Source organism: Oncorhynchus mykiss, chromosome 10 (genome assembly GCF_013265735.2).
Source record: "Oncorhynchus mykiss isolate Arlee chromosome 10, USDA_OmykA_1.1, whole genome shotgun sequence".
NCBI lineage: Eukaryota > Metazoa > Chordata > Actinopteri > Salmoniformes > Salmonidae > Oncorhynchus > Oncorhynchus mykiss.
In genome coordinates this window covers 21595449-21739627 of record NC_048574.1, presented here as the reverse complement: position 1 = coordinate 21739627, position 144179 = coordinate 21595449, and the positions used below count along the sequence as shown (strand labels likewise).

Sequence of the window (144179 nt, the reverse complement as noted above, 5' to 3'; positions counted from 1 at the left end):
ATGTTTTTTTTCAACATTAGGGCTGTTTTCCTAAAGAAGTTAAATCTACTTTGTGTCTTGTTTCCTTGCCACGATACTAATGAGTATCGCGATACTCTAACCCTATTAATGACGTTTCAGACAAATGGATAGTTCAGTAGTCACTGTTTGCCTGCCCAACAGCTAGCAGTGAGGGAGATTGTGGATGCCTGGCATGTCACAACTTGTAGATCTCCTGTATGTCTTAACTTTCATTATTGTTGATGTTCCACTGTTCGAACCCTCCAAAGGCATGTTACATTATTCCAACTTGAAAAATGTTTGAGGTGCAGTATAGTGTCCATTTGTCAGATTGTTTTTGCTAGTTAGCTACAGTAGCTTTAAATTCACTAAATATGAAATTGTCTCAATGAAAGGAATGAAGCTACTTCAAGCTAAGCAAAGCAGCGATGCCTATACTGATAACGATTTAAATGGCTGGAAAGAAAGGCGCCTTTCCTGAGGTTTTCAAGCGGTTTTAGCAAATGTTGAGATTAAGCATAAAAACCACCAGAATCATTGAGAAAAAAACATTTATTTGGGGGGGGGGGGGTTCATAACAGCTTTCTTAAATAGATTATCACAGGGTAAACACTGCCTACACGTCATTGACTACAGCACGGTAATTGTGTAAACTCAACGCATTTAAGTATACAGCTGCCAATATTTCAATTACGTTTCACTCTTAGAAAAAAGGGAAAGAATAGAAAGGGTTCTACCTTGAACCAAAAAGGGTTCTTCAACGAGTTCTCCTATGGGTACAGCTGAAGAACACTTTTAGGTTCTAGATAGCACCTTTTTTTCTGAGTGTAGCAATCACCATGTAAAATAAAAATACATATATTCATGTGTGCAATGAAATCCAATCAAACAGCAAGATACACTGTATTCACTCAGAACCCTACAAATGTACCTGTATATTGTTTCATTAGTGTATGTACGGCTTCTTACCACCATGGCTTATATGCTACTCCATGTAGCCACCTTAAGGGTTTCCAGTGTAGACTCTTGTCCCTTATTTCCCTATGAGAGCCATCTTTGTAATAACCAATTGCTTCTACATCCCAACAAACAATTCAAACCATGGCCAAGCAATCTACCACGACCTCTGCCTACATTTCATTGCACATCCCCATATTGAGTGTTTCAAAAACACAGTGTGGGTGATGGGGAAGGTTTTGTAAAATGATTAACAGAAGAATGAAGGAAATATGCACAGGTCCTGCCCTTAATTTGAACATAGATACTTTTCCATTTATAGAAAAGGGGGGAATGAAAGGGAGGGGTATTGTTTTGTCTCTATGCTTTGGTATGTGTCACTTCTTCTGCTCCTCTGTCGCGTGAAGACAACAGCTGTTCATTTGGTGCTGCCTGCACCTTTGTTGACCCCATTTCTGTCTGTGCGGTTACCGAGACAGAGGAGAAATTAGTTGTATTACTGGTTCCCTGCTGCGGTTGGGCTGGCTGTGATTCCGCCCAGATTCTGTCCATTACTGCGGCCCCTCTGTCTTATTAGCCTCAACACACCCGCTAACATGCCAAATCACTGCTTCGTTTGGCCACCAAGAGCTCCACTCGGGGAAAACAGGCGAGGGAACACAGCGTTCTACTTAACGCCAGACAGGTGGCGACGTGGATATGTATTTGTTTGGAAATAGTCAAATAGAGCTAACTTGTGATATGCGCAAATAACATGTTTCCAGCCTAAAATACACAAATACTTTGCCTTTATAAAATGTGTATATGTGAGAAGAAAAAAAGCACTCAAGTGCAAGTCAATATCCCCCATAAACCATATTGAGCCCCACACATATCCCAAAATGTCTGAAAATGTATTGTTTAGCTCAATTAATCATTTAAAGTGTGACAGCAGCCAGGTACACAAAAGCAAAGCTTGGATTGTTGTCTGTCTTTCTCCATAGGGCAACAAATATGTACGTATTTTGTCATTCGGGTACATCATATCTTTAACAGCAGCATTGCCAGGCCCCGGCACATTGGAGGCCTTTGGAACGTCTAATGTATACCATCACAAATTATTCCATTATTTTGCTTAGGCAGGTCTTAAAGACCAGTGGAGGATCCTCAAAGGAGGATGAAGAGGACCATCCTCCTCCGTGAATTTCATAAAAATAAAAATAGTGAAACATTTAAAAAAGTTATCCTAAATATATTAATGTCACCAAATAATTTACTAAAACACACTGTTTTGCAATGAAGGTTTACAGTAGCCTCAACAGCACCCTGTAGGGTAGCACCATGGTGTAGCCAGAGGACAGGTAGTTTCTGTCCTCCTCTGGGTACATTGACTTAAATACAAAACCTAAGAGGCTCATGGTTCTCACCCCCGTACCATACACTTAAACAGTAATTACGACAACTTCCGGAGGACATCCTCGAACCTATCAGAGCTCTTGTAGCATGAACTGACATGTTGTCCACCCAATCAAAGGATCAGAGAATGGATCTAGTACTGAAAGCTACAGCTAGCTAGCACTGCAGTTCATAAAATGTGGTGAGGAGAAAGACAATAGTTGAACAAATTAATTGATTAAAAATTAAGGAGAAGCAAAAGTGAGAGAGAGCTAGCTTTTCAATTTCACTTTCACCTACTTAGCTAGCAAATGCAGCTAGCTAGTTTATCCTACTCAGACACCCTGCACAAACAGAGAGGGATGCCTTGTTAGCTAGCTGGCTGTGGCTATCCAACTCTTTAACTCTTCCAAATCAAGGTATGCTTTTGGTTTTATTAATTTATTGCCACCGGAGCCCGCCGTTGTAACTGCTAAACTGCTTGCTGACTTTTCACTGTACTGAATAATTGTAGCGGGTTTACTAACGTGTTAGTTCTAGGAGTTACGTTGACTATGACATTAGCTAATATGATGTCAACGATGTAGGCAATGTGTAGCAGTTAACGATTATGATATGAGGGTTTGGCTTGTAAAACATTTTTTGCCTGGTCACAGACAGCTGATGTATTGTGCGCTGAAGTCCACAAGCGAAGGGAAAAGGTGAGAGGAGATGAATATGTTGATGCGAGAAGGATTTTACGAGTAAAGTGATCATGCTGTTTGTCTGTGGCTGCTCTGAAAGTGAACTGTGTTTGTGTGTGATCAGGGATGTATTCATTCCACCGATTCTGTTGAAAAATGTTTTTTTAAAGCATTAAAGCAAGCAGAACTAAACAGGGATAAACATACCTGCATTTGTCCAATAGAAACACTCTGGACTAATGATTACAGCCTAGATCAGCTAGATACAGTATTTTAAACATTTGGTGTGATGATGATCTAACTTATCTGGTGTGGAACTTAAACATTAAGTAAGCTTCTGTGTAATGACAAGACATTTGTGAACTACTTCAGCCTTTTGTGCTTACCCCTTTCATTTACATCTCTAATAACATATTTATAATCTTGTAATAAACTAGATTTTTGTAATTCTGTTGTCGCGTGATCCGTTTCCTTACCATGTACCCAGTTCATATCTCTATTGACTCTGCCCTATCTGTGAATAATGTTTGTTACACACACACACACCATGTTAACAAGCCCCTATCCATCCATTTATTTATTGACCATGTTCTTATTTAAAATCAAATATTTCAACCAGCATTTTTTTTCTTTAATATTCTATCAAACACAATGGTTGCCTAAGTTATTGTCACGTTCTGACCTCTATTTCCTTTGTTTTGTATGTAGTTAGTATGGTCAGGGCGTGAGTTGGGTGGGCAGTCTATGTTTGTTTTTCTATGATTTGGGTATTTCTATGTTTCGGCCTAGTATGGTTCTCAATCAGAGGCAGGTGTCATTAGTTGTCTCTGATTGAGAATCATACTTAGGTAGCCTGGGTTTCACTGTGTGTTTGTGGGTGATTGTTCCTGTCACTGTGTTTGTTGTCACAGGATAGGACTGTTTTGCGTTTGCACATTTCTTGTTTTTGTTAGTTTGTTCATGTGTAGGGATTTATTAAAACATGAATAACCACCACGCTGCGCTTTGGTCCGCTTCTCTTCCTCCTACAGGCGAACGCCCTTACAGAATCACCCACCACCAACGGACCAAGCAGCGTGTTAACAGACAGGAGCCACAGGAGAGGCAACAGAGGCAGCAGCAGCAGGAGCAGCAGCAGCTGCAGTGGGAGAGGCTGCACCACCTGGAGAAATGGACATGGGAGGAAGAACTGGACGGTAAAGGACCCTGGGCTCAGCCCGGAGAATATCGCCGCCCCAAGGAAGAACTGGAGGCGGCGAAAGCTGAGAGGCGCAGATATGAGGAGGCAGCACGGCGTAGCGGATGGAAGCCCGGGAGTCAGCCCCAAAAATTTCTTGGGGGGGGGCTAACAGGGAGTATGGCTACGCCAGGTAGGGGACCTGAGCCAACTTCCTGTGGTTACAGGGGGGCTAGAGAGACCGGGCAGGCACCGTGTTATGCTGTGGAGCGCACGGTGTCCCCAGTGCGGGTGCACAGCCCGGTGCGGTACATTCCAGCTCCGCGTATCGGCCGGGCTAGAGTGGGCATCGAGCCAAGTGCCATGAAGCCGGCTCTACGCATCTGGTCTCCAGTGCGTCTCCTTGGGCCGGCTTACATGGCACCAGCCTTGCGCACGGTGTCCCCGGTTCGCCTGCATAGCCCAGTGCGGGCTATTCCACCTCGCCGCACTGGCAGGGCGACCGGGACCATTCAACCGGGTAAGGTTGGGCAGGCTCGGTGCTCAAGAGCTCCAGTGCGCCTGCACGGCCCGGTCTATCCGTCACCACCTCCACACCCCAGCCCTCCGGTGGCAGCTCCCCGTACCAGGCTGTCTCTCCGGCCCATCCGTCCAGAGCCTTCCTCCTCTCCAGCGCTGCCGGAGTCTCCCGCCTCTCCGGCGCTACCAGAGCCTTCCTCCTCTCCAGCGCTGCCGGAGCCTCCCGCCTGTCCGGCGCCTCTGCCGGAGCCTCCCGCCTGTCCGGCGCCTCTGCCGGAGCCTCCCGCCTGTCCGGCGCCTCTGCCGGAGCCTCCCGCCTGTCCGGCGCCTCTGCCGGAGCCTCCCGCCTGTCCGGCGCCGCTGCCGGAGCCTCCCGCCTGTCCGGCGCCGCTGCCGGAGTCTCCCGCCTCTCCGGCGCTACCAGGGCCTTCCTTTTCTCCAGCGTTGCCGGAGCTTCCCGTCTGCCCAGCGCCAGCTGAGCTTCCCGTCTGCCCAGCGCCGCCAACGCCGCCCGTCTGCCCAGCGCCGCCAACGCCGCCCGTCTGCCCAGCGCCGCCAACGCCGCCCGTCTGCCCAGCGCCGCCAACGCCGCCCGTCTGCCCAGCGCCGCCAACGCCGCCCGTCTGCCCAGCGCCGCCAGCGCCGCCCGTCTGCCCAGCGCCGCCAGCGCCGCCCGTCTGCCCAGCGCCGCCAGCGCCGCCCGTCTGCCAGGAGCCGCCAGCGCCGCCCGTCTGCCAGGAGCCGCCAGTGCCGCCCGTCAGCCAGGGGCCGCCAGTGCCGCCCGTCAGCCAGGGGCCGCCAGTGCCGCCAGTCAGCCAGGGGCCGCCAGTGCCGCCAGTCAGCCAGGGGCCGCCAGTGCCGCCAGTCAGCCAGGGGCCGCCAGTGCCGCCAGTCAGCCAGGGGCCGCCAGTGCCGCCAGTCAGCCAGGGGCCGCCAGTGCCGCCAGTCAGCCAGGGGCCGCCAGTGCCGCCAGTAAGCCAGGGGTCGCCAGTCAGCCAGGGGCCGCCAGTAAGCCAGGGGCCGCCAGTGCCGCCAGTAAGCCAGGGGCCGCCAGTGCCGTCAGTCAGCCAGGGGCCGCCCGAGCAGCTGCCCCTCTGTCCAGAGCAGCTGTCGCCCCTCTGTCCCAAGCTGCTGCCGCCCCTCTGTCCCGAGCAGCTGTCCCTCTGTCCCGAGCAGCTGTCCCTCTGTCCCGAGCAGCTGTCCCTCTGTCCCGAGCAGCTGCCGCCCCTCTGTCCCGAGCAGCTGCCGCCCCTCTGTCCCGAGCTGCTATCGCCCCTCTGTCCCGAGCTGCTATCGCCCCTCTGTCCCGAGCAGCTATCGCCCCTCTGTCCCGAGCAGCTATCGCCCCTCTGTCCCGAGCAGCTATCGCCCCTCTGTCCCGAGCTGCTGCCGCCCCTCTGTCCCGAGCAGCTGCTCCTCTGTCCCGAGCAGTTGTCCCTCTGTCCCGAGCAGCTGTTTCACCTCTGTCCCGAGCTGCCCCTCTGTCCCAAGCAGCCCCTCTGTCCAGTGGGGTCATTGAGAGGGGTGGCCATGGTGAGAAGGCCACGGAGGCGGACAATAAGGCGGACTAAGACAATGGTGAAGTGGGGTCCGCGTCCCGCGCCAGAGCCGCCACCGCGGACAGACGCCCACCCAGACCCTCCCCTATAGGTCAAGGTTTTGCGGCCGGAGTCCGCACCTTTGGGGGGGGGGGTACTGTCACGTTCTGACCTCTATTTCCTTTGTTTTGTATGTAGTTAGTATGGTCAGGGCGTGAGTTGGGTGGGCAGTCTATGTTTGTTTTTCTATGATTTGGGTATTTCTATGTTTCGGCCTAGTATGGTTCTCAATCAGAGGCAGGTGTCATTAGTTGTCTCTGATTGAGAATCATACTTAGGTAGCCTGGGTTTCACTGTGTGTTTGTGGGTGATTGTTCCTGTCACTGTGTTTGTCACAGGATAGGACTGTTTTGCGTTTGCACATTTCTTGTTTTTGTTAGTTTGTTCATGTGTAGGGATTTATTAAAACATGAATAACCACCACGCTGCGCTTTGGTCCGCTTCTCTTCCTCCTACAGGCGAACGCCCTTACAGTTATATTGATTGTGTGCTGATTTAAAAGTACTTGAAGCAGGGTGTCTCTAATCCAACAGGTCATTTAGGAGTCACCTGGTCAGACAAATGAGGCCTTTTAAAGAACTGTGTTCTTAAATTATTTTATTGATGGGAAAAGGGTTGGCCTCCACAGGTACCCATACAAACTGACTTAACACGCTGTGAAAGGGTCAATTTGGGCTCCATTTTCCATTTCTTCATTATCTGCATTTAGATTCACGCTGAGTGTCTTGATGTGGTTTCGAGAAACTTTACCCTGCCTGCATTTAGCATTTCGTCTAGCTGCTTCACAGTGGACTAGTAAGTTGTTTTTAATTGCTTTTGACGTGATCGTGTGTTTTTAGAGAAGAGAGGTACATTCAGGTTGCTACTGCGCCCGAGGGCACTTATTGTTTAATACCTATATTTCGAACCAATTGAAGCTTTCAATGACTTGCGGTGTTTACTGAGTGGTTGCTTAAATTTTTTCAACTTTACATGAATACTATATACACCTATTACCGTTCATAAATGACTATACCTTGAAGGTGGAAATATTGACGAAGAGGGGAAACTGAGCATAATGTGAATATTGTGGTTGTGGTTTCAACCAATAATATTTTGTACAAAAAAACATTCATACTTATAATATACGGGGTCCTAATTAATGTAGAAATGGGACCAGATTCTGTGCTTATGATAATTATGCAAACTCATTCCCCTTTGTTTCACTGCTAAACATATATTTCAAAAGGAAAAGCAACAAAAGCAATTAGCTTTTTTTGTGCTCACAACAAGCCACACACGTTATGTGAATCTGAAAACAAAATAGGTGAGTTGGAATGATCATTGGCATGCTGTCTAACAAAGCCTGCCAATGAATCTAAACTATTGACTAGCCACGCTGCTTACTATTCCCTTGCCATGATATTTATGAAAAAACAAAACCACTCAAAGAAAAAGCCCCACACAGTATCCAAAAAACAACACCAGCCTGATTGGCATTTATCTTTCATATCCAGAAATCCCCACCTCAGAAAAAATGTGCCTAATGATTGAAAGACAAGTGTGTAACATGTTAAAAAAACAACCATCAACTATGCTTGGGCGAAAAGGTAGACTCGCTAATTGCATTGATGCTTCAGTGACCCCTAAAGCCTACTTGAAATGACTGGCTAAATTGTATTGGCGGTAACATTTTAAAGGTCCTATGTGGGCACTCTGCTTTGACATATCCACCTGACATTTGTAAATGACTCCTCTTTTAGACTCCATTAGGAAGTTGATTGACGTGCAGAACATTTCGTCATAGGATTCAGAGTCAATGGGCATGTAATCAGGAAGTCCAGTGTATGCCATCGCCACTGAAGGGAATAATTAAAAAGATTGCCTTATGAACTGGCTAATTACTGCACTGACTGTTGGCCCCTTATTCTCCCCAAAGTGCTACATTTGTTCTTTAGCCACCATCATTTCGTGATTGACGGTGGAGCAAGGAGAGGGGGCCGGGAAAGAAAAAAATTTAAATGAACACTCAATTATGCACTAACTGCGGGTTCCATTTACTAACGCGAAACAAGTTGGTAATTAATGTGGGTGATGATTAAGCTATTTTACAAGGTAAAGTCAGAGTGCAGTGGCACTAAAGAACCTCTCATATCGAGGACTGCCAAAACAATATGGAAGTCTCTCCGAATTAGTCAGCATTTCGGTTCCTGCCAAATAGTGAGCCTTTAAAAGCTACTACTGTAGCCGCTTCATAAAACATCGATAATAGCTTTGCAATTCAATTTTCAAGGAATAAATGTTCAACTCAATTTCCTTGAGAAACGTTTATTTATTATGCATCTGTATCATATGTGTTAACCATATGGTAGCTACATGGTAACTGACTGTCATGTTTTATTACACAAAATGAGTAATTATTAGCGATTATTGTGTACAATACTTTCAGACATAAGGTAACTTTTAACATTTTCTGTCGTTATTATTATTTTTTAAACTGAGCTGTATGCTACATTTCAAAGGCAATACAGAGGTGCCGTGCGCTGGGACCCAAATGGAGCATCTTCAGAAAACAGGTTGAAGGTCACTTGGTGGCAAAACACTTGTTTCACTTTACCCCCCATTTGTCCAGTCTGTTTGCTGACTGGATAGAGTGAGGGGGCTTAGGCTAAGCTGAAGGTGCTGGCGGGAGGCAGGAAGGAGTGGTGTAGTCAGGCTTCCCCCCCCCCCCCCCCCCCCCCCAGGCACTCTCAACAATTTGGGAGTAATCCTCCCAATGTGAGCCCTTGTGCCTCCCTGAGTCCTGGTCATCCTGGTTGTTCTTGTTGTGAATACGGAAAGGGTTGGGAGGGGGGGGCATGTTTGCGTGGTTTCTTATACACTTGTACATCCCGGGGGAGATCAACCAACTTCCATCCCCTCAGTAGGGGCGGAGTCACACACAAAACAGCCCCCCGTCAATGGATATGTCTCTGACCCGTGACGACCTCACCATTCTACGGCAACAAAGGTGGGAGTGAAAGAGGCATGAGATCACACACATTTAAATCAACTGGGTGGGGGCTCTCATTCACTCGAACCCCACTGGGGTGAACACTGACAATATGCTGGTTGTGTGCCTGCCACCACTATAAAGTGATGGGGAGGATATCATGACGACTATATAACAAGTGATTAGGATAATTGTTGCTATTCGTATCACTATATTAGGAGAGCTGGTATGTCATCAATTTCTGAGGTTGTTTGCATTGGTGGCAATCATAATACTTAGGCAATCAATACCATATCCAATTTGGATTGCTAATTTGATTGAGTGAATAAGACACCAGCCTAATGAATGATGGTCACAGGACTTCTCAAACCACAAGTGTTTTTGTTTCACTTATACAACAAATCTACAGAATTTGTGAGCAGAAAGAGTTGATCCGTGGCTGTCTGGCGCCCTCGGGTGAAACGGGGCTGCCGGTGAGCTGCCCTTAGCCCTCTCTCTTCTCTCTCCTCAGTCCCTGTCCCTGTGGAATAAGTGGCACTCTCTCCCTTGCAGGACCTGGGAAACACCTTACTGCCCCATATGAGGTGACAGCCTCCAGAGAGAACTCAATTAGCAACATGTCTCCCCCCGGCCAGGGGTCGATGCAGAGGCTTGTTCCAGGAGGCCTCGGAGATCAGCCTGGTCATGCAGAGCAACAGGGAGAGAGAGTGGCATCTGCCCCAACACAGATTTGCTTAATTGAGTTTGACTCCCACAATTGCAGGCTAATAATGCCTTTTGAATAGTGCCAGTAAAAGACTTGCAGCACGTGCAGTTGCACTGTACTCCCATGTGTTGTCAGCTGGCCCAGTCGCTAGCCAGTGACAAACACAGAGGGCGAGGGTAATTGCCAGTGGACTTTGGTTAAGCAGAAGTTATTGAATCCTTAATAGGACCCCAGGAGACCGCGGAATCAATAATGGCAGAATTAATGGGCAAGGCGCGATGAGAATGTCAGGGCCACGGGGGGCGTATGTGGCCTTTGAGCCTGACTCCACCACTGATACGATGGCGCTCTCCCTGAGCACTTTGATGAGGCTTGACCTGTTTGTTTGTGTTTACTTGTTTGTTTTGAATGCGTAAGTCACTGTATTGTGTTGACAATTGCTGTGTTTGGGTCATTAGTCGCTTACCCTGGCATATCGAGGTCATCTTTTGAATTATACAAATATTGTTACATAGTATTTGATCAAATGTAGTTAAATATGAGTGATCTCATTGATTTCCATGCTATAATAAGAACACCATATAAAACATATTAACGTCTATTATCTGACGAAGTGATCTTCTAAATTGTACATAGGTAGATTACACAGCCTTCGGTCTAAACTGATCTAAACTAAAGTACTGAAAGTGGTTGCATTAACACACTCCCAGTCTTTGAAAGTGAAAAAATAAGACAATAACTACTCCAGGTTCATGAGAATATGCATGTAACATATGCCTTGTTCCTTGCTGGTTTAATTCTAGACCCCATAGTACAATATTTATTTATTATTTATCTTTATTCAGTCTGTCCAAGGAACACACCTACAGTGTATCAAGATGCTTACTACTATTTAGTTTGCTCACTGTGGTCATGTGAGGTATAAAAAAAAAAGGGTACCATGTACAGTCACCTCAAATTATTGACATCCTTGATAAAGATGAGTGAAAAGAAGGTATAGAATAAACACAAATGCTGAGCAATATATACTGTGTGTGTGTGTGTGTGTGTGTGTGTGTGTGTGTGTGTGTGTGTGTGTGTGTGTGTGTGTGTGTGTGTGTGTGTTTGTGTGTGTGTGTGTGTGTGTGTGTGTGTGTGTGTGTGTGTGTGTGTGTGTGTACATACAGTGGGGAGAACAAGTATTTGATACACTGCCGATTTTGCAGGTTTTCCTACTTACAAAGCATGTAGAGGTCTGTAATTTTTTATCATAGGTACACTTCAACTGTAAGAGACAGAATATGAAACAAAAATCCAGAAAATCACATTGTATGTAATTTTTTAAGTAATTCATTTGCATTTTATTGCATGACATAAGTATTTGATCACCTACCAACCAGTAAGAATTCCAGCTCTCACAGACCTGTTAGTTTTTCTTTAAGAAGCCCTCCTGTTCTCCACTCATTACCTGTATTAACTGCATCTGTTTGAACTCGTTACCTGTACAAAAGACACCTGTCCACTCAATCAAACAGACTCCAACCTCTCCACAATGGCCAAGACCAGAGAGCTGTGTAAGGACATCAGGGAAAAAATTGTAGACCTGCACAAGGCTGGGATGGGCTACAGGACAATACGCAAGCAGCTTGGTGAGAAGGCAACAACTGTTGGCGCAATTATTAGAAAATGGAAGAAGTTCAAGATGACAGTCAATCACCCTCGGTCTGGGGCTCCATGCAAGATCTCACCTCGTGGGGCATCAATGATCATGAGGAAGGTGAGGGATCAGCCCAGAAATACACGGCAGGACCTGGTCAATGACCTGAAGAGAGCTGGGACCACAGTCTCAAAGAAAACCATTAGTAACACACTACGCCGTCATGGATTAAAATCCTGCAGCGCACGCCAGGGCATGTCCAGGCCCGTCTGAAGTTTGCCAATGACCATCTGGATGATCCAGAGGAGGAATGGGAGAAGGTCATGTGGTCTGATGAGACAAAAGTAGAGCTTTTTGGTCTAAAATCCACTCGCCATGTTTGGAGGAAGAAGGATGGGTACAGCCCCAAGAGCACCATCCCAACCGTGAAGCATGGAGGTGGAAACATCATTCGTTGGGGATGCTTTTCTGCAAAGGGGACAGGACGACTGTACCGTATTAAGGGGAGGATGGATGGGGCCATGTATCGTGAGATCTTGGCCAACAACCTCCTTCCCTCAGTAAGAGCATTGAAGATGGGTCGTGGCTGGGTCTTCCAGCATGACAACGACCCGAAACACACAGCCAGGGCAACTAAGGAGTGGCTCCATAAGAAGCATCTCAAGGTCCTGGAGTGGCCTAGCCAGTCTCCAGACCTGAACCCAATAGAACATCTTTGGAGGGAGCTGAACCCAGGGGCGGCAGGGTAGCCTAGTGGTTAGAGCGTTGGACTAGTAACCGGAAGGTTGTGAGTTCAAACCCCTGAGCTGACAAGGTACAAATCTGTCGTTCTGCCCCTGAACAGGCAGTTAACCCACTGTTCCCAGGCCGTCATTGAAAATAAGAATTTGTTCTTAACTGACTTGCCTGGTTAAATAAAGGTAAAATAAAAAAATTTTTTTAAAAAAAACCCAGCGACAGCCCCAAAACCTAAAGGATCTGGAGAAGGTCTGTATGGAGGAGTGGGCCAAAATCCCTGCTGCAGTGTGTGCAAACCTGATCAAGAACTACAGGAAACGTATGATCTCTGTAATGCAAACAAAGGTTTCTGTACCAAATATTAAGCTCTGCTTTTCTGATGTATCAAACACTTATGTCATGCAATAAAATGCTAATTAATTACTTAAAAATCATACAATGTGATTTTCTGGATTTTTGTTTTAGATTCCGTCTCTCACAGTTGAAGTGTACCTATGATAAACAATTACAGAACTCTACATGCTATGTAAGTAGGAAAACCTGCAAAATCGGCAGCGTATCAAATACCTGTTCTCCCCACTGTATATACAGTTGAAGTTTACATACACTTAGGTTTGAGTCATTAAAACTCATTTTTCAACCAACCCACAAATTTCTTGTTAACAAACTATAGTTTTGGCAAGTCGGTTAGGACATCTACTTTGTGCATGGCACAAGTAATTTTTCCAACAATTATTTACAGACAGATTATTTCACTGATAATTCACTGTATCACAATTCCAGTGGGTCAGAAGTTTACATACACTGAGTTGACTGTGCCTTTAAACAGCTTGGAAAATTCCAGAAAATTATGTCATGGCTTTAGAAGCTTCTGATAGGCTAATTGACATAATTTGAGCCAATTGGAGGTGTACCTGTGGATGTATTTCAAGGCCTACCTTCAAACTCAGTGCCTCTGTCAGGATGGTGTATTGGAGGCAAAGTCAAGTGCAGGAGAGCAGATATTAATGAACAAGCGCACTTTTATTATAGTTCCAAAAAACGAGAGCACTACATGAAACAAACGCGCTCAAAAAACGGAACATAAAAATAGAGCGCGTAAACACCACCTAACATGAAAACATGAAAACAACAAACAACAGGGGGTTAAATACAAGTAGCTTAATTGGGGAAATGAAAAACAGGTGTGTATGGAAACAAGACAAGACAAATGGATATACAAAAAATGGAGCGGCGATGGCTAGAAAGCTGTTGACGTTGACTGCTGAATGCCGCCCGAACAAGGAGAGGGGCTGACTTCGGGAGAAGTCGTGACAGTACCCCCCACTTGACGCGTGGCTCCAGCGGCCAGCGGCGCACCGATACTGGCCTGGAGGATGACCCGGAGGACGAGGCGCAGGGCGATCCGGCCAGCGATGGTGAAACTCACGCAGCAGTTCAGGATCCAAAACATCTGCAACCGGAACCCAGCACCTCTCCTCCAGCCCGTACCCCTCCCACTCCACGAGGTACTGAAGGCCCCCCACGAACGATGTATGCCGGTGCCCCTCGATGTCCAAAGGGGGCGGAGGGACCTCCTGCAGCTCAGATTCCTGGAGCGGACTAGCCACCACCGGCCTGTGGAGAGACACATGGAACGAGGGGTTAAAACGATAATCAGAGGGAAGCTGTAAACTATAACATACCTCGTTCACCCTCCTCAGGACTTTAAATGGCCCCACAAACCGCAGACCCAGCTTCCCGGCAGGGCAGGAGGAGGGGCAGGTCACGGGTCGAGAGCCAGCCAGACCTGGCGACGCTGGAGATGGACACGGGTGGCCTCCCATGTCACCTCTGCGCGCCTAAACCAGTCGTCCACTGCAGGAGTCTCGGTCTGATCCTGATGCCATGGTGCCAGAACTGGCTGGTAGCCCAATACGCACTGAAAGGGGTAGAGGTTAGTGGAGGAGTGGTGAAGCGAGTTCTGTGCCATCTCGGCCCAGGGCACAAACGCTGCCTACTCCCCTGGCTGGTCCTGGCAATAGGACCGCAGAAACCTGCCCACATCCTGGTTGACTCTCTCTACCCGCCTGTTACTCTCGGGGTGAAAACCTGAGGTAAGGCTAATCGAGACCCCCAGACATTCCATGAACACCTTCCAAACTCTCGATGTGAACTGGGGACCCCGATCAGACACTATATCCTCAGGCACCCCATAGTGCCGGAAGACGTGTGTAAACAGGGCCTCCGCAGTCTGTAGGGCCGTAGGGAGACCAGGCAGAGGGAGGAGACGACAGGACTTAGAAAAATGCTCCACAACGACCAGGATTGTGGTATTTCCCTGTGAGGGGGGAAGATCCGTTAGGAAATCCACTGACTGATGTGACCAAGGTCGTTGTGGAACAGGTAAGGGATGTAACTTATCTCTGGCCAGGTGTCTTGGGGCCTAACACTGGGCACACACCGAGCAGGAGGAGACATAAAACCTCACGTCCTTAGCCAAAGTGGGCCACCAGTACTTCCCAGTCAGACAGCGGACCGTCCGACCGATCCCCGGATGACCAGAGGAGGATGATGTGTGGGCTCAAGAGATCAACTGGTCACGGACAGCAGACGGAACGTACACACACCCAACAGGACACTGGAGGGGAGCGGGATCTGCTCAATGTCCGCATCCAGATCCCACACGACCAGCGTCACCAGGCAGGAGGCCGGGAGTATGGGAGTTTGATCCATGGGCCGCTCCTCTGTGTCATACAGCCGGGACAGTGCGTCTGCCTTCTTATTCTGGGAACCTGGTCTGTAGGACAGGGTAAACACAAAACGGGTAAAGAACATGGCCCACCTTGCCTGACGAGGATTCAGTCTCCTCGCTGCCCGGATGTGCTCCAGGTTGTGGTGGTCAGTCCAGATGAGAAAAGGATGTTTAGCCCCCTCAAGCCAATGTCTCCATGCTTTCAATACTTTAACCACAGCAAAAAACTCCCGGTCCCCCACATCATACATACGCTCCGCTGGGCTGAGCTTTTTTGAGAAGAAAGCACAGGGGCGGAGTTTCGGTGGCGTGCCCGAGCGCTGTGAGAGCACGGCTCCTATCCCAGCCTCGGACTCGTCCACCACCACTATGAATTCCAAAGAGGGATCCGGATGGGCCAGCATGGGAGTCGAAGTAAGCAGAGCTCTTAGTTCCCCAAAAGCCCTGTCCGCCTCAACCAACCACCAACACTTACAGGACCCCCCTTCAGCAGTGAGGTAATGGGCGCAGCAACCTGGCCAAAACCCCGGATAAATCGGCAAACCCTAAAAATTGCTGCATCTCCTTTACCGTGGTGGGTCGGCCAATTACACACAGCTGCAATGCGGTCACTCTCCATCTCCCCCCCTGATTTGGAAATGCGATACCCTAGGAAGGAGATGACCTGCTGAAAGAACAGGCATTTCTCAGCTTTGACGTACAGGTCATGCTCCAGCAGTCGTCCAACTACCTTGCGCACCAAGGACACATGCTCGGCATGTGTAGCGGAGTAAATCAGAATGTCATCGATATACACCACTACACCCTGCTCATGCAGGTCCCTGAAAATCTCATCGACAAAGGATTGGAAAACTGATGGAGAATTCATCAACCCATACGGCATGACTAGGTACTCATAATGCTCTCTGGTGGTACTGAACGCTGTCTACCACTCGTCTCCCTCCCGGATACGCAACAGGTATCACGCACTCCTGAGATCCAGTTTCGTGAAGAAGTGCGCCCCATGCATTGGCTCAATCGCACGGGCGTAAACCTCCATCCTTCTTCACAAAAAATAAACTTGAGGAGGCGGGTGAAGTAGAGGGCCGAATGTACCCCTGACGCAGGGATTCAGAGACATATGTATTCATAGCCACTGTCTACACTTGCAAATGGGGATACACATGACTCCTCGGAAGCACAGCGTCTGCCAGGAGATTTATCACACAATCCCCCCCGTCAATGAGGTGGTAATTTAGTCGCCTTCTTTTTACAGGAGGCGAGAGCCAAATCGGCATATTCTGGGGGGGATGTGCACGGTAGAGACCTGGTCTGGACTTTCCACCGTGGTAGCACCAACAGAAGCCCCTACACCGCTCCATGAGCACTCTCGCGACCACCCCGTGAGAGAACTCTGTTGCCAGGAAATAGTGGGGTTATGTGGAGCCAACCAAGGAAGGCCTGGTACCACAGGAAACGCAGGAGAGTCAATGAGAAAGAGACTAATTCTCTCCTTATGACTCCCCTGCCTAACCATTGGGCAAGGAGATGGTGGCCTCCTTGATTAGCGTATCCCACTGGAACTCTCTCCGGATGGAACGAATGGAGATAACCCCAGTTGTACTGGTCGAGGCACTGGAGAGACTTCCTGTCTCTCCCAGCGGTCCATGGTCTGGACAACGCGATCCATTATGGCACCAAGATGTTGTAACATGGCCGAATGTTCCTGGACGCGCTCCTCGACTCCTCTAACCAGGGTACCAGGGAGGATGGCCTTATTTGGTAAAAGACCAAGTCCATATTATGGCAAAAACAGCTCAAATAAACAAAGAGAAACGACAGTCCATCATTACTTTAAGACATTAAGGTCAGTCAATACAGATTTTTTTGTTGTTGATGAAACTAGCTCTCAAAGGGCATCCCGGGTGGCGCAGTGGCTAAGGGAGCTATACTGCAGTGCCAGCTGGTGCCACCAGAGACTCTGGGTTTGCGCCCAGGCTCTGTCGTAACCGGCCGCAACCGGGAGGTCCGTGGGGCGACGCACATTTGGCTTAGCGTTGTCCGGGATAGGGAGGGCTTGGCCGGTAGGGAAATCCTTGTCTCATCGCGCACCAGCGACTCCTGTGGCGGGCCGGGCGCAGTGCGCGCTAACCAAGGTTGCCAGGTGCACGGTGTTTCCTCCGACACATTTGTGCGGCTGGCTTCCAGGTTGGATGGCGCTGTGTTAAGAAGCAGTGCGGCATGGCTTGGTTGGGTTGTGTATCGGAGGACGCATGACTTTCAACCTTCGTCTCTCCCGAGCCCGTACGGGAGTTGTAGCGAAGAGACAAGGTAGTAGCTACTAAAACAATTGGATACCACGAAATTGGGGAGAAAAAGGGGTAAAAAAAAAAATTAAAATATATATATATATATATATATAAAAAAACAGAGTTCATTAGAGTTACCAGCCTCAGAAATTGCAGCCCAAATAAATGCTTCACAGAGTTCAAGACACATCTCAACATCAACTGTTCAGAGGAGAATGTGTGAATCAGGCCTTCATGGTCGAACTACTGCAAAGAAACCCCTACTAAAGGACACCAATAAGAAGAAGAGACTTGCTTAGGCCAAGAAACACGAGCAATGGATATTAGACCGGTGGAAATTTGTCCTTTGCTCTGGAGCCCAAATTGGAGATTTTTGGTTCCAACCACCGTGTCTTTGTGAGACGCAGTGTGGGTGAACGGATGATCTCTGCATGTGTATTTCCCACCGTAAAGCATGATGGAAGATGGTGTGGGGGTGCGTTGCTGGTGACACTGTCTGTGATTCATTTAGAATTCAAGGAACACTTAACCAGCATGGCTACCACAGCATTCTGCAGCGATGCGCCTTCCCATCTGGTTTGCGCTTAGTGGGACTTTCATTTGTTTTTCAACAGGACAATGTCCCATCACACCTCCAGGCTGTGTAAGGGCTATTTTACCAAGAAGAAGAATGATGGAGTGCTGCATCAGATGACCTAGCCCTCACAATCCCCCGACCTCAACCAAATTGAGATGGTTTGGGATGAGTCGGACCACAGAGTGAAGGAAAAACAGCCAACAAGTACTCAGCATTTGTGGGAAATCCTTTATGACTGTTGGAAAAGCATTCCAGATGAAGCTGGCTGAGGGAATGCCAAGAGAGTGCAAAGTTTTACTTTCTTTGCTACTATTCTACAATGTAGAAAATAGTACAAATAAAGAAAACCCCTTGAATGTGTATTTCAGGTATGAAGGTAAGACCCAAATGCAGACCACGTAGTTTAATATTCCAACAGGGACAGGAAATAGACAGCTCAAGGCAGGCAGGGGTCAGTAAACCAGAGGTGGGGCAATGGTACCGGGTGTCAGGCAGTCTTAGGGTCAGGGTAAGGCAGAGGTCGGTAATCCAGAGGGGGACAAAGGTACAAGTCGGTAGGCAGGCTTAGAGTCAAGGGCAGGCAGAGTGGTCAGGCAGGTGGGCTCAGAGTCAAGATTGGCAAGGGTCAAAACCAGGAGGGTGAGAAAAGAGAGACTGGAAAAAGCAGAAGCTGAGACACAAAACACTGCTTGACTTGAAGAAACAAGACGAACTGGCAACAGACAAACAGAGAACACATGTATAAATACACAGGGGATAATGGGGAAGATGAGCCACACCTGGAGGGGGGTGGAGACAATCACAAAGACAGGTGAAAAAGATCAGGGTGTGACAGAGTAGGTATTCGAAAACTTTTGACCGGTAATGTATTTATATATAAACTATAATATATATAAACAAAAAAAGAAAAGTCCTCTGAGCTGCGTTTATTTTCAGCAAACTTAACATGTGTAAATATTTGTATGAACATAACAAGATTCAACAACTGAGACATTAACAAGTTAGACAGACATGTGACTAACAGTAATGGAATAATGTGTCCCTGAACAAAGGGGGAGTCAAAATCAAAAGTAACAGTCAGTATCTGGTGTGGCCAGCTGCATTAGGTACTGCTGTGTATCTCCTCCTCGTGGACTGCACCAGATTTGACCAGTTCTTGCTGTGAGATGTTACCCCACTCTTCCACCAAGGCACCTGCAAGTTCCCGGACATTTCTGGGGGGAATGGCTCTAGCCTTCACCCTTCGATCCAACAGGTCCCAGACGTGCTCAACGGGATTGAGATCCGGGCTCTTCGTTGACCATGGCAGGACACAGACATTCCTGTCTTGCACGAAATTACGAACAGAACGAGCAGTATTGCTGGTGGCATTGTCATGCTGGAGGGTCATGTCAGGATGAGCCTGCAGGACGGGTATCACAATAGGGAGGAGGATGTCTTCCCTGTAATGCACAGTGTTAAGATTGCCTGCAATGACAACAAGCTCAGTCCGAGGAGGCTGTGACACACCGCCTCAGACCATGACGGACCTTCCACCTCCAAATCGATCCCGCTCCAGAGTACAGGCCTAGGTATAACGCTCATTCCTTCGACGATAAACGCGAATCTGACCATCACCCCTGGTGAGAAAAAACCACGACTCATCAGTGAAGAGCACTTTTTGCCAGTCCTGTCTTGTCCAGCGACGGTGGGTTTGTGCCCATAGGTGACGTTGTTGCCGGTGATGTCTGGTGAGGACCTGCCTTACAACAGGCCTACAAGCCCTCAGTCCTGCCTCTCTTAGCCTATTGCGGACAGTCTGAGTACTAATGGAGGGATTGTGCGTTCCTGGTGTAACTCGGGTAGTTGTTGTTGCCATCCTGTACCTGTCCCGCAGGTATGATGTTTGGATGTACCGATCCTGTGCAGGTGTTGTTACACGTGGTCTGCCACTGCGAGGATGATCAGCTGTCTGTCCTGTCTTCCTGTAGAGCTGCCTTAGGCGTCTCACAGTACGGACATTGCAATTTATTGCCCTGGCCACATCTGCAGTCCTCATGCCTCCTTGCAGCATGCCTAGGGCACGTTCACGCAGATGAGCATGGACCCTGGGCATTTTTCTTTTGTGGTTTTTCAGAGTCAGTAGAAAGGCCTCTTTAGTGTTCTAACTTTTCAGAACTGTGACCTTAATTGCCTACCATCTGTAAGCTGTTAGTGTATTAACAATCGTTCCACAGGTGCGTGTTCATTAATTGTTTATGGTTCATTGAACAAGCATGGGGAACAGTGTTAAAACCCTTTACAAGGAAGATCGGTGAAGATATTTGGACTGTTACGAATTATCTTTGAAAGACAGGGTACTGAAAAGGGGACGTTTCTTTTTTTGCTGACTTTATATATGTTAATACACATATACACATTTCCACAGGTGTGCTTTCGGAAGGTAAATCAGACCCCTAGACTTTTTCCACATTTTGATACGTTACAGCCTCATTATAAAATTGATTAAATAAATTAAAAATCTCATCAATCTACACATAATACCCCATAATGACAAAGTGAAAATAAGTTTTTGGACATTTTTGCGAATGTGTTAAAAATATAAGCAGAAATACCTTATTTACATAAGTATTCAGACCTTTTACTATGAGACTAGAACTTGATTTCTACAACTTGATTGGAGTCCACCTGTGGTCAATTTTATTGATCGGACAGCAGTTGGAAAGGAACACACCTGTCTATATAAGGTCCCACAGTTGACAGTGCATGTCAGAGCAAAAACCAAGCCATGAGGTCGAAGGAATTGTCCGTAAAGCTCCAAGACAGGATTGTGTCGAGGTACAGATCTGGGGAAGGGTACGAAAAAATGTCTGCAATATTGAAGGTCCCCAAGCACACAGTGGCCTCCATCATTCTTAAATTAAATAAGTTTGGAACCACTAAGACTCTTCCTAGAGCTGGCCGCTTGATTAAACTGAGCTATCGGGGGAGAAGGGCCTTGTCAGGGAGGTGAACAAGAACCCGTTTGGTCACTCTGACAGAGCTCCAGAGTTCCTCTGTGTAGATGGGAGAACCTTTCAGAAGGACAACCATCTCTGCAGCACTCCACCAATCAGGCCTTTATGGTAGAGTGCCCAGATGGAAGCCACTCCTCAGTATAAGGCACATGACAGCCTGCTTGGAGTTTGCCAAAGGGCACCTAAAGGCTCTCAGACAATGAGAAACAAGTACCAGTCAAAGGTTTGGACACTATTTTCTACATTGTAGAATAGTAGTGAAGAAATCAAAACTATGAAATAACACATATGGAATCATGTAGTAAGCAAAAAAGTGTTCAACAAATTACATTTTTCAAAGTAGCCACCCTTTGCCTTGATGACAGCTTTGCACACGCTTGGTATTCTCTCTATTTTGAATGTTTTGATGTCTTCACTATTATTCTTTTGACTGGTACTGTATGCATATATGTATATGTGAGTGCTGCGGAGATGGTTGTCCTTCTGGAAGGTTCTGGAAGGTTCTTCCCATCTCCACAGAGGAAGCCTGGAGCTCTGTCAGAGTCACCATCTGTGCTTTGTCACCTCCCTGACCAAGGCCCTTCTCTTCTGATTGCTCAGTTTGGCTGGGCGGCCAGATCTTGGAAGAGTCTTGGTGGTTCCAAACTTCTTCCATTTAAGATTGATGCAGGCCACTGTGTTCTTGGGGACCTTCAATGCTGCATAAATGTTTTGGTGCTCTTCCAATGATCTGTGTTTTGTCTACGGACAATTCCTTCGACCTCATTGCTTGGTTTTTGCTCTGACAATAATTTTAAATGTTGTAACCTTTATTTAACTAGGCAAGTCAGTTAAGAACAATTTCTTATTTACCATGACGGCCTACCCCGACAAAACCCTAACAACGCTGGGCCAATTGGATGATCAATGGAAACAGGATACACCTGAGCTCAATTTCGAGTCTCATAGCAAAGGGTCTGAATACTTATGTAAATAAGATATTTCTGTTTTTATTTTTAATAAATTTGCCTATGTTTCTTAAAATGTGTTTTTGCTTTGTCATTATGGGGTGTTGTATATTGCTGAGTTAAAAGTTATTTAATCAATTTTAGAATAAAGCTGTAACGTAACAAAATGTGGAAAGAGTGAAGGGGTCTGAATACTTTCCGAATGCACTACATACTGCACTCTAACTACAGTTACAGTGTACTGCAGTTATACTGCACTTTAATTGCAATATTTTTTCATAGGGCATTATGTATTGAAAGGTCAAAGGGAGTGGAAACATGACGTGTCAACCACCCATTTCTGAAAAAGAACATCATATGATGTGTGAAGATGATAAAAATATTTGTTCAAAACAGAGTACATTCTTCTGGTAATATTGTTCTGAAATGGTAGTAAAGCTATCAATGAAAGGGGAGTGCTTCATGCACAGCCATCTTAGCACAGGAGCTGAACATAAAATAACTGTAGAATAAAGTAATGTCCACTCACTGTTTGCTGCTCTCTGAATGGATCTTATAATAGAGATTTTAGTGAGATAAAAATGCAAAGACTATGTCAGTGAAAATATGTTTTTGTTACACTAAAAGCTTTAAGTTAAGATGACTTGTGGGAGAAGCAAAAGGTAAACTAAAATTACTGTGTTCTACAATAATAAAACCAAGCCATCGCTTCAACTCATTTTATATTTTTTTGCTTACTCCCATATTCAAGGCTCCTTATTCACAGCCCATATGTTTACACACATTTAAAGGGATAGTTCAGCCAAATTACAAAATGTAATTTGATCCTTACCTTGAAAGCAGTTTACCGACAAGGAGATACAGCAATCAACACTTTGGTTTTACTTCTTTCACGGTAAGGAAACAAATGTACTGAACACAAACATGAATGCAGCATGCAACAATTTCAACCATTTTTACTGAATTACAGTCCATATAAGGAAATCAGTCAATTTAAATGAATTAAGCCCTAATCCCTGGATTTCACATAACTGGGCAGGGGCGCAGCCATGGGAGGGCCTGGGAGAGCAACTTGGGAGCCAGCACCACCCACTGGGGAGCCAGGCCCAGCCAATCAGAATGAGTTTTTCCCCCACAAAGGGGCTTTATTACAGACAGAAATACTCCGTTTATATTCAGTTTCATCAGCTGTTGGCTGGTTTCAGACGATCCCGCAGGTGAAGAAGCCGGATGTGGAGGTCCTGGGCTGGCGTGGTTACACGTGATCTAAGGTGAGGCCGGTTGGACACACTGCCAAATTCTCTAAAATTACTTATGGTAGAGGCTTATGATAGAGAATGAACATTCAATTAGCTGGCAACCATTCTGGTGAACATTCCTGCAGTCAGCATGCCAATTGCACGCTCCCTCAAAACTTGAGACATCTGTGGCATTGAGTTGTGTGACAAAACTGCACATTTTAGAGTGGCCTTTAATTGTCCCCAGTACAAGGTGCACCTGTGTAATGATCATGCTGTTTAATCAGCTTCTTGATATGCCACACCTGTCAGGTGGATGGATTATGTTGACAAATGAGAAATGCTCACTAACAGGAATGTATAACTAATTTGTACACAAAATTTGAGAGAAATAAACTTTTTGTGTATATGGAACATTTATTTTATTTCAGCTCAAGAAACATGGAACCAACACTTTACATGTTGTGTTTATATTTGTGTTCAGTATACATAAAAATTGAGCTGAACGATCCCTTGCACCATCCTCATTGGGTTAATAAAAAGGTGAAATGTTGACATTGGAGCAATCACTAGAGACTGCTTAACAATTAACCAGCATAATGCAACATGGTGACATAAAATACAATGTCAGTCTTTGCAACAGTCTTTTGTCAGCCAGACTAAAAAGGAAAATAATAACTTTCCACTGTTGGCCAACTTCGATGGACTTTTAAAGCACCCACCCATCAATCATTATTAGGCCTAATGATGTCCCCATTTTGACACTCCAGAATCAGTGTTGGAAAATAGCCCTGGAAAGAGGAGCAACATGGAGCAAGATAGCTTTTCTCTCATATAATTTGCGACCGCAAATTGCAAATCAGAGGCCGTAATAATGTACAAAGTCAAGTTTGGTGAGGGAGAAAATGGAAAAAATATATGGCTGTGTCCCACCCTAATGGATATCCTTGTAGTCGGGAGAAAATGGGACCCAATAATGTCTTCTTAATGTCCGCCAGCGGTGTTTCAGGGAACGTATTTCTGCAAGCAATCACTTAATGGGACCAGCAAATGTTGACAAAATGGACAAGCACTGAGCTATTTCTGGGTTTGACAGACAGAATGAATCTTTGGCTCTTGCAAGGAGAAAAGGAAACAAGCAACAGGGGAAAAAAAGGAAAAACAAAAACCTTTCACGATCCATTCGCCTCCGGTGTGTGTAATGTTTGTGTGCCGCTAAAGTGCAGACAGTGACAGGAATTACAATTATTTCATTATGGGGGAAATGAAAAGACTTAAGTGTTGTGATTTCTGCAGTCTTTCATAGATCAATCTAATGTGCGCTCACATTGGAAATAAACCAAAATGGAAGAGGGAGAGTGAAGCAGCGTCTCCTTAAATCACGCAATTAAAATGCCAAATTAGTTTCTTGATATATTCATTTAAGTGGTTAAGTGGAAGGGTTTCTCTCCCCATCCGTGATGTTGTCTAGCAGACGTGGGGGGAGCATCGTCTGCATGCTCTTTTGATTAAAGCCACCGCTTAAATGCTAAGAAAGACGCTGAAAGCACTTGCTGTCCAAATTAGCCATCCGAAGGCTTCAAAATCCAATTCTAAAGAGTTGATTTAAGCATTTAGGCAGAATGCGGCTGGCAACTTAAAGGATTCAGGAACATTTTGCCAGCTGCATTCAACAGCTTTTAGAGGTCATGGCTGGCATAAGGGTTTTACGGTTTGACATCTTGCGAGTGCAATGCAAAGTGAGGACAGTGAATACAGTGAGGTTAAGTCATTTAATATGTATCCCCACCTCGTATAATAAGGTCAAAATAATATCATCATAGCCACAATTTGATAACAATAGAATATTAGGTTTTATTCCTTAACTGGGAATTGCATAGGCCAACACTGAATACATTTTCAGTTTACAACAATGTAGCATCCAATGTTTTAATCAACAGTGCCTGTGTATCACTTCCTACATTTTCTCATCAATGAGCAATGCTCATGAAAAATGCTGCAACATGTTTATCAGTAGTTGTCATGATCTGGAAGATAAAAAAAATCTAATCTGATATATGCAAAGTAGGTTCACTGTACAAAATGATTTGTAGTCTCAACTAACTCATTTAAGTTTTGTGCTGCTTCATATTTTATTTGTAAGTTTTGTGAAATATTAAGTTATCCTAACTTACACTAAATCTATATTCACTCATTAAACAAAAAAGGGTATCGAGGATGGGAGTGATGTTGACCAGTCCTCTGTGAACACAGGGGCTAGGAGGCTCAATGTCAAGTGCCAGTATAATGGCCACTGGTCAAAGATTGACAGACAGAATGGTCAGACCGGGGAAGCACAGTGCCTTCAGAAAGTGTTCACACTCCTTGACTTGTCCACATTTTGATGTGTTACAGTCTGAATGTAAAATGTATTACATTTAGATTTTGTGACACTGGCCTACACACAATACCCCATAATGACAAATTGGAATTGTTTTTTTATGTTTAAACATTTATTACAAATGAAAAGCTGGAGTTAATAAGTATTCAACCCCTTTGTTAAACCAAGCCTCGATAAGTTCAGGAGTAAAATTGTGCTTAACAAATCACATAATAAGTTGCATGGACTCTGTGTGCAATAATAGTGTTTGACATGATTTTTGAATGACTACCTCATCTCTGTAGCCCACACATACAATTATCTGTGAGGTCCCTTAGTCGAGCAGTGAATTTCAAACACAGATTCAACCACAAAGACTAGGGAGATTTTCCAATGCCTCACCAAGAAGGGCACCTATTGGTAGATAGGTAAAAAAAAAAAACAGACGTCGAATATCCCTTTGAGCACGGTGAAGTTATTGATTACACTTTGGATGGTATATCAACACAGTTGCTGGAGAGGAAGGAAACTGCTCAGGGACATTACCATGAGGCCAATGGTGATGTTAATACAGTTATAGAGTTTAATGGCTATGATAGGAGAAAACTGATGATGGATCAACAACATTGTAGTTATTACAAAATACTAACCTAATTGACAGGGTGAAAAGAAGGAAGCCTGTATAGAATAATATTTTGAACCTATAAAGGCTTCCTTTGCCCTCTGTCAAAACATGCATCCTTTTTACAACATGGGCCTAAAGTAATAATGCAAAAAATGTGGCAAAGTAATTTACTTTTTGTCCTGAATACAAAGTGTTCTGTTTGGGGAAAGTCCAATACAACACATTACTGAGTACCACTCTCCATATTTTCAAGCATAGTGGTGGCTGCAGTATTTCAGGATAAAAATTTGACCTGGTTCAGTAAGCTTTCGCCAGAGACTGAGAAATGAATTCACCTTTCAGCAGGACAATAACCTAAAACAGAAGACCAAATCTACACTGGAGTTGTTTACCAAGAAGACAGTGAACGTTCCCGAGTGGCCAAGTTACAGTTTTCACTTAAATCTACTTGAAAATCAATGGCAAGACCTGAAAATGGTCAACAACCAGTTTGACAGAGCTTGAAGAATTTAAAAAATAATAATGGGCAAATGTTGCACAATCCTTCGACACTTACCCAGAAAGACTCACGGTTGCAACCGCTGCCAAAGGTGCTTCTACAAAGTATTGACTTAGCGGTGTTAATACTTATGTAAATTTATATTTCTGCATTTAATTTTCAATAAATGTGCAATTTTTTCTAAAAACATATTTTCACTGTCATTGTAGGGTATTGTGTGTAGATGGGTGAGAAAAATTCAGGCTGTAACAACAAAATGTGGAATAAGTCAAGGGGTATGAATTCTTTCTGAAGGCACTATATACTGTATGGCTGGGGGTGTTAGGCAGAGCGAGGCAAGCCAACAGACTGCACAACAAGAGGACATACAAGCCAATGGCATTGTAATGGACATGTGAATGTGAATCTCAGTCAAATAATATTTTTTTAATTGCTCATGGAACCATTAATGTTATGAACCTCTTAACATTTTGTGTGCTCTTTCCCCAGCTTGCCAATTTGTACTGCCCCTGAACTCCACATACATACATGTGTGCTTTCCATAACAAAATGAATCCGACATAAGCCAGATGGATTTGATGAAGATGGGTTTTTTCTTCCAGCAAAGAGGCATATTGTCCACGTTGATGGTGCAAGATGATATAAAATACCCTCCTGGCTGCTGAGTTGAAATGGAAGAAAATAGGCAGGGGTCTATAAAAATGAAGTTGGAAGTAAGTACGCCACTCACATCTATGGGGGAAAAACATATTTTCCAGGGACATGTTGTAGACATCGATTGGTCTGAGCAACTTGCTGTAATGGAGGTAATGGAGCTACTCTTCTCCTTTCATCTTCAGGGCGAGTGTGTGGCGAGGCGAGGGAAGGCCCAACAGGAGAGGCATATCAGTCGTAATGGACATGCATGAATATATGGGGGGAAAACAAACCCTTATTCTAATAAGCTAATAGTCTAGCTGGTTTGTGTGTGTGTAAGCTGTCCTGATGGTGAATGATACAGAGGAAATGTGCTTTGATGATAGGGGCAGTTTGTATATTTTCCATGCAGAGAGTTATAGGAAGATTTACTGATTCTCACGTGGGGATAGCTTTAGTGGTTGAGGAGAGCAATGTCACATTCTGATGCTTTTTCTCTTCTTTTTAAGAGTACAATTTAAAAGAGAACTGCATTAAATAAAGTAAGTCAAGTTAAAACCTGGAAAAAGTTTTGAATCGTGTTTTTTATTATACAGTCACAGATATTCATAACGTTTGACATTTCTTCAAATGTGCATTTTGTTTCTACAGGTAACATTATTTCTTTGAAATACCCTTTTATGTTTAATCTGCTGTAGACATTCTATACAAGATAAACCGATGTTGGGTGCCAAATTATTGGTGAATTTCCAGAAAAGGGGGCATAGTTCTCTGACATATTGGTCCACTTTGGACATATTCTGCATCATTTCAGTTCAACATATCTTGACATTTTAGTGCTATATCTGGTTGTCAAAAGTATCAACCTGTCCTCAGGGCAATTCGTAGGATTCGGCACTTACATTTGTTCCCCTCCATTTAGTATGATATACGTTAGCTTACGTTATGAATGGAATAGCAGTCGGACAATATATGACTTACCCAATCTTACAATGTCAAATGAGTTGGATGACATAACTTTATCATAAGTCTTGGAGGACATATGCTACCGTTCAAAAGTTTGGGGTCACTTAGAAATGTCCTTGTTTTTGAAAGAAAAGCTATTTTTTTTGTCCATTAAAATAACATAAATTGATCAGAAATACAGCTGGCAGCTTCATTAAATGTTACCCGCAAAACACCAGTCTCAACATCAACAGTGAAGAGGCGACTCCGGGATGCTGGACTTCTAGGCAGAGTTGCAAAGAAAAAGCCATTTCTCAAACTGGCCAATAAAAAGAAAAGATTAAGATGGGCAAAAGTACACAGACACTGGACAGAGGAACTCTGCCTTGAAGGCCAGCATCCCAGGGGTCACCTCGTCACTGTTGACGTTTATAAACGTTTTTTTTGTGGGTACTATTTAATGAAGCTGCCAGTTGAGGACTTGTGAGGCATCTGTTTCTCAAACTAGAGACTCTAATGTACTTGTCCTCTTGCTCAGTTGTGCACCGGGGCCTCCAACTCCTCTGTCTATTCTGGTTAGAGACAGTTTGTGCTGTTCTGTGAAGGGAGTAGTACACAGAGATGTATGAGAGTTTCAGTTTCTTGGCAATTTCTCGCATGGAATAGCCTTCATTTCTCAGAACAAGAATAGACTGATGAGTTTCAGAAGAAAGCTCTTTGTTTCTGGCCATTTTGAGCCTGTAATCGAACCCACAAAGGCTGATGCTCCAGATACTTAACTAGTCTAAAGAAGGACAGTTTTATTGCTTCTTTAATCAGAACAACAGTTTTCAGCTGTGCTAACATCATTGCAAAAGGTTTTTCTAATGATCAATTAGCCTTTTGAAATGATAAACTTGGATTAGCTAACACAACGTGCCATCGGATCACAGGAGTGATGGTTGCTGATAATGGGCCTCTGTACGCCTATGTAGATATTCCATTAAAAATCAGCCGTTTCCAGCTACAATAGTCTTTACAACATTAACAATGTCTACACTGTATTTCTGATCAATTTGATGTTATTTTAATGGACAAAAAAAATTGCTTTTCTTTCAAAAACAAGGACATTTCTAAGTGACCCCAAACTTTTGAACGGTAGTGCATATTATACATATTTTTCTGAGACCAGGCTGCTTGTTGCGTTGTTACAACAAAGGAGAATTAGAAGAAGAATTGACATTGCTGGTTAGGAGAACTAACTTACTAGGGTGGCAGGTAACCTAGCACTTAGATTGTTGGACCAGTAACCGAAAGGTCACTGGCTCGAATAGCCAAGCCGACAAGGTGAAAAATCTGTCTGTGCCACTTGAGAATGGCACTTAACCCTAATTTGCTCCAAGCGTGCCATACTACGAGGGCTGACCCTGTAAAACAACACATTTCACTGCACCTATAATCTATATATTTTTTTTATTAACACCAAATTCTATGACAATTTAGGTTTTATTAATTTTTTATTTTATTTCACCTTTATTTAACCATGTAGGCCAGTTGAGAACAAGTTCTAATTTACAACTGCGACCTGGCCAAGATAAAGCAAAGCAGTGCAACAAAAACAACAACCCAGAGTTACACATGAACAAACGTAGAGTCAATAACACATAAGAAAATAAAAAAATACAAATCTATGTACAGTGTGTGCAGATGTAGAAGTGTAGGGAGGTATGGCAATAAATAGGCCATAGAGGCAAAAATAATGACAATTTAGCATTAATACTGGAGTGATAGATGTGCAGATGATGATGTGCAAGTAGAGATACTGGGGTGCAAAAGAGCAAGAGGGTAAGTAATAATATGGGGATGAGGTAGTTGGGTGTGCTATTTACAGATTGGCTGTGTACAGGTACAGTGATCGGTAAGCTGCTCTGACAGCCGATGCTAGAGAGGGAGATATAAGACTCCAGCTTCAGTAATTTTTGCAATTCGTTCCAGGCATTGGCAGCAGAGAACTGGAAGGAAAGGCGGCCAAAGGAAGTGCTGGCTTTGGGGATGACCAGTGCAATATTCCTGCTGGAACGGATGCTACGGGTGGGTGTTGCTATGGTAACCAGTGAGCTGAGAGAAGGCGGGGCTTTACCTATCAAAGACTTATAGATGACCTGGAGCCAGTGGGTTTGGCGACGGATATGTAGTGAGGGCCAGCCAACGAGAGAATACAGGTCACAGTGGTGGGTAGTATATGGGGCTTTGGTGATAAAATGGATGTCACTGTGATAGACTGCATCCAATTTGCTGAGTAGAGTGTTGGGGGCTATTTTGTAAATGACATTGCCGAAGTCAAGGATTGGTAGGATAGTCAGTTTTACGAGGTTATGTTTAACGGCATGAGTGAAGGAGGCTTTGTTGTGAAATAGGAAGCCGATTCTAGATTTAATTTAGGATTTGAGATGCTTAATGTGAATCTGGAAGGAGAGTTTACAGTCTAACCAGACACCTAGGTATTTATAGTTGTCCACATATTCTAGGTCAGAACCGTCCAGAGTAGTAATGCTAGTCGGGAGGGAGGGTGTGGGCAGCAATCGGTTGAAGAGCATGCACTTAGTTTTACTAGCATTTGGAGGAGCAGTTGGAGGCCAAGGAAGGAGTGTTGTATGGCGTTCAAGCTCGTTTGGAGGTTTGTTAGCACAAAGTCCAAAGAAGTGCCAGATGTATTCAGAATGGTGTCGTCTGCATAGAGGTGGATCAGAGAATCACCAGTAGCAAGAGCGACATCATTGATATATACAGAGAAAAGAGTCGGCCTGAGAATTGAACCCTGTGGCACCCCCATAGAGACTGCCAGAGGTCTGGACAACAGGCCCTCCGATTTGACACACTGAACTCTATCTGAGAAGTAGTTGGTGAACCAGGTGAGGCAGTCATTTGAGAAGCCAAGGCTATTGAGTCTGCCGATAAGAATGCAGTGATTGACAGAGTCGAAAGCCTTGGCTAGTGGCATGGGGGATATTCGATGCTAATGCAGAACGCCACAGGATGTTTTTGTGCTGGTCAAGGGCAGTCAAGTCTGGGGTGAACCAAGGGCTATATCTGTTCTTAGTTCTACATTTTTTGAATGGGGCATGCTTATTTAAGATGGTGAGGAAAGCACTTTTGAAGAGCAACCAGGCATCCTCTACTGATGGGATGAGGTCAATATACTTCCAGGATACCCGGGCCAGGTCAATTAGAAAGGCCTGCTCGCTGAAGTGTTTTAGGGAGCGGTAAAAGGTTAAAAGAACTAACAACAAAGGTTAGGAGAATTTACGTAGCAAGTTAGGTGATTTAGGTTAAGGTTAGCAAAAGTGTTAGGGGAAGGATTAATAACAGTTTTACAGTTGTCCCCGATGCGTCTCGAACCCGCAACCTTTGGATTTCTAGACGGTCACGGTATACCCCTATCCATCCTCATCCAGCATTTGTAACATAAAATAACATATCGTATTTAATGGATGTGCAAACATTTCGGTCCAGTCTTATGGTATTAGGGGCAATTTTGTGTACTATGTAGGACCATCATGGGAATCTCTCATATAGAGTATGCCTGGAAATTGTGGGTATGCCCCACAAAAGGATTCTCGTAGTTCTTGCAGCTTACATTTACAGAATAAACAAATACTATTGAATCGAAAGTGGGTCAAGGAATCACTCAGAAAATAATAATTAGGAGAATATTTGCTAAATTTACTTTTGATTAAAATAATCAGTGCTGTTTGAGGCAGAGCCTCTGATTTAACTCCTGACCTGCTCTCCACTATAGCTGCTTCAGCCCTTCACTTTCAATCAAAAACATCCAGTCATCAGTATTACTTCAACCTGACAGCTTTAGACAATTCTGTTTTTTCAGCAGATTCCCAAATGACAAAACTAGTAGTGCTGATTGGCTAGCTCTCTGCTTGTCCCTTTGTCTGCCCTCTCCGTTTGTTCTATCCCCCATTTCCCTATTCACCGATTCAAACGATAGCGCTATTAGCCTGCTGGAAATCTGCCTGTCTTGGCATTATAGGGGCCTAGTTGTATTTTGTCAGGAAACCCAACTTTAATACAGAGTCACTTAGTCTTCATAAAAGGGGTCTATTAAGGTAAGCTTGTCAGCGTGTGGTTGGATTTATGCAATAGTGTCATCCATCTTGAAAATAATGAATTATGATTTAGTGTGTTTGTGTGTGACAGTCAATCTCTGATTCTTTCCAGTATATGAAAAAAAAGAGTCAGTCATTCAGGGTAAAAATGAGGGTCAGTAAATGCTGATGTTAAATATTGGTATAGTGCTCCAAACATTTCATTTTTAAATGTAGATTTATATCCTAAATGTTTAACTGAATGACTATACTGCATATGGTCAAGTATATGAGTATATATATGTTTACAGGTTGATATCACCAACTTTCATGGATAAAATAGGCACATGCTATCTGCTGTATTAAGAAATAAACAATAAATCATTTGTGTTTGGGAATAATCTGGTTATTGAACCACTGTGAAAAACTGACCAAATGTGTAGCCTATAGAATCAGTTTTCAATAAATTATTGTAAAATCTCCACCAAATTATAACCAACAATTTTGTTGGTGTAAATAGAGTATGGATGGAAATGTAGGGTATGGTGACATATAGGTGACACTGAAAACAATTAGGTTGCCCTCTTCTGGCCAGTGTAAAATTGATAGATAATTGATGGGAGTGTCTATGGCTAATTAGTTTCTGCTCTCACAGTAAGAAGAAAAGTAGAGTTGTTTTTGAAAGGGATGACATTTTTAATGTGATTTCATTTTAAAAAATCTGATATATTGGCACTCAATGCTGGCAATTAAATATTAGCATTAGTACATCTTTCAGTATTTGGGACAGTTTTACAGTAGTTATTTCTAGAATAGCAACAGATGTGATCACAAATTAACATACTCTTGAGAAGAGTATTGAGAAGCTGCTATAAGAACAGTAATACATACATTAAAAGTGGATCTACGATATTTGCAATGGTTATTAAAATTATGTTCTGGATTTTACCAGACATAATCTGCCATTTAAATAAATGTGAAATTGAAATGAGAACGACCAGGGTTTGATCAGAAGATATTGTTTTCAGGTAGTACAAGTGACAAATACATCAAATATCAAAGTTATCCTGGGCAAATGCCCTGAGTGAAGCTCTATAATATAAGAGGTGAGGGCCCATCCTTTCCCACTGATCTCCCAGAGAACAAAGTGGACCTCAGAATAGACACATACCTGCAACCCTTTGGCTCAATCCAGTGGAAACTATGTGATAATTACAATGCAATTACCAACACTTAGAGCCTCTCTTGCTGAAGTGTGTGTGTGTGTTGACAGGGGGCCGCGGCTGACCCCTGTATTCTAAGTGACCTCAAGCTCATCATTGTGTGTGCGTGTTTGTGTGTCAGGTTGCAGGTGCAGGATGTACAGCTTCATGGGCGGAGGGCTGTTCTGTGCAGGCGTGGGGAACATCCTCCTGATTGTTTCTACGGCAACCGATTATTGGATGCAGTACCGACACTCCAACAACTACATGCATCAGGGCCTGTGGCGGTACTGCATGCCGGGGAAATGCTTTACACACAATGACAGCATTGGTGAGGACTACAGCCAGTGCACACAATGCTATCATAACACTGTCATAACACCCAAAACATATCATAGCGAGCCATAAATGGTATATGAGTGGTGCTATTTCCATGTTATGTGCCATGTCAGTGGTACAGCTTATGAATCACAAAATTATGTGATGGGAGCTATACCAATCACACCACAGCTTGTTGATTTTGGCATGAAAGAGTCATTATCCTAGTCACAGCATGAGCATCAAGGCTTGCTTTCCATAACAAGATTCATATTTGCCAAGCACAGTTCAAACGTCATCAATATGGTTAGTTTCAGGTCAAAACAGTCCAGGGTCAGTCTCTCTTGTACCCTGACAATTCCTGTTAACCTTTGACTCCCTGCAGCCCACTTGGATGCCACCCGAGCACTTATGATCCTCTCTCTTCTGGCCTGTTTCATTGGCATCATTATCGGCATCATGGCCTTCATCCACTCCTCGTTCTTCAACAGGTTTGACAAAACCTTTGCTGCAGGCATATTGTTCTTCATCTCATGTAAGTTGGGTTCACTTACTTCTTTTCACTTATTTTACACATTTTACAGAGGACATTTTCACTTATGAAATGATGTACCCTGGTTCGGTTTCCTGGAGCGTTTGTGGGAATTCTACAGAATACGAGTTGCTTTCACAATACCTGAAATAACAGTTTCAGGGTGCAATTAGCAAGACTCACATTCTACATGACGTTAGCGAGCTAGCTTGTTTACAATGCGCAAAAAGTTCCATGTGACCCGCTCCACAATACCTGGTGCTCTGGTCCTGGATCTTGGACCCACTAATCACGCAGGTCCAGGTTTGTGTCAGCCAGTGTTCGTGTGAGTTTCACACAGCTTTATAGCGCGGATCAGGGTACCGAAAGCTCCGGGATCCTGATCATAAGCGGATACGTGAAAGCACCCATACTGTTTGGTTTTCTTTCCATGTCAAATGTTGTAACTGTATGATAAGTGATATAAGGTTATCTTTATTTGTTGGATGCTGAATACAACTTTTAGTTCAAATTCAAAGATTCTGTCGGTCGAATGGTGTCTAATGGTTTTTATGAACCACATGGAGAAGAATAAAACTTAAATACACCAGACAAAATTTGGCATGGAATAGCATAATGATATAATTGCAGTGGCAAACAGAGTTTAGGAACACAACATCAGGAGTCTGTGTATTAGTTTGACTTTCTGAGTTGTGCATCGTCCTGGTGGTTGGCGACAGAACATATGTATAATCTCTAGGAACTATATTTACCAGACGTAAAAATAAATGTGTCCCTCACTATCAAATAAAAGTCAAAATTAAATTTTTGTCCGAACCGCACCATAATACATCGGCGTTAGACAGCGGGTTGCCATTAGACCACGCACTTCACGCGAGACGTCCTACCACATAATCTATTTTACACAGCAGGAAAAAAGTATGGTGCGGTTTGGACAAAAGTAGGATTCTGACATTTAATTGATAGCAAGGGACACCTTTCATTTTACGTCTGGTAAGTAGAGTTCCTAGAGATTACACATATGCTTTTGTTGACAGGAAACGTTTTAGTGAAGCCGGCTATATTGTGGTATGGTTATTTTCCGTCGCCAATCACCAGAACGATGTACAACTCAGGGTGTCCAACCAATACACAGACTCCCGATGTTGTGTCACAAAGCTATGGCGAGTCGTGACTATGGGCCCTACACCTTCAGAGGGAACAAAAATCTTCCAATACATTGTATCAAACTCAAAAATCAAGAAAACATAGCATCACTTAATGCGCCCAACATTATATGTACTCTTGTCGGAAAATTGTAGTTCTAGTGAAGGAGGCGCAATGCTTTTTTATGGAATTTATGAATGAATCAAACAGGCCTGGCCTTGCTTCGGGGTGCCGCACACAGAGAGTCAGAATCGGCATGGACACATGTGGCACAGACCAGCGAAACAAACACAATCTTTACATAACCTATGATAACCTAACACCAATATCACCAATACCGACAACAACAGTGTCATATAAAAGGTGACAGGTTCATTGTGCTAAAAGGACAACCATTTCATTCCAAAATGAAATTAACAAACCAGCTATTACTTCCCATTGCAAATATATTTTAGCACATTCATCACACTAACCGGTGATCTAACATTCAAATGCAACAATGTTTCACAGTCATTATTTTCAATGAGATAGCCAACTGCAAAAAATAAAACAGTGTCATTCACCAGATGATCACTTGAAAACAAAGTTTGAAAGTTGTTCTTGAAAAGGGTGCTACTAACAGTTTAGCAACAACATCCAAATTGAGGCCTTCTGTCCACCTTCTGAAGGCCTAGCCAATGGCTGACTGAGTTAGCTAGATTTTTCTACCCAGAGACCACCAAGGAAAAATCCTGATTGGATATTTTTTCTCGTCAGTATTAACCCTTCTCTATCCAACACAAACTCAGGAGGTGAAAGCAGAAGACAACTACAATTATTGTAAAGATGAAAAAGAAATTAAAACAACATTTTAAATCATTCCTTAGACCTTCTCTGAAGGCCCTCACAGTTCCCCACTGTATAATTGTCTGGATGAAATCTGGTTCTGGTTGAAGCCAGGTCAGATACTCAAATTATAACTATAACTACCTAGGTTTCCATCCAATTGTTGAACGATTTTTATGCAAATTTCTAATATACGTATATAGACCATATGCTAATTTTCCCACCAGATATGTGTTTCCATCAAATTGGCTTGTTGCAGATAAAAGGCTGTGCATGATGACATTGTAAACATAAAAAAAAAATGTGCGTAAATTCCCATGTACCAAATAAAAAATACAAGTTAAATTGTTTTCCATCACATTTTCTACTGCTGGTTTTGGCAACATCTTACAGATACAGTGCGGGTATAGCCTATACATGATAAGATTATTATGGACAAAAGAGCAAGATCATTTTTATTTGTCAAATGGCAGCCAAGCATTATCATCATGTCACCAGCATAAGACCCTCAATATTTATTGGAAAGGGGCATCAAGCTCATCACCATGAAGTTTCACCACCCTGTGAAGTTCATCATAGCTTATTTCATATGTAGCCTAATAAACTGCATCCTTTCCCGTCATAGAGGGAGAACCACACAACATATCATCGCATGACTCCAAGTTTACTTCGATATGATGGTTATTAGGCCTATATCAATATTTGTGCATAAATCCATTTCCACCACCATTTCTCACATAATTAATTTGACCAACAAAAAGATCCCACCCTGTGTAGCATATTTTGTTTGTAAACATTTTGGAAAGTTTACAGACAAATGTGCTTTTTCCATCAGGCCTATCATAACATTTTTTATCCGGCATGTAACCTACTTTACTCGCATAAAAAGTTTGGAAGGAAACCTGTTTACTGACTATAAAAAGCACTATTTTGGTTGTTATCTGGGTAGTTTGGTCCACCATGCAGAATATCATGATTGATGTATATTAAAAAAACTACCTTTTTCTGTGTTTCATTGTATTTGCAGGGACTTTAAATATTGTAATATTGTTTACATTTTTGCATGTGTCTGCCCTTGTGTTTGGCACTTTCAACATTAACCTGAAACAATACTAGAAAATAAGATCTTAGTTCCATCTTATTATTGACTAAATCTAGCCTATTGTTTACTAATTAGACATACAAAAGGAAATCAGATACTTCCAACAGCAAACTGTTCACTAAATAAGTGTGCATAATTGTGTATCAGTGTTGAAATTGATCAGTATCCACTGACGTCACAATTTGACAGATTTCTGTGTTAAAACCTAAAGCATAAAACTCTTAAGACTTTTAAGAATCCAAGAAATGCAAAAACATGGATGCCATCATTAAATGATGTGATGTTGCAGTAAGTAGTTTGCTCTCTTTTTCTCTCCAGGCTTTTTCGTGTTGCTAGCAATGGCAGTGTACACTGGCGTGACGATTAATTACTATGGTAAACGCTATGGCAACTGGAGGTTCTCCTGGTCCTTCATCATCGGCTGGGTGTCAGTGGTGCTAAACTTCTTTTCAGGTAAAACCAAAACAACACAGGTCACACTCCCCACATAACATTTAATTGTGAACTAATGTTTTATTTAAGCAAATATATTATATATATTATTAATACTCCAAATGGTTAATCCAAGGCCGGTGTGTGTGTGTGTGTGTGTGTGTGTGTGTGTGTGTGTGTGTGTGTGTGTGTGTGTGTGTGTGTGTGTGTGTGTGTGTGTGTGTGTGTGTGTGTGTGTGTGTGTGTGTGTGTGTGTGTGTGTGTGTGTGTGTGTGTGTATGTGTGTATGTGTGTCTGTGCGTGCACGCGCGCATGCATGTGTACGAGTACATGATGTCTTTGTCTTTCTTTTAAAGGTATATTCTATATGTGTGCCTATCGGATGCACGAATGCCCCAGAAACTCAAACTCTCACTAGAAGACTTCCGAAATTATAATCAATGTCTTATATTGAGAGCTTGTGGCTGTTCCCCCGAATTTGAGAGTCAAGATGGATCGATCCACTATTTACTTTTGGAACATGGATTCTAGTATTTTAAGTGATCTGAATAAAGGACGCTGGGGATAAACATGTCTCCTTTTTAATTATTAAATGCTTGTTCTTTTATATTTGCACAGCCCATTTTTACACGTCAGAAATATAGACAATTTTGAGTACAGGTCTGATATGGTAAAGTATATACATTATCTGCAAAGCAGACAAACTAACACAGATCTGGTCAAGTAAAATTATCCAAGTACTTCAAATAAAATGTGACAGATGCATAAATATACTGTCTCCTGTATGTAGGTATAGCTACTAACAATAGAATTACGCCTTAGCAGAGTTGGGCAGGCTTCAAGAAATTATAGAACACAACTGCCCAGGGTCAGGCTATAGAAGAATAGCAGTCGTTTTCAAGTGTGTATCTTTTGGAAAATGTTAGTAATAGTTTTATAGCATGTATGGGGATGCACAATAAGCTGCTATGTTGAACACATATGCCATTATTACATAGGCTATCATAAAAAAACATGTATATGTTTGGATCATACAAAAATGATTTGGTCCTGTGGCAGGCATTCTTGTACAACATGATGAATGATATGATGTCCAGACTAACTGGATTGGTTAAGTGGAAGACCGCGATAAACCTATTGCATGCAAGATGATACACTGGTGCAGGGTAAACATATTTGCCAAACACATTGTGTGTGGAATTTGTGTCATGATTTCACTTCGATTGGTTAAACATTGACTGAGGTTAATTGATGGTAGTCAGAAATGTTTAGGCAACCATTTCCCAAACTCTGGGGACCCCAAGGGGCAGACTTTTTGTTTTTTTGCCCTAGCACTACACAGCTATTTCAAATAATCAAATCTAGATAAGTTGAATATTTGAACTAGCTGTGCAGTGCTAGGAAAAAAAACGAAATGTGCACCCCTTGGGGTCCCCAGGACAGAATTTGGGAAACTCTGGTTTAGGCCAATAGGACAATGTTTTGCGATAAAGGTGTTGGGAAAATGTATGCATATTTAAATTAATATGACATTGCCTTCCTGTATTTCACAATCAATCATCATGTTACATATCAACTGATGCCAAAAGTTCAGTGAAGACTAAGGATCTAATAATACATGTTCTTCACAAAACCGCGCCACTGGTACATGATGGGAAGTCCCGACGCAAAAAAAGACGAATGTCAAAACAATATATAGCTTATTTCCACTTAATTTGATTAATCTTGTTACCAGATCAATATAGTAACACTGCAAAAAAATGACCAGACGACGTCTCTGAAGCTAAACGATGTATTACCAAATAGAATGCTGCAAGCCTCTTATGGTCAATCCACTATCTGCATTGGCCGTGCTGCATTTACGGTGATACGGCCTCTGCAGAAGTCAGGTCATTCATACTTCTTGGGCTTTGTGGAGCAGCGCATAGATGTTGTGAAGGAAGTTGTCAAGGAAGTGAGTTTGTGTTTATACAGAACCTCCCGCCCCCACCTACCATCAACCAATCACATTGAGCCCTCGGCATTGTTACAGGATTTGGGAGGCGCACAGCAATGTGGTAGGGAGCTCAATTTGGCCTCTGCGTGGCTCCGGAGGCTCCGCAATTCCGTCACATATCCATACAGCGCCTCCATACAGCGCATCCGACAACATTTTCAGGTCAAGCATAAATTGGCTTTTAGAATTGATGCTCTGGTGCCCAGGCACTACATTTTACTTGATGAAATGGCTGTTAAAAGCCGATTGACTATCCGTGCAAAGACGATTTCATCATCATTGTTTATTTACACTACTTTAAAATGTACCTCTTAAACCAACAGTTACCCTGATGTTCTTTTAAGAAGGGCTGAGGAGGCGCACTTGCATCTCAGAGGTTTTCTCAACTTAGTTCATGATTTAGCTGGAAAGACTCAAAATACTACTATGCTTTGCAAGTGTTTTTTTTTTCTTTCAGCAAGTTAATTTGTTGTATAGGCCTATTATATTCAACAAATGTTTATACAGGTAGCCTTCTACAGATATGTCAAAAAGGGCCTCAAGACGATTACCAAAGTGAACTAAGACCTGCAAGTCATGTCATATCACTTCATTCGATCAACTGTCGAATTGTGCAGTTGCCATAAAAGTCTATGATTTCTGGACTCTGCTCAGATAGAGAAACAAACGAAAACAGTGCCTCAAGCTGTCACATTTCCAAGCTCATTAAACTGGTGCTACATTACATTTGGAGTCATTTGCAAGGTGCACATTCATTTTCCTTATACAAGCTCATGCATATGGAGGACATGTTTAAGATGTGGCTCAGTAATGCAATGTCGTGAGTAATTGAATCCAGTAATTAATTTGTTCTGCCTACCTGATCAAATGGAAATACTGTCCTCGCGCCCAAGGATTACTACTTCCGCTCTAACATCTCCCCTAATTGCCTAATAGCATTGCAGCGAAAATTCTGCCTGCATTAAGACACTTTCACATTAGCCAGTGTGATTGGAAATGTGATGACAACACGATATCAACAAATTAAGGCTTCAGTCGCCTAAATGTCGCAGGAGCACCACTTGTACTCTCACAGATTGTAATACCAACAATTACAGCCAATTTAGGGCGGAATTAGCAGATAGCCCTGTTATATCCCCCGCCTCAGCGATCCGCTCAAAATGACTAACTAAGAAAATATAGTATAGCCTAGGGATTACAAGAACAGGCTACTGTTGCACAAAAAAAGTAATGCCATTTAGAGTAGTAAATGTTAGTTGTCTGTCGTCTATTTGGGAATGCCAACAGCAGTCCCACGGATGTTAGGAGTAACACTGCAAAAAGTCTAAGATAGGCTACATGTAGAAAGTGAAACGTTATCATTTGTTAATCATTGGTGTTGCCTAGTAATGGCTTATACCTTGTTATAAACAGTTGATGTTTATCAATAGTCTATACATTGCACCACAGGTTATGTGACATATATAATACTCTAATGGCTTAAAATTGTAGGATATATGTTCATACTCAAATTTGACTGGAAAATGGGCGAATGGAAGCAAGTTTGACTGAGACGCGGGAACAACTGCAGGACTTCCGTGGGAAGGCTTTTTCAGCACCATGGCGAGCGACCCTCCCTCTTCGTCATCACCATGATTAATCCATACAAAACGAATTCCATGCTCCGCCCCACTGGCGTGCTATTGGCTGATTACAAATCAATTTCACAATTTACCACAGTCGCTCCCCTTGGATAAATAGTAGGCTAATTTACCTCCCACTGGCACTGAATAAATAGTAGGCTAATCTGACTGGCACCACTCACTGGCTGCCACACAGACGACAATTCTAACGTTTGAGACTGACGAGAAGGGCAAGAAGTTTAGTGCTACCCTCCCCTGGTTTGTTAGGGTGCGCATAGCATCGACTCCACACGGACTCAATTTTGAAAGTGTTTTCAGAGATTTAAGATGAATCTGAACTATACATCCCCCATGCCTCAGATGCCAGCCCAGAGGTCAACGTCGTTCTTCATCGAAGATATTTTATTACACAAACCCAAGCCTCTGAGAGAGGTCTTCCACTCGCCGTTCTCAAGCTCTCTGGCGTCCCGAATGCCTCTCCTAGAATATGGATACCCACTGATGCCCACTCCGATACTAGCGCATCACCCGCACCATCCTCTACAAAAACTGGACCATCACCAGTATTTCTTTACGTCTGGTAAGTCAACGAAGGCACTGGACTGGTAATTCACGATGCTAAGGCAGTCAGAGAGTGCAATGACAGTTAAGACATTGACATTCCGTTAGGCCTATAAAGATTTAATTCCAAATGGGTCTTTTATAATGTTAGCGCATGCATAATTTCAATTTTAGTAGCCCATTAAACCTAATAGCCTGACAAATCGATGGAATTGTCTCCGGCGTTTTACAACAGGTGCATCGGCCTTTTCGCGCGTAAACATTGGTGCAAAAAAAAACGTTTTCGAATAAATCCAACAATCAGAACAAAATCTATTTATACTTCATTATATAATGATTGGGTAAATATAACGAGGCCTAAGGTAATGGTGTGAAGAAATTGCACGGAGTAAAACGCTTTAAAGCCTGATTTTTCCCACATGCCTAGAGTTTGACATCTCATTTAACTTATCAACTTAACTTAACAAATGTATATCTTAATATCATTTTATTAAATATTGTGTTGAATTAAATTTTGGATGCAATATTTATTTCACAGGGATGCAAATGCCGGCTTTATTTCAGCATCATCCAGAGTTACCCGGCAAGCATTGCAGACGCAGGAAGGCGAGAACGGTTTTCTCGGATTCTCAACTATCTGGTCTTGAAAAGAGATTTGAGATACAACGGTACCTATCCACGCCAGAACGAGTGGAGTTGGCAACAGCGTTAAGTCTCTCGGAAACCCAGGTAAGAAAACTAAATTCATACAATCAACATAGCCTTCGGGATGGTCGCATTGTGCTGCAAAGCAAGTTTATTAAATATTCCACCTTTGTCACACAGGTGAAAACATGGTTTCAAAACAGAAGGATGAAGCATAAAAAGCAACTGAGGAAAACACAAGATGACCAGAAAAATCCGAATGATTTAGATAGATCCATGGATAACGCAAGTGAGAGTGAACTCAACGAAAAAAATACAGATGATGTTAACAGTGGAATCGAGCCGAACTCGTACATTTTGGAAAATGAGGACGATGTTGATATCGAGGATGACATTTGCTCGCCAGAACCTTCACTATAGAGCAAGTGGCAAGTTGTTTTAAAAACAAATAACCATGACCCATTGTAAATGTAAATATTGAATTGTGTCTTTTCCATATGAAATTATATATAGCTTTTTTAAACAAATCAATGATAATAATGCAAAGTAGTATTTATTCAAGGGTATGCGTAATATGTCACTACACATTCATTTTAGGCTCTGTCTATATTTATGTTTTCCGTGACTGTAAAATGCATCATATCAAACAACTGTACATACAAAATATAATCTGAAGCAATGTTCATTATTAGGAAGGTATTAATAATATTATTATTAGTATGACTATTATCTTTGAATCAAAAGTCAAACAAAAACCAGACATCTTAATTTTAAGATTTGTTTTTATTGTTTAAAGCCACAAGTTTAATATTTTGCGAGAAAATCTTTGAGAACCATTTATATATAACTACTTTGATAAACAAAATCGACATCTCAATTGCAGCATGTCACATTTTTAACCTATCTTTTTGCACTTTCGTTCAGGTAGCCTAATGAAAGATGTTGCAGCATATGCCCATTGAAGTGTTATTGCTTTACTATTAAAACGTGCATGATAACAAGAGCTAATTGTTTATTTAGCCTGTACCATTTCCCGTTTACGTTAGTTGGTTTTATTATTAGGCAAAGGGATTAAAGTTTCACTTTCCTCTAAACTTGGATGACTTGACCAATGTTTCAATTTAATGCCAGTTAATACTTTATTAGTTCGTTATTAATCAATAATCATATCTTTATAGGACACTGGAGATTTAACTAGAACATATATTTGTATTTAATTTAAATAGTTTTATAGGAATACTCGTACTTTTGAAAAGCAATATGATTGTTAGACCGGTTCTACGACCTCTTTTTTACTTCAATAATAATAGCATCTTCATTTGAATTAATTATGGTTATAATAATATTTTTAAGTAGGCTATTATTTTGCATAGGCCTATCCGCATTAATATCTTAGAAAATGCACCTTCCGTATCTAGAGAAGAGATCAGTTGTAATAGCTTTTTACTAACATAACCCACCTATTAAAGAACCAGGAGCCATTTAGCTGTGGAGGTAATGTGAATCTGAGGCTGCCTGTTTAAGTTGCTCGTGGGGTTGTAAACCTTGGTAGGTGGGACCACGCTGAGTGAGGAATACAAGAAAGACTTCCACACACTAGAACAAATAGTTGTTACATGTAACATGGAGGAAGCTATTCATAAACATTCTCATGACTTTTATTCAACTTCAGTTATTCTGCCACTGGATCACCAAATGTCTTAGCAGAAAGAGAAGACTGACTCAAGCAGTCGACTCAAAACAACATGGACCCCTCACAAATTGCGTTCAATGCTAAGCTAAATGGGGATATTTGGACAGATATTTAAGTCTAATGTGTGCATAATGTTGTTGACATTAAAAGTAAACCAGCCCATCGTTTGGTCTTTGCCTCTCCGTGGTAGAATATTACTCGAAAGTTGTTGCCAAAAGGAATTAATCGTTTGCGTAGTAAAATAGGCTACCAGCTCCAACCAAACTAAATTTGACACTCAATAATTAAAAAATGTAACGAATGTTGTAAAACAGAAAAAATGTTTTGTAAGTATGGAAAGAATGCAGGATAAAATAAAGTAATTCAGTATAGCCTAGAAATGTAGTCACCTCTTGAAACACAACTGCCACACATGAAAACAATATGCATTGAAGATTATGATTATTTAAATATTCTCCACCTGTGTCAATCAACCATCACTTAATTGATTGGCCAATCAGCAGAGACACTTAACAGAAAACGATTTGGACAAATAACAGCAAAGGGAATTGAGAGCCCTTCATTGTATAATGAAACATACATCGATATGTTAGTAATAATAGCATGCTTTAATTTAAACACAACAGTAAATGTTGGGGGTTTAAATTACAACATTGAAAACAGTGTCCATGACTTGGTGAAAGTAACTCCATAACACACCCATTTTTAATTTTCTCTGAATATGATCAAAATCAGTTAGTAAACATTGTTAAAATATACTCACATTAGATAATACTCATCAGTAGCATGCAGACACACAACTTTGACATTTGAGAAACATGGATGAATGTCTAATTCTGATGTGAGACAGAGCTGGAAGCAGCACTACCCTTTAGGCCTACAGGTGAGCAAGTACGCTAATTTCTTCTGCAATGACAATGAGTGCAAAAACAAGGGCAGATTTTTATTTAAGTATTATCTCTAGTAGAAAAATACTTTCTTATTAATTTTCCTTTCAGATAATGAGTTTACACTATTTGCTTTTAACTCAACACCCCGAGAAACAAACACCCACACACCAAAGGGTTGGAAACACACACACACACCAAGGAGTTGGAAGCCAGGGTCTGCCATGGTGCGCCCCTGGAGCAGATTACGTGTTAAGTGCCTTACTCAAGGGTACAATGGCAGGAGCTGGCACGCCACTTACCACCAGATTTTCTTATCAGAATTGGGATTCGATCCGGCAACCCTCCTGTTCCTGGCCCACCTCTCTAACCTCTAGGCGACCTGGCACTTTCCATGTGGGCCACTTCATCTGGAATGCCCTTTAAAAGCATGCACGTGTGCACTCACACACACATGCACACACCGTACGCATGCACGCACACACGCACAGGCCAAAATCATCAATACCAGCTATTGTTGAACTTATTGAGTCATTTAAATGTGCACCACAAGGCAGCTCTCCATTCATTTGGAAGGTTTAAATTAACAGGCACATCCAAACAGGATATGCAGCACTCTCCCACCCTTTGAAAAGCAATTCATGTCATTTTCAAAAGATAATGCGGATTGACTGAGAAAATAAAAAGCGTTGAAGAGAATAGGCCGTGCGGAAGGTGATCAATTAAAAGATTAAGCGTTTTGCAACACATGGATGCATCTGCATTTGGACCTAATAGTGGGGCCATCAGCTCATTTTCAGGGGCCTGCCGCCTACTCACATCAAAGCATGCACGTCTGCCCCGGTTATTCCAATCGGCAGAAAGGGATGCTAATTTAGTCCCCTTCATGTGTGGTGGTGAGACTCCTTCAATTAACTAGATTTCTATGGAAAAGGAGGGGTGGGGGGAAAGATGCAAAGAGAGTTGGTCTGGATAGGCAGTGTTTCTCATTAGGTCCGGTATTTATTATTACCCCCACACATCTGAGGCTTTAACACTAAAAACACAGTGCATCAAAGATGCCATGATGGGTTAAATGGAGACTATAATCTAATTAAAATATTACATAGGAGTAAATAGCTCTTTGATAATGATCTGACGGTTCTATTAAATAAATGGGGGGCGCTTGAGATTTTGTTTTATTGGGGGGGAATTATCACTTTAAACTACAGAGAACTAGTTTACAGACCCTAATCAGGTGGCCTTCAAAGGGTCATCTTTGTTTGACCCATTTGTATCTGTGAAGTAGAGACTGGGGGATACAGATAGAAACTAATCAGGCATGGGACAAAAAGAGCAGATTATTTCAGATTAACAGCAGAAACCAGGTGCGTGAGAGGGTGAAAGGGGACAAATTGGAAATGTGGATAAAATGCCAAAGAGTGAATTACCAACTCGTACCCCCCAAAAATGAGACAATATAGCAGAGTACCGGAAGCTTTTTGATTTAATGACGTATTGTTGAATTTACAGAGGATGTTTCAATGTCAAGTGCAATCAAAACAACAGAGAAAACCAGGTGGAGTACACTGTACTGTTTCCCAAAAAATGTACCAATGGTCTACCCACAGTATTTTTACTCAGTTGCCTACTCCTTGTCATCAAACAACCTACACAAAGCTTTAGGTGTACATGTTCTCTCAGATTGTAATATTTTACTATTATGTGTGGTATTGTACTAATATGTGTAATATTGTACTACAACAACAAACCATATGTGTTATGTCTGAATTGACTTGAGCAGCTGTACTGTATTAGACATTTTCAGGTCATGTTCACTCAGGTCATGACTCATGAGCAATTGTAAGGTTAAGAATATTAGCAGAGAGATATTCAAGTACTTGAGGATTCATCAATAGCCAGAGCATGATTTATCTGAAATGTGTACAAACTATTTGCATATTATTATTATTATTCAAACATCAATATATTATCTTATTATCAACTGCAAGCTAAAAAAATCCACTTGGTTTGGGATTACAGTACTATGTTTGCCTATAGTGTAACTTACGGTATGGTACTGAATAAGTGCCATGTTTACCTATGGTTTAAGTGCATCAAATCATATGAAGAAACACGTAAGCTATGTTTAACAGCATCACTAGTTGTAAAAAAACTTTCATACAGTAAATGCTTATGTCATCAACCACAAACAGACAGGCTACACTGTAACACCTCAAACTGCAGTTATAGACACAAGCATTAATGAATGATTGCTGCACTAATCCCCTGCTTATTCCTCCATATTGTCTATATAGTCCATATGCTGAGTTTCTTCAAAAGTCGAACGGCCATGTCAGCTTTAAGGGTGACTCCAGTTGGGTGACTCCAGTGTGCTGTAAAGTGAATGTGCCGGTGCTGTGTCAGATGGCATGCACCACATTGGCCACAGTCTGTTTCTCCTGCTCGTGCCGTTTCCTCAGGGCCTCCACTGTGGCCAGCTGGGATAGGTCGAGGCCCTCCCGGAGGCGAGTGTTGCCCCTAAGGGCCCCCTGGGCTCTCTCTGGCTCTCTGGTCTTGGGCTGCTGGGCCTGGGGCAATACCTTGGGCCTCAGGATGCTCCTGGCGTACTCCAGGGCCTTAAATCCAATGGAAATAAAAGGTAAAAATGTAACACTGACAGGTATAATGAGATTAATATAATACCGTTATAATGCATTGTAAGACTTTCTATGAACATGTATGATGCTCTTATAATTTCCCATATCACCCCTCCTAACTAAATCACTGCCACCTTGAGTCAATAAAACACTTGATAAAACACATATAAGATGACAAAGACTCATGCTTACAAGTAATAAACAAGTAATAAAGCATTAGGCTTTAAGTAAAGTTTTACAGAAATATAGTTTGGAGATAGAGGGGCAGGTACAACTGCAAGAACTGGGGGAAAAAAACGATGCTTTCAAATGGCAGATTGAACTTGGGGTTCAAACTTTGTGACAGAATGTTGATGTGTCTTTAATTGATCTCAGACTCGCAATCAAGTGACATTTCAGTGCATGGAGATTCATTTGTTATCTGTCAATAACAAAATGGCGACTGGAAGTGCAATACAGACAATTTTCCTAAATGAGCCTATTGTTTCCCAGAGGATGCAGTAAGCTCATACATTGTTTCAAATTGTCTCCTATTATCTGAGAGACAAAGATACCACATTGTGTGATGGAGCAGACAGATAATGATGATGGACAAATTGACTGAGGAAACCGGGGGGAGATGGATGCACTTGAAGCGATGTACTCTCTCTCTCTCTTTTTTCTCTCTCTTTCCTTCTTTCTCTCTCTGTCGCCGTCTTTCCACCTCTGAATCTCCCTCCCCCTCTCTCTCCCTCTGATTTTCTCTCTGATTCTCTTTCTGTTTCTGATTCTCTCTCAGTCTCTTTCTCTGTTACCTTCTTCCTAGGAACCATGTTGTCCTTGTTGTTGCTGCCCACTGCGTTCCTGGCGGCTGGCAGAAAGGGAATCCTACTTATCTTCTTGTTCTGCTCGCGGATCACATTTGAATACAGCTTCTGTCGTCTCATTTTCTCGGCCTGAGCCACGTTGTGAATGAACAGAGAAAGAAAGAGAGGGAGATTACAAAAGAGTGGGTTTAATTAACTGAGCCATTTCTCCCTTAAGGCCCTATTCTCTTTGTGTATACCTCGGCGGAGCCTCTCCACACCGCCCGACAAAATCAAATACAACAAACCATTCAGAAGGCCTATCAACATTTACACATATCATTCACTAATAGGGCCGACCCTAGAGACAGAGACGGCCTCAATCTAGTGCAAATTGGCCATACATGCTCACTTTTTACTCTCAGGGATTAACAAAAGATACATCAGACCCCAAATACCATTCAACCTTCCAGGGCTACTCTCATTTGCTTTGTGATTCCAATTGAATCTGTTCAGAACGAGACAAGTCTTTAATGAGAAACAGGGACAGAGGGGCGGGATATAATGGAAGCACAAAGAGGCCATTGAAGATCATCAGCTGAATAAAATGAAGCGGGTAAATGGATTTATGAAGCATCTAATCATTACCGTTGTCTGTTTGAGACCTACATTCCTTTTTTTTTTTTTAACAAACAAAGAAAAAGTTCAGATTTAAGATTGCTGAATAAAAAAGGCTCCCAAGTGGCGCAGCAGTCTAAGACACTGCATTTCAGTACAAGAGGTGTCATTACAGTCCCTGGTTCGAATCCAGGCTGTAACACATCCAGCCGTGATTGGGAGTCCCATAGGGCGGTGCACAATTGGCCCAGCTTCATCCATGTTGGGTCATTGTAAATAATGTTATTAACTGACTTGCCTAGTTAAATAAAGTAAAGAATAGGGACAGAATTGCTGGAAGCCATAGGAACATATTATTATTTGGTATGACAATTGGTTTTAAGGTAGGCAGAGGCACTTACTGTAATTTCTGTGGTGGTGTAATCAGGCCCAAGGCCTCCAAGATAAACGTTCTGCTTCAGCTGCTTATAGTCCTTCAGGGTGTAGGCCTAGGACAATACAGACACACAAACAAGCTACACATGATTAGATAATACTTATTATTAAGGCATGGAATGACATACACACACATTAAACTTTATATGGAAATGATGCCTACCTAAGTACAGAAATATCTATATTTTGCCTTAAAAACAGGTTGTTGATAAGTGCCTGTATGTTTGGGTCTTTTGGTATTAAGGGGTGTTTGTATTGCACCCTGGGGAGTGGAGTCCCAGGGACAGGTTGACAGAGAAATTCTCTCTTCTAGGCAGAGAGACGAGGAAGCACCTTAATCCGCAATGTATTTCTGAGGTGCACTCGAGCAGCAATCCACAAACTGCCCCGGACAATAGGGGACTAATCATTCCAGATCGGACTGGCTCCTTTTAGGGGCTTAGGCCACTTTGGAATTAGCCATTGGTCATGGAGATGGCTTCCTGTTGAGTTTTTTTCTTTCTTTTCGACCCCCTCCCATCTGCTTTCACATTTTTTGATACCCTCCACATTGGGGTGTTTACAAATCTACCCTGTAATCTTGTCAGACATGATGGCGAACATGGCAAAGTGGGGATATGGGAAGAGGAAAGGGGCAGGGGAAAGGCTAGTGGGGATACAGGGAAAGGAAAGGGGCAGGGGAGAGGCTAGTGGGGATACAGGGAAAGGAAAGAGGCAGTGGAGATGCTAGTGGAGATACAGAGCAACATACAGATACAGAGCAACAAAACCAGAACTTGGTCACCCACATCGAAAGTGCAGTTTTGAGCATTCCGATTGTACCACATTTTTATTTTTGTTTGTACCCTCTCCAGATTCTCACTGGCAAACTCACAGACGAGATACAATCTGTATCAAAAAGCGCTAACGTGCTCCAACAGATTTGTTTTTGTTTTTAACGTGTCGCCCTGCAACAACCTCTCTCTCAGCAAACTCAAAGGACCTCTGACATGATATCCAAACAGCACAAGAGAGACCCCTTCATCCCAGTCTTCCTCAAACTCAAAAAAAGTAAGCTCTCAACATAGACTTAAAGGTCTGATGAAATCTCTCAAGAGCACCTTGAGACTATGGGTGGTAGGTACTAGAGAGGCAATGGGTTACACCCAACTGTTGTAGCATTTGCTGGAATTCCTTTGACATGAAATTCGAACCTTGGTCCGACTGCACTGCGGAAGTCCAAACGCTGAACATTTTTCACCAGGTCCTTAACAATACTGGGAACTGTGATTTTCCTCAATGGAATGGCCTCAAGGAAATTAGTGTCAGCACACATTATGGTTAAGAGAAACTGGTTACCACTCTTGGCTTTGGGCAAAGGACCAACACAAAGTACCAGAATCCTGTTGAAAGGTTTGTCAAAAGCAGGAAGAGGCAGCAAAGGTGCAACCGGTACAGCATGGTTCGGTTTACCCATCCCCTGGCAAACACGACAGGATTTACAGTAAGCCAGATGGCCTGCCATACTACCATCGTGAGCCAGCCTCAGTATCTCTTGTTGAAGCGTAACTGGAACGACAATTTGAGATGCACTAGGCCAATCGTTTTGCCCGAAGTGGCGCAAGAACTCAATTTTCTCATTAAAACACCATCTCTGTCAAAGCAACCCACACAAACTTAATCAAACTTCTCCATTGGATGTATCTCAGCAAAAAGAGGGGAGAGGTCTGTTCTGCAATCTGCTGCTTCCTAGACAACCCTCTCTTCCTTCAGTGATTCTACAAACTCACTTACCTTTGGGGTTTTCAAAGGAGAGGTCAACTCAGGAGGTTTAGCTAAATCAGGATCACCCATAAACATCTCGGACAAATCAACCATGGTAGGATCGCTGACATCCTCCTCCACACTAGACTTGCTCCCGGTGACTTTCTTAGACATAGCACGTGTAACAGCAGGGATCAAGTCCATGGCTTTTTTTATTAGCCTGTGTGTTTATGCATCTTTCAAAAATGATTCCACCAATCGTATAACCCCTCTAGGTGGATGTCAGTGACAGAAACGCTACCACAAAAGTGTATTTTGAACACTCAAATATTTGGGCACAGCAGAGCTTCAGAGAGGTGACTAGAGCGACTACCATACTCATGGGAAACAAAATCCCATTACGTTCCACTTCAAAAATGTCTCTCGAACAGGTGGAACTAACAGAGTCACTGACCAACAAACAAATCGACGGGTTCTGAAAGACACTCATGGAGGTGTCCACTGAAAGTTCACTAGCAACAACTGGAACTTAAAAGACACCCACCATGGGGCCCACTAAATTTACCCAAAAATAGGCAAACAAAAGAAAAACCTACACCAAACATAAAGACAGGAAGCAAACCAAAAAGATGGCATAAAACGAAATCAGGGAAATCAGATAAAGAATTGTTTGTCTATAAATTAAAATTGGGAAATCCATTTAATGATGTTAACCCTCCGCATCTATCAAGAAAACTGGAGCACTGGGCCAGCCACTCTTAAATAGCACCAGGGCCAGCACAGGTGCAACACCTTCCCACCTTTCCACTAAAGTCCAACTTCAAAACATAAATGGAAAAGCCAAAGCCTGTAACAGTAATCACGTGATAAAAGTAATTTTCTCAGATTAATTGGTACCTTAAAAATAATCAGTAGAATATCTATTTAAGTTACCTACTAAATAAAAATAGTAGGCTACGTTATAACATTAACTGAGTGTTTTGTCTTAGAAAGCGAATGTCTACTACTGTATGTGGATGTCTCTAGTCTGTGCTACACTACCTTATGGGAGCAGGGCTGACTTTCTCTGTTCCTCAATGGGACACACCTGCAGGGCTCAAGATGGCCAAAGAAAGAGGCCGTCATTGCATGTAAATGGTTGTCTTTAGCCACCCCTTGCCTCCCTCTCTCTTTTATTCACCGTATTCTCTTACACGTCTCAAAATGGTTGTTTTACCTCGTCATCTCACACACACATAGTGTGCTAAAGTTAACACACACAGGTGCACACACACAGGTGCACATACACACCTTGTAAATTACTCTCTCTTTCAGTTGTTTCTCTCTCCTCATCTGTGCCAGGTAGGCCTCAGAGCTGCTTCTCTGCATGTAGGTGAATCTCTGTGCAGCTCTGTCACAGCCTAGCTCAGTGTCTCCCGTCGTTCTTTTACCTATAGGGGGCAGCACTGTGTAGGAGCCGGAGGAGTATTTTGTCTCGGCGGTGTAAGTAGACCTGTGACTATCCTCATCATCATACTGCAGGACAATGTGGTTTTCACGCTGCAATGGGGCGTTCTCCTGGTGCCAGAGATGCGGTGATTCTCTGCTGCCCCGGCAGAGAGGGGGCATCCCTGGGAAGCCCTGACTGCTGCGAGAGCCCCGACCTGGGCTCAGTGGAGACACATCAGCCTGTGGAACCAAAGCCAGCTGTAATGAACCGTGGTCTTGGGGACAGGGGTGAGGGCCTGGGTGGGAGTAAGGGTTTACCAGGATGGTGTTCCTAAGCGGTACATTGGCGTTAGGGCTGTATCCGTCTATAGACTGTGGCTTCCTTTGGGGGCTGGGGCCTCTACAGGGCTTGGGTATGGTGAGAACGGCGTCCTGGTGATTGCAGTGCATAAAAGCGAGGAACTTGGACAAGGTGTTGATGTTGAGGTGGACGGTGGGGGACTGTGTTAAGGGGATGCGTTGGGGCTGGTGTGGCTGGGTGTCCAGTATGCTAGACTGGGAATCTGTGTCACTGAGTGCCTGGAGGTGGGGTGAGTGCTGGGGTTGGTGGTGGGGGTGGGAGTGAGCCTGGGTCCTGGCTGCAGGTCTGGTGATGTCGGTGGGGGGGCTCAGGTAGCAGTCTCTTGGCCTGGCTTTGACCCCCTGAGCCAGGAGTCTCTTCTCACTGGGGGGTTTGGGATTCACTCTCTGCTGAGCTTGCTTTTCTTTGGAGATCTGAGTTACCTGCGAGTAGGGGTTGGAAATAACAGAACTCACATTAAGAATAACAGCAACCAACAGGCTAACAGCAATATGATCAACTCAACACTGACAATAAGGAAAACAAAAGATACAAGTTCAATATCATGATGTAGGTAAGGAGGTCAAACAAGTTGTGAAAATCAGGACTTCCTGCATTGGTTAAAATATACTAACACTTGATTGATGAGTCACATGTAATACATCTAACAAGGACCCTATTTAAGAAAGGAAAATAGGGTAATAACCAAATATTTAAGAGCAGGAGGATGCCAATGTACTGGAAATATTCTTTCATTGACAAGATATCATATGAAATACACTTTGGAAAAAGACATCAGAACGTACTTCCCATGATTGAGAAACACCCAAAAAATACACTTAAAATGTTTATTATAAAACATACAATTCTAAATTTGTGAACAACCTAAGTGTGATGTGTTCCTTAACTCAACGTATCAGTGGGACGAAGGCTGGAAGATTTTACCCACAATGTGGAAGAAATACCCCTCTTTCCTTATGTAACTGATGCTTTGTGGCTATTGTCATGGCCAGAGAGGGCCTTTCATGTTATGTTGGAGATTCTCGTAGCATGGCCCTCCCAAATTATTTTGCCGGGCTCCGAGGCAATGTGCCTCAGAATCTATTGCCTCTGATTTAGCAAACACCAACTTCCCCTCATTCTAATGGGAAAATATTTACACTCCTCTCCTCTACCAAGGCAACATTAGGGTGACCGCTCAAGTGCTCCAAATAACGATGTTTCTCCATTGCTCAGACATAGATTGGGTCCATTGTGGGGGTAAAATTAAAATCCCAGGTGACAGTAGTGAACCCACTGTGCAGGCATTTTCATCTTGAGCAGAAAGACCCTCGCTAGCAGTTATGCGTTATAGGGCAATTGGGCAAAAACACACAGGAGAAAGTGAATGAGATCATAACATGAAAAGGAGTGGAGAGGGTCCCACCTTGAGTTGCTGGGTTTTCTGGAGCCACCTCAGCTCCGGGTCTGAATTGTCCCCTTGGCTTTCCTCCTCCTGGTTCCCACCAATGGTAATCTCCTCTGTAGTATCGCAAACCTTTGGATAGAAAAAGAGAAAACAAAAAGGAGAGTGGAGCAAAAAGTGTCATTCAAAATGAATGAGCTGCTCATGGAACAGATTGAAAGACTTCGGGAAAATGTTGCTAAAAGCTGAGTCTGCTGTCTAACACTTGTATGAAAGCCTACATCGTTTGCATAAGAGGAAAGCAAATTGGAGGTAAATATTTCACAGCACAATTAACTGAGTTAAACAATGACAGTCCAGTCAGGTGCACAATACTCAAAACTGCCCAATATATATAGTGCCTTCAAAAAGTATTCAAACCCCTCGAGTTTTTCCACATTTTGTTATTCTAAAATTGATTAAATTGTTTTTTCCCCACTCATCAATCTACACACAAAACCCCATAATGACAAAGCAAAAACAGTTGTTTTTTTTGTGCTAATTTATTTAAAATAAAAAACTTAAATATTACATTTACATAAGATTTCAGACCCTTTACTCAGTACTTTGTTGAAGCACTTTTGGCAGTGATTACAGCATTGAGTCTTCTTGCGTATGACGCTACAAGCTTTGGGGAGTTTCTTCCATTCTTCTCAGCAGATCCTCTCAAACTGTCAGGTTGGATGGGGAGCATTGCTGCACAGCAATTTTCAGGTTTCTCCAGAGATGTTCGATCAGGTTTAAGTACGGGCTCTGACTGGGCCACTCAAGGACATTCAAAGACTTGTCCCGAAGCCACTCCTGCGTTGTCTTGGCTGTGTGCTTAGGGTCGTTCTCCTGTTGGAAGGTGAACCTTTGCCCCAGTCTGAGGTCCTGAGCAATCTGGAGCAGGTTGTCATCAAGGATCTCTATGTACTTTGCTCCGTTCATCTTTGCCATGATCCTGACTTTATATAGAGAGGTGTGTGCCTTTCCAAATCATGTCCAATTAATTGAATTTATCACAGGTGGACTCCAATCAAGTTGTAGAAACATCTTAAGGATGATCAATGGAAACAGGATGCACCTGAGCTCAATTTCGAGTCTCATAACAAAGGGTCTGAAAACGTATGTAACTAAGATATTTATGCTTTTCTTTGTAATAAATTTGCAAACATTTCAAAAACCTGTTTTCACTTTGTCATTATAGGGTATTGTGTGTAGATTGCTGAGGATTTTTTATTTTTTTTAAATCCATTTTAGAATGGATGAATGGCTGTAATGTAACAAAATGTGGAAAAAGTCAAGGAGTCTGAATACTTTCCGAAGGCACTGTATCTTATTTTCCCAAAATAATGACAACAGTCAAAATAAAAATATTATTTTGAGAGGAGGCCTTTTGAGGACACTAAACTGCAGGCTTAAAAAAAAAGATAGTACTGATGTTTCCCCTAACCACCAAAACTACTCTGCTCTGTCAAATCTGTAGCATAGGTGTAACCTATATTTTTTTCAAGTAGCCTGCCTAACAATCAATTCCCTCACGTTTTGGCCTAAGCTCCACAAACCCTCACATCCATTCTCTTTCATTTTGTACTGTAATGCACTGTTTTTTAGAGAGAAATGTATTCAGCTAATGTCGTGATGAAAATCATTTAGTTAACTTGGGTCTCTCACTCTGCGTCCTGAGGACAATCTGAGAGGATCAATGGTATTGACAGGCTGAGGAGTTCCTCGTTAAATGCCACTAATTCTGGGAGAGTGAATAGGCGAAGGTCAGAGAGAGTGAGTGGATGGAGTTGTAATATATCCATCAATAAGTGTGGCGTCAAACTGTTCTGTCTATCTGCTGAAAGGCCAGGTATACAGGGATCTGGGCTGATAACCCAATGCAGTGTCCTCCCTATCTGGGCAAGAAGGCACACAGATGATAGCTAAGCGGTGGCAAAAGCAGAGCCGGTGTTGTAGTACAAAGCTAATGAAAGAAGTAACTGAATTATATACTATTTTGGTAAGAAGACTGACATTTTAGAATTACTATCATGGTGGGATTTGGTTCATGTGATGTTATGGCCTATTCAGCAAAAGAAATGGCTGCCAAAAAATTGAAATAGGTTTTATGAGCAGTAGCATAACTTCTCAATGTGAAACTAGAGAAAACTAGGCTTATATCGTATCATTACCATTTCAATGTCAAATGTCAGAAAAACTGTTCCGCTTAAATACTGACATTTGAGGGGTGGTTTTGTAACTAAGTTAGGTGTTGATTATTTGGCACATATAACTTAAGGTGATCCTGACAGTGTCCAGATCATTTACAGTGGGACAAAAAAGTATTTAGTCAGCCACCAATTGTGCAAGTTCTCCCACTTAAAAAGATGAGAGAGGCCTGTAATTTTCATCATAGGTACACTTCAACTATGACAGACAAAATGAGAAAAAATCCAGAAAATCACATTGTAGGATTTTTAATGCATTTATTTGCAAATTATGGTGGAAAATAAGTATTTGGTCAATAACAAAAGTTTATCTCAATACTTTGTTATATACCATTTGTTGGCAATGACAGAGGTCAAAGGTTTTCTGTAAGTCTTCACAAGGTTTTCACACACTGTTGCTGGTATTTTGGCCCATTCCTCCATGCAGATCTCCTCTAGAGCAGTGATGTTTTGGGGTTGTTGCTGGGCAACACGGACTTTCAACTCCCTCCAAAGATTATAGCTGTGATAAGTTATTTCAAGAATGTATCTGCACTGTATGTTTGTTAGCTAGCCATCTAGCCAGCCAGTTTTAGAGGAATGATTCCATCGATTTTTCTAATTAACTGCCAATATGCCAACATTCCTTTCAAATAATGCTGTCACTCCACAGCGGTACATTGTCTGAAATCAGTTGATGATAGGACTTAGACAAGTTGTAAATGCAACAAGTACTGATATTATATCATATAAGAGCACTTACATATTTCCAAGAAAACAAAAATATAGACATGTATGGCCTGTTTACACGTATTTTAGAGGCTATTTATACAAAAAATTGGTGAAAAACCTGTACAAACTATTTATAATTATATGGCAATATTTTAGGTTGACAATAAATCTTTTACACAATTTCTGATATATCACATGCCTTACTTTTATTTTCCTGCATAAGTAAAATCAAGACGATGCCTCTACTGCCATTAATTCCAATTAGACTGGTTTGGATTTCTCCCTGACCAATATGGCTACCATTTTCATACCATCCTGGAACTTTAAGGATTTATTACATAGACCCTCTAGTAATTTAATAGGCTGTCTAATGGTCCAGGTGTTGTCCTGTCTGTCCCCAAGCCTGACACTGGTGGAGCAGCAGCTGTTTTGTGTGTAGATCAGTAACAGATGTCAATGACTCCACCAATGACAGTATCCACCTACCCACCTCTCAATGCCCATGGCAAGACAGGACCACAACCTCTGCCCGTGCCCCTTGACACTGCCTTTTGTCACCCATTATAAAAATCCCAATCAATTGGAGCCAAATGATCTAAGCCAAATTGATTGCATTTTGAGCATTGTAAGCTGTGTAATATCTATTCTGCTAAATTGGGGCCCGTAATTGCCCTCCTCTTGGAGAGACGAGCCACAACAAATTCCAGGCAATTGGGCATGCCATTTTACCTTGAGCTGCCCAGGAAACATCAGTTTTTGCAATGAAGACTTCAAAGGGCCGCGGATCTTGGATTGCTATTTGGTTGCTATTGTGGCCAGGCCCAGGCAATCTTGATTAGGTGTTTACACTGAGGTAGGCTATACAGTGGCCGAGAGCCCCCGGGAAGCTTTGGTCTAAAACTATTAAGAGATTGTACATTATGTCCCATGGCTTTGAAGTGAGGGCCTGAGAGACAGGCGAGGGACTCAGCGGGCTGAGTGCAATAGCTGAAGATTGCTGCTGCTACTTCTGTCTTTATCAAAGGGGACCACTGCAGGAGCCCATCGTTGCTCCTGACACTCGCCGGCTACAAGGTTGCCGCATTACAAGATTGTGTACATTTTAATAACACTGCTAATTATGCAAGTTGGTTTCAGACAGTCTTGTCTGTCAAAAATCAAATGGGGCCTTTTAAAGAGATCATAAAGAGCATGGTTAGCTGGGCTTGGATAATGATGGTGGTGAAACTGATGCGATTTGTCTAGGGAATTGGCTTCTTTTGAAGGACATTGTGGAGAAAGAGAAGGAAACGCACAATATGCAGCAGAAAAATCATATCAGAAAAGAATGAGTAGGCCTGGTAATCATTATATAATGACTTGTACTTGTTCTGCTGTTTGAAAATTGAGCCTCCATCTGCGCCAATAGGTTATCCTTATACAACAACTAAACCTTATACAAATGTTCTAAGAATGTTGGACTGCTTAATTTCATGGTGCTGGATTGCATCAAGGAGGCGGTAACACAAACTAGCCAGATAATTCTCAAACGAATGCATTAAAATTCAATTTAGCATACAATGCATGCAAATTGGTGACTGGAATCTTTATCCACAATGTCACCCGTCGAGTAAAATATGTTGTGTGGTTAGTAGTAGTAGCAATGAGAAAAAACACGCTAAGTCAAAGGAGACTGGCAAAACAGACAGTTTAGGGGAGGGAGAATGCCTGGCTCTGTTTACATGCCACAATGCTAACGGCTCTTGACTATGCTAATCTGGATGATACAAGACATTGGGACAGGCCTAGGGGCTCAGATGAGTAAATGGTAGACGGGGGAAAAGGGTTTAGTGATATAGCTACACGGGTAAGCATACAGTGTACCCCAGCACAGAGGGAGCAGGCTACCGTCCTCAGCCAATTATGCGCCTGTGCCAGGTGCAGGGGGATATCTAAAAGGCTATTGGTAACCATGCCTCTCTGATGTTCTTAATAGCTACTGCTGTACAGATCAACTCATAATAGGCACTAGATAGGCAGACATGGCTCCCTTTTCCTTCTCCGAGTGGATAGCAAATGAAAACGGCATTGCTCCTGCCAAATTAATTTCCCAGACTAGGTCAGAGATCGCTGCATATTCTGTAGTTTCCATGTGAGTCGACAAAGAAATGAGATATTCATATCTTGGATGATAAAAATGGACAGGCATCAGTCTGGTTCGATAGAAAAATGTAGCCTATTACTTTATTTTATTTAAAAAGATATAAGGAGGAACTAGGAAGATATGTTAAAATATTATGATTAAGGAAAGGAAGCCTATAATCTGACTCATATTTGCCATTGAGAGGATTCAAAAGATAACATACATTTGAAGCAGACCATTTAGACTGGCAACATGTTTAATATATAGGAACACAATTGATACATTTAGAGAAGGCTTTTGCCACCCCCCCCCCACCCCCACCCCCCCAAAAAAATCAGAAGAGTGTGAATACTAAGGCATCTGTGTTGGATCATGTAATGTTAAGACACTGTCTAGCCTTTATTTCAACAGCCAATTGCTGTTGTCGCCTCAACTAAAGTCTGTTTTCTCATATACAGAGCCGTGCAAAAGTTTTCATACCCCTTGGATTTCTTCACATTTTGCGTTACAAAGTAGGATTAAATGGATTTCATTGTATTTTTTGGGTCAACAATCTACTCAATATACTGTAATGTCAAAGGGTCAGAAAAATACTAACATTTTTTAAAAGATTCGTTGAATCTGTTCTTGAAATTCAATACTTGATTGAGGGACCTTACAGATATTGTATGTATGGGAGGCAGAAGAATCATGCCAACCTCTATTATTTCACACAGAGTAAGTTCATGTAACTTATTATGTGATTTGTTAGGCCAAATTTTACTCCTGAACTAATGTAGGCTTGCCTGAACAAAGGGGCTGAATACTTATGCAAAGACTATATTTTAGTTATCTAATATGCATTAATCTTAAAAATGATCTTATTTTTCTTCCCCTTTGACATTACGGTATTTTGAAATTAAATCAGTTTTAATCCCACTTTGTAACACAATAAAATGTGAAGTATGAATACTTTGCAAAGCACTGTAAATGTTTTATGCATTTGAAAACCAGCTACAAAAATTATTTCACATATCCTTATTTATTTCAATGAGGTGCTATACAAGTACTCTCTAATACTTCTAATGGAATATCAGTGGTCAATGCAAAGCCTTCGTCTGCATCGTAAATGCCAATCTCACCTTAATATTACGATTTTTAAAAAGGAAGTGTATGGACGTTAACAAGACTGAATATTGACCCAGCACATGTAAATCACCTCTCTCCAGAGACACTGGGCAGAATTTAAAGTCAGTATTATGGCATTACAAAACACATCACAGGCAGCATCATATGTATTAAATACCAGCAACTCAATAAATAAAACACCAAGACAGCCACATACAGTACACCTAACCCCAAGAATAAAAAACAACTAAAAAATGTCCAGCCCATATGTACAATTCCACAGTAAAAAGGCCTTATACTCACTGCATGAGTAGTGTAGATGGGTTAGCTGACAACATCACAAAAACGATGTGCACGCTTCAATGGGGCACAAGTCAGCATGTTGTGATTCTGGATGGCGAGATTGCTAACAAGAATGACAAGAAACTACCATGTGGGGAATCGTAAGTGGCTCGTTTCATCATGTTATTGACACCATGTCTTCTTTTGAGGTGTTTTTACTGATTTCATGTCATATAGTGTAATGAAACAGCAGGGAGCAGGCCTCGAACTCTGGACCTTCTAGCCCGAAGTCCAGTGCGCTATTGACTGTGCCATAAAAGCAGGCTAAAGCGGCAGAGTCGATATCTGCGCTTATAAACCCAGGGTCGTTACACTACTCCCTCCTTTCAAAGAGAGCGTCCTCGCGCTAGTTTGCGACTCAACGTCTTATAGGACCGCGCTCATCGGTCAAGCCCATGCACTGTCGTGGATGCAAGGTCCGATCACTTCTGACACCAATGTAATGAAACAGCAGGGAGCAGGTCTCGAACCCTCGACCTTCTAAGCCCGAAGTCCACTGCGCTATCAACAAAAGCATGCTCCAGCGGCAGAGTCTATATCCGCGCTTATAAACCCAGGGTCGTTACAATAGCTAAAAATCACTAGCTAGCTAACCAACAACTATAACTATGTATTTGAGAGACAATAAGGGCTCATTGTGAAAATGTATTTATGTTGTCAATAAACATTGGAGACAAAATATAGTTTACATGTTGTCAATAAATCTAAGTCTGTCTTGCCCCATAGTTGTGCAAGCCTCGGTTTTGTTGCTAAACAACCAACCCGTCTGTAGGACATAGCCTTGGCTAACTCATTGTGAGTGTGAATTAGCCTAACCTTTTAAAATTATAATTATCTATACTGAAAAAAAGTGTAAATGCAACATGCAACAATTTCAATGATTTTACTAAATTACAGTTCATAGTTTCATCAACTGTCTGGGTGGCTGGTCTCAGACGATCCTGCAGGTGAAAAAGCCGGAGGTGGAGGTCCTGGGCTCTGCATGGTTACACGTGGTCTGCGATTGTGAGGCCGCTAAAACATACTGCCAAATTCTCCAAAACGATGTTGATGGTAGAAAAATTTACATTAAATTCTCTGGCAACAGCTCTGGTCGACATTCCTGCAATTGCACGCTCCCTCAAAACTTGAGACATCTGTTTCATTGTGTTGTGTGACAAAACTGCACATTTTAGTGGCCTTTTATTGTCCCCAGCACAAGGTGCACCTGTGTAAGGATCATGCTTCTTGATATGCCACACCTGTCAGAAGGATGGATTATCTTGGCAAAGGAGAAATGCTCACTAGCAGAGATGTAAACAATTTTGTGCACAACATTTTAGAGAAATATGTTTTTGTGCATATTTTTTTTCTTCTTCTGGGATCTTTTATTTCAGCTCATGAAACATGGGACCAACACTTTATATGTTGCGTTTATATTTATGTTTGGTATAATAGCAAATAGGTGCAGAATGGTAGTTTACAGTGGGGTGTTCAAGCAAACAATCTCTTTATGTACAGTGTCTTCTGAAAGTATTCATACCCCTTGGCTTATTCCACATTTTGTTGTGTTACAGCGCTGTCAAATTGGTTGTTGATCATTGCTGGACAACCATTTTCAGGTTTTGCCATAGATTTTCAAGTAGATTTAAGTCAAAACTATAACTCGGCCACTCGGAAGATTCACCGTCTTCTTGATAAGCAACTCCAGTGTAGATTTGGCCTTGTGTTGTATGTCATTGTCCTGCTGAAAGGTGAAATAATCTCTCAGTGTCTGGTGGACAGCAGACTGAACCAAGTTTTCCTCTAGGATTTTGTCCGTGCTTAGCTCCATTCCTTTTTTTTTTAAATCTTTTTTTTACTCCCCAGTCTTTAATGATTACAAGCATACCCATAACATGGTGCAGCCACCACTATGCTTGAAAATATGGAGAGTGGTACTCTGTAATGTGTTGTATTGGATTTGCCCCTAACATAACAAATGTTTTGCAGTATTACTTTAGTGCCTTGTTACAAAGAGGATGCAAGTTTTGGAAAATGTTTATTCTGTACAAGCATCCTTCTTTTCTCTTGGTCAATTAGGTTATTATTGTGGAGTAACTACAATGTTGTTGATCCATCCTCAGTTTTCTCCTATCACAACCATTAAACTGTAACTACTTTAAAGTCACCATTGGCCTCATGGTGAAATCCCTGGGTGGTTTCCTTCCTCTACGGCAACTGAGTTAGGAAGGACGCCTGCATTTTTGTAGTAACTAGGTGTATTGATACAGCATCCAAAATCCAAAGTGTAATTAATAACTTCACCATGCTCAAAGGGATATTCAGTTTCTCATTTTTTTTCTTTACCCATCTACCACTATGTGCTCTTCTTTGCAAGACATTGGAATATACAATATCCGCTTTGTTTCATAGCTAGTAAATTAATCGCACAAGGTCAAAGAACTACAAATCCTACATAGCCTATTCCACCTCGCACTGCAACACTGCCTGGCTGGGGGCTGTGCGCATGTGAAGAGCTCAGTAAAAGGTTAATTTTTAGAAGTGCTGTGCACAGGCATAAAAGTTGGTCTAATTTACTTGAAACGAAAGTCTACTGAAGTGAGACTTTGTCCTTGTGTTTTCTATGTTTGAATTTTAACTGCTAGGGAAGAAAAGACACTTCTACTAGTTAGACTCAACCTCGCAGGTTACCTTACCATGGTAACCTCACTCCCTTAAAGGGGCAGGTGGAAATGTTTGTCTCATCTGTGATATTTTGGTTAAAAGACTCAGGTCACAAAAAATGTCATTCAACAATATACCACATTACTTCTTACTAGTAATAATTGTATTGTTTTGTTACATTACAAAATATGTGTTTTGTTGGTGTCTCTGACTGGCTGGTAGATTTTAAAATCTACCTGCAACAGTGGATGCATGATTTGCAAATCCACAAACTGTGGACAACTTCATTGTTTTATTGAAAGGATACGGCCGAATTAGCTATTTTTGTCAAAAGTTCTATTGATTTTGTGTCAGGAAATGTGTACTTTTCCACCTTAAATATTTGTGATTATTTTATATCGCTGACTGTCTCCACAACTGCGCATGTGACCCCTCAAAAAAACAACCAAGAACATGTCTGATGAAGAAAGAGTCACGAGTGAGGAGGAAGAGTAGCCTAATTGAACTCCTTGACAAGAGTCAGTAGAGACTCAAAGCCACAAGAGGGTAGAACACATTTCAAACTTTGCTTTAGATGTGTTATTTATTTGAGCCAGAGTAGTCTATTCTGATGAAGAATTGAGGCAAATTGAATTGAATTGGCAGCCTCTGTTCTAGAAACCGAGGCTGCAACAGCAGCTGGGCCGGGGGCCCAATCCATCCCTGCAGAGAATTAGAATTCATGACTACAATTTACAGACATGGAGGAGCTTATTGTTGATTTGGAGCAGTTAGTTTGCTTTCGCAACCACATGTATTTTTTGCTGCCCACAAAAACTCTGGTGTCTTGTAAAAAAATCTGTATTCCAAAAAGGAATTGAAGAACTTATTCCAGCTGGGCCAAATGGACAATTATCCAACGAGTAAGTAGCTAAATGTTACTTTATTGAATGATCTCTTATTATAAACCTCTATGTGGAGGTTAGTGGGTTTATGTTTTCACATTTGTCCAATGTTTTTGAGATATTCTATTCTGCAATGTAAGATGACACAGTCTATTGTCTCCTCAACCCCCCCCCCCCCCCCCCCCCCTTGTCATAAATACATGCTAACCTGTAGAGCACCTAGGCCTATATGTCCACATCAGTGGAGGCTTCTCAGAGGCAGAGGGGGAGGCCATCCTCCTTAGTTAATGTCATTTATACCATTAAAAATTATATACTTTTTTTAGATAAAACTATAAATATATTAACGTCACCAAATAATTGATTAAAACACACTGTTTTGCAATGAATATCTACAGTAGCCTCAGCAGCACTCTGTAGGGTAACACCATAACTGTAGCCGGAGGACAGATAACTTCTGTCCTCCTCTGGGTACATTGACGTCAATACAAAACCTAGGAGTTTCATGGTTCTCACACACTTAAAAAAAAAAAAACTTTATTTAACTAGGTAAGTCACTTAAGAACAAATTCTTATTTTCAATGACGGCCTAGGAACAGTGTTTTAACTGCCTTGTTCAGGGGCAGAATGACAGATTTTAACATTGTCAGCTCGGGGATTCGATCTTGCAACCTTTCGGTTACTAGTGCAGCGCTCTAACCACTAGGGTACCTGCCACCCCTTCCATAGACTTACACAGTAATTATGATAACTTCCAGAGGAGTACTCCAACCAATCAGAGCTCTTGCAGCATGAACTGACATGTTGTCCACCCAATCAAAAGATCAGAGAATTAATCTAATACTGAAAGCGTAAGCTACAACTAGCTAGCACTGCATTGCATAAAATGTGGTGAGTAGTTGACTCAAAGAGAGAGAAATACAATCGTTGAACAGTTTTGAACAAATTAATTTCTCGCTATCTCGCAAGATAGCGAGAGAGAGCTATATTTGGTTGTATTTAAAAATAAAATAAAACGTTGACCTTCACTTAGCTAACAATGCAGATAGCTAGTTTAGCCTACTCAAACACCCGGCTCAAACAGAGAGGGACGCTATGTTAGCTAGCTGGCTATGGCTCTGGAACGCTCCCAAGTCAAGGTTTTGTTAATTTATTGCCACCGGGGCCCGCCGGTGTAACTGCATGAATGTAGAGGGTTTACTAACGTGTTAGTTCTAGTATCTATGTTGACTATGATTTGACAACGATGTAGGCTGTGTGTAGCATTAGTGCATTAGTGGTCATGATATGAAGGTTTGGCTTGGAAAGCTGATGTGATGCACTGAAGTCCACAAGCGAAGGGAAAAGGTGAAAGGAGAACAGCGTGTAGATAGTAGCGAGAAGGAATAATATATACAACGAGCATAGTGATCATGCTGTTTTCATGTGGCTGCTATGAAAGTGAACTGTGTTTGCGTGTGATCAGAGGTGTATTCATTCCGCCGATTCTGTTGAAAAACATTTCTTAAAACGGAAGCAAACGGAACGAAACAGGGATAAAAAGAACTAGATCAGCAAGATGTAGCCAAGAGTGTGCAAGGAGATATTGAATGTGTCACTGTCTGTCACTTTGATTACTCAAAATTCTCTCGACCTGTGCACCTGCGTCGTAAACTTTCATTCATAGGCTAGGTTGTAGCAACCTCATGATGGGTACAGGGAAAATTTGAGCATCATGTAGTAGCCTAAACCTATCGATATTACATTGAACTGGGTGAATGGAATAAGAATGTCAGTCATCCAATATGCTGTAATAGAAATAAGGCCATTATCCTCCCTCATCTTAAACAGCAGCGACCACCACTGGTCTGATAACACAATAAGAACACCTCAAACTTCAAGGATCAGGCTAGACTACATACCTCTGCACGCTTGCTTTGTCGCTTTCGCTTCTCAAACACGCTGTGTATTTTGGCACTGCGCCAGATCCAGTCCATTGAAATACAGTAGCAACAGCTGTATCTATAAGTATCCTTCGGTTTTCTGTCCCCATCATTTCAGATTGCATATCTTGTTCCTATGCATAGTCGCTGAAGTGCTTGGTACACACACACAGCGATGTAAGGTTGGCTGCAGGAGTATGTAACCTACATTGTATTTACTATTTCTAACTGCTACTAACCATATTTTGCTTATCTTTTCCCGGAAAACTGTGAAACTTCTTCCCTTGATTTCCTATATAAAGTGCAGCCAGGGGCCGAACACCAGCTTGCTCTTGCTGCCATCTCATTTTCCACTTTGCATAATTAACTTTACCTGTGATAGTCCTAACTTTATCAACTTTCGCACCAGCTCCAAAATATCGTGACATTTCTCCATAGCAGGGTCTCCCTCATGAGGGTGCCCACAAGTGCAGTTGTTACCTATTTTCGCTGCTGTGGCAGTCCGCTATATAAAATAATTGCACGTTTTAGGTTGAAAATGACATATTTCCAGACTCCAAACCGATAGTACTATTGACAAAAACAGCTAATTCGACCGTACACTTTCAAAGAAACTATGAATTTGTCCACAGATTTGTGAATCATGCATTCACTGACAACGAAGCAGAGTGAGGCCTGCATAGTCACATGACCCGTTTTTGCAGCGGTCTCAGTTCTGCACTCCAGGGACAGAGTATGGAATCACTTGGGAGTTTTGGATATGGGATAAACTATTCCTTTAAAGGAGATTAAGAGTTACAGTATGTTTGTGCAGCTCCTAGTGGCTAGTTTTTAAACTACAACCTAGGGAAAGGGGATACTTAGTTGTATAACTGAATGCATTCAACCGAAACATGTCTTTCGCATTTAACCCAACCCCTCTGAATCAGAGAGGTGCGGATGGCTGCCTTAATCGACATCCACGTCATCGGCGCTCGGGGAGCAGAAAGGCAGATTTTTCCACCTTGCAGCCTCTGGAATTTGGACAAGCAACCTTTCGGTTACTGTCCCCACGCTCTAACTGCTAGGCTACCTGCCTATTCAACAGGAGGGCAAAAATAATTGGAATAAACAGGAGGCCACCTGTGGTTGCCTTCATACACAACCACAAATTGAGAAACACAGCTTATCAACACATAAGCCTACCTGATTTTGGCTGTCTGATTTCCCCTCCTTCTGTTGTGCATGTGCCCTCAGGTACGAGCCCTGTTTGGCTGCGTTGATCCCCAGTGTCACTCTGTTGCGTTCAATGATGTCCTCCCTTGGTCTGTCTGGCTTTCTGCTGGACAAGTGCCGCGAACCCTTTGATTTAGAGGACATCGAATTCTGTAACTGTTTCTCGGCCACTGTCCCACTAGCCTGTCCGTACTGCTCTTGATTGTAGTAAATCTGAAACGCTCTGTCATATCTGTCATGTGTCTCCCTGTAACGGTCTTCCAGGTCAGGAAAGCTAGCTTGGATTTCACCACCAGTGGCATTGGTTGGATTCCTCACACCTCGGTTGGCCTTGACTCTCTGGTGTGGGTTTCTTTCCATGGCTTTTTCAGATGGCACACCAGGACTTGGGTGGGTGGACTCTGGCAAGCTATCCCCTATAACTTGGTTCTGATGAAGGTGGTAGGAAAATGCAGGTGAAACCTCTCTGATAACTTGATTCTGCAGTGGGGGGAGGTGGTAAGACGTTAGGGGGTGTTTAGATTGAAGTTCGTTACTTGTGATTTCTGGAGTCATACTCTCTGCAAGAGCTGGACTGCAGGAAAATATGTATCTGTATCCTCCACTCCCTGAAAGCTCCTGTCCTCTCTCGCTATGGCTCTCCTCAGATTGTTCATCCGAGTTGTAGGATTCTTCCTCGAGGGGAAGTGGTGGGGTCATCTTGTCGAACTGTCGAGCTCCCTCAAGATTAGTCCTCCAGTTGGGATCGTAGCGCAATTCTGCGTAGGTGTCATTGTAGTGCATCTGTCTGCAAAGTTTGAGAATAGAGGCGTTAGTAGAACATTTACATGACTAGTGGAATTTGCATTTTCTTTAGTGACCAACCTAAATCAGAACACTATAATGGGAAAGACCAATGTGAATGATTAAATCATCATAAAAAGGTACAACAGGCTGGCCTATGATGAAATAAAATATATTGCAAGAAATGGAAGATCCTATAATTGTCATTGAATACAAAAGTATTGGGACCAAGTAGGCCTCCATTCCTGAAAATAAAGATTTTACAAAGAACACAACAAGCTTTGAGAGGTCAGCAGTACAATAGGTGTTACTGTACACCTCAACAATACTAATGGTGTCCTTAAACAATGAGAGTGAGTCCTTCTTTGAACAGACAAGCCGCTGTTCCAAATTGAATTTGACATCAGCACATTATTTGCCTGTATTTATACGTAATCTTCATATTTTCATCTCCTTATCCAATAATGAGGGAGTGCCTGAAGACTACTACTGGCGAATGGTTCACAAATGGGAATTTTCAGCTTAGAAAATGGACTGAAATTGCTACCTAATGTGCCCCTTCTAACAGGGATGAAAAGATCTCATTAAAATAATTAGCAGAGTGCCTCTTTGTTGTGCTGCTTGGCGGACGAGGGGAAGCGTACTCCTCATCTCATGATGCCCCTGCCCGGGGCTGCCTAGGTGTAAGGCACTTCACTCAATGAGGCCAAAAGGGTAAGGGATGGCTCAGTAATGACTGGAGAAGCTGGAGAATTTATTATGGATACAACACAGCTGGGCGAAGTCTTCTTTACCGTGCACAAAACAACACCCATAGGCTATTATATGGTAGTCGAGATAATGACCAAACACGCAACAAAATGTACTCGGTTGATTTGAAGAAACAGTGTAAGAATAAAAACTGAACTGTGGGGGAAGTAAAAAGAGATTATGGAAAATGTTCAAACGTGTTTCTTTATCAGCATTCAAAAGAAATCACGAGGTAAACAGAAAAATATTGCACTGGATGAATAGAGGTGCTTGAATGGGGACATTCATTGATTGAATGACGAGTAGGCTATACATGGGTGTGAAATGCCCACTGTTGTGAATGTGGACGCCCGGCTTTGAGGACAGAGCCGATCAATGAGACTATGACGCTGGGAAATTGGGACTGTTCTCAGGGCAGACAATCTGAAATTGACCCTTTTGTGAGTATCTGCCATGGTCATTTTCACTGAAACAATGTGTGCCTACGTGGTGAAGTGGATCTTCATTTGGCGGGCATCAATCTGCCCGGAACCAACAATGAGAGAATAGCCCCTCTCTGTTTAGGGTGAAATTATTATTGCGAGGTCAGTGAGGAAACAGTTCCAGTAGATGGGGAGAGTGAAAAACAGATGTGGAGGTCCTCTCTTCAGATTCCTGCATCAGAGAGGTCTCTGGCATGTTGACAATGAAGAGCCGGCCAGTTAATGGACAGCAGAGTGACCACTTATTGTGATAACCTCCAACAAAATTTAAATCTAATTTGCCTTAAATGAAGGCAGTTACTCGGAAAGTACCTAAATTAGCCTGACACGTCTGCTGACAGCTCAATTAATCTGCCAATGCGTGCATCAGGCTCAATTATTGGCCTTGTTCCACTGTTGAGTGAAGAATGAACGCTATTCATCTTTTATCTTCCATGTGCTGTTTACTGAGAAAAATGCTTTATTGTTGCAGGAGTTTCCCATATAACATTTTACATAAGCACTGTATTATAATCTTCATTTTGATTAATGTGTGTACTTGAAAACAGTATTTTCAAATGCAATAAACAGATTAGACCTAATTAAAAGTGAGGCACTAATTTGCCTAAAGTAAATAGCGCAACAATGATATAATTCACTTGAATTGTTCTAATGTTCAGAAAAGCAAAATAAAAAGTGGAATGCCTTGGCTCATTTGAAAACAGTTACAGTTGGTTGTAACATAATTAGCAATAAATAATGCCCTGTAGGCCTACTTCCCCTGTAGCCTATTTGTATTTTGGACACTTCTGATTATGATTTAGTGTACAACATAACATGTTCCAGTAAAGATTTGAATAAATAGCACATCTAGTTTAACTGAAATCTGATCAGCTTGTTCAAACATTACAACGGGGAAAAAATACATGTTTACACTAATGTTATAGGCTATACTACCCTTTGAGATGCACAACCATAGTGAAGAAGACAAATAAGTTTGAGGTGCCACTTATGATCTACTACTGCCACCTACTGACCAAACTGAAAATGTCTTAAAGTCTACTTTGGGAATATATACTGAACAAAAATATCAATGCAAGCAACATGATAAGTGTTGGTCCAATGTTTCATGAACTGAAATAAATTATCCCTGAAAATGTCCATACGCAGAAAAAACATAGTTCTCTTAAATATTGTACACAAATTTGTTTACATCCATGTTAGTGAGCATTTCTCCTTTGCCAAGATAATCCATCCACATGACAGGTGGAATATCAAGAAGCTGATTAAACAACATGATCATTACACAGGTGCACCTTGTACTGGGGACAATAAAAGGCCACTCTAAAATGTGCAGTTTTGTCACACAACACAATGCCACAGATGTCTCAAGTTGAGGGAGCATGCAATTGGCATGCTGACTGCAGGAATGTCCACCAGAGCTGTTGCCAGAGAATTGGATGTTAATTTCTCCACCATAAGCTGCCTCCAACGTTGTCTTAGAGAATTTGGCCGTATGTCCAATTGGCCTCACAACCGCAGACCACATGTAACCACGCCAGCCCAGGATCTCCACATCCGGCTTCTTCACCTGCGGGATCGTCTGAGACCAGCCACCCAGACAGCTGATGAAACTGGGGTTTTGCACAATTTCTGCACAAACTGTCACAAACCATCTCAGGGAAGTTCATCTGCATGCTTGTCGTCCTCCCCAGGGTCATGACCTGACTGCAGTGCGGCGTCGTAACCGACTTCAGTGGGCAAATGCTCACCTTAAATGGCCACTACCACGCTGGAGAAGTGTACTCTTCACAGATTAATCCCAGTTTCAACTATACCAGGCAGATGGCGTGTATTCCGTTGTGTGGGAAAGCGGTTTGCGTATGTCACTGTTGTGAACAGAGTGCCCCATGGTGGCGGTGAGGATAAAATTGCATTTTATCAATGGCAATTTTAATGCAGAGATACAGTGACAAGATCCTGTCGTGCCATTCATCCGCCGCCATCCCCTCATGTTTCAGCATGATAATGCTCGCAAGGTTTTGTACACAATTATTGGAAGCTAAAAATGTCCCAGTTCTTCCATGGCCTGTGTACTCAACAGACATGTCACCCATTGAGCATGTTTGTGATGCTCTGGATTGACGTGTACAACAGCGTGTTCCAGTTCCCGCCAATATCCAGCAACTTTACACAGCCATGGAAGAGTAGTGGGACACATTCCACAGGCCACAATCAACAGCCTGATCAACTCTATGCGAAGGAGATGTGTTGCGCTGCATGAGGAAAATGGTGGTCACACCAGATACTGACTGGTTTTCTGATCCATGGCCCTACCTTTTTTAAAGGAATCTGTGACCAACAGATGTATATGTGTATTCCCAGTCATGTGAAATCCATAGATTAGGGCCTAAGGAATTCATTTTAATTGACTGATTTCCTTATATGAACTGTAACTCAGTTAAATCTATGAAATTGTTGCATGCTGCATTTATATTTCTGTTCAGTGTATAAGATAACAATGTTTAGGCCTAATGCCAGTGATATTAATGCCTACTTGACATCATGCATCTACACCGGTCACATTAACTGTAGGCCTATTTCCAATGGCAGATTGACTGAATCTCTTTGGCAGACCATTTATGAATGGTGTTTTTGCCTCTTTGTATCTGCATCATGAGACAAATATTTATGTCCTGCTTTGTAAATACATTTTGAACATTAGACACATTTGTTGAAGAGTCATATTGATATTCAACACAATGTCTTATGAGAAATCTATTTTTTTACCCCTTCTGGATCACAAACCTATTTACTTTTCATTCTCCTACACAGACGATTATCCTAACAGTATTAAGTATAGGCTGAGTCATGCAAAAAATGTGAACAACATGGTTCAAGACTTGATTTCTACACTATTGTTTGATGTGGCAGATGAAAATGGTCCTCACAAAGCTATTACATGAGTTGCAAGTGTATTGTGTAGGCCTAATTTGGTTGATATTATATGTAGGCCTACTTCCATGCAGTAGTACAGGGCACTCTAGTTTTCAGTTTGCTTAGGTTACGATGACAGTATAACCATTACCATATAGCAGTGGTGATAAAGCAAAAGTTTAGGGCCTACCTGGACACCTCTTTGTCTCTGCTCTGCTGCTGGATGTTCTTTTTGTTCTGCCTGAGTGCTGATACCTCGAGACTATCATAGACATGAAGTTCCCCCTCATCTAGACATGAGCCATCTGTGTCTTCCTCTTGAGGTTGTGTCATTTTTTGGTCACCAGACTCAACACCAATTCGCCTCTGAAGCTCAAGTTGGTAGTCCCTCTCCTGGACCAAGCTCTCTGTGTCCGATTCAGCGGCGTCCCACAGGCTTAAAGCAACCTCTGGTTTTAGTGGACAGGGTTTCCTGTGTTCATCCTTTAACCTGACATAGGTCTTTCCGTGCTCAGGTCCCTTTTTACCTTCCATTTTGTACTGCTGTGCTGAGGAAAAAGTTGAGAGCTTGGTTGTAGTTGAACTGTCACTGTCAGTATGCTGCTTTCATTACAGTACAGTAGGTGTGCACAGATGTTTACTTTACCGGTGGCTGCTTGTTCACTTCTTGCAAAACCTCTGTATCAAAAAGCTAAATGACATATTCAGAATTGAATATTCGCGATATTTTCACACATTTCTTAGGCTTAGTTGCTAACGTTAGCTGACATTGCCTTCAACTTTACTTGTTGTGGAGAATTAGTTAGCAAACTCAACACTTTGTTCAGAACCTTGAAAATAACAGAGGACTACTATCTAACCTTACCTCTGTAGCACATTTTTCGCACGTGTTGACAAATTGTAACGTTTGAAGTTTTGCCAGCCATGTTAATAGGTAACTTAGGCAAGAAAGAAAGAGCGATTACACACAGCAAGCTCCCATTGCTGCAATGCTTTCGCACAACACTGGGACATAAAAAAAAATCACAATGAGACATCATCACACGAAGTGTGCCCGACGGCCCAATTTAGGGTGTCTGGCTCATGCACTAACGTTAGCCTATACTATCATTTGATTCTCTAATTAAACGTGTCACTTTATGTTGACTACTGAACTGGGTTTGCTTTGCTCCGCTTCTTGCTCCCCTAGGCAACAACTATGGTTTGCTTGTCTAAAACGGTTTAGACAGTTTATTAGCGTGAGAGAAAATGTTAAAAGCTGAGAGACGCTGGTATTATCGACTGGTTTATACAATGTCAAAAGACACTCACCAATGTTTTTCTCCAGTTCTGAAGAAAGGCAACCATGGAAACGAAAGGACGCGTACAGACAGTGATTTGCGCATGCGCAGGGGTGTTGGGGGCTTTGCAGGGCATCCAATTATGCCTATATTAAAATGACTGGACCAATTGACCCTTCGCTAAGACGTGTCCTCTGAGACATGCAGCCCAGAGGGAAAAAGTTGTAAAGATAGAAGACAAGCATGGAGAAAACGCAAAGGATGATTTGGGCCCAGTGGGAGTGACATTTTTTGACATTTTTTCCCTTTCGTTTGGCTGATCCATTTGTAGTCTCAGGCCGGGTAGAAAATAAATTGGGTACTATTAAAATCGGCTCAAAGTGGACTTCAAATCACATTTTATTTGTCACAATCGGTGTAGGCACCTTACCGTGAAATGCTTACTTGTTTTCGCACCATTGGTTAGAGCTGGTAAGTAAGCATTTCACTGTAAGGTTGTTGTATTGTAACCTGCTGTATTCGGCGCACATGACAAATAAACGTTGATTTGATTTAACCAACAATGCAGTTCAAGAAATGTACTAAATAAACTAAAGTAGATTTTTTTGTAATCAAAAAGTAACACAAGAAAATTACATAACAATAACAAGGCTGTATACAGGTGGTACCTATACCGAGTCAATGTGTGGGGGTACAGGTTAGTCGAGGTAATTTGACTATGCATAGATAATAAACAGCGAGTAGCACAGTGTAAAAAAAAAGCGGAGGGGGGTCAATGTAAATACTCTGGTTATGGCTTGGGGGTAGTACCTGTTAAAGAGCCTTTTGGTGCTAGACTTGGCGCTCTGGTACTGCTTGCCGTGCGGTAGCAGAGAGAACAGTCTATGGCTTGGGTGACTGGAGGCTTTAACAATTTTTTGAGCCTTCCTCTCACACCGCCAAGTATATAGGTTGTATGGCCCAGTGATGTGCTGGGCCATACACACTACCCTCTGTAGAGCCTTACGGTCAGATGCCGAGCAGTTGCCAAACCAGGTGATGATGCAGGATGCTCTCAAAGGTGGAGCTGGATAACTTTTTGATGATCTGGGGACCAATGGCAAATCTTATCAGTCTCCTGAGGAGAGAAAGTGTTGTTGTGCCCTCTTCACAACTGTCTTGGTGTGTTTGGACCAGTTGGTGATGAGGACACCAAGGAACTTGAAACTCTCAACCCACTCCACTTCATCCTGTTAATGGGGGCCTGTTCGGCCCTCCTTTTCCTATAGTCCACGATCTGCTCCTGTGATGATTTTCTGTGTTTCTTCCGTCCAGAGGGAGGGGGGCGCTTAGTGTAACGCTAAGGACAAGGACAAGACCTGTAACTTGCTTTGCTCTCCGGAGCAGGGTGCCTTTGAAAGGTGTGATTACTGGGGTGGCGTTAATTGTTGAGGTGGAGCAACTGAAATGGAAATTCCCTCTGATGGTTGCCGTTTGGTGTGACGCAGACCTGGTGGCGAGTGTGGTGAAACCAAGAAGACTTTGTCTGTCCTTTTGAGTTTTGAATATTTACCTGATAAAGTCATGTTAGGATATATCAATTATCCAGTGAGAGCCTTTGTGCCGAACCCACTAAGGTGTTTCATATGACAATTCCGAGATGTCAGAAGTGTGCAGGAGGGCATGGGACAAAGGAATGTGTAGTATTGGTGGAAAATGCGGTGTGTCAATTGTGGGGGCAGCTCCATAGAATGTTGCTATTTAGCAGCATTGATTGGACTACGTTGTTTTTGGTATCTTTAAGTTTGTTTTCAATGTATTACACTAAGCATACAGTCTTGTTGTTTGGATTATGTTTAAGTTGAAACGGTGCTGGAATAGCAGAGGCAGTGCTCCTGTTGTCTTTGTGCTGACTTGAGGTAACTCTGTGGTTCTAAAATCAGTAGTTGTTATTAGTAAACAGTCAAAAACATGAATTTGCTTGACCATGCTGTAGGTCATATAATTGTTTGTTACATGCAATATTTGCTTTGTAGACTTTACTGGGCAGATGTTGCTCTCTGGTTTTGTGATGAAACTTTTTGTTATTTCAGCCTTCTTACACATTTTTGTTGTCTCTGCCTTCTTGCATATCACAGTGGCGTAGAGGAAACAACGCAACTATCACAACTAAGGTTAATATGGCTTTTTTACTGGCTTGACTTACCCACTGATTTTACCCACGCACTGCTACTGTACAGAAGAGTTACAAGGTGTGTTGAATGAAAGAGTCCCGGCAAACATACAGTGCATTCGGAAAGTATTCAGACCACTTGACTTTTTCAAAATTTTGTTAAATACAGCCTTATTCTCAAATGGTTTCAACAGTTTTTTCCCCTCATGAATCTACACCTAATACCCAATAATGACAAAGCAAAAACAGGTTTTTAGAAGTTTTTGCAATTGTATTGAAAATAAAAAAAACTGAAATATCATATTTACTTAAATATTCAGACCCGTTACTCAGTACTTTGTTGAAGCACCATTGGCAACGATTACAGCATAGCGTCTTCTTGGGTATGACGCTACAAGCTTGGCACACCTGTATTTGGGGAGTTTCTCCCATTCTTCGCTGCAGATCCTCTCAAACTCTGTCAGTTTTGATGGGGAGTGTTGCTGCACAGCTATTTTCAGGTCTCTCCAGAGATGTTCAATCGGGTTCAAGTCCTGGCTCTGTCTGGGCCACTCAAGGACATTCAGAGACTTGTCCCGAAGCCACTCCTGCATTGTCTTGGCAGTGTGCTTACGGTCGTTGTCCTGTTGGAAGGTGAACCTTCACCCCAGTCTGAGGTCCTGAACACTCTGGAGCAGGTTTTCATCAAGGATCTCTCTGTACATTGCTCCATTCATCTTTCCCTTGATCCTGACTAGTCTCCCAGTCCCTGCCGCTGAACAACATCCCCATAGCATGATGCTGCCACCACCATGCTTCACCTAAGGATGCTGCCAGGTTTCCTTCAGACGTGACGCTTGGCATTCAGGCCAAAGAGTTCAATCTTGGTTCCATCAGACCAGAGAATCTTGTTTCTCATGGTCTGAGTCCTTTGGGTGCCTTTTCCAAAACTCTAAGCGGACTGTCATGTGTCTTTTACTGAAGAGTGGCTTCCCTCTGGCCACTCTACCATAAAGGTGTTACAGAGATGGTTGTCCTTCTGGAAGGTTCTCCCACTGTTCCTAGGCCGTCATTGAAAATAAGAATTTGTTCTTAACTGACTTGCCTAGTTAAATAAAGGTAAAATAAAAAATTAAATAAAAATTGGCCACTGATAGAATTATGTCAAATCATGTTATATCTACCATAACTTTGATTGGACTGATCATGTCAACATCATACTTTCAAAATCTTAGCTAGCAAGCTAGCAGTCATCATCATGAATCAAGTCGATAATCTACTAGCAAATATTTTCAATCCTTGACATATGAAGATAAATAATGAAGAGATAAAACATATCGGTGCTCATCGGTCATTGGACATAAACATTACACAACAAGTTGGAAATCACAAATTCAACAATAAGTGGTTTGGAAGGAATCAGTGGCTAACTGCAAGTATTGCAAAGCAATCCCTAGCCTGCTATTCAGTGGAGTGGGTGTGTGGTCCAAGTCTAGGCTTAAGGATCTATTTTCTAAGCTTAAAAGGATAAACATTCAATATTGGCCATGCTGTCAATCCAGCATGACTTCTGCCGAGTCAAAACTCGAAACTGGGAAATCTCAGACTTCAGTGAGTTCAAGACATCTGGGAACTTGGGGATAAAAATGAGCTTTGACTGGGTAAATACATTTTGAACAGTCATCCAACTCGGAATTGCAAGTCGGAAACTTGGGCCTATTTCTAGAGCTCCGACCTGAAGATCACTGACATCATGATTCAACCTTTTTTTCAGAGTTCCCAGTTGTCTTGAAAGCAACATAAATCCAGAGATTGCCAGACTTTGATGACGAAGTTTGATGCCCACAAAAGACCGCCGCGACACCTTCCTGTTCAAGTGAGCACAGCGAGGGGAGTCCAGAAATGTCTTGTATGCTGCTGAATAAATTATGTAATATGCCAGAGATATACACTACTGTTAAAAAGTTTGTGGTCACTTAGAAATGTCCTTGTTTTTGAAAGAAATGCACATTTTTGTCCATTAAAATAACATCAGAATGATCCGAAATACAGTGTAGACATTGTTAATGTTTTAAATGACTATTGTAGCTGGAAATGGCTGATTTTGTAGCCTATAGCCTGTTTTAGAGAAATGTCATCAGCGAATATTGTAAGAGTTTTGTGTGCCGCCATACAATTGTGCGCCGCCTTATGGGACTCCCAATCACAGCCGGTTGGGATACAGCCTGGATTCGAACCAGGGTGTCTGTAGTTACACCTCTAGCACTGAGATGCAGTGTGTTAGACCGCTGCGCCACTCAGGAGCCCCAAAACTTATCACACAAGTCAGAGTTATTGTCACGACATCCGCCAAAGTCGGTCCCTCTCCTTGTTCGGGTGGTGTTCAGCAGTTGACATCACCGACCTTCTAGCCATCATTGATCCATTTTTCATTTTCCATTGGTTTTGTCTTGTCTTCCTACACACCTGGTTCCAATCCCATTCATTACATGTTGTGTATTTAACCCTCTGTTTCCCCTCATGTCCTTGTCAGAGATTGTTTGTTGTATGTAGGTGTGTTATTTGTTCTGGTGTGCGACGGGTTTTGCACCCTATTATGTTATTTGTTCTGGTGTGTGATGGGTTTTGCACCCTATTATGTTATTTGTTCTGGTGTGTGATGGGTTTTGCACCCTATTATGTTATTTGTTCTGGTGTGCGACGGGTTTTGCACCCTATTATGTTATTTGTTCTGGTGTGTGATGGGTTTTGCACCCTATTATGTTATTTGTTCTGGTGTGCGACGGGTTTTGCACCCTATTATGTTATTTTTCTGGTGTGCGACGGGTTTTGCACCCTATTATGTTATTTTTGTATATTTTGGTTTTCTGAGGTTTTTTGAATGTTTATTAAACAGCTCCGTTTTTACCAAGTTCATTCTCCTGCGCCTGACTTCCCTGTCACCAGCACACACCACATTACAGTTACACTAACTAAATCTTTATTCACTTGTTAATAAGGGAGCAAGTTCACTACATGCAAACACAGTCAATAGCGTGAGAGCTCAAATAATACAAAGATGCAAGGGGTTTATATAGAAACACAAAACTGCTTAGTCATGGTTGGTTCCACCCCTCCCTGGCAGAGCAGGGCATCATAAGCTACATTGTTTTCTTATTGTGGCCAGGTGTATCGGGTGTGTGAGGTCATAGCGGACAAACAAGTGATAACAGCAGTTAAGTTTACTCCCTTCTCTACCAAGCTAGCCTCCGGTCTCTTTGATCTCCCCACAGCTGTGCCCTTGGAAGATAGTAAAATAACAGAAGGGGCTGAAGAACTGTGGTCACTTCTCAGCTGCTCTTTGTCTTATGCCGTGTGACCAGGTTACTCAGAAGCAAAGAGAAATTTAAACAATACAGGTCTATCTGTTCCTCAAGCTTATCTCTATCCTATGTACTTGACTACACACCTAGAACAGTTGCTGGGAGTGAGTGTGGAAGAGATGAACCATCCTTTCTCAGAAGCATAGCATTGGCACTAAAGAAATGTCTCTTACTATTGTTAAGCATTTTAATGAACTATTAATATTAAACAAAGCAGGTAAATACGTTGCTATTCTCTCACAGTGTACATGGAGAATACTGTAAGAACGACCCATGTTCTTACTTCTGTCGCTGTCCATTTCAAAAGTGCTGAACTAATAGTTATAATGACTACTTCCGTCTTATCTCACTTAATGTCTTAATCAAAATCACGGAATGCCTCTTATCCACTCGTCGTCCCCTTATGTCATAGTTTGTACATCTCAATTGTCAGTAGAAACCACATTTGTTTAAGCAAGTCAGCCATAACAGTTATATATTTTTTAAGGCAGTAAATGAGTTGCCAGACAAGGCACCGCTGATAGCGGAGATGTAGCAGTGGTAAGATGTTGGGACTGCTGTTGGGACAGCTTTATGTAGGCCCTAACAGTTTGTGGGCACTGTTTGTCACCGTTATAGTGCAGTTAATGTATTGTTTAGTGTTGTGGCTTTTTCTTTTTGCCCCACCAAGATTTACATGCTAAAATAGCCACTGCACAGAACCAGAATGAGGGTCTGTTTTTTTCAACTTTTCTCCAATACTATAGAGCCATTACCATGTCGATCAACGCTTGAATAGAAACCTAGTTCACACCCCCGATTTTAACCAACACAGTCACTACAGTCGCATTAGTTTTCTTTATAGCCTCGTTTGAATGTTGCGGTTGAGCACATTTGTAGGAATGGGGTGAGTTTACGTTAGGCCTATGCGTTTGGCCATTTGCTTTAACCAAAGCCACAAATCCCTCACATACCCCCTCAATTCGATCCCTGGTTTTAACTTAACACACCAAGCAGTTCACTGAGATATTTAAGGAGTGCATGGTGACTGAAGGAATTGGCTGACAAAATCTATGGATACAAGACTATCATTTCATCTGTCAAACAGGTAGGCCAACTTCTTATTTCTTGAATAGGAAGAAATAGGCTCCAACACAAAACCCTTGTTGTTAGTAGCCTGAAGTCAAATTAAAATGAAGACTGTTTAAATGAATTAGGCCTTCTCGAATTTGCCTATATTAAGCACCCATGCGCTGTCCATCTTATAAGTTATGTAAATTATTATAAAATGGCTTATTGTGAGGTTAATAAATAATATATAAGTATAATATATAAAAATATATAATATAAATGTATATAATATATTTTTTAAAAATATATATATACATATATATGTAAAAAAATATATATATATATATATATTTATTTTTTTACAATGAAATATCTACTTGCGAGCGCGCGAAGATAAGGAGGACCGGAGTTACGCTTGTATTGTTGCCAATAATGAAGCTATTTATCATTATTGACCTCACAATTAGCCATTTTATAATAATTTACATAACTTATATACACTGCTCAAAAAAATAAAGGGAACACTAAGATAACACATCCTAGATCTGAATGAATGAAATATTCTTATTAAATATTTTTTTCTTTACATAGTTGAATGTGCTGACAACAAAATCACACAAAAATGATCAATGGAAATCAAATGTATCAACCCATGGGGGTCTGGATTTGGAGTCACACTCAAAATTAAAGTGGAAAACCACACTACAGGCTGATCCAACTTTGATGTAATGTCCTTAAAACAAGTCAAAATGAGGCTCAGTAGTGTGTGTGGCATCCACGTGCCTGTATGACCTCCCTACAACGCCTGGGCATGCTTCTGATGAGGTGGCAGATGGTCTCCTGAGGGATCTCCTCCCAGACCTGGACTAAAGCATCCGCCAACTCCTGGACAGTCTGTGGTGCAACGTGGCGTTGGTGGATGGAGCGAGACATGATGTCCCAGATGTGCTCAATTGGATTCAGGCCTGGGGAACGGGCGGGCCAGTCCATAGCATCAATGCCTTCCTCTTGCAGGAGCTACTGACACACTCCAGCCACATGAGGTCTAGTATTGTCTTGCATTAGGAGGAACCCAGGGCCAACCGCACCAGCATATGGTCTCACAAGGGGTCTGAGGATCTCATCTCGGTACCTAATGGCAGTCAGGCTACCTCTGGCGAGCACATGGAGGGCTGTGCGGCCCCCCAAAGAAATGCCACCCCACACCATGACTGACCTACCGCCAAACCGGTCATGCTGGAGGATGTTGTAGGCAGCAGAACGTTCTCCACGGAGTCTCCAGACTCTGTCATGTCTGTCACATGTGCTCAGTGTGAACCTGCTTTCATCTGTGAAGAGCACAGGGCGCCAGTGGCGAATTTGCCAATCTTGGTGTTCTCTGGCACAACCCCCACCTGTGGACGTCGGGCCCTCATACCACCCTCATGGAGTCTGTTTCTGACCGTTTGAGCAGACACATGCGCATTTGTGGCCTGCTGGAGGTCATTTTGCAGGGATCTGGCAGTGCTCCTCCTGCTCCTCCTTGCACAAAGGCGGAGGTAGCGGTCCTGCTGCTGGGTTGTTGCCCTCCTCCACATCTCCTGATGTACTGGCCAGTCTCCTGGTAGCGCCTCCATGCTCTGGACACTACGCTGACAGACACAGCAAACCTTCTTGCCACAGCTCGCATTGATGTGCCATCCTGGATGAGCTGCACTACCTGAGCCACTTGTGTGGGTTGTAGACTCCGTCTCATGCTACCACTAGAGTGAAAGCACCGCCAGCATTCAAAAGTGACCAAAACATCAGCCAGGAAGCATAGGAACTGAGAACTGGTCTGTGGTCCCCACCTGCAGAACCACTCCTTTATTGGGGGTGTCTTGCTAATTGCCTATAATTTCCACCTGTTGTCTATTTCATTTGCACAACAGCATGTGAAATTTATTGTCAATCAGTGTTGCTTCCTAAGTGGACAGTTTGATTTCACAGAATTGTGATTGACTTGAAGTTACATTGTGTTGTTTAAGTGTTCCCTTTATTTTATTGAGCAGTGTATATACAATCGAAGAAACATTTGACTCGCTTCCTGAAGTACCACCACACCATCTTTCATTGGTTAGGCAGAACAAAAAGCAGGGCAGGCGGAAGCTCATGATTGGGAATGCCTATCCATTGCAGTGTGTAATGCAGTGTAGCCTAGTTTTATATACACCGTCCCAGCAGCGCAAAAACGGGAAGGAAGTACATTTTCTTAGAAATATAATTGTGCCCTGTGCTTCTCTAAGCATGCTCTTCGTATAGCCTGGCCCTTTAGTATAGGCTATGGATCATTTGAGACTAAGCGCACATGATATTTTGTGCCCAGCAGAGTATCAGGGATTTGACATTTAATCAATTACAAATTACATGACACTCCCCTGGACTAAATAAAAAATATACTAAACCCCGCGACTGAAATTTTAAAAGCATGACCCTCCCCCATTTTCCACTGGGAAACAGGTGTGTTAATTTCGACCCCTCCCTAATATCTTTCTTTACTAGCTATTGGCAGTCCTCCATCACCCTTAATTGCAGTTGTTAAAACGGCCAGCTTCAGTCAGCTGATTCTATCCATCACTTATGGTTAGTTCTAGTTGGGCTGCTTAGTCTCCCATTCAGAGGACCCCCACTTTCGTTAGTGTCTTATTGGTCAAGGTCACGCTAACTAATTACCACCACATCTCCTGCAGCCTATCAGTGGCCTTGATTCCCGGGACTTCAGTTTCAGTCAGTCTATGACCCCAGCACTGTGTGGTCAGAAACGTGCCTACTCCCCTGCTGAACTTCTCCTCCTGTGGACTGAATCCCTGTGTGTCTGATGTTTAATTGTGTATGCATCTAAACGACCACATAGTTAATGTCAGTTATCACTGGACATGATTCTCAGTTATCTGAACCATGAGTAGTCGGATGTGTGTGGACATCTTACAAGGATCCGCCCCTTTCTTTCAATTTTCATCTAAAATGACATACCTAAATCTAACTGCCTGTAACAAGGATATGCATATTATTGGTACCGTTTGTGGAATTGTGAAAGGAATGTAGAATATAACACAAAAGATCTGGTGAAAGATAATACAAAGAAAAAAAAAACAAAGGCCATAATGTATTATTCCAGCCCAGCTGCAATTTAGATTTTGGCCAGAAAGTTTTAGACTGATCCAATGAACCATTGCATTTCTGTTAAATGTTGTAGCAAGACTGCCTAAGATGCTATTTGTCTTATGCTGTGTGACCAGGGTACTCAGAAGCAAAGAAAAATGTTATCACAAAAGCTGTGCCTAATTTGTTTATTAATAACTAATGTTCAAAACTGTGCACTCTCCTCAAACAATAGCATGGTATTATTTCACTGTAATAGCTACTGTAAATTAAACAATGCAGTTAGATTAACAAGAATAAGCTTTCTGCCGATATCAAATATGTCTATGTCCTGGGAAATGTTCTTGTACATACATCATGCTAATTTCATTAGCCTACGTTAGCTCAACCGTCCTGTGGACGGTACACCGATCCCGAATAAGTTTTAAATTCCCATTAACCTGGACAGCCGCCTCATCCTTGTTCTGACCGGACGCTACCGGCCTTAAGCCAGCACCTAAGGTTTCTTATTATATTCAGTCCCTCGACTCTCTACAACCCTACCTCTATTTTTCACTGATGAACTCACTTGGTCTGGGAAGGGGAAACATGGAAAAAGAGATGGACACAGGGGAGACATTTAAGATATAATTGGCCACCACACCATAAGAGCTGCTGCGTTTTGCTTATTAAAGAGCTGTGCAATAGGGCAGTACTGTTCCTTGTTTGAAAGCTGAACATGTGTAATTTGTATTTAAACTATCATGTTCCTCATGCACCATCATTCTTTCCTTGCATCCATACATTTCTGAATAAACTTTGCATCAAAAACTCGTAAATTGTGCTGTTGAAATAAATCTACCAACCATAGACTGGGTTACTACAGATGGTCTATTGGGATAATTCAGCAAAATTACCCCACCATATGTAGTCTGACAAACTGCAATAACTGTTTTCTAAATCTAACTGTAAAGCAATTGAAGACTGTGTTACCCGAATTACCCTATAAAGCAGTCTGACCAAAGCGACAGCAATCTAGGCTGTGGGTATTTACCTGGTCACGCACGGAAACTACTTACTAAGAATTCCCTAACCAACAGCCCATGAACGTCAACTGCAAAAAGCAGGCTTTATATTTCATGCCAAATTAGCGGCAAGTTAATAGCTAGGTTTCCATTTAACTGGCGACAGATCTATGCAAATATTTTGGAATCTGTGTGAAGTGTAATACTTCCAAATGGACTATATGCCGATAACAGCACACTAAATATACTGTTTCATGTAAGTTTGTCCCGAATAAGAATGTAAAGCTAACTATGTCGCACTCAAGGCTGATAGTCATCACAAAAACTTGCAGTAAATAGCAAATGTGCCTGGCCAACAGCTCGCATATAGTGAGAGTAGACTAATCTACATTAGCCTACCCACCCCAGTCGGAGGGAGGACCTTAATTGCATGAAAAGGGGTTTCCACCACCATTTCCCACAATACATGTTACAGACAAGATGTATAACGAACAAATTCAGTCAGCATTTATAAAATGACACCATAAACTTCTCCATCACATGTTAATGGATACAACTACTTGCATAACTGTAGCACGAAACATGGTTATTGAGAAACTGGATGATTGCCTGACTAAGTTGGTGCTGCTAAATATCTATAATATTTATTGGTAGGACCACAAACACTGACACTGGTCTAGCAGCTGGAAGTTTATGGTTAAGGGAAGTCACAAGTGAGATTAAACTTTGTCATAAGAATATTAACCAAAATAAGGACCTTATCAAAAGCACTTGAGATGAACATTTAAAAGTTGGTGGAAGGTCACCATGTTTTATTTGGTCTTAAAGGCACAATATACTCCATGTGAAATCTGACAGCCTAGTTGAGCAAACAGAAAATTACTGTTCTGTAGCAGACAAAGTTGCAATAGAAGTATGATCAGGCAACCTTTTTTCTAACTTTAAAATCTCACTGACAAGAGTCACTGACTCCATCACAAACAAGTAGAACATTTCAAACGTTGCTTGTGAGGGGGAGGTAGTTGCAGAAACAGTGGAATGGTTTAGTTGACTTCCTCAAGTCAGTTAAGATAACCCACAGCCACCAGGAACCGCACCACCAGCTCGGGGGAATCGACCAGCCATGCCGTCGGGCATACCAGCACCTTGGTAAAACATGGCGATGCTCCTTCTGGTGGTGCTCATACTCTTCCTTCTCAGCAGTCTAAGAAACATAGATTAACATGAGCAAAATATTAAATGGCCTTCAAATGAGAAATATTTAACTTCAGTCACTCAGACATCCAAGGAAGGTATTGGGCCATCTTTGGTCTTTCAACCTCTGGTGGAAACTACGAATGGCAGGAATAAACTTCATCACAGCGAAACTACAGGGTTAGGGCTAGTAACTGTAGGCCATTTTCTAGTCTTACAATGCCATCACCACAACAAATTTACCCTTGTCATTGATGATAGTGATCTTGTCATCCTTGCCAGTGTGCTTGTCAGCTGCAGACACCTTCATGATGTCGTTAGCGTCAATGTCAAAGGTGACCTCAATCTGAAGAACATCGCAAGGTGCAGGGGGGATTCCAGTCAGCGCCAACTTGCCCAACAGGTTGTTGTCCTTGGTCATGGCCCTCTCACCCTCATACACCTGGAGGATACCGTCTATATTAGCTAAAAACATACATGGTTTTCAAACGAGAAGTACATTAAAATAGTCGCTCAGACATCCAAGGAAGGTATTGGGCCATCTTTGGTCTTTCAACCTCTGGTGGAAACTACGAATGGCAGGAATAAACTTCATCACAGCGAATAATCCCTGCATTGCAGTCCTTCTCAACAGAATAAAGATCATAGCAAGCCATTTACCTACTTATCCAAGCCGTAGGAAATGGGAGCAGCAGTTGGCTCATTGATGATATGCAGTACATCCAGGCCTGAGGTGGTGCCAGCATCTTTGGATGCCTGGCGCTGGGAGTCGTTGAATTAAGCAGGCACGGTAACGACTGCATTGTTGACTGTAAAATAAATACATGTCAATTTAGAGTCAACACATTTGACATTATAACTTTTCCTGGGTAGGCTTCAGCAATCTCCATCTTGACCAGAACCATAGAGAATTTCTTCTGGGTAGGACTTAGCCTCTCCTTTGTATTCAACTTGGAGCTTGGGTCGAGTAGAATCATTGAAACGGCGTACCATACAGATAACCAAATACAATTTTCAATTAAAATATAGCAATTTAATGATAATTTATCAGAAATTAAAAACGTACCGAATACTGTGTTTGCAGGGTTCATGGTAACCCGATTATTGACGGCATCACCAATAAGTCTTGAGTCTGTGAAGGAAACATAACTTGGAGTGGTCCTGTAGGCCATGGTCGCTGGCAATGATTTCAACCATGCTGGAACACACCCAAGCAGGAGTAGGTGCTCACAAGATCAATGCCAACTGCCGGTCTTTTAGACATGTTGCCTAAACACATGAATAGGGATAAATTTAAGTCACCCAAAAACAAATTAAGCTTTCTATCAATAAAAAGTGCTACATACTAGGTTGCGCATAATTACACTTCTGTAAAGAAATCTCGCCATTAAAATGTGCGTCACACCACGTGGGTTGCAGTTTCATTGCCGCGTCACGTCGGAAACTAGTGCGACTTAACCACGGCACTAGAACGTTCTAGCTACAACTAGCTAGGCCGACAACTACGAGGATGATCGCGCGCCTTTTCCTTTAATTAACATGACAAACGTTGGAACCGTCAGTCGAATGTCTTTCAAACTGCCTGCACTGCAAATGGCCAAACTCGACCTGCCATATATGCGACCACGACAAAGGTTGACCGGCTCGCTAATTAACACACTATACGATACATTTAGTTGGCTAGCCATGTTAGAGAAACAGTCAGAGTAAATTGGGATCGAATGGTGACAAACTAGTTATAGTGAGTTTATTAAATCAATGTGTCTACTAGCCTTCTTCAGACCGGATAACGACGTCAGCATGCTAAATACCATGCTTATGTCGAACGAAAATAAATGCATTGATTACGTTAAGAATAAACTATCTTGTACTAACCAAATTCGTGACCGAAGGCGACGCTGATGTTGGTCGGAGTTAAACAACGGCAAAGCCTTCCTTCACCTTGTGAGAGAATAGAGAAAGAAAGAAATGTGATTATTTAACTTTTATATCCCCGGCAACGCAACCAATCATAGCTCTGGACTCCACTTTTCATTCCAAAACACCAATAAAAATACAGGACGGCCCATGCGTTCCCTCCCACTTCTGCGACAAAGACCAAGCGCTCATGCGCTGTCAAGACAACAGTAAACTAGATTTCCGAGTGTTCGTAGCAATTGGGAACTCGGGAGGAAAAAACTAGCTCTGACTTGGATAATCGATTTAAACGGTCATCCAACTCGGGAACTCGAGCCTCTTTCTAGAGCTCCGACTTTCCAAGCTGAAGATCACGGACATCAGTTTCACTTCGTATTTTTCCGATTTCCCAGTTGTTTTGAACACTCGAACGTTCCAATCCCTCTTCATATCTGGGGAGCCGTTTCCGGTGGGTTTGTCATGCATTACTAACAGGGAGATTGTTAAATATGGGTCAAATTCGTTAAAATTAAATTCACAGATTTTAAAAGATACAGCAATGCCATTGTGGGATTTGTTTGAGGAAATTTTCAAAACGAGTGTAACAAAGCTGATGCTAGTTATCCTCTTCCGTAATACGGTTACAGACAGAGGGGTTAGTTATAAATATCTTTGACTTTGGTATGGTCTTCTCGGAACTCTGAAATCTTCGACAACTGGGATCTCGGAAAAAGCTGGCAACGCGGATTTAGTTTTTATTTTGACGGTAATCCAAGTCGGGAGACTCGGACATCTTTCTAGAGCTCAGTCTTTCCGACCTGAAGATCACGGACGTCATGATTTGAACTCCTTTCCCCCCTCGAGTTCCCAGTTTTCTTGAAAGCACCAAAAGTATTCAAAGCAATGAGTTTGAGGGAGACACCCAACATGCAAAAGCATTAAGAACAGTGATGCCAGTTTAGCAATTTTCAAACAGCACCTAGCAACAAATTTAGCTACTTTTAAACATTTATTTTGAACTTTTATCAACTTTTGAGAAATGACTCAAATGCTAAAATGCACGCATTTTCCCTCAATTACACAAAAACGATTTTCTCTGTCACACGCTCAGTCCCAACACACGTACCTGGCTGCAAAAGTGCATTGTGAGTGACGTCAGCAGCAGGCGCTCAGCAGCAGCAGGCAGGCCGCAAAACATTGTTGGCTGATAGCAGCAGTAGTGCGGGTTCGACGAGCCAAACCCGGGAATATAGTTGGTCACGAATGTTTGATCTTGAACAGAATTTACAACTTCAATCAACATGTCTCAATCACAATTGTACAGAAAAGAGTGGGAGTCTGTACCTGAACAAATGTCAAATCATATTTTTTGCCAAGATGGCCAGTCAAATTGAGTAACGTTATTGTGTATTCTACTACTATTCTTCTGTCCAGTGACTTCCACAAAGCATATATAATGTAAAGTAACAGACAGTTAGTTACATGACCTACAGCATGGTAAAGCAAGTGAAGGTTTCCGACATTTTCGGACCAACTATTGATTTAGAACCACAGAGTTACAGCAAGACGCAAAGAAAACAGGAGTTGCCTTCACTTTCTCAGCACCGTTTCAACTTAAACAACAAACATTTCTACATCATCAAATCACCTCTGCTTAATATAATACAGTGACAACTAAAAGATGGCAGGGTGGCCTAGTGGTTAGAGCGTTGGACTAGTAACCGCAAATTCAAATCGCCAAGCTGACATGGTACCGATCTGTCGTTCTGCCCCTGAACAGGCAGTTAACCCGTCATTGAAAATAAGAATTCGTTCTTAACTGACTTGCCTAGGTAAATGAAGGTAAAAAAAAAAAAAAAAAATGGTCCATTCAATGTAAGCTAAATATGATGTGTCTGTGCAAGTAGAAAAACATGTTGACTCACCCTACCATCCTCCTGTTTCATGTTGATGAAATGTCTATGGATATCTTTAAGAAATGGCTTTCTTCTTGCCACTCTTCCATAAAGGCCAGATTTGTGCAATATACGACTGATTGTTGTCCTATGGACAGAGTCTCCCACCTCAGCTGTAGATCTCTGCAGTTCATCCAGAGTGATCATGGGCCTCTTGGCTGCATCTCTGATCAGTCTTCTCCTTGTATGAGCTGAAAGTTTAGAGGGACGGCCAGGTCTTGGTAGATTTGCAGTGGTCTGATACTCCTTCCATTTCAATATTATCGCTTGCACAGTGCTCCTTGGGATGTTTAAAACTTGGGAAATCTTTTTGTATCCAAATCCGGCTTTAAACTTCTTCACAACAGTATCTCGGACCTGCCTGGTGTGTTCCTTGTTCTTCATGATGCTCTCTGCGCTTTTAACGGACCTCTGAGACTATCACAGTGCAGGTGCATTTATACGGAGACTTGATTACACACAGGTGGATTGTATTTATCATCATTAGTCATTTAGGTCAACATTGGATCATTCAGAGATCCTCACTGAACTTCTGGAGAGAGTTTGCTGCACTGAAAGTAAAGGGGCTGAATAATTTTGCACGCCCAATTTTTCAGTTTTAGATTTGTTAAAAAAGTTTGAAATATCCAATAAATGTCGTTCCACTTCATGATTGTGTCCCACTTGTTGTTGATTCTTCACAAAAAAATACAGTTTTATATCTTTATGTTTGAAGCCTGAAATGTGGCAAAAGGTCACAAAGTTCAAGGGGGCCAAATACCTTCGCAAGGCACTGTATGTTTCATTATTCCTGGTATATACACTACTGGTTATGATTACAGACAGAGCCCATAGAATAAGGTCTGCCTACAGCGGCCTCTCTCAATGTCAAGGCTATGCTCACGGAGTCTGTACATAGTCAAAACTCTCCTTAATTTTGGGTCAGTCACGGTGGTTAGGTATTCAGCCACGTGTGCTCTCTGTTTAGGGTCAAATAGCATTCCAGTTTGCTCAGTTTTTGGTAAAGTCTTTCCAATGTGTCAAATAATTGTTAAGGTTTTCTTCTGTCAAAAGAGAGGAGGACCAAAATGCAGCGTGGTTATTATTAAACATCTTTAATAAAGATATACAATACAAAACCAATAAACATACCGTGAAAACCGAAACAGCCCTATTTGGTGCAAACAGAGACAGGAACAATCACCCACAAAACACTCAAAGAATATGGCTGCCTAAATATGGTTCCCAATCAGAGACAACGATAAACACCTGCCTCTGATTGAGAACCACTCCAGGCAACCATAGACTTTTCTAGACAACTATACTACACCACAATCCCATAACCTACAAAAAAAACCTAGACAAAACACACCACATAAATAACCCATGTCACACCCTGGCCTGACCAAAATAATATAGAAAACACAAAATACTAAGACCAGGGCGTGACAGTAATTATCTTTTTATTTTCTCATGATTTGGTTGGGTCTAATTGTGTTGCTGTCCTGGGGCTCTGTGGGGTCTGTTTGTGAACAGAGCCCCAGGACCAGCTTGCTTTGGGGACTCTTCTCTAAATTAACCTCTCTGTAGGTGATGGCTTTGCTATGGAAGGTACGGGAATCGCTTCCTTTTAGATGGTTGTAGAATTTAACTTATCTTTTCTGGGTTTTGATAATTAGCAAATATCGGCCTAATTATGCTCAGCATGCATTATTTGGTGTTTTACGTTGTACACAGAGGATGTTTTTTCAGGATTCTTCATGCAGAGTCTCTATTTGGTGTTTGGCACATTTTGTGAATTATTGGATGGTGAGCTGACCCCATACCTCACAACCATATTTCTGTATTTCACATACCGCGTTCAGGTGCTCGTCGGAACTCTGACATTTTCAGCAAGCTACTGGTTGTAGGTATACACATTCAACCAGTTAACAAGTTGACAATTTCTGAGTTCCGACTAGCACATGAACACAGCAACATTAACCATAAGCAAAGATAATTATAATTAACCGAAGATAGTTAAACTATGTCATTTACAGTGGGAGCAAATTAAGCATAGTGGGCAGAACAAGCATGGAGGTGGGCAATGCCAAGCACAGCATGAATTTGCATATTTCCGTTAGGGAACACCTTCTCTGTGAAATGCACTTGTGCACAAACAATTAGACCTTGCACTCCTTCTAGACAACGCCATTTTATAAAACTTTGATAAAGCATCAAGTTTATAAAACAGAGAGTGCACTGTGTTCGTAACAGATGTATAGTTTTGAGAACAGAAAACTGTATTGAGCTCAGATGTTTCATCGATAAGAAAATTTGCAGTATGTCGGCCCAGTTTCATCTAGTTCCATCCTCTTTCCCAGCTGGTGACGGGGGCAAGAGAAAACCTTCTTCTTCTCCTTCTTCTTGGTGGACTACATCCCAAAATGTGCATTGCCGCCACCTATTGGATGGCGTAAAAACCGAGATACTTTAACGGAGAAAAAAATACTCATAATATTCTCAAAAACAAAACAAAAGTCAATGTACTCCTTCACTTAGTCAAATGTACTCAGATCCCAGATCACACAGGCTCTGGGGCTCTGATGGTAATGATGTTTGTTTTGATGATAATTATTAGGTGGAGGTCGCTAGCTACAGTAAAGCCAAGCTTTTAGCTAGTTAGCTGCACTGTAAGATAGCTTGACTTGCTAGAAAGTTATAGAAACAAGTTGAGGAAAAACAAAAAAAACATGTTTTATTATTGACTGAAACCATGTTTCTCCTGTCTTGAATGAAATGGTCATATTTTACAATCTCCCAAAAGAAATGCAATCCCTGACGAAAGACTAGGCACTTTTTCTACATTTTATTTTTTTAAATTCTCACTGTCATTTATATATATTTTTATATTTGGTATTTTTAATTGCATAGCAATTCAAAATATACAGTGCATTCGGAAAGTATTCAGAACCCTTGACTTTTTCCACATGTTGTTACGTTACAGCCTTATTCTAAAATTGGTTAAATAAAAAAAATGTCCACATCAACCTACACACAATACCCCATAGTGACAAAGCAAAAACAGGTTTTTAAACATTTTTGCAAATGTATTACAAATAAAAAACTGAAATACTTTATTTACATAATTATTAAGACCCTTTGCTATGAGACTCGAAATTGAGCTCAGGTGCTGTCACGCCCTGGCCTTAGTATTCTGTGTTTTCTTTATTATTTTGGTTAGGCCAGGGTGTGACATGGGTGATTATGTGTTTGTCTTGTCTAGGGGTTTTGTAGATTGATGGGGTTGTGTTCAGTGTAGTATTCTAGGTAAGTCTATGGTTGCCTAGAGTGGTTCTCAATCAGAGGCAGGTGTTTATCGTTGTCTCTGATTGGGAACCATATTTAGGCAGCCATATTCTTTGGGTATTTTGTGGGTGATTGTTCCTGTCACTGTGTTCGTTTGCACAAAATAGGCTCAGTCACTTTGGTTTTTCTTTTTTCATTGTTTTGGAAGAGAAGAGAACGAGTGCCATTCTCCTTGCAGAGATGGTGCAAAATACATCAACATGGTCAGTCCCTGGGATTGGGCTGGCCAACACGATTCGGTTTGCTTGGAAGGAAAAGGAGTTGGAGCCTTTAGGACGGGAAACTTTTGGAAGGATAATATTGATGGGGATTCTAAAGCTGACGGTGAAGGACGTGTTTTGTTTCCAAGGCAACTCGTTGGAGGGTGCATACGATGTGGCACTATATACAGAGGAGAAACATGATGATATCCTGAGAAGGGCAAGAGCAGTGGGAGGTGAGAGGCCGATGAGCCACTATGAAATAACAAGCCTGGCGAAGAACAACTTTAGGGTTGTAACTGTCAACATTTACAACCCATACGTTAAGGACGAAGAGGTGAGGGCCTTTCTGGGGAGATACATGGATAACGTCTCCTCAGCAAGGCACCTCAAAGACTCCCTTGGGTTTTGGAATGGGAGGAGAGGCTTCCAGGCCCTCCTCAGGGAGGACCCAAAGGGACATGGTGGCTACCTCCATACTCCTGCTATGTTCTCCCTAGGGGCTGACAGGGCTGTTTTATGCACGTCAGCCCCCATTTTGCAGGCGCTGTATGGCCTATGGCCACATATTCGCCTTGTGCAGCACAAGAAAATGCAGATTTTGTGGATCTGAGGAGCACGAGGCGAGGGATTGTGACAAGCCTAAGGCGTGCCACGGGTGTGACAAGACTCTGGTCTGATAAAACCAACACTTTGGCCTGAATGCAAAACATCTGGAGGAAACATGGCATCATCCCTTCGATGAAGCATGGTGGTAGCAGCATCATGTTGCAGGGATGTTTTTCAGCGGCAGGGACTGGGTGACTAGTCAGGATTGAGGCAAAGATGAATGGAGAAAAGTACAGAGCGCTCCTTGATGAAAACCTGCTCCAGAACACTTAGGACCTCAGACTGGGGTGAAGGTTCACCTTCCAACAGAACAACGGCCCTAAGCACACAGCCATGACAACGCAAGAGTGGCTTCGAGACAAGTCTCTGAATGTCCTTGAGTGGCCCAGCCAGAGCCCGGATTTGAACCCGACCAAACATCTCTGGAGAGAGCTGAAAATAGCTGTGCAGCAACGCTCCCCTTCCAACCTTACAGAGCTTGTGAGGATCTGCAGAGAAGAATGGGAGAAACTCCCCAAATACAGGTGTGCCAAGCTTGTAGCGTCATTCCCAAGAAGACTAGAGACTGTAATCGCTGCCAAAGCTGCTTCAACAAAGTACTGAGTAAAGGCTCTGAATAGTTATGTAAATGCTATGTTTCAATTTTCAGTTTCTTAATACATTTGCAAAAAAAAATGTAAAACCTGTTTTTGCTTCATCCTCATTGGGTATTGTATGTTGATTGATGTGGGGAAAAAACGATTTATTCCATTTTAGAATAAGTAACAAAATGTGGAGAAAGTCAACAGGTCTGAATTCTTTCCTAATGCGCTGTACAATATAGAAAAAACTAAGTATATACAACAGAGTACACAAATATTACAAACAACAGAAGGTAATACAGCATTTTGATTTATTTTTTGTTATGAGAAGGTGTTTAAATATTGTTGAACTTTATTCTCAAAATTAATAAACAGAAGTTTCACTCAAAATGGAATTTAGCTAAAATAAGAATGAGGTTGATTATGAAGAAAGGCTTCGCATATTCTTTGCTACACTGAGTGTACAAAACATTAACACTTTCCCCCAACCCACAGGGATGCTGGTCTCCGGTTGTTAATCACAGAAGGTACAAGAAACATACATTTAAAGATAATGTTCAGTAGGGGTAGCACTTGTGGATTAATTTATATGAAACTTTAATCATATTAGTTTTAAGAAATTTCTGTGATAGAGACCAAATGTTTTCCATTAATATTTCTTAAAAAGGTCATTCCAGAAAGATATGACATATGAAAACTCTCCTCCATCTTGTCTTGCATCCATCTTGTCCTCCCTATGCTCTCTGTCCAGTAACGGAATGAGTTTTCATGAGGATAAACGTACAGCATAATGAAATACGTCACGATGTTAACAGGGCATCACACTAATTCTCTTAGGAGACCCCCAGAAGTATGCACACTTTGTTCTAGCCCAGCATTCAACTGGCAGAACAGTTCATGGTATTTCTTATTCAAAGGTATGTAGGCCAATTGGGAAATCACCCAAACAAAGATAGTGTAGATACAATTACTGAAAATCAAATCAGAGTGTAGCTGGGTGCGTAATTGGCGGCAGAGAAGTCGGGCGCAGGAGAGCAGAACTGGGTGATAACCAGAGATTTATTTAGCAAAACCAACAGCATCCAGAATAACAAGATACATGGGCACAAAAATAACCAGTCGTGCACTCACGGGAAACGTGCACAAGCACTACAATAAACAATCCCACACAAAGACATGGGGGAACAGAGGGTTAAGTACACAACAAGTAATTGAGGGAACTGAAACCAGGTGTGAGGAAAAACAAGACAAAACACATGGAAAATGAAAAGTGGATCGATGATGGCTTGAAGACCGCCGAGCGCCGCCGGAACAAGGAGAGGACCCGACTTCAGCGGAAGTCGTGACACAGAGTTCATTTGTTACAAGTGCAGGATGCAGCAGGTGTAAACAGTACAGTGAAATGCTTGCTTACAAGCTCAACAATGCAGTTGTACCAAGTAATATAAAAGTACACCGTAGAATTAAATAAATACACACGAGAATATACACTATAAACAAGGTGGGGGGATACTTCCACAGAATAATCCATACCTATGTTGAAATGTTCTTTTATTTCAGTATAAAAATAAACTTTGATTTAAAAATATATATCATACATAATAGCAGCTTATGAGCCTGTGTACACACATAATTATCCACTGTATCACAGTAACGTTACATGTTTCAAAACAATATTAAAATAAAAAATATATTTTTTGTCACATTTTAGGTGCTTAAGATTTGAATTCTCTATGTGAATTCCCAATATTAAAACACACACTGACATTTTTTACAGTTCCGTCTCCTTGATCTGAGGGCTTAGGGTTGCTCCATCTGTTTGTGGGAGGACTTGAATTTCAGGAGCCTCTTCTGTTTTGGTGTTTGTTGTTGTTGTCGTCTCTGTTGCCATTGGTTCCTCAACGACATACTTTGTGAATCCAATGTTAAAAAGTCCTAGAAAACAGGCATTTTTTAAATCATGTGGAACATAAAATGTCCTACATTTTAGCATATATTAGACACCCTACTGGGCACACACTGGTTGAATCAACGTTGTTTCCACATAATTTCAATTAAATTCAGTTGAATCAACGTGGAATAGACGTTGAATTGTGGGATAGGTCTTATAATTGTGCTTTTTGTCATTGTGTTCTTTCATTGGTTGATTTTTTTTTTTTTTTCATATGGCATGTCACAGAAATCAGACTATGTAGGATGTAAAATATTACCATTTCCCCTTCTTCTGGATTGTTTCTCTTCATTGCTTGATTTTGATCTGCTGCTCTCCACAGATTGATCAGAGTCTTCATTTTCTGTAATGATCAAAACTATGATAATTTCTGAGTAATTACTTGTGAAAAGTTTAAGATTTAGTGGCAACCCAAGTCCTTGAGGGCTGCAGGTTATTCGCTGTTTTTTGTTCTTTCTGATCTAGACCTGAAAAACCATGTTTGGTTAACATCAACTGATCCAAGAAAGAAGAAAGGAAAACCAACAGAGCGAAATTCCAGTTGAGGACTAGTTGTGCACAACTGCCATAAACCAAAGATGACAAACATGCAAAGTCATGAGAAGATCCTAAACAGTGAGAGCCGAGAGGTGTGCTGGTCTCTAGTTACCTTTCTTCCAGAGTATGTGAGCCCTCCTCAGCTTGATTACAAAGAATGCAACGACCACCAGCAGACCAAGGATGAGGCACGTCACGAGGAAGATGAGCAACGGCGCACTGCTTCCATTTCCTCTCTGCCTCTCCGTCTCATCGAAGATTCCTGTGAATGAGACCACCAGTGCAACTTTAGCCTCTTCTACTGTAGCCTTATATCTAAATCTGGCTTACACAGCTCCTAAACATGACACACTTAACCAGATCTGTATGCACTTCGGAAAAATAGTAAGACTGTCTTACCTGAATCCTGAATCCTATTGTTTTATCCACAAATACACTCCATATCCTCTAGAAAAAGGTGATTGTAGGTACTGCCTGGAATAGCTGTATGATGAATGCATCCAGACAGTACCTACAGTCACCTTGTTCAGGAGGATATGGAGTGTATTTGTGGATAAAACAATCGTTTTTCAATTGATTATACTATTGGATACTGCTTTGATGGACATCTGAATATTTTCCAGGTATTTTACAAATGTTCCATCCCGAGAATAAATCGCTTTTCCCGCCAAAACAGGAAGTGTCATTCAAAAGCAATTTAAAGCAAATAAAAATGTCTGGATTTGATTAGAGCTTTGATCAGTATGAAAATTCAAACCTGATGCTACCTGAGCCGTATATTAAATACATTTTATGAGCCCTACAGTAACGACATTTAATGAGCCGAAGCCTAAAAAAGCCCAAATGATTGTGCCGTTATCCAATACATATATGATATAGGCTATTGCACATTATGCACGACAGAAAAAACATAAAAAGCCATAGATGTAGCTAGCTATATGCTCTCTTGGTTAAATAAATTAAACTAGCTCCAGCAGACTAATCTTTTTGATTGTGAACTCTATTACTGTAATATATTGTAGCCTATTATATTGTAGTATATGGACTGCAATTATGCACATCGTTCAAACCATGATAAAGCAGAAGAGAACATGCCTTTCCAAATCATGTCCAATCAATTGAATTTACCACAGGTGAACACCAATCAAGTTGTGGAAACATCAAGGAGGATCAACGTAAACAGGATGCACAATACCGAGTCTCATAGCAAAGGGTCTGAATACCTTTAGTAAATAACGTATTTCTGTTCTTTATTTTTAATAATAGTCTAGCTTTTCCTCCATGGGACTCTAAGAGCTAAGGAGCGTTTTTTAAGGAGGCCAGTGGAGCACAGGTGATTTAAAGCAACGATATTCAAGTGATAGGGTTTTTTTAAACTCTGCAGCTGCAATAGTTTTTTTTAACGATCTTTACAATTAAAAACAAGGTGACCCCGAAAGCCAGATGAGTAAAAATAGACGCTCATTCGGTCTTTATATTACTGTAGCATAGGCTATGCTGTAGCAAATGTAGGCCTCCCGGTCACAAGACAAAAAGTGGTCTGTCTGTCTGTCCCCACCCTGAGCCTTGATTCATCATGCAGAGGGCATAGAGAAGCCAGATTTAGATATCGCATGTAATTTAGCAGTTCCCTTTCACGCCATGCTGTTCATATAAATCATTTATCATAATTTACCTGTTTCTCACAGTTATTTATCCCGGGAAAAGGGAGTAGTTTTGGCCCGTAAAGGTCACGGTTCCCACCATTCAACCATAATTTGTAGTGATGGAAAATCACCACTAGGTGGAGAAGCAGCCCACTGAATAACTTGTAAGACTAGATGGCAATGATACTGTGAATTTCTTCCCATACAATACTAGCTATGGTTAGTCTCGTTCTTACCTGTAGTACTGGTTGAGTTGCTACTGCTGTCATTAGCAAGTGTGTATCCTGTAGCTTCAAACACTGAGTGGGCTGGCTGACCTGGAGGTGAAGATATTCAACAGACATTGATAACTCCAATGACGAAATGCATTTGTTGATTCATTACAAACTAAATAGACTTCTAGTTGTTGATTTGTGGTTTTATTGTATTGATATTACAGTACAGTGTAAGTCATTTTCACTCACTGATTGTACTACAGATGAAAATGTTGTAATTTAAGTCAATATATATAACAACAAATGGCAAAATCCAGGTACCTTAAATGAACACAAAAAAAGCATGAGCTGAAATTCTGGTTTAAATTGAGGACCTATATGGCTAATATTGCTATTCACTTTCATTTCAGGAAACATCCTTGATGGTATGAGAACCAAGTGCCTTTGTTTTGCACCTAAGCAGTTTTCAAACTTTTCACAAACACAAACTTTTCACATGTTGAAAACCAACTCGCAAAACATTTGTAGATGTAACCTCAGGGCAACATGGCTGTTAATAAAATGTCTTACTTACTGTGAGTGCTGAGTTGTGAGTCAGGGGTTGATGCTGGTGAACGCTTTGTATTGGGCCAATCTAAGGCTGTAGCTGTTGGTTTTTCTGTTGACACCTGTGTACCAGGCCAACGGGAGACTGTTGTTGGACCTTCTGTACTTGGCCAATGAGAGGTTCTCGAAGTGGAGTGTGATTCCTCAGAGGCTATAAGATAGAAGGGAATTTCAGTTATTGATGTTTGTGTGGTAAAGATACCCTAGTGTGCCATGACACTACAGTTCTTATGGCATAATTTTAAACCAGTGAGAAAGTACCCACAGTGTGACTGTGCAGTGAAACCACAAATGTGCACACTTTCCTTTCAATGTTCCTCAAATAGAACACTACAAGCAGAACTACATTTTAAATAAAGGCATACCTGTTATTTTAAAATCTTTGTTGGATATTTCCACCTTACTCTCAAGGAGGTCATCTGAGCTTTATGTCATAGTATTGTCATTTTTTATACCCTACTAAATTCAACCTCCCATAGCTTGAAAGTGTGAACAATGAACTTGGGACTTACGATTCTGTCCAATTTTTACGAAATTCATCAGAGAAGAATTGTGTAAGGCTGGATGGCGAACGATGCATTTCACTGTGACTCTCCTCTTGTGGGACTGAACATGCAAGATATCCAGGGAGGAATATGTGTTTTTTTCCAAAAGATACTGGGACTGAGGCTGAGCTAAATAACAAGAGAAAGGTTCAATTAACTTTTGGTAAAGTGTCAAAATGTCATATGTAACAGAACGTCAACAACCATCATACTGATTCTTATAATACTGACCTGCACTGCCCTTTACAGGGAGAATACAGACATTTCACTTCCCTTTATTTTGGATGAGATAAAGTGGAATGTGTGGGGGATTTGTTTTCGCAGGGGAAGTCTAAACTGTTTTGAGGCATTTCCCTTCGTTATATATCATCACAACATCCTCAGTCTCTTACTACTCCATTTTGACTCGTCTTGTGTTTTTATTTTCCACAATCCCTTAAAGTGGTTGTTATCATTGGTTAAATATATTGAATAATGTAAGTGGGGCTCTAGGTAGCCTGGAGGGTCGGAGCATTTGGCCAGTAAGTGAAAGGCTGCTGGATCGAATCCCCGAGCTGACAAGGTAAAAATCTGTCGTTCTGCTCCTGAGCAAGGCAGTTAACCCACTGTACCCCGGGCGCCGAAGACATGAATGTCAATTAAGGCAGCCCTCCGCACTTCTCAGATTCAGAGGGGTTGGGTTAAATGCGAAAGACACATTTCAGTTGAATGCTTTCAGTTGTACAACTGACTAGGTATCCCCCTTTTAAGTGAACGGCAGGGCGGGGCAGGGAAGCAAACCAAGGTCGCTGGTGTGAAATGCAAACACCCTATGCATTGTGCCAATAGAGTTAACCCACTTGGTGTGAAATTGATACGTTCCTGATTTTGCGAAGAATGCTACACTGCCCCCTCCAGACAGAAAAGGCAAGTCTCCGCACTTCAATCTACCGTTAACCTCTTACACGTCTGGCCGTGCTTTCCACTTCTGGCCGTGCATCACGGCCGCCATTCCACTTCTGTCACAAATATAGTGTCAGGGGTTATGCTCTGCCAGGAAGTCTTGTTAAGTGTTGATTGTGCACAGGTGTGGCAACCAGGGTGTGGCAACTGGCAGAGCTGTGAGGCTGTTGGAGTTTGGTGGCCATGTAAACCTTTGATTTGAATATTTCGTTTTTGTTTTGTTGTCCTTTTTGTATATACTATTATTTGTTGGTCATGCACCATTTTTTAACATAACTCACTTGGGCTGGTCAACCAGGAGTCAAAACACACCCTTTAGCTAGGCCTAGGACCCCTAGAAATAGTAAGTGTACCAAAATCAGAAGGTTTCGATCGTAACATAATCCCTTGTCATGAAATCTACTAAGAGAATCTAGAATAAAGGTAACTTACCATCAATTTCTAACCCACTCCCCAAAAGCCATGACATTTTGGGAGGATGGCTATTTCCCACTGCAGAACATTTGATGGTAGTCTTTCCATTGTGTTCTGTTATCTCCAATTTTGGCATACCTTGAGAATGACAAAAAGAGTGAGGTTATGATTTTGGGATTCAACTGAATTAGTTGGAAGTGGGAATGGGGCAAGCACTCTACCACCTGACATCTGCTAAATATGTGTATGTGACCAATAACATTTGATTTGATCCAATATGAATGTTCGGTCACACTTTATTTAGATAGATTATCTACAGATGGTCATACTATGTTTATAAGCAACTGCTTACTAAGGTTATGGTTAGGATAAGGGTTAGTGGATAATTAGTTGAAATGTTGTTGACAATTATCGAACATGTACAAACCATTTACTAAGGACTATCCACATAAAGTGTTACCGAATATTTTACTAGCAACGGTCATCAAAATTGTTAAAAGGTTTTATAAACAATTATCATAAATGCAACAGTTGGACAATGGATGAAGATATATTTTTTAATCCATCAGGTATTGAATGAATTATAGCACATAACATGTTTTACTGGCACGGCCAAATAATGAGTTCAGGTATTTGTGGGAATTCAGGTATTCAATTTGTAAAATGTTTTTTCTTCTTCTTAGAATGCACTCATACATACATTTTCTATTGTTATCAGGTATTTATTTTATATTGTGTTAAAATAAAGAAAATTATATGTGCCTCATTTGCATAAATATCCAGTGAGATTTAGGTGACAAGTGGATTTTGCACCACTCAAACACAGGAAATAGATGGCTGAAAAAGACACATCCCCAAGTGGGCGGGGCATTCGCGTTGACAATTCTACTCAGTAAAGACAAAGGCTGTGTGCTTTCTTAATCACTATAGACAACAATGATATGACAATATGTCATACTTACCCAAAACTGTCACGGTAACTGACTTCACTACAGGCACTTTTGTGTAATGTAAACATGTGTAGAGGCCTCCATCTTTGAAGGTGACATCAGACACACTGACTGAAAAATCGGACTCGGACAAGTTGATTATCTTGTAGCGCTTATCCCTCAGGGCTGTTAGTGAAGATAAGGAAGAGAGAATGCATGTCACATCATGACTCAACTACTTTAGTTCATAACAAAGATGTTATAGTATGAGTAGGAACAAACATTTTTACTTGTATCATGTACAACTATTATTATTCTAGCCATATAGCTGTCAACATGTATTGCTCATTTAGTGGGCTTCCAGTCTACATTCAAATGGAGATACTGCTTCGTTTCTGTATATAAAATAAAATGAACGTCTATATGTGGTATTATAATATCCTCACCCTTATGGTCATTGAAAAACATCACATGCCCGTTAGGATTCTTCCATTCCACGTGGCTCCTGTGAGCATTTCTAATGTGACACTTAATAGTTAGAGTCTCACCCTCCATCACGGTCATATGTTGCACTGCAACGGAACCTGCAATGGCAAATACAAATGAGTTAGTATAGGACATACTTTGATTGACAGGATAGAATGTTCCAACATGATTGAAACATGAACATAATGAAACATGTTCACCCTACTTTTCAACAGCACTTTCCTCTTTCTTACAGTATTCCATTAACATAATATGATTATGGATGGACTGTATTGAAAAGCAATCACACAGAGGAGATTTAGGGGTCGTAGAATGATGAGTAAGTGGGCAGTGTAAATTATCTGGATAAGACCTGACAGACCCTTATACCGACCCCTCATTTCTCACAGCTCTGACTCATAGCATTATTCTACCACTCTGCCTGCCCCTGGTCTCAGACTCTGCCTCTGGGGGCCACAGATGAAACTGAAGTAGACTGAGTTGCTATTGTCGGGCTTGAGGTGTGACAAACAACATGCGGGGTGTGCATTTGCCCCTACACTGCATGTAGGCCTACAGATTATGCAGCCAACTTTCACACAGCCTTCTACACTGCAACTGACAGGAAATCAAACATAGTGTGGTCAGTCACCATTCACATGAGGGGTGTGAAAGCGAAAGCAAGGGGCATGTGGTTTTCGTCACACTGTCTACGTGAGCGTCATGTGTTCCTTTTTCCTATGCTACTGCTATGATGACTAGTGGTAGGCCTACTGTATATGGAAAAATTAACTGTGGTGGCAAATTGACACCGTTGGTGTTGGTGGGCTTGAAAAGTTTTGAAGGGTAACTGTTTTCATACATTGTGTGGGCTAAAATAATGTAACCTTATAATAGGGTAATGCTATATAGCACCTACTGAAATGAAAGAAATGAAAGAAATTCCATGGGGATGGTCTGTGGTGGTCCATGGAATTACTGTAATTTAGAATTAAACCGTTGTGATTATTAGAGCTGTCTTCAACGATTGAATTCAATATTCATATATTAAATGAGGTACAGTATATGAACCCCAATGAGAGCTGATGACAACCTTTAATGGTTGAAACATTGTGATAATAAACACAGAGCTTGTATTACAGTGCTGAGTCTTTTTGCCAATTCCTAATATACTGCATAACTAGACTCTTTTTGTTATCAATTTAAAAACCATGCTATATGATTAAAAAGTCACCAAATGACATTCAGGGATGCAAAGAATCATTTGCCAAACATATTTAAACAAGGCAACAATTAGTACACATTTTCACTGTGATACAATCCAAAGAGCATTTGATCATGTCTATTCTTTTTGTGTTGTCACTACTTGTCAGACTGCCAGAGAAACCACAAGATGGTTATCATACTATACTCTAGCAATAAGGCACGAGGGGGTATGATATATGGCCAATATACCACGGCTAAGGGCTGTTCTTATGCTCGACGCAACGCAGAGTGCCTGGATACAGCACTTAGCAGTGGTATATTGGCCATATACCACAAACCCCTGAGTTGCCTTATTGCTATTATAAACTGGTTACCAATATAATTAGAACAGTATACCCATGGTATACGGTCTGATATACCACGGCTTTCAGGCAAATCAACATTCAGTCCTCGAACCACCCAGATTATGAAATAGTATTGTATATACGCTATGTGACACTGAAAATAAAAAACTGATGACATTGGCAGATTATTGAACATTTTTGGAAGATATTGTGTAATCAAAAGTAGGGCACTGTGGCCAACAGTGGCTTTCTGTGTTTCTCTAAGTATTCACCTGTATACATCATATGCTAGGCTGTAGATTGATATACAACATTTCTCTCCAACCCGAGTACATTTTAATAACAGCATTGATTTATCTCAATCTATTGGTAACATCATTCAGATGCACTTACAGTAGAGCAATTCCCCTCCACAATTCTCATGAAAACAACTAAATGTGTCACAGCACCAGTATCAATAAAAAAAAACAGTTCCATTTTAATTGATCTGACATGCTGACAAAGATTGTGGAAACATTTACAATTTAAAAAATATCTAAATATAAATACAGCAATCATATTGATTTGTGTTATCTTACAACAAACACATATATCTCTGTCAATCTGTATTGTATAGGCCTACATGTACCCTGCCTGAGTACTTTGTACCTAATTGTCTCTGACACAATTACTTTCAGTGAAGTAGCCTACTCACCCCCTACAAACAAGACTAGGAAGCAAAGCTGCAGCTTTAGTGGCATCTTGAATGTCAGATTCAGATGTGGACTATCAGAGCCACTTCCTCTCTGAGGTGCCTTTATACACTATAGCAAGGGGCCTTCCATGACATCACAGCAAAATTCATGGGGTTTCCACGCAACACTGAATACATTTACTTCCAAAGGCATTTCGGGTGATACATTTAGAGGTTGTTGATCACATGGAATGAAAAATAAAACAATGTTGATTGGATTATGATTTGACAAATATTAAGAATGTCTATTTTCTAGTCTTTATGACATCTCTTGAAAGTTATCACCATGCACCAATGTTGTAGCCTGGTAGAACCAGCCTGATCCCTGCGTTTACTATTCTATTTAACTTATAATACATTATCAGTCTGGGCGTTGTCCAATAGATGCGGGGTTGGAGGCATTAATGTTATTATGGTGAATCATCGAAAGACTGGGTGTAGTAGTGTGAGTCTGCTGGATCCCAGCCCACTCTGGATGAAATAGTAGACCAGGTAGCCAAAAGGGCTTTAAAACTAGATTTAATTGGCATTCTTGCTCCACTTGGTAGAGGTGAGGCCAGATGTAAGATTAGAGACATTATTATAGATGTGTGGCAAAAGAGGTGGGACCGCGAGCCCAAGATCCGGCAGTTATATGCCCTCCAAAGAAAGGTTGGTGGACCAAAATTCAAAGGTCAGATTAGGAAGGAAGAGGTGGTGTTTGATCGGTTGGGCCTAGGACATTGAACTCATTACATCTGGTTGGCAAGCATGTGAATAGTTTGTGTACAGTGTATGGTTGATGAAACAGTGAAGCATGTGTTGATGTATTGTTGTAGGTACCGGAATGTAAAAGAGAGGGAAAGACTCATGTGTATGGTTATTGAGGTTGTATGGGGGGTTGTAAGGGATTTTTTGGATGGGTTTGTTAGAAGTTAGTAAGGCTCTTTTTTTATTTTCTTAGTAGTACAGGATTGGGTAGGAGGGTTGAGTTTTTCTTAATGTTTGTTTCTTTATTCATTTATTGTAGGTGGTAGCATGCACTTCTAACATGTGTTTGCGGACCACCATAATACCATAGAAGACTAGATGCAGCGTTTTGGAATAGAGCACAATAGTAATGGAGTCTTTTTGTAGGCACCAACTCCACCATGGTTTGCAGGGAAAAACCTATGGGAAAATGAATGGAGTTTTTTGGGGATAAACACACGAAAATAAGGTTTGTGGTAAACACAAGCTTAGTTAGATCTTATACGTTTTGTTCTATGAGATAATCTCCATCAGCTAACATTACTTTTTGTGAATTTTGAAGCATGTATTTTACACAAAGCACAAAGGATTCATAATTCATAAAGGTCATGTTAACTGACTGATATTATCTCATAGAACAAAACGCAGGGAAACAGGGAAACTTAACTCAGTTTAATCTCATTTCTATCAGCATGTTAAATGTGCAACCAGAGGGAAAACAATTCTAGACAACCTTTACTCCACACACAGAGATGGGTACAAAGCTATTCCTCGCCCCCCATTTGCAAAGCTGACCATAATTCTATCTTCCTGATTCCTGCTTACAAGCAAAAATTAAAGCAGGAAGCACCAGTGACTCGGTCTATAAAAAAAGTGGCCAGATAAAGCAGATGCTACAGGACTGTTTTGCTAGCACAGACTGGAATACGTTCCGGAATTCTTCCGATGGCATTTAGGAGTAAACCACATCAGACACTGGCTTTATCAATAAGTGCATCGAGGACGTCATCCCCACAGTGACTGTATGTACATACCCCAACCAGAAGCCATGGGTTACAGGCAACATTCGCACTGAGCTAAAGACTAGAGCTGCCGCTTTCAATGAGTGGGACTCTTACCTGGAAGCCTATAAGAAATCCCGCTATACCCTCTGACTAAGATCGAATCATACTACACCGGCTCCGATGCTCTTCGGCTATGACAGGGCTTGCAAACTAATACAGACTACAAAGGGAAGCACAACTGAGAGCTGCCCAGTGACACGAGCCTACCAGACGAGCTAAATAACTTCTATGCTCGCTTTGAGGTAAGTAACATGCATGAGAGCATCAGCTGTTCCGGATGACTGTGTGATCACGCTCTCCATAGCTGATGTGAGTAAGACGGCAGGGTAGCCTAGTGGTTAGAGCGTTGGACTAGTAACCGGAAGGTTGCAAACCCCCGAGCTGACAAGGTACAAATCTGTCATTCTGCCCCTGAACAGGCAGTTAACCCACTGTTCCTAGGCCGTCAATGAAAATAAGAATTTGTTCTTAACTGACTTGCCTGGTTAAATAAAGGTTAAAAAATAAAATAAAAAAAAGACCTTTAAACAGGTCAACATTAACAAGGCCGCAGGACATGTGCTCCGAGCATGCGCTGACCAACTGGCAAGTGTCTTCACTGATATTTTCAACCTGTCTGAGGCTGTAATACCAACAAGTTTCAAGCAGACCACCATAGTCCCTGTGCCCAAGAACACTAAGGTAACCTGTCTAAATGACTACCAACCTGTAGCACTCACGTCCGTAGCCAGGAAATGCTTTGAAAGGCTGGTCATGGCTCACATCAACACCATTATCCCAGAAACCCTAGACCCACTCCAATCTGCATACTGCACCAACAGATCTACAGATGATGCTCTCCACACTGCCATTTCACACCTGGACAAAAGGAACACCTATGTGAGAATGCTATTTTCTACAGATCAGCATTCAACACCATAGTGCCCTCAAAGCTCATCACTAAGCTAAGGACCATGGGACTAAACACCTCCCTCTGCAACTGGATCCTGGTCTTCATGACTGGCTGCCCCCAGGTGGTAAGGGTAGGTAACAACACATCCGCCACGCTGATCCTCAACACAGGGGTGCATGCTCAGTCCCCTCCTGTACTTTGTTTACTCATGACTGCACGGCTAGGCACTACTCCAACACCATTATTAAGTTTGCTGATAACTCAACAGTGGTAGGCCTGATCACCAACAATGATGAGACAGCCTATAGGGAGGAGGTCAGAGACCTGACCATGTGGTGCAAAGACAACAACCTTTCCCTCAACGTGATCAAGACAAAGGAGATGATTGTGGTCTACAGGAAAAGGAGGACTGAGCACGCCACCATTCTCATCGATGGGGCTGTAGTGGAACAGGTTGAGAGATTCAAGTTCCTTTTGTCCACATCACCAACAAACTAACATGGTCAAAGCACACCAAGACAGTCGTGAAGAGGGCACGACAAAACGTATTCTCCCTCAGGAGACTGAAAAAATTTGTCATGGGTCCTCAAATCCTCAAAAGGTTTTACAGCTACACCATCAAGAGCATCCTGACGGGCTGCATCACTGCCTGGTATGGCAACTGCTCGGCCTCCAACTGCAAGGCACTACAGAGGGTAGTGCGAACGGCCAGATACATCACCGGGGCAAAGCTTCCTGCCATCCAAGACCTCTATACCAGGCGGTGTCAGAGGAAGGCCCTAAAAATTGTCAAAGACTCCAGCCACTCTAGTCATAGACTATTCTCTCTGCTACCGCATGGCAAGCGGTATCGGAGCGCCAAGTCTAGGTCTAAGAGGCTTTCAAACAGCTTATACCCCCAAACCATAAGACTCCTGAACAGCTAATCAAATGGCTACCCAGACTATTTGCCCCCCCCCCCCCCCCCCCCCTTCTACGCTGCTGCTACTCTCTGTTATTATTTATGCATAGTCACTTTAATAACTCTACCTACATGTACATATTACCTCGACACCAGTGCCCCCGCACATTGACTCTGTACCGGTACCCCCTGTATATAGCTATTGTTATTTACTGTTGCTCTTTAATTATTTGTTATTCTTATCTCTTACTTTTTTTTAAGGTATTTTCTTAAAACTGCATTGTTGGTTAAGGGCTTGTAAGTAAGAATTTCACTGTAAGGTATTCGGCGCATGTGACAAATCATTTTTATTTTTATTTTATTTGTATAAGATCTCCTAAGCCTGTGTTAACCTCAGGCCTTATTTTCAGCGTGTATCCCAAAACCTTATTATTTCCCTATAGGAATGGCTGAACGAACCCCATGTAAGATTTATTAAAAGTTAAAGAGCTGCAGACTAGTGAGCAGATATTTTTTGTATTTTTTCTTTACATAGGCATTGCGCCATGGCCACCACTGACAAAATATTTTCCATAACCATCTGCATTTGTGATAAGAACTGATTTTGTTGGGTCCCCACTTACATTGCATGAAATTGGCACTTTGGTGCACATTAAGAACACACAGCTTAGATATTCCCACCCCTTCCACCTCATCACAAGTGAGCTGATGTTAGAGAAGTAAATTGCCGAACCTGACGCACAGGATGGAAAAAGCCAAAGACAGTTTTTACAAACCGAAATTGCCAACTAATGTGTGTTTGATAATAGTGCCAGCCGAAAATAAAGCCCTCAGGCTCAGACGGTTTCAATGAGGAATGACAGACTGATCTGTGAAGAGAAATGGTGAACGGAATGGTGAGAATGGTGAACGCAGCAATCAGGCTGGGTTTACCAGGCTATACCAATGTTGTACAGTGACTACTGTTGTTTGAGGTCTATTGGAAGTAGGATGAGGTTCACAGCTCTACAACATACTAATAGAATGAATCTGCAAATCGTTTATAATTTCCTTTTAGTACAATTTCAAATCAAAAAAGAAAAACTAGCAGAACATTTAAATGTTTAACACAAACGCCCACTTCCAAATTGAGCGTTTGCCCCACCCCCTAAACATGGGTGTTTGTGCAGGCTCAATCTAAAAGTTCAGTGAAAATTCCACAGAGGCAATCAAGGGTGAGCTATTACAATATCTGTCCAATCCTTTCAGAACTATACGTGCTTTGGAAGTAGGGTATGGGGGTTGATTTAGAATTGTGTAAGAATATAGTCAAGAGCATTTTCTAGACTAAAGCCTAAAATAGAAGGCTACAATTACATCTATTCAATATCTCTTCAGCTCAGTGTTCTATGATGGCATCTAGTGGAGAAACTTCATAAAATTAAATCCAGTGGTTGATACGCATCTTGCATCAATAATAGAGTACCACAGTATGAGTCATAATACCCATAAAACCTAGCGGTCAAACAGGAAAATGGTTCCAATCATTTCCCCACCATTCAATATGGGGATTTTAGAAACACTTCAAATAAGGTCTGTGTTCCGTGTAGGCTTACCCGGATGTGGCGTTTTGATAACCGTGTAACGACAGGGTAAGCCTACATGACACACAGCCCTTATTTTAAGTGTTTCTAAAATTGCCTATGGGAAAAATTAATTGGAACCATTTCCCTGTTTGACCGCTAGGTTTTATGGGTATTATGACACCTGTGGAAGTTAATTTGAAACAACAGAGTTGCTGGTTCGATCCCCCCTATGGCGGTTCCACTTCAATTTCTACACTGGTGACAGCAGTAGTATAGTCCCACAGGCCTTTGAAGAAGGTTCCCATTTGCTTTTGTGCATGGGACTCTTCTAGAGAGAGGGGGAATTGTGTAGCTTTCTGTGTAGTTCCTCATATACTATATAATGGGAGTATCAGCACAGGCAGTGCAACTGTCAAAAGACCTCTGGGCCACACGTTCAAATTCTGTTTTGGCTGTTCACTTTGAATTGATGAAATAGGTTGGTTAAAGGTTGACATACAGAGCCACCAGTAACATGTGACATTGTTACATTTCCTTCCTGGGAACATTTAGCCTAGAGGTAAGGCAGGAGGTAGCTTAGTGGTTAGAGTGTTGGGCCAGCAAAATGTTTCTAGATCGAATCCCCGAGCTGACATGTCAAAATCTGTCGTTCTGCCCCTGAACAAGGCAGTTAACCCACTGTTCCTAGGCTGTCATTATAAGTAAGAATTTGTTCTTAACTGACTTGCCAAGTTAAATAAAGGTTAAATAAAACATTTAAATTAGTGGGGGCTGCTGAGGGGAAGATGGCTCATAATGGCTGGATCAGAATCAATGTGTTTGATGCCACTCCATTCCAGCCATTATTATTAGTAGCCTCCACTGATGTAAATGTGGTTGTATATTGGCAGATGTAAAAGCACAGTTCAAACTGCATTTCTGGGACTCTGATTTCAGTGGGTCAGTCCCAGTTAATTGATTAGGAAAGGTCTAGAATATTATCTTGCTATTTCCGGGCCTATATAAATATTCTGTCGACCTACGTTTTTCCCCCCAAGGAATTTATGTAACGCACGAGCTAAACTTCAACCAATCAGAGTTCAATGCGTTGAGGGAAAGCGTACAGAAAAATGTAACTGATCCTAGTGCTGGTTGATTCCTTACGTGGCCATATAACGTATTCCGCATTGAACAATAGTGGCTACATTCTGATTGTAGATCAGTTTCAGTCTGCTAGAACATACTAGAAGTGCAACATTTCTTTTCACCGGCAGGTGAAGAGTTATTGGAAGAAGATATCCGGAAGAGGCTTCGTCTCATTCATCGGGTTGCGGAGACTGCGAACAGCTTTCATTCCGAATTGCGTCCATTATATCCAGGTAATTAAAGCAACAAAATATTAATCTGTTATATCCTACATCATTGTCAGTTATAGGCATATGTAATGTGGCGTTTCCTACAATTGTTTCTTGGCTACCCATATTCACTTTTGTGTCAGTGTGTCCTTATAATTAGAATCCACATGTGTATACCTATTTGTTAATTTAAGATAATTTGATGAACTACATTGTTGTATTCACTGGGGGTTTATTCAACCATTCTCTGAGACGACAGCTAAGAGATGCCAGAGCAGTCTCTAGAAAATGTAATACGGTACGGGTGAAATGGCCGCAATTAATTTTAATGCGCATGGATGCGGAGCCAGCTGTACTGCAGTACTTACAGCGTTGTCCTTCAGAATCCCGGGTGGGGGAGGGTATAAAACGGTCGTGACTTGCAGATGAAATTTACCATTGAAATAGCGCGAGAGTTTGAACTGGATGTTTTGAAACCAGCCAGCAATTTGGCGCTTTCCGTTGCTATGGCAATAGACAGCTCTAAACTGATGAGGACCACACTCATTAGTAATTAGGACCTCAATCAGCTTAGAGCTGCCCAAGAGCAGAGGTTCCCAAACTTTTTATATCCCTTCAAACATTCAACCTCCAGCTGCATACCCCCTCTAGCACCAGGGTCAGCACACTCTCAAATGTTGTTTTTTGCCATTGTTGTAAGCCTACCACACACACACACTATATGATACATTTATTAAACATAAGAATGAGTGTGAGTTGTTGTCACAACCCGGCTCGTGGGAAGTGACAAAGAGCTATTATTGGACCAGGGCACAAATAATAATATAATAATAATCAATAATTTTGCTCTTTCGATGAACAAACCTTATTTGTTCATCGGAAATTGTGAATAACTCACCACAGGTTAATGAGAAGGGCGTGCTTGAAAGGATGCACATAACTCCACAATGTTGGGTTGTATTAGAGAGGGTCTCAATCTTCAATCATTTCCCACACATAGTCTGTGCCTGTATTTAGTTTTCATGCTAGTGAGGGCCGAGAATCCACTCTCACATAGGTACATGGTTGCAAAGGGCATCAGTGTCTTAACAGCACAACTTGCCAAGGCAGGATCCTCTGAGCGCAGCCCAATCCAGAAGTCTGGCAGTGGCTTCTGATTAAATGAAATTTTCACAGAACTGCTTGTTGCAATTTCGATGAGGCTCTCTTGTTCAGATATCGGTAAGTGGACTGGAGGCAAGGCATGAAAGGGATAACGAATCCAGTTGTTCATGTCGTCTGTTTCGGGAAAGTACCTGCGTAATTGCACACCCAGCTCACTCGGGTGCTTCGCTATATCACATTTGACATTGTCCGTAAGCTTGAGTTCATTTGCACACAAAAAAATCATACAATGATGGAAAGACCTGTATGTTCTCCTTGTTAATGCAGACAGAGAAGAGCTCCAACTTCTTAATCATAGTCTCGATTTTGTCCCACACAATGAATATAGCTGCAGAGAGTCCCTGTAATCCTAGATTCAGATCATTCAGACGAGAAAAAACATCACCCAGATAGGCCAGTCGTGTGAGAAACTCGTCATCATGCAAGCGGTCAGACAAGTAAAAATGGTCAGTAAAGAAAACTTGAATCTTGTCTCTCAATTTAAAAAAACGTGTCAATACTTTGCCCCTTGATAACCAGCGCACTTCTATATGTTGTAAAAGTGTTACATGGTCGCTGCCCATATCATTGCATAATGCAGAAAATACACGAGAGTTCAGGGGCCTTGCTTTAACAAAGATAATATTTCACTGTAGTGTCCAAAACGTCTTTCAAGCTGTCAGGCATTCCACTATGTCTCCTTGTCATGGCTTTTGCGCCATCAGTACAGATACCAACACATATTGACAACCAAAGTCCATTTTATGTCACAAAGCTGTCCAGTACTTAAAAAATTACACTCCTGTTGTCCTGGTTTCCAGTGGTTTGCAGAAGAGGATGTCTTTCTTAATTGACCCTCTATAAACGTAATGGACATATACCAGGAGCTGTGCCAGGCCCGCTACATCTGTTGACTCATCCGTCTGTAACGCACAGAATCCCCCTTAATCAGCCTCCCGAGAAATTATCTTCAGCGAGACTGGGGTTCGGCAGGTCCTTAAGGCCTAATGTGGCTCCGCTCTACTCATAGAACTGGAGTTACAACTCCGGTAACTATCGTTCTATATCGTGGAGCTCTGCCCCGTAGGGGAGCTCAACACTCCAACATGTGCTCCCTGCCGAGCCTAACTCTTCCCACTTAATGAACAGGTCGGGCCCAGCAATGGCTACGACCAAAACCCGCAGTACTGTAACACACTGAAAACAGACTGTGTCACAATGTACTGCGTCCTTGGTCTAATCCACCCTACTCAGTCTAAAGGCATAGCCAATGACTAGTGGGCAGATAAACATAATGAGTCATACTAATCTGTACGAGTGGATAGATGAGCTCAAAACTGTCAATACTAAAGATTAGTCTAATAGTACATTAACACCAGTTACAGAAACTATATCCCTAATCCTTCCACCCAAACACAGTCATAGACCTATGAGCAGGATACAACACATGACTCTACTGTGCCACACCCCCAGCCAGGAGTCATGTCATGTAGTTATTCTAATAGGAGAAAGCGGACCTGATGGAAACCCTGTCCATTGATCCTGCGTTTCCCGCCTTTCCACCAGCAAAGCTGAGTGCAGGCTGAACCAATTTAGAAGACCTACTCACTGATTTCTCAGTGTAACCCGCCACACTCAATCCATAGGCAAAGCCAATGATTAGTGGGCAGATAATAGAATATGGGCCACCTACTCTGCATCAGCAGATAGATGATACCTTAATATTCCATCAAATTTAGTGACCGGTCCAATAGTAAAGTAACACTAGTTACAGTACTATTTCCCTCATCACTCCTCCCAACACAGTGATAGACTGGTGGGCAGTCTCGACATTCCCTGTTGTACTGACAGTGTCTTCACAAAGCCAATGAGACAGCCGCTGTTTTGAAAGTGGTCTACCCAGTGTACTAGCACTGTGACACACAAATAGCTGAAGCGATGACCTAATCGTCGCTGTGCGTTACACGTAGCATGCTAAGGCGCGCACTGGGCACAGGCGATGAAGCCTCTCCTCTCTCCACTCCACATGGGGGGTGCTCAACGGTCTGTGACCTGTAAAAGCGCTTAATAACCTTCGGCATAAATGCAGGGTTAGGACGTAACACCGCTCTGCTCAGATCGCCGTTAATGGCAAGGCAGTCGGGTCTCGTCGAAAGAGCACCCAAATCACTGACGCGCTTGGCCGTAGTCAAAGCAAGCAACAGTGCCGTCTTCAGAGAACATCTTGAGGGGGATTTGATTCAGAGGCCCGAACGGCGTCTCGCAGAACGCCTTGAGTACCAAAGTTATATCCCACTGGGGCAGCGTGGCTCTAGGCATTGGCCTAAGCTGCTGCGTTCCCAATAGAAACTGTTTCACTAGAATGTGACAAGACGATGTCTCTGCCAAACCCATCATGACAAGCTGAAATTGCTGCCGCGAACACGTTAATGGTGGTGGGTGAGACCTGTTTGTGAAACATGAACTGTAGGAAAGAGAGCATGCCCTTGACATGACAGCATACAGGTTCCACATTCTCTGTGGCAGTTTTTTTTTCAATCTTGGTCAGTAGAGTGGATTTTTCTGGAGAAAAATCCAAACACTTCCCAACATCCTCGTCTTCTCTAGCGGCGCCGTCATCATATGACGCCTCAGAACCTGAGGCTAACACAGACATGGCGTCCTCTAGAGGGAGATCTACCCTGAAATGCCCACCGCTGCTTCCTCTCCTTTAAGAAAGGAGGGCGCAGCTAGGGCATTTCGGGGGATCTGTGAGGCTGCCCCTAGCACGCTGTGAACCTAAGCACACGAAACATAAGTTGTGCAGGGCCATAGCCACCATAGTGGATCAGCGACACTGAGCTCTTAAAAGAGCTTTTGGGGTGGAAAATGCATGCTCATTGAAAGACGATGTTGAGACCAGGAGATCGACAGCGGGTTCGTCCTGAGACTTCTCTCTTCTCTTCTAGGCTTCTTCAGGCCAGTCCTGTCGCTGAAGCTAATGGGAGGCTGATTGAGGGGAAGAGTCCCCTTATATAGGGACACCTGTACTCCTATTGACTGCAGGTGTGTGTATAATTCACTGCCTAGGCAGCGGGGTAAACCACGAGGAGCAGAGCTCCACGATATAGAACATCTCCTGCCATGTCACTGATGTGTTGTGTAACAGTGTTGTTTGATGAAGGCATTGTCTGTATAGTTTTTTGGGCCTTTTCCCCCAACATTGTCCCAGCCGCATATCCGCGGCAGCAGGAGGAATTAAGTCCTTCAAATAGTATGGGACTTGCCTGTCCTAGCCACTCGGTAGCTCACCATATAAGACGCTTCTAGCCCCTTCTTATTAATGGTATCTGTTGCTTCTATACGTCTTACTACTCGATAGTCGTCTTTATTGTCACTCCAAAACCCCCCGTGGCTTAATTTTCAAATGGTCATGTTTTGTTTCTAAATGTCTGCGCAATAGTGAAGGTTTCCAGCGAGAGAGTAATGGTTGATGTGATTGGATGTTATTTATTTGACTAGGCTACCTGTATTTGACATTGTGTTGTTATTTCGCTGAACACTAGATGGTTTAATTTCATCTTTGGCAATGAAACGAGGCTACTCAGGCAAGAAAAAAACCTCACCCAAATGTGAATCACGTTTTTATTTGGCTTATCCCGATGGCATTGGGCGTACCCCAGTTTGGGAATACCTGCCCTCGAGGCACCAGAACATCACATTTAAGAACATTTTGAAGATTGTTCCACAAATAAGGTGCAAGAAAACAGAAAGCTGATTTACCTAACTCAGTAGAGACAGAATTTTCAGAGTTAGCCATCCCTGAGACCAGGTGTGGTAACTCGTATGTCTAAAGTTTAGTAATGATGTTAGGTACAGTGGGACTTTTTGCAAAAGGGCTTTATAAATGCAAAAATGGTAATGTATCAACCTACGTGACATCAGAGGGCCAACCAACTTTCTGGTAGAAAATGCAGTGATGAGTACTAAAATTGGCACCGTAATAAAATGTAGTGTAACCGCATCTAACCGCTTTAATGAAGTGGCAGCTGCGTTCATATAGATGTTGCCATAGTCTAGGACCGAGAGGAACGTTGACTGAATAATCTGTGTTCTACTATTTAGCGAAAGGCAGGACCTATTTCTATAGAATAAGCCCATTTTTATTCTCCGCTTCTTAGCAAACTAATCAATCTGCTTTTTAAAAGACAGCTTTTCACCTATCAATACTGTATGCCAAGATATTTGCAAGCATGGACACGATCAAGTACATACAGTGCCTTGCGAAAGTATTCGGCCCCCTTGAACTTTGCGACCTTTTGCCACATTTCAGGCTTCAAACATAAAGATATAAAACTGTATTTTTTTGTGAACAATCAACAACAAGTGGGACACAATCATGAAGTGGAACGACATTTATTGGATATTTCAAACTTTTTTAACAAGTCAAAAACTGAAAAATTGGGCGTGCAAAATTATTCAGCCCCTTTACTTTCAGTGCAGCAAACTCTCTCCAGAAGTTCAGTGAGGATCTCTGAATGATCCAATGTTGACCTAAATTACTAATGATGATAAATACAATCCACCTGTGTGTAATCAAGTCTCCGTATAAATGCACCTGCACTGTGATAGTCTCAGAGGTCCGTTAAAAGCACAGAGAGCATCATGAAGAACAAGGAACACACCAGGCAGGTCCGAGATACTGTTGTGAAGAAGTTTAAAGCCGGATTTGGATACAAAAAGATTTCCCAAGCTTTAAACATCCCAAGGAGCACTGTGCAAGCGATAATATTGAAATGGCAGGAGGATCAGTCCACTGCAAATCTACCAAGACCTGGCTGTCCCTCTAAACTTTCAGCTCATACAAGGAGAAGACTGATCAGAGATGCAGCCAAGAGGCCCATGATCACTCTGGATGAACTGCAGAGATCTACAGCTGAGGTGGGAGACTCTGTCCATAGGACAACAATCAGTCGTATATTGCACAAATCTGGCCTTTATGGAAGAGTGGCAAGAAGAAAGCCATTTCTTAAAGATATCCATAAAAAGTGTTGTTTAAAGTTTGCCACAAGCCACCTGGGAGACACACCAAACATGTGGAAGAAGGTGCTCTGGTCAGATGAAACCAAAATTGAACTTTTTGGCAACAATGCAAAACGTTATGTTTGGCGTAAAAGCAACACAGCTGAACACACCATCCCCACTGTCAAACATGGTGGTGGCAGCATCATGGTTTGGGCCTGCTTTTCTTCAGCGGGGACAGGGAAGATGGTTAAAATTGATGGGAAGATGGATGGAGCCAAATACAGGACCATTCTGGAAGAAAACCTGATGGAGTCTGCAAAAGACCTGAGACTGGGACGGAGATTTGTCTTCCAACAAGACAATGATCCAAAACATAAAGCAAAATCTACAATGGAATGGTTCAAAAATAAACATATCCAGGTGTTAGAATGGCCAAGTCAAAGTCCAGACCTGAATCCAATCGAGAATCTGTGGAAAGAACTGAAAACTGCTGTTCACAAATGCTCTCCATCCAACCTCACTGAGCTCGAGCTGTTTTGCAAGGAGGAATGGGAAAAAAATTCAGTCTCTCGATGTGCAAAACTGATAGAGACATACCCCAAGCGACTTACAGCTGTAATCGCAACAAAGTATTAACTTAAGGGGGCTGAATAATTTTGCACGCCCAATTTTTCAGTTTTTGATTTGTTAAAAAAGTTTGAAATATCCAATAAATGTCGTTCCACTTCATGATTGTGTCCCACTTGTTGTTGATTCTTCACAAAAAAATACAGTTTTATATCTTTATGTTTGAAGCCTGAAATGTGGCAAAAGGTCGCAAAGTTCAAGGGGGCCGAATACTTTCGCAAGGCACTGTATTGTTAAATCAGACTTATTTTTATGCACTCCAGAGAACAACATATACTTAGTTTTACCTGCATTCAGCACTAATTTCAGGTCAATAAAGCTTTTCTGTAATACAATGATGACATACTGTAGTTCAGCTAGAGCCCGGTCAACTGTGGGGGCAATAGCATACACAACAGTATCATCGACATACAAGTGCAGGCTACATTTTTTTTTAGTTTTTACATTCGATATTCTTAATGTAAATAGTAAAAAGTACAGGACCCGGAATCGACCCCTGCGGGACACCTTTCGTAATATCCAGGAAATCTGTTTGAACACCATCAGTAGATATACATTGAGTTTCATCTGTCAAGTAATTTTAAAACCAGTTACATGCAGCCTGGTCTAGACCAATTGAGGAAAGCATCCAAATTAGCAGTGACTGATCAACAGTGTCGAAAGCCAATGAAGAGGGCAGCACAATGTTGACTTTATACTTTTAACTATAGACTCCTCATTCATTTGTAATGACAGCTAGGTAGTATTCATATGGGATGTAAGTGACATGCCAATTTAGCTAACGTCACTTCCATCAGGAAGTACGATGACAAGCTGGTGGGAATTACTAATTCACCGATGTTGTATCGAGGTGCTTGCCGACGTGAGTGCTTCCTACTAGGTAGCAGTATTTATGGTGTTGCCGGTGGCTGCTAAAGGCGTCCGTATGCTTCCCAGACTAAATGTTTTGATAATTTTTCGGCAAAAAAAATGTTGAGGCAAGCCAAAGTCTGTAGACAAATCCTACACTTCCTCATCAGCGATTGGTCAAAAGTAGGGATTCTTTAATGAAGTGCCTGTTGTCATTTAACGAGAGATGACTCGATCTCATGCACATTTTTTCACTGGAGAAATATTGCACCAAATATTGTAGTCAGATGCAAAATAGCGCAACTAAGATCTCGACAAAAACGTCAAAATGAATGGCAGATTTCTTCAGTTATCTTCATTGAATGACTATTTTGAGGAAGTGTCTACTGGCTTTTCTCGTAATTCAAGCGAAGGCTAGTAGAGCTCGGCTAGACGCCAGCCAAACTGAAGCATGCTGACAACGTGGCCAATTTTCTTCCCTCCCATGATTTGATAAAAAGTAGGATACTACCCTATACAATAAATAACTAATACTGATAACCATCTACATGTCAAGAATGAACGGTAACAACAAGCACTGCGGTCCAGCAACAGTGTGGGAAGTAGCTGGGCTAGAGTAGCCAATATTAGGTTGACAGTCACAGTAAGCACACTCAGGGCCGGCCCGCACATTAGGCAGGATTACGCGGCTGCCTAATTGACACACAAAACCGCACATAATTCTGCCCAAAAATAATGACCATTTCTCTCAACCAGTGGTATATAGGATTTTTAGGGGAGCGCTGATTCCGCCCTTTGATGAGCAGTACCCACTTTGTCAAAGGCAGGAGTGTAAAATATTTTGCATGTCCATTCCCTGCGCGCCTCTCCACGGTGCTGTTGGAGATGCATCGCTCCACCAACATTCTGTTAAAAAAACATCTAACTTAAGCTATTTCTGCTACATAATTTATGGTATAAAAAAGAATGTGGACCTTTCTGTAGCCTACAGGCTGGAGATAGAATGTATGACAATGTAATGAGATGGACACTTTTTACATCATGCAGGTTTCTCCGATCAAATAGCCCAACCCAAATGGCACTCAATCAAATGAAAAATACACTGACATGTTAACACACCTAGCTTCGATGCAACCAAGATTGTTTTTACATTGTACTGGACTCGTGGTTGCATCGACGCTAACAAACAGCATATCATAAAAGCAGGACAGGTCAAAGTAAAATGGACAATACTGAATAGACAATCAGGCTAATCACAACTGCAGTCCAGGAGTTTTACCCTGTGTGCTAAATTTGTCATGATCAGTGGTTTCCAGTTTGTATCTGTCAATTTTTGATGAGCTGATCATAGCGAAAAATAATATACTACTGCATTTCCTGATGTAGGCTAAACACATTGCAAATAGAGTACCACAGTATGAATCATAATACCCACAAAACCTAGTGGTCAAACAAGGAAATGGTTCCAATCGTTTTTCCACCATACATTTTTCCCTGTAGGGGAGTTTAGAAACACTTAAAATAAGGACTGTGTTTCATGTAGGCTTACCCTGGCGTGATGTTTTGATAATCGTGTAAATCTCTCCAAGACAAGGTGACTTATCAATATATTCACCTGCATTTTTACATTTACATTTGAGTCATTGAGAGTGACTTACATTAGTGAGTGCATACATTTGAATACTTTTTTCCTACTGATCCCCCATGGGAATCGAAACCTCAACAGTGGTGCTGTGAGCGCCATGCTTTACCAACTGAGTTACACTGGACTGAATAAATTGGCTATATTTCTTTAAGTTGACAATTCTGTGAACTGTCTTGTGCAAGTTTTAAACTGACACAATACCTGTTAGCAAAGGTGTCAGCTAGAGATGACTTGCAGGAGCTTGCAGTGATTTTTTAGTCTTGCATGATGTCTACTTTGATGCTAATTAGCATTTTCGAATCTGAGAGAAAATAGAGCCAAATATATTGATAAAAGTCACTGTGTCCGAGAGAGATTTACATGGTTATCAAAACGACATGCCAGAGTAAGCCTACACGAAACACTGACCTTTTTTCCCCTAAATTTCCCTATTGGAACCATTTCGCTCTTTGACCGCTAGGTTTTATGGGTATTATGACACCTCCACTGTAGAGCTCTATAGGCTCAGGATACAGTGGCTTGTGAAAGTATTCACCCCTCTGGACATTTTTCCTATTTTGTTGCCTTACAACCTGGGGTTTGTATCATTTGTATAATTTGATTTACACAACATGCCTACCACCTTGAAGATGCAAAATATTTTTTATTGTGGAACAAACAAGAAATAAGACAAAAAAACAGAACTTGAGCGTGCATAACTATTCACCCCCCCCCCCCCCCCCCCCCCCAAAGTCAATACTTTGTAGAGCCACCTTTTGCAGCAATTACAGCTGTAAATCTCTTGGGGTATGTCTCTATAAGCTTGGTACATCTAGCCACTGGGATTTATGCCCATTCTTCAAGGCTAAACTGATCTAGCTCCTTCAAGTTGGATGGGTTTCGCTGGTGTACAGTAATCTTTAAGTCATACCACAGATGCTCAATTGGATTGAGGTCTGGGCTTTGACTAGGCCATTCCAAGACGTTTAAATGTTTCCCCTTAAAGCACTCGTGTATTGCTTTAGCAGCATGCTTAGGGTCATAGTCCTGCTTAGAAGGTGAACCTCTGTCCCAGTCTCAAATCTCTTGAAGACTGAAACAGGTTTCCCTCAAGAATTTCCCTGTATTTAGCGCCATCCATCATTTCTTCAATTCTGACCAGTTTCCCAGTCCCTGCCAATGAAAAACATACCAACATGCTTCACTGTGGGGATGGTGTTCTCGGGGTGATGAGAGGTGTTGGGTTTGCACCAGACATAGCGTTTTCCTTGATGACCAAAAGGCTACATTTGTCTCATCTAACCAGAGTACCTTCTTCCATATGTTTGGGGAGTCTCCCACATGCCTTCTGGCAAACACTGAACGTGTTTGCTGATGTTTTTCTTTAAGCAATGGCTTTTTTTCTGGACACTCTTCTGTAAAGCCCAGCTCTGTAGAGTGCACGGCTTAAAGTGGTCCTATGGACAGATACCCCAATCTCCGCTGTGGAGCTTTGCAGCTCCTTCAGGGTTATCTTTGGTCTCTTTGATGTCTCTCTGATTAAAGCCCTTGCCTGGTCCGTGAGTTTTGGTGGGCGGCCCTCTCTTGGCAGGTTTGTTGTGGTGCCATATTCTTTCATTTTTAAATAATGGATTTAATGGTGCTCCGTGGGATGTTCAAAGTTTCAGATATTTTTTGTACTGATCTGTACTTCTCCACGACTTTGTCCCTGACCTGTTTGGAGAGCTCCTTGGTCTTTATGGTGCCCCTTGCTTAGTGGTGTTGCAGACTCTGGGGCCTTTCAGAACAGGTGTATATATACTGAGTTCATGTGACAGATCATGTGACACTTAGATTAAACACAGGTGGACTTTATTTAACTAATTATGTGACTTCTGAAGGTAATTGGTTCCACCAGATCTTATTTAGGGGCTTCATAGCAAAGGGGGTGAATACATATGCACGCACCACTTTTCCTCTTTACAGTTGGTTGGGAAACAAGTTCTCTTTTTCATTTCACTTCATCAGTTTTGGACTATTTTGTGTATGTCCATTACATGAAATCCAAATAAAAATATATTTAAATTACAGGTTGTAATTCAACAAAATAGGAAAAATTCCAAGGTGGGTGAATACTTTTGCAAGGCACTGTAACTTCTGATGAATTTGGGTATCTGATATTCAGAGCTTAAATTGCCAAGTTGATTAGTTACAGGAATCAGGACTAATAAAGCCAATGCAACTGCCTGTTTTACAAACTGTAGTTCTACCATATGGATTGGCATTCATTGAATTCCATTGTGGGCTGACACTGTAGGCTACACCGCAGTAAGCATGGGCCAATTTCTTTTCGATGTTTGGTTCAGATTTGGTCCGGTCTGAACTGGCCTTGATTTTTTTTTGACTGATTCTATTTCAATGTTAATATGGCTAAAATTCACTAACTAGCTAACAATAAGGCAACCAGATTTCTGAAATGAAAACCGGGGACATTTCCAGTTTGGTGGTCACTATATCATTAAAATATCCAATGTTATTATCTATGAAATAAAAATGGGGGACAATTCTGATTTCATGTATTTAGTCAAATAGGCACACTGTGATAGAGAAAACAACTATATTACAGAAACACTACAGACAAGACAGAACTGATCTGAAAAGCCATTCAGTGGTCCTGGTAGAATAAGAGCGGAAGACCACATGAACAAAATTTGAAAAAGACAATAGTATATATGAAATACTTAACAACATAATAAAGAAATAAGACGATGATGAGATTGGTAACTACATAATATACTTATACCAACCTAATCTGTATATTTCTCAGAAGAATGTATTTTCTTCAGGATTCCCTCTGTCTTTGGCAAGCTTCTCCATGAACTCCTGGCAGGGGAGGTTGAAGTTTGTCTTCACAATAAGCACGGCCTTGATGGTAGGATCAGTGAACCTATTTCTTGCTGCTGTCCAAATATCATTAATTTGGGAGAACACTCTCTCAACTGGTGCATTACTTCTAGGTAAGCACATGACAACAGACGCTAATCAGCCAGGTTAGTGTGTGGGACGTCATTCTTTTTGAAGTGGGTAACCACCATGCTCCATCTCTGACTAAGCGATGTCTCAGATGTTTTCCATTATTCAAGCGATCCCCCCTTTAGGAACTCTTGCAGGCCAGTAACCTCGTCAAACAATGCATCCACATTCATGGTCACTTTGGGGCTGCCATCATATACAGTTGAACTCGGAATCTGGATCTCTTCACGCTGAGGTTGCCTTTTTAAAAGGAGACAATGTAAGTCTTTTAGATTTATCTGTGTGCTTTCCCCATGCTTGCAAGTAGTTCACAGCCACAGTGAGGAATGATTGGGATGTTTTGAGAAAGCTCTCTTTAGACATTGCTCTATTTTCCTCTAGCTCTCTCAGAAGTCCTCTGACCAAAACTGGAATGAAGTTGTCATCACGTCTTGCAGTCAATGTTGCTTCAACGTTCCCAGAATTTCAGCTGACTCCACAGCACAGCGGTCCTGGCCTTCAAGCATCTTGATCGTGTCACTGAATACGGGCAGGTTTCCATGGACAAAGGCCAGCCAAACTTGAGTCCGTGGATCTTCAAACATTATTCGCAGGACAACAGGGTATTTGTCTTCAGAAAGAAAATAATATTTCAATGGCACATACATTTTCATCACTCATTCTAGAGCAGGGAGCATGGACAGTCAGCAAACATTGCTTTGTCCTAAAATGATACTCCTGGCCAACAAACTCACAAAAGCTCTTCAGTCTTTCTACTCTGACGGTGAAAATATGAAAATATCTTTGTTAGCAGGTACTCAACATCAAGGGGTATCATATCCAAAGCTGTTCTGGCCGTGTTATGAATGATGTGGGCAGGACAACCTAAGCCAATCACCTCCTGTTGCAGAGCATTTTTAACTTTGGTATGGACATTGATCCTCCCCAGCCTATTCGGTCCTCCAAAGTTGTGTTGTCGGCAGGGAACGACTTTGTTTTCCAGGTTACATTTTTGGATGACCACCAGGACCTCAGATGCAATTTCCTCTGCAATTTGCTTCCTCTGCTTTTCCACAGCAGTTTTCTCTTAAACTAGCGCAAGCAAGTAACGTTAGTTAGTAGAAGACGAGTGAATGAAGCTGTTATAGCGAGCAGCCCCATCTGTTGGCCAAAACAAGCACAACACGATTGAGACATCAACCGGTAGGCTCCTGTCTGGTCTTTCTTGCGACGTAAAATATTATTTCACTTCGCGGTCTGTTTTTAACGCACAGTTAAAAACGGGGACAGCTCCAGCTGGGGACAGGTCACCAAAAACGGGTCTGGTCACCCTAGCTAACAAACAACTTTAACAATGCATTTGAGAGAAGTGTTCATTGTGCTAATTTATTTACGTTTTCAATAAACATTGGAGACTAAATATAGTTTACATGTTGTCAATAATCTAAGCCAACCCTGTTTGTTTTGCCTCATAGTTGCACATGCCTTGGTTTTGTTGCTAAACAACCAGCCTGTCTATAGGAGGGCACAATTTCTTTGGCCAGTCTAGGGTGGCAGAACAGCCAGGACTGGGCCTGAGCACACGCATGCAACAGTATACCCATCATCAACTCTTTCATCGAAAATAAACAATCATACATTTTATTAACTGAGAAAGTACAATTACTTTGTAAAGCTAACAGTTAAATATGACTCCTTCATCCTCTGGCTTCAAAGTGTTAAATCCAACTCTTGCGGTAGTTCAATTGTAAATCTTGTCTGTCGCTGTATTGCATCTAGTCACAATCGTGCAAAGCACGTTCCTGCCCAGATGGTCAGGGATCATCCCAGATAAAGATAAATCGCATTTGCGAACCACGCCAAACTGGGTGAAAGTGCAATTATGCAATTGCCAAGGCAAGACATTCTGACATTTGATTGTGTAACATAATAATAGTAGGCTAAATAGTGTTGATGGTGTTCACTGTAGTATAATTTATAGGTTCAGAGATGAAAAAAGCACCCCAGCTTATTTTGTGTGTACTCCTAATAGCTTGAGTGCCATTACCCACAGCCCTATGGGTTTGTATGCCCTTGGAAATTCCCTGCTGTCTCAATGTGTCAACCTCTGCTACATGGTGAATTTCCCATGGGACTGCAGTAGCATAGTCTTTACAGTTGTAAGGCAGCGCACCATGTATACCTCTTGCCTTGCCTAAGATGGCTGCCTGGCCCATCCAATGCCAGCCCATACATGAATGGCGAAGATGCATAAAGATGGCAGCCCCCATGTACTTACCACAAATGCCTCGTTTGCTAAGTTCACCATATTGTACATTGCTCACCGTTAAAAAATTGTAAAGGCATTACATGATTCAAATTCTAGCTCCAAGACAGCGGCAAATTGAAAAAACGAAAAAGTAGATTGTGCTGATTGGTTCAATTTGCCAGTTTAAGAACTTTGGGGGAAGTAATAAAAACAAGGATGTCATTTCCAATAGTACCGCTATTTTTTTCGGCACTCAGCAAATTTCAGGTTTGCTGAGCACACCTTAAACGTGATAATTCTGTGCAACTTCCGGCGTGTGTTTACTGTGAACATTGAGGCTTTACTCGCTTTAAGTTACAGTTTTAACAGTGACCACATAGGCTATTGTGACTATTTGATCAAAGTGTAGGCCTACCAGAGTGGCCTACCATCAAAACAAAAAATGCATCCCATAACATTTTAACATGGAAATAGCTGTTCTATCATTCAACTACAGTAGCAGCAAGTGTGTGTTGTTCAATGTAGGCCTACATTTCATGAAATAAAAATAAAAAAACATTGAGGGCTTGTCATGAACCTGTTTATCCATTTGTCCTGAAAATGTTGTTGTTTGATGCAATAAACCACTTTACAAAATAACATTCATTATTATTCCCATACCATTATTACAAGGAATCAGACAAATGCTACCCTCTTCCTATTGGCTACTTAGCTTATTCAAGACCACTCAAAATACAACACTGCCCCTTTAAAACATAAAAAAAGCTATTTACCTGCCTTGCTTTTCAAAGATGGCTAGAAATGCACACATTTTGTGCTCTTGTAGGAAGCAACCACTCCCCTATTATTGAATAGAAATTAGCTATAACTGGGCTAATAACTCACTAACTAGCAAAACAAATGAACATGTACGCAGGTGACAACATGCAGATCTCAAAACAAGCACCTCTACTCGTGACTGCTCATGCAGTAAACACAGTCCAGTTCAAAGTGAACAGCACAGATCCATATATGGCTATTTACATATAGGCCAAGTGCAGTTCTGATAGGTTATGGTGCGCCGGTCTGTGTAAAGTATGTGCCTGAGTCGTGCTTGTCAATGCAGTAGAATCCTACTCCGATGTGTTCTGCCTACAAGAAAATCTCTTGCATAGTTTGCTTCGGTATGTTACATTGGAAGTGGCTAATATTGTGTTGATTCAAGCACAATTCCCACGGTAGAGTGAAACGTTGATAGTGTTAAAGGAGGAAACTGAGTGAAGTTCAGTCTTGTGCTTCTCTGCGCACGCTGATATTTTTTCTGCACTGCAGTCCAAGAGGAGCTGCGTGCAGTTTAGTAGGAACATTGTTCATATCTGAATTTCTCTATATTTATGCACCTTTGCCATCAGTTTAAAGAGCGACTGTCCCTAAAAAGCAACTTCTCATTTTGAAAAAGGCCTATGCGGCATCAATATGTGCAGATACATTTATTCTAGTGTCAAAATTGACTACGAAGTTTAAATAGGAAAATGTTGGTCATAAAGTATGTCTCGTACAAAACGGAGATTTGCAAGATGATAGGAAAACAAAATTGTCATGGAATGAATAGTACCGTAACAGTTTTCCATGGGCTGTGTTTATTTTAATCTAGCCCAAATTCCCACAATTTGCAGAACCCAAGTAATCATCAATTCAGAACTCAGATCACAATGCCAATGGTCAATTTGGTTGACATTCGATATCACAATGGGGCTAGTTAGGGACCATCAGTAAATTACACAGTGTACATGGAACAATCATTTAAAAGGTCAATAGCTCCAAATTTCAATGACTTAACCTTAAACCAACTATAAATTGTAGAACTTAATTTACAAATATTGAAAGCATTCGATGAGACAACTAAAAGATGTGCAACATGAAAATATTGTCCCTTTTTACATTGTGTACTTTGACGGCCCCTAACTATCCCCAGAGATACGCTATCCAAAGTAAAACCAACTTTGCCACGGTCGCACACCAGCCGACTGAAGCTAATTGGCTTAATAATTTGGCTAACTCTTTCCACCTGCGTACACGCAGGAAACACCCACATCAAGCCACACCACAAAACAAACTCACCTTTGAATTCTGTCAAGGCCGTTAGCATTTTTTTAATGAACTAAATCTAAAACAAGGCCAAATCAGGAAGTGCAGTCGCCCTTTAAATGAATCTGAAGGCCTATGACTTTTTTGGAACCGGATTAGTCACCGTTCTTAGGAATTTAATTTCAACACAACGAGTTGGCATATTTCTCCATTAAGGAAGTTGCACATGTAATCTGTGGTGGCTACGTTTACCCAGGCAGCCCAATTCAGATTTGTTTCCTACTTTTTGTTTTACTAATCTGATCAGCTTTGAAAAATAGATTGTCACATCAGAGCTGATCTGATTGGTCAAAAGACCAATTAGTTAAAAAAAATATCAGAATTGGGCTGCCTGTGTAAATACAGACACAGTGATTCATAAACTACAGTCCAAAGTCTCTACGGGTCACTTTACTTTGAGTGATGATGACTGCCACCTATTGGAAAGACTTTGCTCATCATTAAATATGTATCTGTTTTCACAGCAACTATGTCTAAGGGAACAGCGGTTGGCATTGATCTCGGGACCACTTACTCCTGCGTGGGTGTGTTCCAGCATGGTAAGGTTGAAATCATTGCCAATGACCAGGGTAACAGGACCACACCAAGCTACGTTGCCTTCACTGACTCTGAGAGGCTCATCGGTGATGCTGCCAAGAATCAGGTTGCCATGAACCCCTGCAACACAGTGTTCGGTAGGTTTATGTATTGCAATGGTTACTATTGGTAGATGTTTGTAAAGGTGTGATGCAGTTTATTCCTGCCATTTGTAGTTTCCACCAGAGGTTTTATAACCTTCCTTGGATGTCTGAGTGAGAAACCAAAGATCAACTGCTATGATCAGAGTATGTCTATAATGCAATCGTTTTAACATACTTTTTATTTGCGTATTCCAGATGCTAAGCGTTTGATTGGTAGAAGATTTGAGGACACTGTGGTTCAGTCTGACATGAAACACTGGCCTTTCAACGTCATCAGCGATAGTGGACGCCCCAAAGTGGAGGTTGAATACAAAGGCGAGACCAAGAGCTTCTACCCTGAGGAAATCTCTTCCATGGTGTTGGTCAAGATGAAGGAGATTGCAGAGGCCTACCTCGGGAAGGTGAGTTTGAGTTGCATTGCAGTCTATTTCAGATTTTTATTGACAGTTAGTCTATTCATTCGCAACTTCTTTTTTTCTACCCTCATTTTTGCAGACTGTATCAAATGCGGTTGTAACAGTGCCAGCTTACTTTAACGACTCTCAGCGCCAAGCAACCAAAGACGCTGGAACAATCTCTGGTCTGAATGTTCTGCGAATCATCAATGAGCCAACCGCTGCCGCTATTGCTTATGGCTTGGACAAGAAGGTGAGACACATATATATATTTTTAGAGCTCAGGAAGGTCTATTGAAATAATAATTTGATTTGGACAAACTAGATTTAAATCGCTATGATGAAGTTTATTCCTGCCATTAAGTTCTCGCTCTCTCTCTCGCTCTCTCATATATATTTATATAAATATTACACACAGACGCACTGTACATGAGACAATATTTTTGTATGTATCTCTTGCTCTCGCTCTCGCTCTCTCTCGCTCTCTCTCTCATATATTTATATAAATATTACACACAGACGCACTGTACATGAGACAATATTTTTGTATGTATATATATCTCTCTCTCTAGCTAGCCATGTGTCATACCGTTTAAATATTGAACAGTCTTCTGTTTCAGGTTGGTGCTGAAAGAAATGTCCTTATCTTTGATCTGGGTGGCGGCACCTTTGATGTGTCCATCCTGACCATTGAGGATGGCATCTTTGAGGTCAAGTCCACTGCTGGAGACACCCATCTGGGTGGAGAAGACTTTGACAACCGCATGGTCAACCACTTCATCGCAGAGTTCAAACGAAAGTACAAGAAAGATATCAGTGACAACAAGAGAGCTGTTCGCCGTCTCCGTACCGCCTGTGAGAGGGCAAAGCGCACCCTGTCCTCCAGCACCCAGGCCAGCATCGAGATTGACTCTCTGTACGAGGGAATCGACTTCTACACCTCCATCACCAGAGCTCGTTTTGAGGAACTCAACGCAGATCTTTTCCGTGGCACCTTGGACCCAGTGGAGAAATCCCTCCGTGATGCCAAGATGGACAAGGCCCAGGTCCACGATATTGTCCTGGTCGGAGGCTCCACTCGTATCCCCAAGATCCAGAAATTGCTCCAAGATTTCTTCAACGGCAAAGAGCTCAACAAGAGCATCAACCCCGACGAGGCTGTGGCCTATGGCGCAGGTGGGTCACTGATCATCTTGTCTTCACTCTGTGGTCATTGGGCTGCTATAACTAGCCCTATCCTAATAGTTTAGCTGTGAGTAAGTTTATTCCTGCCATTAGTACTCAAAAGACAAAAGATGGCCCAACACCTTCCTTTTTTAATGTCTGAGTAACAATGTTACTGTGGCTCTACAATTATGTTTTTACATGAGTCTAACCTCACCATTCCCTTTTACAGCTGTCCAGGCAGCCATCCTCTCAGGTGACAAGTCTGAAAATGTCCAGGACCTGCTTCTGCTGGACGTCACCCCCCTGTCCCTGGGTATTGAGACAGCTGGAGGTGTCATGACTGTCCTGATCAAACGTAACACCACCATCCCAACCAAGCAGACCCAGACCTTCACCACCTACTCAGACAACCAGCCTGGTGTGCTCATTCAGGTGAAAAGACCCTGCATAAAATGTACATTTCAGGGCAATGTGTCCTCATTCCTTTAGCCACTTGCTGTGATGAAGTTTACTCTTGCCATTCATAGTTTCCACCAGAGGTTGAAAGACAAAATATGTCCCAATACCTTTGTTGGATGTCTAAGGGACTATTTAGTGAAATGTACTTCTCATTTGAAGACCATGTATGGTTTTAGCTAATATAAACTGTATCCTCCAGGTGTATGAGGGTGAGAGGGCCATGACCAAGGACAACAACCTGTTGGGCAAGTTTGAGTTGACTGGAATCCCCCCTGCACCTCGCGGTGTTCCTCAGATTGAGGTCACCTTCGACATTGATGCAAACGGCATCCTCAATGTCTCTGCCGTTGATAAGAGCACTGGCAAGGAGAACAAGATCACCATCACCAATGACAAAGGTAGACACAATAAAATGTGACTAAAGTGAAATGCTATTACAATATAATGCCCACTTGGATAGTGAGAGTATCCTTAACTTAAGATTATTATTTTTTTGTCTGACCAGGTCGCCTGAGCAAGGAGGACATTGAGCGCATGGTCCAGGAGGCTGAGAAGTACAAGTGTGAGGATGATGTGCAGCGTGACAAGGTTTCCTCTAAGAACTCCCTGGAGTCCTACTCTTTCAACATGAAATCCACAGTGGAGGATGATAAACTACAGGGCAAGATCAGTGACGAGGACAAGACCAAGATTCTGGACAAGTGCAATGAGATCATTGCCTGGCTGGATAAGAACCAGGTACAGTATGTTGCTGTGCCCATTAATTTAAACCAAGTTATTACCAATAACGTGTCGAAGGTAAATAAATCAATCTTAATCTGTATATTTTTTTTCACAGACTGCGGAGAAGGAAGAGTATGAGCACCAGCAACAGGAGCTGGAGAAGGTGTGCAACCCCATCATCACCAAATTGTACCAGAGTGCCGGTGGTATGCCTGGTGGAATGCCTGGAGGCTTCTCAGGCGCTGGCGGTGCTGCTCCTGGAGGTGGTGGATCCTCAGGCCCCACCATCGAGGAAGTCGATTAAACCCAATGTCCCATCTCATCACTCTGTAAACACAAAGCATGTAACCCCAGAGTCCCAATCTGTAAATGTGGTCATTGGCTGAGTAATTTAAACTGATAAAAGCTGCTATGTGTGTTTTGAATACTTGAATATGTACACTGTCAAAACTATTGGGATTTTAAGGAAGAAGAGTTTGCCTGTCTATACATTTTGAGTCCTGGAGAATAAATTATTATTTATGTCACTAACCACGTTTCCATCCACAGTTTTTATGAGTAAAGAAATTACGATAGCTGTGATGGAAATGGCTAGTTTCGGTACAATTTTATAAATACCGACAGATAATTTGTTCGTTCGACATGGTGGGATCTTTTTGTGTCGGTAAAATGAATTATGCGAGAAATGGTGGTGGAAATGCCTTTATGGGCAAATATTGATTTAATAACCAACATATCGAAGTAAACTTGGGAGTCACATAACGATATAGTGTGTGTGGTCCTCCCACTATGACTCGAAACCATGCAGTTTATTAGGCTACAAATGAAATGACTTATGAACTTCACAGGGTGGTGAAAGTGCACGATGATCTTGATGCTACTTCCCAATAAATACCGAGGGTCTTATTCTGGTGACGATGATCGATGCTTGACTGCCGTTTGACAAATAAAAGTATTCTCGCTCTTATCCATAATCTTCACAGGTGAGGTTCTTGAGTTAAATAAGCAATTGACATCCCATCATGCTTAGGGTCACGTTTTGGCTATGCCCCCATAGGATAACAATGCCTCCATTCACAAGGCATGAGTGGTCACTGAATGGGTTGATGAGGATGAAAACGATGTTAACCATATGCCATGGCATCAAATATCCCAAAATATCAACCCAAGTATGTGAGATTCTGCAGCAGCGTCTGAGATCAACAAAACACAAAAATATGGATTCTCGTGGAAGAATGGTGTCACATCCCTCCAATAGAGTGGCCCAACGCCTTATTAAGACACTTTATGTTGGTGTTTCCTTTATTTTGGCAGTTAACACTTATGATTATTTTTTTTATTTATAAATAAGAACATTTCACAACAGAACTGCAAAGTGGTCACTTTAGGAATGGTTAGTGCAATCCAGAATCCTTGGGACGTCCCCTCAACGGGGTGACATCAGAGTTGGCGTCCCAAGGATTCTCTTTAGACTTATGTAGGCATCAGTCCACTAGGGGTAGAATCAAAGAGGATAGTGAAAAACACTCGTCTAAACTTCATCCTATTCATATAGAGAGAAATAATAATGGTGTCTTTTTGTAGGCACTAACTCCAGCATGGTTCGTTGAACAACGCATATTGGGAAATTAATGTCGTTTCTGTAGGGTTTTTGAATAAACGCTAAAAATAAGGTCTGTGGTTAACCTAGGCTTAGGATATCTTATGTTTTGTTCTATGAGAATCTTCATCAGCTCATGTCACTTTTTGTGAATTTTTAAGAATTAAGTAATACAAAAAAATCACAAACATTAACTGACTGATGAAGTAATTGAGATAATAATAATAAAATTAGCTAATAATGATTATCATAGAATAAAACTTATAAGATTTCCTAAGCCTCTGTTAACCTGACCTTAATTTCCCAAAACCCTATTCATGTCTCATAGGAATTGCTTAATGAACCAGAGGCAACTCCGTTCCTTCCGGTTTTTATGATTACATCCTGGCGAACTTTATTAACAGCAGAGAGATGCTCTAAAGAAAAGAGATGCTTATCTAGGAAATTAGTTTAAGTGCAGTGCATTCGGAAAGTATTCAGACCCCTTGACTTATTCCACATTTTGTAACGTTACAGCCTTATTCGAAAATTGATTAAAAAAAAAAATTCCCTTATCAATCTACACACAATACCCCATAATGACAAAGCAGAAACAGGTTTTAGAAATGTTTGCAAAAAAATACTTTAGTCAGTTTCCATCAAGGCTCTTTCTGTACTTTGCTCCGTTCATCTTACCCTTGATCCTGACTAGTCTCATTAATCATGCAAACACATTTATTTTTTCATTGTTACATGGGATTAGTGAGATTCAAACCTCTAATCTTCTGTTCTCTACCCATGGAGCTAGCGCGCCATCTTTTTTTATGCATACAAAGCAGTTCATTTTAATCTAGGAAACAAGCACTCATTAAGATCAAGTGTGGCCAATTAGTGGGTGTGGCCAACACACCTGAACAAGATAAAGAATGGAGAGAGTTTTGTTAATGCTGAGAACGGAATGTATATGTATTTAAATAACATTCTTAGAACATTCTCAGAATGTTACTACATTCTTTATTTATTGAACATTTTCTTAACGTTCTCTGAGCAATTTACTATTTGAGAACATTCCTAATGTCAAACCAGTTGGACAACGTTCCTAGAACAAAATTGAAATATTTGAACTCGTACGAAAAATTCTGTTAGAGGAATGAAATACAAAGAAAATAAAAATAAAAATGGTCAAGTTCCTTAAAAGCCAAGCAACTATGCTGCACCATTCCCAGAAAGTTGTATGCAAAACAGCCATAGGACTAGCAGTCGTTCAATCTTCTTGTTACAACAGTTGGGACAATTCGGAGTACAACGCATTTCTCTGGATTGAGGTACATTTTCCAAGGCTCCACGGTGTCTTAATCTAAACAGGAAGCCTGACTGACCCCAATACAACTATAAGCAAGCACAGGGTCGGAATTTATTCTGGATAGTTAATAGGTAGAGAGAGTGTGAAGTTTTAAGTACCTGGGAATCATCATGGACAACAATAAAAAAATGCCAACAAAGACAACTGAATGTCAACACTGGATACTCTCCAACTACTACACCTGCCATATAGAGAGTGTACTAATTTTCTGTTTCCTAGCCTGGTACAATGGGCTGTTAGTATCAAACAAGGTCATCCTCAGGAGGACTGTGAACCTGGGGTTCAAGCTCTGCTGAACAATTAATAAAATAGCCACCGGATAATTTACAAGGTCTTTCCCCATTTTCGCCAGCTGTTAAAAATAAGTTCAAGTTAGGCAAAGATTTGTCTATTCAAGGAAGCGTTTTGATGACTACGGCTGAAGGCATGTCTAGAGCCTCGTATGTGTTATCTTGTCTCAACACTTAGATAAGACACAGTTTAAATTTATGGAAAAATAAACCTCACAAAGTAAACGATGTGATGTGGGCTAGCTACTCAAATCAGGTGGAATTCAGGTGGAACTTCCAATGTGTTGTAAATTGGACATAGGTATGGACTCTATCATACAAATAATGTGCTCACTAACAAAGTGAGAGAAACATTCTTTCAAATAACTCAGATGTTACCCCTCCAACAAAAAATATCTGGAAATGTACACTACATGTATTTTGATTTTGTGTTTATCTGTTTGTGATGTTTTGTATTAACATTTTTAAGAAGGATGTATAGATTTTTGTAACACATTTGAAATTGAAAAATAAATATATGTATTTTCAATTTCATATATATACACTGCTCAAAAAAATAAAGGGAACACTAAAATAACACATTCTAGATCTGAATGAATGAAATATTCTTATTAAATACTTTTTCCTTTACATAGTTGAATGTGCTGACAACAAAATCACATACAAATTATCAATGGAAATCAAATGTATCAACCCATGGAGGTCTGGATTTGGAGTCACACTCAAAATTAAAGTGGAAAACCACACTACAGGCTGATCCAACTTTGATGTAATGTCCTTAAAACAAGTCAAAATGAGGCTCAGTAGTGTGTGTGGCCTCCACGTGCCTGTATGACCTCCCTACAACGCCTGGGCATGCTCCTGATGAGGTGGCGGATGGTCTCCTGAGGGATCTCCTCCCAGACCTGGACTAAAGCATCCACCAACTCCTGGACAGTCTGTGGTGCAACGTGGCGTTGGTGGATGGAGCGAGACATGATGTCCCAGATGTGGTCAATTGGATTCAGGTCTGGGGAACGGGCGGGCCAGTCCATAGCATCAATGCCTTCCTCTTGCAGGAACTGCTGACACACTCCAGCCACATGAGGTCTAGCACTGTCTTACATTAGGAGGAACCCAGGGCCAACCACACCAGCATATGGTCTCACAAGGGGTCTGAGGATCTCATCTCGGTACCTAATGGCAGTCAGGCTACCTCTGGCGAGCACATGGAGGGCTGTGCGGCCCCCCCAAAGAAATCCCACCCCACACCATGACTGACCCACCTCCAAACCGGTCATGCTGGAGGATGTTGCAGGCAGCAGAACGTTCTCCACGGCGTCTCCAGACTGTCACGTCTGTCACATGTGCTCAGTGTGAACCTGCTTTCATCTGTGAAGTGCACAGGGCGCCAGTGGCGAATTTGCCAATCTTGGTGTTCCCTGGCAAATGCCAAACGTCCTGCACGGTGTTGGGTTGTAAGCTCAACCCCCACCTGTGGACGTCGGGCCCTCATACCACCCTCATGGAGTCTGTTTCTGACCGTTTGAGCAGACACATGCACATTTGTGGCCTGCTGGAGGTCATTTTGCAAGGCTCTGGCAGTGCTCCTCCTGCTCCTCCTTGCACAAAGGCGGAGGTAGCGGTCCTGCTGCTGGGTTGTTGCCCTCCTACGGCCTCCTCCACGTCTCCTGATGTACTGGCCTGCCTCCTGGTAGCGCCTCCATGCTCTGGACACTACGCTGACAGACACAGCAAACCTTCTTGCCACATCTCGCATGGATGTGCCATCCTGGATGAGCTGCACTACCTGAGCCACTTGTGTGGGTTGTAGACTCCGTCTCATGCTACCACTAGAGTGAAAGCACCGCCAGCATTCAAAAGTGACCAAAACATCAGCCAGGAAGCATAGGAACTGAGAAGTGGTCTGTGGTACCCACCTGCAGAACCACTCCTTTATTGGGGGTGTCTTGCTAAATGCCTATAATTTCCACCTGTTGTCTATTCCATTTGCACAACAGCATGTGAAATGTATTGTCAATCAGTGTTGCTTCCTAAGTGGACAGTTTGATTTCACAGAAGTGTGATTGACTTGGAGTTACATTGTGTTGTTTAAGTGTTCTCTTTATTTTTTGAGCAGTGTATATACATATATGAATGATGTGACGCTTTCATATGGTATTACGCATGCGCACAAAACATATGACATTTCCACCACAGAAGAAGACTAATTTGACGTCTATTTCCGGGATAAGGATATAACGCAGACATGAAAACGTGTATTTTGGACTGCACTTTCAGATGTAGATAGTAGAAAGTTCCAGAAACAGCTAGCGGCATATGCAAACGAACAGTTTGCTTATCAAAAACCTCTTGAAGTGAAATAATGTCAGTCATAGCAGAGGAAAATGTCCGTGGCATTGGCGGTAGTGTTTTCAAGGAGATCAGTGCTGATAATGACGAAGACAATCAACCCACCGAAATTGAGAGTCTGTGCATGAATTGTTACCAAAATGTAAGTAAATGGCTAGCTAACACACTGACCAGTTAATTGAACGTATGGACTTGTCTGTATCGCTGTAGGATTGACTCATCTAACATGTGTTCTCTCCATTTTTGTAGGGAATGACACGTATTCTTCTTACTAAGATTCCTTTCTTTAAAGAAGTTATCATCAGTTCTTTCACCTGTCCCAACTGCAGCTGGTCGAACACTGAAATCCAATCAGCTGGTCGCATACAGGATCAAGGCATCGCCTACACACTCAAAGTCAAGTCAAAACAGGTAGTCTAAGTAGGATGCAGTTCGTTTCCCAGGCATATGCTGAACCACTGATAAGTAACTGTGTAGGCTATGAGCTGTAGCTAGCCTGAGTGCCAGTCTGTTTGTATCATGCCACTCATTGTCATGGCAAAACAGCAATGGAGTTGGCATTGTCAAGAAGGAACCTGCAAGTAAGTGTTTTGTTGGACGATGTAAACCATGTGTATCCCGTACATAGGACTAATGAAACTTGAAACATTGGCAAGAGCAGAAACAGATCCAGGACTAGGCTAGACCAGATGAGTTTAAGGATTGTGGGCTAGCCTACTCCGTTACCATCCAAGACATTATGTTCAGAGGTTAAACTAGCTCTGGCAACCAAAATGGCCTCATACTCCATCTAAACTGAAATTGTCATCACAATTGAGAATCAAATTTTATTGGTCACACACATATTTAGCGGATGTTGTGGGTGTAGTGAAATGCTTGTGTTCCTAGCTCCAACAGTGCAGTGGTATCTAACAATACACACATCTAAAAGTAAAATAATGGAATTAAGAAATATATAAATATTAGGATGAGCAATGTCAGTGGCATTGACTATATAGTATACATATGAGATGAGCAAAGCAGAATGTAAACATTATTGAAGTGACTAGTGTAACATTATTAAAGTGGCCAGTGATTCTATGTATATAGGGCACCAGCCTCTAAGGTGCAGGGTTGAGTTACTGGGTGGTAGCCGGCTAGTGATGGCTATTTAACAGTCTGCTGGCATTGAGGTAGAAGCTGTTTTTCAGTCTCGGTCCTAGCTTTGATGCACAAAACACTTCTATGAATACTTTATTGTCACATCAAAATAATTTTACAAATGCGAAATATACACTTACTGTTGAAACAGTTGCAGCTGATTGTATTAACACTTCTAGCGTCCTTCCTTTAAATCAAATCAAATCAAATTTTATTTGTCACATACACATGGTTAGCAGATGTTAATGCGAGTGTAGCGAAATGCTTGTGCTTCTAGTTCCGACAATGCAGTAATAACCAACAAGTAATCTAGCTAACAATTCCAAAACTACTACCTTATAGACACAAGTGTAAGGGGATAAAGAATATGTACATAAAGATATATGAATGAGTGATGGTACAGAGCGGCATAGGCAAGATACAGTAGATGGTATTGAGTGCAGTATATACATATGAGATGAGTATGTAAACAAAGTGGCATAGTTATGCCTAGAGTGGCATAGATGCAGTAGATGATATAGAGTACAGTATATATGTATACATATGAGATGAATAATGTAGGGTATGTAAACATTATATTAGGTAGCATTGTTTAAAGTGGCTAGTGATATATTTTACATCATTTCCCATCAATTCCCATTATTAAAGTGGCTGGAGTTGAGTCAGTGTGTTGGCAGCAGCCACTCAATGTTAGTGGTGGCTGTTTAACAGTCTGATGGCCTTGAGATAGAAGCTGTTTTTCAGTCTCTCGGTCCCAGCTTTGATGCACCTGTACTGACCTAGCCTTCTGGATGATAGCGGGGTGAACAGGCAGTGGCTCGGGTGGTTGTTGTCCTTGATGATCTTTATGGCCTTCCTGTGACATCGGGTGGTGTAGGTGTCCTGGAGGGCAGGTAGTTTGCCTCTGGTGATGCGTTGTGCAGACCTCACTACCCTCTGGAGAGCCTTACGGTTTTGGGCGGAGCTGTTGCCTTACCAGGCGGTGATACAGCCCGACAAGATGCTCTCGATTGTGCTTCTGTAGAAGTTTGAGTGCTTTTGGTGACAAGCCAAATTTCTTCAGCCTCCTGACGTTGAAGAGGCGCTGCTGCGCCTTCTTCACGATGCTGTCTGTGTGGGTGGACCAATTCAGTTTGTCTGATGTGTACGCCGAGGAACTTAACTTACTACCCTCTCCACTACTGTTCCATCGATGTGGATAGGGGGGTGTTCCCTCTGCTGTTTCCTGAAGTCCACAATCATCTCCTCAGTTTTGTTGACGTTGAGTGTGAGGTTATTTTCCTGACACCACACTCCGAGGGCCTTCACCTCCTCCCTGTAGGCCGTCTCGTCGTTGTTGGTAATCAAGCCTACCACTGTTGTGTCGTCCGCAAACTTGATGATTGAGTTGGAGGCGTGCGTGGCCACGCAGTCGTGGGTGAACAGGGAGTACAGGAGAGTGCTCAGAACACACCCCTGTGGGGCCCCAGTGTTGAGGATCAGCGGGGTGGAGATGTTGTTGCCTACCCTCACCACCTGGGGGTGGCCCGTCAGGAAGTCCAGTACCCAGTTGCACAGGGCGGGGTCGAGACCCAGGGTCTCGAGCTTGGAGGGCACTATGGTGTTAAATGCCGAGCTGTAGTCGATGAACAGCATTCTCACATAGGTATTCCTCTTGTCCAGATGGGTTAGGGCAGTGTGCAGTGTGGTTGAGATTGCATCGTCTGTGGACCTATTTGGGTGGTAAGCAAATTGGAGTGGGTCTAGGGTGTCAGGTAGGGTGGAGGTGATATGGTCCTTGACTAGTCTCTCAAAGCACTTCATGATGACGGAAGTGAGTGCTACGGGGCGGTAGTCGTTTAGCTCAGTTACCTTAGCTTTCTTGGGAACAGGAACAATGGTGGCCCTCTTGAAGCATGTGGGAACAACAGACTGGGATAGGGATTGATTGAATATGTCCGTAAACACACCAGCCAGCTGGTCTGCGCATGCTCTGAGGGTGCGGCTGGGGATGCCGTCTGGGCCTGCAGCCTTGCGAGGGTTGACACGTTTAAATGTTTTCCTCACGTCGGCTGCAGTGAAGGAGAGTCTGCATGTTTTAGTTGCGGGCCGTGTCAGTGGCACTGTATTGTCCTCAAACCGGGCAAAAAAGTTATTTGTTTGGAGAAAAGGTGTGGTGAATTTCCACTGATTTACAAAGCCTCAGGCTTTTGTTTCCACCTCCATGGCCCAGCTTTGTCAACAGGGCCATGGCCTCAGTGGACCTACTCTGATTTGGGGCCAAGGCATAGTCACTGGTGCTTTTCAGCTTTCATTTACATAACAATGGTTAACTGTGAACATGGGTTAACACCTTCTCACAAAGCAACTGTTGACTCATGGGATGACTGTGCTCTTCACACATCTTTAGTGTCACACTCCGTGATGGAAACAGTTCCCAAAATATAACACTAGAGCGAACATTAACATAATCACTGGCAACACACTGGTGCTGTAATGGAAAACTGTGCAACACATCCATTGGAAATATTGCCACGTGGGATTCTGTTAAAATGAACAGCTTTTTCACCTTTTCGGCTTGGGGATTCAAACCGTCAAGCTTTCTGTTACTGGCCCAACGCTCTAATCCAGGGGTGTCTCATTCCATGGAGTGTCAGTGGGTTTTTCCTTTCAGTTATGACCTAGACAACCAAGTGAGGGGAATTTTTTACTAATTAGTGACCTTTAATTAATCAATCAAGTACAAGGGAGGATTGAACCTGGAATGAGTTTGTGTGCTAACCATTAGGCTGGCTACCTGCCATGTATGTGATTTTACCTTTTTTGTTTTTTGAAAATTCTTTCCCGATATGAAAGTAAAGTTCCAAAGGTTTCCTATACAAGGCGGACGGCACGGCTAATGTGCACAACAGTCCCTCCTGACCCTCTGTCTAAACAGTATAGTTAACGTTTAGACAGAACACACTGTCAGGACAGCACATTGGCTGTGCTGACGTCAATGCTTCTCTTGAGGACCAGACACCTTTTTAATTATTTTTTACATTTTTATTTTACCTTTATTTTAACCAGGCAAGTCAGTTAAGAACAAATTCTTATTTTCAATGACGGCCTAGGAACAGTGGGTTAACTGCCTGTTCAGGGGCAGAACGACCTTGTCAGCTCGGGGGTTTGAACTTGCAACCTTCTGGTTACTAGTCCAAGGCTCTAACCACTAGGCTACCCTGCCGCCCCAATATAGCTAGCTTAGAAAGAAAACAATATCTAACTTGTATTATTTGATTTATATCTTGTATTAGATACTTAGTCTGTTTTTTGTAATCTCATTTTGTAGGATATGAATCGAGAAGTTGTCAAAGCAGACAGTGCAACCACCAGAATCCCAGAACTGGATTTTGAAATCCCCCCATACACTCAGAAGGGCTGTAAGTACTCACTCAGTTTTTATTGATTTTGAAAACAATATTCATTCTTCATGCATACATGCCACTGATATTTTGTCGGCCTGATAATTGCTAGCCTGGTCCCAGATCCAATATCATCCAATATACTGGCTCTTACGGCTGAGATTCCTTAGCTTTTAATTATTTTATTTTTTTACTGGGATCATTTAAATTGTATTTATAGACATATTTGCCAAAGGCGGCAGGAGTGTTGTAGGCTAAACTTGACTAAATTAATCCAACTGTTGTATTAAGTGAAGCTTTGTTTACTTAGAAGAACACTTTTGCATGTAGATGTACAGTATCCACATATGCCTCAATCCCATTCAAGCCATTAACTGTTCCTCTTGCTCCCCAGCACTCTCTACCATCGAAGGCCTCATAGACCGTGCAGTTGCAGGGTTGGAGCAAGACCAACAACTAAGAAATGTATAAGCTTTGTTTACTTTGATCATGCCAAATGCCATATGTACTTCACTGCTTGTTGACTAAAATCATGTTAACTCTTGAAGGCAACTGCACCAGAAGTTGCTGTAAAGATTGATGAGTTCATTGATAAATTGAAGAAGTTGAAAGAAGGTGTATTCACACTGGTAAGTCCAATTTGATTGCCCAGCCTCAACCATGTACAAGATTAAAGTTAAATGGAATTGAATCTTTCTGGCAATAAAATTTTAGGTCATTGATGATCCATCTGGGAACAGTTTTGTGGAGAACCCCTTTGCTCCGCAGAAAGATGAGGCTCTCTCGGTCAGCCACTACAAGAGAACACCCCAACAGGACGCCCAGTTAGGAATAAAGGTGCGTGGTTTGATTTGACACATCACAACTCTCCTGTAAGGGGACATATCTGTTTTAGAAAAGGCAATGCCTCCGATGCTGTCATCATGTTTTGTGTGTGTAGAATCCTCATAAGGTAGAAAAAAACAAGACGGCATACATTTATAATTTGACCCATGTTCACCAGTATAAACTTCTATATAGCAAAAGTGACTTCAAATGTAGCTTTTTTTGTTATTTCTTAGGCTGAAGACGAGGAGGAAAAGCCCAGTAATGACATTGACTATATGAGAAATGAGGTGGGATTTCCAGACATTTTGCATCCCAATTTGGAGTTTTTCCTCAATTGACCCTTGAGTAATATACCTTATTTCTCCCTCAGGTGTTGACGTTTAATACAAACTGTCCAGAGTGCAATGCCCCAGCCTCGACAAACATGAAGCTTGTCCGTATCCTTTCCAGTCTGTTTGGTTGTCCCCAGTAGTGTAAGGTTAAGGCACGTAAATGCCATTTACCTTTTTTTATTTTGCGCAACCATTCCTCTCCTTTTGCAGGACAATGCATTGAAAGAATAGTGGTACTTTACTTCACCACGAATGGCAATCAGCATTTACCCACCATTTAATATATATATGTTTTTACCACTACATCACTGCTCCCAAGTAGTGTCCTATGATAAGGATGGCGTAGAATGTTCATTCACTTTTTTTTTTACCCCTTTTTTCATGATATCCAATTACGATCTTGTCTCATCACTGCAGCTCCCCAACGGACTTGGGAGAGGTGATGGTCGAGTCGTGCGTCCTCCAAACCGCTCTTAACACCCGCCCACTTAACCCGGAAGCCAGCCACACCAACGTGCGGGACGAAACACTGTTCAACTGACGACCCAAGTTAGCCTGCAGGCGCCGGCCCGCCACGAGCCAAGTACACCCCCCCTGGCCTTACCCTCCTCTAACCCAATTGTGGATTATTGGGCCAATTGTACGCTGCCCTGGTTGCTGCTGGTTGTGACACAGCCTGGAACCGGGGTCTGTAGTGATGCCTCAAGCACTGCAATCAAGTGCCGTTAGACCACTGTGCCACTCAGGAGGCCCAGTGTACAATGTTTAATTTTGCAAGGTTTAGGTATCCTCCTTTACAATTCCTCAGAAATACCCCATTTCAAAGAAGTCATTATCATGGCAACAAACTGTGATGACTGTGGACATCGAACCAACGAAGTAAGTGTCCTCTTTTTATTTTCTTGGCACATGTATTTATTTTCAAGGCATATTCACAGATATTGCAAATATCTTAATATGAATGCATTCTAATTTGCCCATCTAATCTGTGGTTTAGGTGAAATCTGGTGGAGCCACAGAAGAGCTGGGCACCAAGATAACTCTTCACCTCACTGACGTGTCTGACATGTCCAGAGATCTTCTCAAGGTAGCCCCCTCTTTGTACTTTATCTTGCATTCACTAGTTTTTTTTTACTGTAGCATTTTTATTAACCTGGTCCCAGGTCTGTTTGTGCTTTTGCCAACTCCATTACAAACAATGTTTGGCATGACAAGGAGTTGGCATGATAGCACAAACAGACTGGTACTTAGGCTACCGTTGCATGGCAGAAAGTTCATAGCACCCATGCCAAATATGAATATGAATACTGTCATGATTGAGATGGCTCAGGTATTTGTTGTCCTGTCTTAAGAGTTTGGGTCTTTTCATAATCGATTCCTGTCAGTAATGGAACA

The 144179-nt window shown here is 42.0% G+C and overlaps 6 protein-coding genes and 3 non-coding genes across 13 annotated transcripts in view; 4 read left to right on the top strand and 5 right to left on the bottom strand.

Annotated features, from left to right (window-relative positions):
- The first annotated feature begins 32148 nt into the window (after positions 1 to 32148).
- On the top strand, positions 32149 to 38408 carry LOC110534911 (lens fiber membrane intrinsic protein-like). Its single transcript, XM_036934570.1, has 5 exons — positions 32149 to 32303; positions 33627 to 33815; positions 34188 to 34337; positions 37726 to 37860; positions 38196 to 38408. Exons 2-5 carry the CDS (start codon positions 33641 to 33643, stop codon positions 38255 to 38257), a joined length of 522 nt encoding a protein of 173 aa, XP_036790465.1. The 5' UTR covers positions 32149 to 32303; positions 33627 to 33640; the 3' UTR covers positions 38258 to 38408.
- A 3200-nt stretch (positions 38409 to 41608) lies between these two features.
- LOC110533512 (brain-specific homeobox protein homolog) lies at positions 41609 to 43664 on the top strand. The gene is made up of 3 exons (XM_021617794.2): positions 41609 to 42037; positions 42557 to 42747; positions 42844 to 43664. The coding sequence occupies exons 1-3, from the start codon at positions 41785 to 41787 to the stop codon at positions 43081 to 43083; spliced, it is 684 nt and encodes a 227-aa protein (XP_021473469.1). The 5' UTR covers positions 41609 to 41784; the 3' UTR covers positions 43084 to 43664.
- A 2760-nt stretch (positions 43665 to 46424) lies between these two features.
- On the bottom strand, positions 46425 to 74089 carry jhy (junctional cadherin complex regulator). The gene is made up of 7 exons (XM_021617792.2): positions 72944 to 74089; positions 67793 to 68609; positions 54658 to 54768; positions 52754 to 53674; positions 49687 to 49773; positions 48677 to 48817; positions 46425 to 47861 (listed from the first exon to the last, which is right to left on the bottom strand). Exons 1-7 carry the CDS (start codon positions 73285 to 73287, stop codon positions 47646 to 47648), a joined length of 2637 nt encoding a protein of 878 aa, XP_021473467.2. The 5' UTR covers positions 73288 to 74089; the 3' UTR covers positions 46425 to 47645.
- Positions 74090 to 85483: 11394 nt separating this feature from the next.
- On the bottom strand, positions 85484 to 88204 carry LOC110533510. Its single transcript, XR_005053599.1, has 5 exons — positions 87770 to 88204; positions 86961 to 87163; positions 86555 to 86703; positions 86138 to 86336; positions 85484 to 85904 (listed from the first exon to the last, which is right to left on the bottom strand). It is a non-coding gene; the product is annotated as an uncharacterized LOC110533510 (transcript).
- On the bottom strand, positions 85972 to 86065 carry LOC118937061. Its single transcript, XR_005034459.1, has one exon. It is a non-coding gene; the product is annotated as a small nucleolar RNA SNORD14 (small nucleolar RNA).
- On the bottom strand, positions 86404 to 86497 carry LOC118937060. Its single transcript, XR_005034458.1, has one exon. It is a non-coding gene; the product is annotated as a small nucleolar RNA SNORD14 (small nucleolar RNA).
- A 7299-nt stretch (positions 88205 to 95503) lies between the features above and the next one.
- crtam (cytotoxic and regulatory T cell molecule) lies at positions 95504 to 128286 on the bottom strand. Of its 4 annotated transcripts, none has more exon segments than NM_001124500.1 (10): positions 95504 to 96397; positions 96673 to 96756; positions 97063 to 97212; positions 98833 to 98913; positions 99386 to 99568; positions 99930 to 100091; positions 101337 to 101456; positions 102281 to 102433; positions 102694 to 102831; positions 104957 to 105013. In NM_001124500.1, coding segments are annotated over 10 exon segments (1281 nt in total). In that variant the 5' UTR covers positions 105003 to 105013; the 3' UTR covers positions 95504 to 96233.
- LOC110533508 (heat shock cognate 70 kDa protein) lies at positions 111236 to 132049 on the top strand. Its single transcript, XM_021617785.2, has 9 exons — positions 111236 to 111504; positions 128558 to 128767; positions 128969 to 129174; positions 129269 to 129421; positions 129789 to 130344; positions 130565 to 130767; positions 130994 to 131192; positions 131300 to 131532; positions 131633 to 132049. The coding sequence occupies exons 2-9, from the start codon at positions 128563 to 128565 to the stop codon at positions 131819 to 131821; spliced, it is 1944 nt and encodes a 647-aa protein (XP_021473460.1). The 5' UTR covers positions 111236 to 111504; positions 128558 to 128562; the 3' UTR covers positions 131822 to 132049.
- Positions 132050 to 136937: 4888 nt separating this feature from the next.
- LOC110533509 (zinc finger protein ZPR1) overlaps positions 136938 to 144179 on the top strand; it is a 9112-nt gene continuing 1870 nt past the window's right edge. For both annotated transcript variants that reach the window (XM_036989909.1, XM_036989908.1), the window contains exons 1-10: positions 136938 to 137243; positions 137351 to 137512; positions 141552 to 141642; positions 142019 to 142089; positions 142173 to 142253; positions 142339 to 142461; positions 142686 to 142739; positions 142823 to 142889; positions 143593 to 143663; positions 143782 to 143871. In XM_036989909.1, the coding sequence (XP_036845804.1) occupies positions 137115 to 137243; positions 137351 to 137512; positions 141552 to 141642; positions 142019 to 142089; positions 142173 to 142253; positions 142339 to 142461; positions 142686 to 142739; positions 142823 to 142889; positions 143593 to 143663; positions 143782 to 143871 (939 nt within the window). In that variant the 5' untranslated portion in view covers positions 136938 to 137114. The remainder of the gene's footprint in view (positions 137244 to 137350; positions 137513 to 141551; positions 141643 to 142018; positions 142090 to 142172; positions 142254 to 142338; positions 142462 to 142685; positions 142740 to 142822; positions 142890 to 143592; positions 143664 to 143781; positions 143872 to 144179) is intronic.

What these genes read in the sequence shown, in the direction of transcription:
- LOC110533512 (XM_021617794.2), top strand. Translation starts at nt 41,785, where the DNA reads ATGAATCTGAACTATACATCCCCCATGCCTCAGATGCCAGCCCAGAGG. An exon ending in CCAGTATTTCTTTACGTCTG is followed by an intron (nt 42,038 to 42,556) that starts GTAAGTCAACGA and finishes TTTATTTCACAG; the next exon opens with GGATGCAAATGCCGGCTTTA. An exon ending in TAAGTCTCTCGGAAACCCAG is followed by an intron (nt 42,748 to 42,843) that starts GTAAGAAAACTA and finishes TTTGTCACACAG; the next exon opens with GTGAAAACATGGTTTCAAAA.
- jhy (XM_021617792.2), bottom strand. Translation starts at nt 73,287, where the DNA reads ATGGAAGGTAAAAAGGGACCTGAGCACGGAAAGACCTATGTCAGGTTA. An exon ending in ACACCACCACAGAAATTACA is followed by an intron (nt 48,818 to 49,686) that starts GTAAGTGCCTCT and finishes AACGTGGCTCAG; the next exon opens with GCCGAGAAAATGAGACGACA. An exon ending in ACATGGTTCCTAGGAAGAAG is followed by an intron (nt 47,862 to 48,676) that starts GTAACAGAGAAA and finishes ATTGGATTTAAG; the next exon opens with GCCCTGGAGTACGCCAGGAG.
- LOC110533508 (XM_021617785.2), top strand. Translation starts at nt 128,563, where the DNA reads ATGTCTAAGGGAACAGCGGTTGGCATTGATCTCGGGACCACTTACTCC. An exon ending in CAGAGGCCTACCTCGGGAAG is followed by an intron (nt 129,175 to 129,268) that starts GTGAGTTTGAGT and finishes TCATTTTTGCAG; the next exon opens with ACTGTATCAAATGCGGTTGT. An exon ending in CCTGGCTGGATAAGAACCAG is followed by an intron (nt 131,533 to 131,632) that starts GTACAGTATGTT and finishes TTTTTTTCACAG; the next exon opens with ACTGCGGAGAAGGAAGAGTA.
- crtam (XM_036989319.1), bottom strand. Translation starts at nt 128,094, where the DNA reads ATGCTAACGGCCTTGACAGAATTCAAAG. An exon ending in GAGTGGGTTAGAAATTGATG is followed by an intron (nt 100,092 to 101,336) that starts GTAAGTTACCTT and finishes CTTGTTATTTAG; the next exon opens with CTCAGCCTCAGTCCCAGTAT. An exon ending in CTCACAACTCAGCACTCACA is followed by an intron (nt 98,914 to 99,385) that starts GTAAGTAAGACA and finishes CTTCACCTCCAG; the next exon opens with GTCAGCCAGCCCACTCAGTG.
- LOC110534911 (XM_036934570.1), top strand. Translation starts at nt 33,641, where the DNA reads ATGTACAGCTTCATGGGCGGAGGGCTGTTCTGTGCAGGCGTGGGGAAC. An exon ending in CATATTGTTCTTCATCTCAT is followed by an intron (nt 34,338 to 37,725) that starts GTAAGTTGGGTT and finishes TTTTCTCTCCAG; the next exon opens with GCTTTTTCGTGTTGCTAGCA. An exon ending in GGTGCTAAACTTCTTTTCAG is followed by an intron (nt 37,861 to 38,195) that starts GTAAAACCAAAA and finishes TTTCTTTTAAAG; the next exon opens with GTATATTCTATATGTGTGCC.